General features: G+C 41.2%; 2 protein-coding genes and 1 non-coding gene across 11 annotated transcripts; 2 read left to right on the top strand and 1 right to left on the bottom strand.

The window, feature by feature from the left end:
* The first annotated feature begins 6,449 nt into the window (after window positions 1-6,449).
* Window positions 6,450-6,524, top strand: TRNAF-AAA (transfer RNA phenylalanine (anticodon AAA)). The gene has a single exon. It is a non-coding gene; the product is annotated as a tRNA-Phe (tRNA).
* A 3,520-nt stretch (window positions 6,525-10,044) lies between these two features.
* PANK2 (pantothenate kinase 2) lies at window positions 10,045-37,146 on the top strand. 9 transcript variants are annotated; one of them, XR_002137519.3, is made up of 9 exons: window positions 10,359-10,786; window positions 19,325-19,396; window positions 21,987-22,339; window positions 25,539-25,792; window positions 27,358-27,534; window positions 30,072-30,195; window positions 31,847-31,972; window positions 33,601-33,830; window positions 35,680-37,146. XR_002137519.3 is itself a non-coding variant. In XM_019733745.3 (8 exons), the coding sequence occupies exons 1-8, from the start codon at window positions 10,510-10,512 to the stop codon at window positions 33,649-33,651; spliced, it is 1,434 nt and encodes a 477-aa protein (XP_019589304.3). In that variant the 5' UTR covers window positions 10,359-10,509; the 3' UTR covers window positions 33,652-34,567. The 9 variants fall into 9 exon arrangements, 7 of the variants coding, with proteins under 7 accessions (XP_074173833.1, XP_019589304.3, XP_019589305.3 ...); XM_019733745.3 differs by lacking the exon at window positions 35,680-37,146 and having other exon boundaries at window positions 33,601-34,567; XR_012491260.2 differs by lacking the exon at window positions 19,325-19,396 and having other exon boundaries at window positions 10,366-10,786.
* On the bottom strand, window positions 37,006-108,054 carry RNF24 (ring finger protein 24). Its single transcript, XM_074317736.2, has 6 exons — window positions 107,894-108,054; window positions 70,263-70,412; window positions 57,147-57,189; window positions 55,260-55,301; window positions 43,554-43,633; window positions 37,006-42,816 (listed from the first exon to the last, which is right to left on the bottom strand). The coding sequence occupies exons 2-6, from the start codon at window positions 70,403-70,405 to the stop codon at window positions 42,678-42,680; spliced, it is 447 nt and encodes a 148-aa protein (XP_074173837.1). The 5' UTR covers window positions 70,406-70,412; window positions 107,894-108,054; the 3' UTR covers window positions 37,006-42,677.
* Between the last annotated feature and the right edge of the window lie 36,125 nt (window positions 108,055-144,179).

Below are 144,179 nucleotides of genomic sequence, written 5' to 3' on the forward strand. Positions count from 1 at the left end.
GGAAAAAGCCCTGGAAGTACACACTGTTCCCCAAAAAAGTCCTGTTCCCCTTCCCCAATAAAATCTTTAATAAATAAATAAATAAACGGAGGGGTAACCTATAGGTCAACAAAGATTTAAGAGACAAAGCAATCAAATATAATATGTTGACCTTGTTTGGAAACTAATTTGAACAGAACTAGTGTAAAAAAAGATGGTCAATCAAGGAAATTTAAACACTGACTAGTATTTAATGATATTAAGACTATTATTTTTATTATTATTATTAATTTTTAGGTGTTATAATGGAAATTATTATGAATTTTTTAGGTAATAATTAGGTAATAATAACTGTTCTAATGGTTCTGTGGGAGTATTAAAAAAGAGTCCTCATCTTTTATAGTTACATACTAAAATATATATGATGAAGTGATATTTCTGGGATTTACTTCAAAATAAAGTAATGGAAGAGGTGAGAGTAAAGATGAAATAAAAAAGACTATGAATTGAATGTTGTTGAAGTTGGGTGATCAGAAAATGGGGGTTCATGATACCTGACTTTTGTACATTTTTGAAGTTTTCCATAGTAAAAGGTTAAGAAACCCATTTTTTTTCCTTTTGTGTCCTGATAGCGAGAGACTTCCCTCGGTGCTTTGCTGAAACCACAGAGTCATAGCACGTACACCATTTCTCTGAGCTATCAGCCAGTAACTGCACCAACAAAGGAATAAGAATAGCTGATATTTGTTAAGCACTTACTACATGCCAGAAACAATCTATTAATAACTGTTCTACATATATTATCTTATTTAATTTTCCCCCAAAGCCCATTTAAAAATTTATCTTTCTGTTAAAACAGATGATAGATATGTCTATATTTTTGCTTTTTTTTCAGTTAAAATACTGTAGGAATCACTCCGTAGTATCTAACGATATTACAAATTCCTTTTGATGGCTGCATAGTGTTCCACTGCATGGACCTGTCACAGTTTTTTTAAATGAGGTTTAGCTAGGTTAAGCAGCTTGTCCCAAATCACTTGTCTGGTGCAGCCAGGATTAGAACTAAGGTTTGGCTGGCTCCAAAGCCTGTATTCTACAGTAGTGCTTCCCAAACTTTAACACATATGAGTCAATCTAGGGCTGTTGCTAAAAACGCAGATAAGGTGGGTCTGGGGTGGGGCCTGAGATTCTGAATTTCTTACAAAGTACTAATTATGTCAAAGCAAGGCCAGCCTGGAACACTGGATCTCAACCTTAACTGCACATTGGAATCACCTGGGGAGTATTAAACACGACTGATACCTGGGTCCCATCCCCAGAGATGCCAACTTTATTTATCTGAGATGCATGCATCCTGGCTATCTTTTTCCCCCCAAAGCTCCCCAGGTGATTTCCAGGTGCAGCCTGGGATGAGAACTACTGTCCCAGAAGCTTGCTTGCTCTGAAGAGTTCTTCTACCATCACTAACCTACTCCTTACCCAGCTGGCTCCTGGGCAGGAGTTGATTGGCATCAGATGACTTCTAATTTAGAGCAGCTCGGTGCCATATTACAGCCTGCTTCAATGACCTTATCTGCAGTTCTACCTCTACATCTGATAGACCACTGTGTACCAGCCACATATCTATTGGGCTGGGGGAGAGTACACAAAAATGATAAAGTCACCGCTCCTTCTCTTAAGGTATTTACAACCCAGATGTTTTCTCCTTGAGGTAAGTGTTGGGGTTTATGGGCCTAAAGCACCACATCCCTTTCTATTTTTCTGCGAGACAGAGACGGTAGTCAGATAGTAAGCAAAATACCGTTTTTTTAAACTGCTGAAGCTGGTTGGAGAATGTGGTTTTAGGTCTGCGGCTGAGTGCTCAAGCCTTGAATTTGACAGTCTTGTTTATCTGTTGTTCACAGTGGGTCTGGATACTTCAGGCCTCTCTGTGATCTCCACAAGAGTGGGCCTCTTACCAGGTGGCTAGTAGACCGGAAAACACACAAGCTACAAGCCCCTGACAACCGCAGGGGAGGGAGTTAGGGTCAGCCAAACATGCTCACTTCCTTCTTTAGATTTGCCAATAAGATAATACATTCTCCTCCTATAGGAAGGGAAGTTTCCTTAATTTGTACCAAATAGGTAGCTGCCTTCTCTGGACACACTTAGGGCCAGTCCCACTGCCATGTGATAGCTGTGCACATGACAGAAACTCAATGGCTCTTTGGGTCTGTCATGTTGAATCATTAGCTTTTCAGAACCCCAGCTCTTCCGACTTTTGCAGTCTCCAGGGGAGTTAGATCACTATGCATACCTCATCTTTCAGTACTGATAAGTATTTTGGAGAGATATTTTTTTCTATTTACAAATTATTAAATTCCTTTGGGCTTTATAGTTAAAGCCTCATTTATTTGAGCCCTTTGATTTCAAATTCAAGATATTTCAGGCTGTCACGCGGGGTGGCATGTGTGGTCTCAGCTCCCGCTCCCCACATAAGAACGCAGGACATGGTGAGGCCAAACAGGAACACCCATGGAGCCATAAATAGGGAAGTCATACTACTATATTCTCGCTGGTGGCTGGGTTGGAGACACAGGAAGCAGGAGCCACACAATCTGCAACCTGCCATCCACTTCTCTCTGCCAACCCACCCCACTTGCTAGCTGTAATCCGCCACTCTGCAATGCGCTCTTGCTAGCTCAGCCACCATCTTCTTGCTAGCCCCCGTTTTTCGGCTAGCATAGCCACGGCAGTTATCTTAGTGGCCAATGGCTCACTGGTTACAGCTGACGCCAAGTAGCCACAGCTGATGGCCATTTACTACCCGAGCCAGTAACTTTCCACGTGAGGCCGAGAGCCTGGAAACTGCACTCCTGGCTCTGTCCCCACACAGGCTAAGGTCAATTTGATTTTTCTTTTAATAAAAAATATTCATTAAAAACATTGTGCTAGGCCTTCTGGGCACAGTGACAAACCAGTGTTACAGGATCCCTGCCTCATGGAATTGTGGTCTAATGGAGAGATGGGTGTGAAATGAGAAAATAAACATGTATACAATGGAAAAGGGTTTTAAGAAGGGAATCTTAATGATGGAGAACAAATGAGGGTAAGTTTCTTATAAAGTTAAACAAACACCATTTGACCCATTTCTAGGGATGAAATCATATGTTCACAGAAGGACTTGTCCACAAATTTCATAGCAGTTTTACTCACAACAGCCAACAACTGGAAACAACATAAATGTCTACTAATGGGTGAATTGATAAACAAAGTAAGGTATTTCTATATAATAGAGTATTACTCAGCAATAAAAAGGAACAAACTACTGACATACCAACAACATGGATGAGTTTCAAAAGCATTATGCTGAGGGAAAGAAGCCAGACTCAAAAGGGATATTATGAATGATTCCACTTATGTGAAACCCTGGGAAAGGCAAATATAACCTATAGAGATAGAAATCAGATTGGTGGTTGCCTGGGATTAGGGATGGGGAACACTTGGGAAGGAGCACAAAGGAACCTTTGGGGTGCTGACAAAGTTTTTATTTTTTATTTTTTATTTTTATTAGGGAAGGGGAACAGGACTTTTATTGGGGGAACAGTGTGTACTTCCAGGACATTTTTCCAAGTCAAGTTGTTGTCCTTTCAGTCTTAGTTGTGGAGGGCGCAGCTCAGCTCCAGGTCCAGCGGCCATTTCTAGTTGCAGGGGGCGCAGCCCACCATCCCCTGTGGGAGTCGAGCTGGCAACCTTGTGGTTGAGAGCCTGCACTCCAACCAACTGAGCCATACGGGAGGCAGCTCAGCTCAAGGTGCCGTGTTCAATCTTAGTTGCAGGGGGCGGAGCCCACCATCCCTTGCGGGACTCCAGGAATTGAACTGGAAACCTTTGTGGTTGAGAGCCCACTGGCCCATGTGGGACTCGAACCGGCAGCCTTCGGAGTCAGGAGCATGGAGCTCTAACCGCCTGAGCCACCTGGCTGGCCCTGATGACAAAGTTTTTGATTGTGGTGATGGTGGTTACATTGATCAAAACTCACCCAACTGTGCACTTAAAGTGGATGCATTTTATTATACATAGTAAATTATACCTCAAAAAAGTTGATTAAAATGCAATTAGAATAGAGAGGAAGGAAATTATAAAAATGAAACGGGGAATGGGTGGGGAAGTGATACCTACTTAGAGTGATGGTGAAGGGATTCTCAGAGGGAGAGAACATTTAAACTGAGACCTGTGCAGGAAAAGGGCCAAAAGAATGAAAGGTGAAGATCCGTTCCTAGGGCTGGGATGGGGGAAGGAGTTCTCTAGGCAGAAATAGCATAAACACAGGCTTTGAGGTAAGGAAGAGTCAAGGAAAACTGTGTTTGCTGTGATAATTAATTGGGTGAAGAAGGTATTTGGCTTGCTTAAAGTAAAGTATCTTTGAAGAATTTGAGTAGCACCCCACTAACCTGCCAAAATAATGACTAATAACTAAGCATCCTCATCTATTCATCAGTACAGGTCCGATAATGACCTCTTGATAACACTTTATAAGACTCTCACTTAAGTCAACGTCTGAGGGTACATGAGAGTAATACAAACAGTACTGCATTAAAATGACAACTTTCACACTTTCGTTAATGTAGATTGGTGTTCTTTCAGTGAATATGACCATTGATAGGGATTCTAAGGGGAGCATAATAAAGTTCTGCAGAAGCCTGCATCTGCCAAAATAGGAAGCTATTTCTCCTTTGTACATTTTAGCCTCTTTGTGCGTTTCTGCCTGAAATTTGAGGACCCTTAAGAAATGGACTCTGAGCCCTTATAAGAGTGAAGTTATAATTCAGGATATTGGATAATGGGACAGGGCAGAATAAATGGCCTTGAAAATGGGGGCTTGGTCTCCATCATTATTGCTTTAAGAATCTAGTTCCAAGTAACAGAAGACAATGTAAGTTAGATTGAGAAAAAAAGAAGGGGGTTGGGAAACTTATGAAATGCCTTTTAATGTTACAGGAAGGAGCCCAAAGACGGGAATGCATTTAGCCCAGGAAAGGATGGAAAACAGGCAGCACTGGGTGAGCTGAAAAGTACTGTTTTTCTGTTTTGCTGTGTGCATCTGTTCATTCTTGTGTCTCTCTGCAGACCAGCTTCCTCTGCTCCTTTGCCTGTGTGGGGGACGTGGCATCCCACATTGAGAAGAGTCCCTATTCCAAGGTGGTGAAGTTATGAAGTACAAACATGGCTGTTGGGGCCTAATCTACAGATGGGTAGGGGGATTTCTTGGAGAAGAGGGAATGGTTGTGAGCTGGGCAGATACCAAACATTGTCTATGACAAAGATGCTAGTATTTTAAAGGATCCCAAAGTTGCTATTGCCACTGTAATCATTTATTTATTAACACATTTTGTGTGCATGTGTTACTCTGTGAGATGCACTGTGGGGGATATGAAGATGCAAACACTTATTCTAATAGCTCTCCCGATCTAGGTGAGCTTATAAAACATGTACACCAAGAATTTTAAGACAAGGACGTATGTGATAAATACCATTGACATATTATAAAAGACATATTATAAAAGATCAGAAGGGTCATCACTGTTGTAATCAATGAGACTTTAAGGAGACATCATTTAGGCTAAGCCATGAAAGTTGGGTTGGATTTTGATAAGCAGACACGTGGTGGGAAGGAATGTCATGTAGAGACAAAGGATGAGCCAACGCTTAGAGTTGGGTAAAAGCAAAGTCTATCTGGAGAACTGTGAGATTTTATTTTGCTAGAACATATTGTGTAAGCATATGGGAGGTAATGAGGAAAAGTGAAAAGATGCCAAATGGTGGGGCTCTTTGGATGTTGTTATTCTGTGGTAAAGAAGCCACCAAAAGCTTTTAAACAGAGGAGAGTATGAACAGAACAATGGTTTAGTAAGATTAACCTGGGAGCAGTGGGCCTGGAGAGTAGAGAAACTAGAAGCAGAACAAACATTTAGGAAGTGATTGAAATAAATTACTGATTATAGCTTCTTTGTCTAATATGATAACTTGTGACTATTTACCACTTTTAATGTGACTAGTGCCACATGTTGAAATGATGTGTGGGATGTAAATAAAATATATTACAATTAATTTAACCTTTTTCTTTTTAAAAAAACTTTTATTTAGTTTAAGTGTGTTTTTCCAGGATCCATCAGCTCCAAGCCAAGTAGCTGTTTCAATCTAATTGTGGAGGGCGCAGCTCGCAGTGGCCCATGCGGGGATCTAACAGGCAAACTTGGTGCTATGAGCTCTGCGCTCTAACTCACTGAACTAACCGGCAGTCCCCTTTCTTTTTACTTTTTAAAATTTAAATTACACATGAGGTTTGCATTATATTTCTGTTGAACAGTGCTGGATTCAAGGAGAGGGGCAAATGAGAGGGAAGAATCAAGTTACTCAGGGCAACAGAAATGGCAGTACCATTAAGAGAACTATGGGAAATAAAACTGTTTACGAGAAAAGAGGAGGGTGGCCGGTTAGCTCAGTTGGTTAGAGCATGGTGCTAAAAACACCAAGTGTTGCCGGTTCGAGCCCTGCATGGGCCACTGTGAGCTGTGCTCTCCTTAAAAAAGAAAAAAAGAAAAGAGGACACACTTGTTTTCAGAAAACAGACACTTTTACAAATAGATTTATTTGGGAATGGAAATAATACTAGCTATCAAACTTTCAAAGTGGAAAGAATTAGATCTTCATTGACTTTAACAGAGATGCAAATGATTTTTATTAATATAACCAGAGATACATTTTTGTCTGAGGAACAAATTCTGTGAAAAAAGGGTTCCATGGTCAATTACATTTGGAAGATAGCTATATATTCCAGACTCCTCTTGGAGATTCATCGTGCTCTTCAGCATATGAAAAGCTTTAAGAAGTTGCACTAAACTTTACTTTTTGTTTTCCAAACTTATTTGAGCACAGCATGCTTTTTCTAAACAACTATTAAAGTGCTAAACGATTAGTGGTTATCTAGTAATGGCATCCAAATTGGGGATATTTAGCTAAAGATAAGATAGGTCTTGAGTTGGAAAACTAAGAGAAATTTTCAATCCTTTCAGTACTTGAGAAGGGATAGAATTTTCCATACCTAGGAAACTCTGGAGTTGTTCTAAACTCATTATTTCATCTTGAATTTTCTTTATTATTATAAGAAAAGTTGAGCCTTATCTGTGAAAGTAGGCAATAGTACTTTCCTATTGCCTATGAGCTCTGATGAGGACACCAGAACGCCACATGCTAGCTATACTGTGTGTGTGTGTTGCACACACATGAAACACATCTCTTCAGTAGTGGTCTCTGGGCCAGGGGCCAGGTATTGGAACATGTCTAGGGGCGTGAGAACTTCATGCTCTTTATATCTTTGTCCTTTGGAAGAGACAGTAGGCAAGGTTTCCCCAAATTCTCCACACCATTATACTGGAAAAAAGGTCTTGTGCTTGAAAGGGGCCTGATTGAAACCCTTCATTTTCCTGGCACCAGTGGAACCCAATGAAAGGAGAAAGTACTTGGTCTACAAACCTCTGTGGCCTGGCACTCTTGTAGTCATGAGTACATTAATTTTTACTTCTCAGCTCTGGGAGAAGCTAGCTCCCATGCTGTGAGGACGTGCAAGCAACCCTTTGGAGAGGCCCATGTTGCGGGACCTGAGGCCTCCTGCCAACAGCCAGTACCAACGTGCCAGCCACGAGAATAAGCCATCTTGGGAGTGGATCCTCCAGCTCATTATACTTTCAAATGATTGCAATTCATGAAAGACCTTGAACCAGAACCACCCAGTTGTCACTCCCAATTTCTTGACCCATAGAAACTGAGATAACACAAAATATTTATTACTATTTTAAGTCACTAAGTTTTGGGTTTTTTTTTTTTTTTTTTTTTTTACCTAGCAAAAGACAACTAACATGGTAGATGTGCGTTTTGTATGGTGTTTTGTTACTGAAATGACTCTAGATTTGCAAGTCATTAATTTGGTTAGCTCCTTTAAAGCACAATGCTTACCACAACCCCAGTGCCTCTTATTCTGGTGTGTACACCAGAAAACTGACTTCTCTCCAAGGGTAAATAACTGAGAGAAGTGATAGAAAACTTAACAATGCTCTCCTTATAAAATAAACTACTATAATAACCACAGAGAAAGGAAGACTTTTAATTGCTACTTTCATTTCACTTTTTGAAAAACAAAAAAAAAATCTAAGCTTAATCATGGGTTTACTTTAGTCCAAGGCAAATTTTCCAAGTTCTTTAAAAAAAATTGTTACTTAAGTATAATACACATACGTAAAAGTGCACAAATCAAGTGAACATCTTGATGCAATATTACAAAGTGAACACATCATGTAACCACTACCTAGACCAAAGAAACCAAACATCACCAGCTTTCCACAAGCCTACTTGGTACTCTTTCATCACTGCTAGTCTCCCTGTTCCCCAAGAGTAACCATGATCCTGACTTCTAACATCATTCATTAATGTTGAACTTCATGTAAATGGAGTCACATAGTATATATTCTTTTGCTCAAATTAATTTGCATTTTTGATTTAGGATTATAAACATCTTCCCTGCCAGTAGAATGTGCTTCGCTTGTTATTTTGGATAAACGTTGATAGCCACAGATTGTCAGCAAGTTCACCAATACACTAGTGAGAGCGAAGATACACATATGTCTTTAAGACGAGAAAAAGCCTTCCAGTTGTGTGTTGGAATTTCACTGAATCCATGCTGTCTTTTGATTAACATCAGGCAGAGTAAGTAAATTCTCAGAAGTCCAAGGGCTGCCATTTTTTAAGCTGTGTGCCTCTGGGTAAGTTGCCTTATCATCCAAACGTTGCTGGGAGGATTAAGTGAGATGTAAAGGCACTCTGTAAACTGTAAATATGCTACACATATTTCAGGTGTTGTTTTGATGCTGAGGTTGGTCTTGGCAGCCTCAGATGATGATTCTTTGATTCTTCAGGATGATCCCTGGGAGCTCACAGACTTGGATAGAAGCTTCCTCAGGTCAAGGACAACATGCACATGTATTTTTTGGTGGTGGTGGGTGGGAGGGAGGAGGCAGAAAGGTAAGCCATGCTGGGGACTGAGATTTAGAAGACTAGTTATAGCTGTTCTTTGTTGTAGGACCCACTGAGGTAGCTTCCTGCAAGAGCTGGGATTTCCAGGGTTAGGAAATAGGGTTTCCAGAGTTATACCTAGAGTGAGGGGAGCTAGTTTGGAGTGAGCATGGGACTTCTATTCAACAAGCAAGAAAGCAGTTCATCTTTCCTGTTCACACTGCCAATAGTAGTCATTACAGGAAAGGTGAAGAAAATAAGGGCTATCACCCAAGAGGCATTCCAATCTCCCAGGTACTTACGAAAAAATTAGTGAGCAAAATAAACCCACATCCCTGTTAAACTTGACGGAGTGCCCTGAAGGTACAGCAGGACGGGATCATTCTAGGATAACCTCTGGGACAAGGGGTGTTTGGAAGGGCCTTTGGTAAGTGTGTGAGGTCAGGATGTCAGGGCTAGATGTGACCCTGTTCTCGCCTCAAAAGAGATGGGAATAAGACGATTTGGAAAAAAACAACTAACCCCATCCACCTCCCGGCTCCAAGGTGGGCACCAAATCCTTCATGTCCTCCAGTGCACCACACAGAAAGGGGGGCCAGACTCTCCTTCAAAAAGCCAACCTTACTTTCCGGCTCTCACACCCCCTCCTTAATCACAGGAGGGTGGCGATGGATTTATAACCCACCTCTTTCTTCCAGTTGCCATGGAGACCAACCCCAGTCCTTTCATTCCTTCTGGTACCGGGAACATTTCTCCAACGCAGGCGGAATGGAGGGGGCTTAGCCCAAACACGCCAGTGGCAGTGTTGGGGGAGGGGGTGGTAGTAAAAAAAAAGAGCGCGGGGCGGTGGGGGGCTTGGCGGCCTCGACCGCAGCAGCAGAACCAGGCCGAAGGACAAAGACTAAGGTCGGCCGCAGATCCAGCCCTTCCGTCCGCCAAAGACTGGCGGCCAGATGCTGCGCGGGCACCGCTGGGCTGGAGGAGAGCGCGAACCCAGAGAGGAAGGGACTGAGCAGTGGGGCGGGACCCGGGGGCGCGCGGCGGCGTCCCGGGAGAGCTCTGGGGACCTGGGGCGCCGACCTGTCCACCCGTGCGGGCGGGCGCGCAGGGGAGGAGGAGGCGCGGGTCCCTCCACCCACGCGTCCATTGGGCAGCGCCGCCATCACTCGCCTCTCAGCCACACCGCCTTCTCCTCCTCAGCCGACCTCGGATCCCTTCCCCCGCCACCCTCCACCCCACTCTGTCCTGTGAACGTCTCATTGGACGGAGGCGCGGTCAGTCTGCCTCGAGTCAGGGAGCCGATTGGACACAAGGATTTCAGGCCGCCCCCAGCCTGTTGGGATTGGTTTGCTGCGCGTTGGCGCAACGGAAGAGACGGCTGGCCGAGGGTGCGCCTCTGCTCCGGCTGGACTGCCGCGGAGGAGGCAAGGAGGGGGTCCTGCGCTGGGGGCCTGGCTCGGGCGGCAGCGGTGGCTGCAGCGGATGGGAGCAGGCCGGTTCGGCGCACCTATGGAGCGCCACGGCAGCGCCGCCGCTACTTCCCCCTCGTCGACCCGTGAGTCGACGCCCGGAGGGCTCGATGGGCGGCGGCAGGAGCCGCTGCGGCGCCGGGCGAACAGCGCGTCGGCACCCGCGGTCGGGGCCTCAGCCTCGGCCTCGGCCTCGGCGGAGGGCGTAAGGCGGGACCGACCCGGCTCCTACAGCGGCCCTACCTCGGTCTCCCGCCAACGCGTGGAAAGCCTTAGGAAGAAGCGGCCGCGTAAGTGCCGGGCGGGGCGCCCTCGCGGTTAGCTCTGCCCTCTTCCGGTCCGGCCGCCGTTTTTCCCGCTCGCGGGCGCGGAGACAGTGCCCCCTCATGGTGGTCCCAGATTGGTGCGTGGGCAGGAACCCGGCTGGAGGCCTGGGGTCCTCAAACGCGGGGGCTTCGGGGTTCGATCTCCTCCCGGCCTTCGAGTGCATTGTCCGCGCTCGCTGGTTGTCGGAGTGGAGGGCCCTCTTCCAGACCCCAACTCCCTCTTAGCTCCTTGGGAGTTCTTTGCCAGAAAGTCACATGATTTTTATCTTGGAGAAGGCTTTTTTTGACTTATTTCCACCGCTTCCCTTCCCCCCAAATCCTTTGAATCCCCAGTGTCTGTCTTCCGTGGGTTTTCAAGAGCCGCTCTCTGAGATGTTAAATCCTGTTTATCTGGAGATTTCGAGCTTACTGGAAAATGGTGAACTGCCCCCTGAGTTGCTGCAGGCCTAAAACTGGATTCCGTGTTCTGTGCACTAAGCTTTGGCTGCTTTTCTTCCCGTGAGAATTCGGGTCATTTCTCACCCAGACACCTCCTTTATTTTCTTTACATCTATTTGCCTGATACTCACGATTCTGGGTTGTAGCGTTCTGGGCATTAAGGCTTTTTTTCTTTTTTGAGGGAAAACGATATTTTTTCTGAATCTCGCCTTGGGAGTTGCACACGCTCTTCCTAGAGAATCGATTTCTCCGTTTTATTATTAGGATTTTTTTTCTGTCTTCAAATTTAGTCCAAATATTTTCTCCCCAGTATAGGTCTTCATTTCAGGTCGTCTGTTTAGTAGGCATTACTATTGTTGGAAGTATCCATTGTCCTAATACTTTTATGAGCCCTACAATATAGTGACATTTTACATACGGTTAGATTTTTTTTCCTAGCTGTTGTACCAAGATTCCTGTTTCAGGAAATAAACTTGTTTTAAATGCAGATCATGAGAGTGAGAGGACGTGGCAAGATGAGTGTCTTTATTGGATGGTCTTGTACCTTAGTCCAACCACCCAGTTGCTTTGCTTTTGACTTACAGGATTTGGATGATTAAATGCAGTATCCCTATTTTGCTATGAAAAGTTTGGGAGTTTTCAATTCTGTTGTCTTTTCCTATCCTCTTGAAAGAAATTTGGAAACTAGATTATCCACTTTCGACCTATACCATTTTTAGAGCCAATTATCTGGTTTGTATTTTATTTGAGAAACACCTGATTTTTCAGCAATACAAAACATTAGTTCCTAAATCGTTTTCTACTATATCTTTGGATATGGATGCACATGCCAGAGATTCATTCAGCAAATGAGAATCTAGCCAGCCACATAGCCAGCTGTTTGTGGCCATTAGCCACAGGATTCTAAATAAGTATTGTATTTTGGGTGTTTGCACGGGTCAGGCACTCTAAAATTTTTTTTTTAATTAAAAATTTTTTTTCAGGCACTATTCTGAGAGCTTTAGTAACTCATTAGCCTTCACAACTCTGAGGTAGGTGGTAGTATTTCATTTTACAGATGAGAAAACTGGGGCACATTTGCCCAGTGTTAAATAGCTAGTGAGTGGTGGAATAGAACTGTAAACTCAGGAATTTTAGCTTCATAGCATCTGCTCTTAACCACTGTGCTTTATATTTATAAATGGTTATGTTCCAGTAGCTATTTCTTCATTGTTATATGATCAAGCATAATCATTATCTTTTGTGTTCAAGGTTCTCTTATTTGAGGTGAACATTTCTAGCTACTTCCAAATTTTGAGCATAAAAATGACCTGGGGAGTTAAAAATGCGGATTCCCTGCCTGGGTCCAGTTCTCTCTTTTGAATCAGGATCTGGAGAGGGTTAAGAAGCTCATCATATCACTTAGATACAGGTACTCAAAGACCACTCTGAAACACACTGGTTTAGACTGTATCGGGGGGAGTACTTAAGGTGGTTTTGAAACTTCTTTTATATAAGATGAATATTCATGTATGATTTTTTTTGTTGTCTGCTGTTTGGTGTCTCAGATAATGAGACCCGCTAAAAAAATTAAACAAGGTCTTGTTCTTCCTCCCATTTGCTCTTTCTGTACTGTGCCAAGGTGCACCTGCTAGATGGAGAGGCAGCGTGTTGGCTGCTGAACTCTTCAAGAATATACAGTTGACCCTGGAACGACATGGGTTTGATCTGCACGGGTCCATTTACACAAGGAATTTTTCAATAAGTACCCGCAGAATTTTTCACCCACAGATGGGGAGGGCTGACTGCATTAGTTTGTGCCATTTTATATAGGGGACTTGAGCATCCTCTTATTTTGGTATCTATAGGGAGTCCTGGAACAAATCCCCCTTAAATAATGAGGGACAACTAAGTTTTTGGGCAGTCAGAAGTTATACAGATTTTTGATTTTGTGGTTGTCATTGCCTCTACCCCTCTCTTGTTTAAGGGACAATTCTTCTTTAGTCTTAACTGAGAAAATTCAACAAAGACTAAATATTTCTGTGTTTCTTGTTGGGAGATTTGGTATGGGGTGGAGTCACCTTTTGAGGTTAGAAAACGTTGTTCCAGTGTCATTACACTACTTATCTAAAGGTAGGAAACTAGTTGTCATTTGAAACTAGAAGGAGCTATATATTCAGTTTATCATAGGAATTCTTGTGGGCTCTGGTTATAGTCATGTTTTGCCTAGAGCAGTGTGATTCCCAAATCTGTCCCTATCCCAGACTTAATGCATCACTGTCATTAGGGATGAGACTAGCTAGGCATGTGTGTGACTGAGAAGTTCTTTAAAAGTTTAGATTAGGTGGAGTATGTCTCATAGGATTAAGAGAAATACCAAATAAAGATTGATTTAAAATAATGGAAACAAATATGCTAAAGATGGTAATAGAGTGCTTACTTGTTTGTGTTTAGACACTATGCCAAATATTTTATAAAAGTCTCATTTAAAAGTCTCACAATTACTTTGTGAGGTAGGTGTGTTTTATTCCCAGTTTCCAGATAAGGAAACGGACTCAGTAAAATTGTCCCTTTGTCCAAGCACATATAGTGAGTTAGTACTGGAGCTGTTTTGATTCTGGGTGTCTGAGTTCAGACCCAGTGTTCTTGACTTTCTCCATCTTGGAATAGGTGAAGGTACACATAATGTAATCCAGAGCAGTGGTCTCACGTGGAATCACTCAGAAACTTAAAAAAACTCTTCACATCTACAAGAGGGTCTAAGAACATGCATCTTATAATTTAAAAAATTGTAATGAGGCATAATTACATCCAGTAAAATGTACAATTTTGACAAATGTATACACTCATGTAACAAGAGAACATGCATTTTGATCAAGGGCGCCAGATGTGTAGCAGATGTGCAGGAGGTGTGGAAACTGGGATCAGAGTGCTCCATGGCAGTGTGGCGATGAGCTGGATCTTGCAAGGTGACTCCCAAACATGCTGTAGCTGCCTGGAACGTCTTTGGGACTTACTGATTTGGGGCTCATCCCAATCATGGACTATCCTTAATCGCCATTAGTTTAGAAAATAAAGCTTTTGTTTGTAGCTTGAAAAATACTAAACTAGAAAATGGATTGTTTTTCCTTGGCTTTTGGAAGGGTATCAGTGTTGGCAGAATGGAACTGGTGCGGGGGGGGGGCCCCAGAAGACTGCCCTTTATCAGATACAGTGTTACATCTTCAGTTAGGGAATTAGGAAGGGCTGCCCACTGGGGAGCTTGGGGGGCGGGGGAGTTAGATTTCTATTGCTGTGTAACTCATTTTTGAGAGACAAAATGGAAAAAGATACTTTTTGACCTATTGTTTTACCAACTTTAGATGCAATCAAAGTAAACATGGCCCCTCTTGGATGTATAACAAATACAAAACATTAATAAGCAGGGTCTAAAAATAGTCCAATTATGTAGCTGTATAAAATGGTACGGTATGTTATTTTAGGGACCTAACGTATGAATCATGCATTTAGATAATATGATTGTTCAGGGTTGGCATCCCTGCCGTCTTTATCTAGAGGGACTGTAAGCAAGAAGAGATGTGTGCTGTTAAAAATATTTGCTTAAACTTATGTTAAAAGGAGAGGGAAGGAGCAAGATAATAGACTATAGGCTGTTGGAGAGGACTTTTTCAGGCAATGGAAAGAATGGCTATTTTAACACGTCATTTAAAAGATCAGTGATATTCCTTGGGCTTAAGTTTATAACTTAGTGAGCATTTTTTAGGTTCATAACTTGGTATCTTTTTCTTCAGGCACTTTCCTTTGTCAATTTATGACCGTGAGAATGACTAGGATGTGAAAACCCCTTTTTAAAATAATGGCTTAAATTTTGCTGTCTAAAAGTGAAAGCCATCTTGCGTTTTTTTAGTAGTCTATTAGGTTTGGTGTGCTTATATTTCCCGAATGTAAAGTTTATTATTTAGCCATGTAAAGTTTATTATTTAGCCATGTAAAGTTTATTATTTAGCCGACTGATTTTATAACATAGTATTTTATAAGTATCTAGTCCCAGAGTTAAAACCCTTGTTACTAAGAATAATTGTTGTTGAGGTATATCTTTTTAATGTGAGGACAAGGATTGCTGCCTCCAGCATAGGGTTTGGGTTTGCAGTATTCTAACCACGTGTGGTCTGGTAAAGATACACTTCATAATGTTAGAAAATTGAGCACATTTTTATGAACCATGTATTTCCCATTGGAAAGCATTTCAGTTGGGACCTGTTATGAGACATTGTGCTATAGATGGTTTTATAGAAATAATCTGAGGGAGAGTTTAAATTCTTTTTAGAAATGTGTCTGAAGTCAAGTATAGATTGTCTAGACAGTACTTTGGAGGTCTTAATATCAGGAAATATGCTAAGGGCCGCAAAACAGACTAAAATGTTTATGAAAGTTAATGGAAGAACTCACTCATACTGTTGGTGAGATATGAGGAATGTGATGGTATAGCAAGAATTCCTTTTTCTTTTACTTCTCCATTCAGAAACACATAGTGTTTTGAATAGGTATTCTTTTATATAGTATATCGGTAGTCTCACAGTCAGTGATTGGAATCTAAGCCCCTTTGGACAGGGTGAATGTTTATAAATAACAGACTTGCATGGCCTGAGATGATTCCCTCAGCCATTTATCAGAGAGCATGTGTCTAATGGACCCCCCCCCCCACCCCCAGGCCTATTAGTTCTTGGATATGTAAACAGTCTGATCAGTAGTGCAGAGAAGAAACCAGAAACCATTAAATGTGTAACAAGGATATGAACTGAATTACTTTTCCTTACATGTTCTTAATCTATTTATCTAAAGTATGTGAATTTTATTCAACTGCTTTTTAATTTTGTTTTCTTACTAAAGAATATGTATTCTGTGCTTTTAGGTTTGTGTGTGTAGTCACTTGTGAAAAGATACTTGTGAAAGGACTTAGGAAATCTTGGTTTTGAGTCCCACCTCTACCTTTCCTTTACTGTGACCTTGGGCTCTTTTGTACTTATTTCTTAATCTGTAAAGTAGGGTGATTATAGTACCCATTGTAAACATTTTGGCCATTGTAAACATTTAAATAAGTAAGTTATACAGTAAAATTCTCTTATAGTGTTTGGCTCTTAATAGATGATCATTTAAAACAATTGCCATATATTACTAATTTTTCAGTTTTTTATTCGAAGGAAACAGGATTAAGGCTAAATTTGCTTTAAGCATTACAAAATCTTCCATTGGTTTTAGGTATGTCCATAACTAAAGATTCCAATCCTGTTGATGTGATGTGTTTGTTGGGGGAGTGGTATGTCGATTCTTTGCTATCCACTAGGGTGGCATCATCCTAAAGTTGACAGTCAAAGAATGGGACTGCTAGTAGGAAAATAGGAGTTGAATCTCCTTGCTTCAATTATATCCAGCACTGTTGCTTTTTTAAGAGTGAAGAAACTTTTTTTTCTTCTTGTAGGTGCATGAGTCATGCCAGGTTGGTTAGGCCTGTTATGGAATGGAATTTCTATTGGTGTAAAAAAATCAGTACTTCCTTGGGACTGAGGTGGAATGGCTGCTGGGGAGTCAAACACAGTGTTCTCTTTAGAATTGTATTGACATTGTTAGGTTAATTTGGGGAGAATTGACATTTTAATAAATAATTTTCCTTCTTGGAACAGGGTGTATCTTCCTATTGCTGTCTTTCAACATGCCATTTTAATAGCTATCATACATAGTTAGTATTAAGTTTATTTCTAAATATTTTATGGCTTTTGTTATGCATGACTTTTTTTTTTGTCATTTTCTTGTGGTTTTGCTTATTATAGGGAAAAAGCTATTGGTATTTGTATTTTTTTGTACCCAAATACTTAAAAAATTTTTTTATTCTGTTGGTTTAATTGATTTTTCTTAATTTTTAGGAAGCTTGAGATAATCACGGTTTTTCTCCAATTTACTAATGTAAGCAAGCCTCATTAATTGGAACTTCTAATGTGAAAACCATCCTTGCATTCCTGAGAAGTATCCGTGTTGGCCACGGTTATTACTCCTGCTGCAGAGCTCTATTCTATTGTTTAATAATTTCATGTTTTTGCATTTGTGTTGTGGGATTCTTTTCTAATTTGATATGAGGTTAGAATGACTTGAGACTCATTCTAGATTTTTCTGTGCCCTAGAAGCTTTTATAGGTTTGCCTGGAAACCATTGGGGACCTGGTGCTTTTTTGTTGTTCGGGTGGTAGATGTTTGACTACTTTTTCAAAATGTTCAGTAATTCTGATTTCTGTGTTTTCTACCTCATCTTGGGCCACATTTTGTACACTAGTTTTTCTAGCTAATCCTCTGTTTAGTTTCCATTTTAAACTTATTGTTTTAAAGTTGTATATTGGTTTATTTGTATAATCTGTTACGTACTCTTTCATCTTCTTTGATCTTTTTTTAAAGAAAGAAAAGCTATATCCTTTTTTTCTTGGATATACTAACCAGAAATTTATCTGTTTTGATAGCTTTTTCAAAGCTTGATTTTATTGATCAGCCTTACTGTGGCTTTGTTCACAACAGTGATGTTTTTCTAATTTCATTTACACCTTGCTTTTATCTTTAATGACTTCCTGCTGCTTGTTTTGGGTCTATTTGGTCTGTTTTATTTTTCTAGCATTTAAAATTGTATGTGACATTCCCTTTTGTTCAGGCTTTCTTCTTTTTGAATACATCTGATAAACATTTAAGGCTAGAAGTTTCTCTTTGCGTGTCACCTTGGGTGTATCATACTGTTTTTGATATATAGTGTTCTCATTGTCATCCATTTTAAAATAAATTATGTTTTGATTTCTCTTTAATCTCAGAGTTAATAATAGTGGGTTTAAAATTTTCCAGGTGGATAGATTTATTTCTTTGTGTCTGTTGGATTAATTTCTCATTTTAAGGTATTGTGGAAAGTGAATGTGGTTTGTTTTTGTACTTTGGAATTTGAGGTTTTTATAAAGCTAATGCACTTAATTTTTGTGAATGGTTTATGGATATTTGAAAGGAAAGTATATTTGGTTTTTTGATACAGTTACATTTGTGTTTAATAGATCACCTTGTTAACTGATAGTCAAATCCTCTGTATACCTTTATTTTGTGTGTGTGTGTGCAAATTTGAGGCCTATGTCATTCTTACACTGATTTGTTAACTTATTTTTAATATTTTTTGAAGCATGTGTTAGGATCCTATCAGTTACACTTTTTTATGCATGTGACATAATTCTTTTTTGTCCACTTTTCATGCTTTTTGTTTGCTTGAATTCTGTTTAGTCTCTTAGTATTGTATTTGCTTTCTGTTAATATTTGCTTGATAACAGTGAAGTAGCATTGTCCAGGCATTTATTTTGCTTACCCAAATTCAACTATATAAATGTGGCATATCTGTTTAAGTAAATGGTGCCAGTGATTTGTACCCACTGATTCAGTGAATACGTATATAATTGGGAATAAGTGTAGGGATGAAAGTTGTGTATCTCACTTCCTTGGTAGATCACTCTTTGGAGGGGCATCTCATTTTGTGAGCATAATCCCTGTTAAGTGCAGTGCTGGTCTTGAAACATGAGTTTGCCTTTTATAATACCATGGTTCCTAAATGTAAGTCAGCTGCTCTGTCAGTCTCCAGTGAAGTGCTGTAGATTTTGATGTGAAAGTAGTACTTTTGACTGAAAGCTGTTTTTATCTTAAAGCATCCAACTCATACGATGGGACTCTGTTGTGGTATTTTACCATTTATTTACCTTTAATCTACTCGAATAATCTTGTTTTAGATGTACTTTTTAATGTAAGCATATAGTTGAATTTCCTCTTCAATCTGGAACGAAATTTGACCTATTTGTGATTACTGATATGTTTGCGTTCATTCTTGTCACTTTTAATTTTGTATTTACCATACCATGCTTTTTTCTTCATTTTTGAACTGATTTTTTTTTTTCCCTACTTGTTTGAGGGTCATATGTTCATTCTCTTCTTCTGGAGTTTACCTATGTATTTTTAATGCCTCTATTGTCACGTCTGTATTCTTGTTTAGAATTAATGAGGATCTGTATCTTTTCTCCAACAGAGACAGACCTGTTGCTTGCTTTCACTTCCCTCTCCTTTCTCTTCCCTCTTCTACTTCCTGTGTTGAAATCATGTAAGTATTTTAGTTGCAGATTACTTATTTTTCTAAAAGTCAGCATCTATGGCTTCTTTTGCTTGTTATTGTTTCTTATAGCTCGTATCTTGTATGCTTTTTAAATTGGTATTGGAGTGTATCTACTAATTCTATCAGAGAAGGTTTTTGCGTAGTAAATGTTGAGCCTCTTTCATGTGTGAAAATTTCTTTTGCATTGCCTCTTGAAACCTGATTTGTCTGGAGATGAGTTTCAAAATCTTTTTCCTTATAACTTCGAAGTTATTGCCCCTTCATTGTCTTCTAGCCCCTGTGTCCCTGATGAAGTCTAATGTTACCTGTATGTGATTTATTTATCCTTATAGGAATTCATTTTTTCCTTTGGAAATTTTCAGGATTTCCTGAAATTGCAATACCATGTGTCCACGTCTCCCCTTTCTCCGCTAATTGATTCTGTTTAACACTTAACAGTGGATCTTTCAACTGATGATGAATGTCCTCCCTCCCCTATCTGCCCCAGAAAATTCCTAGGACTCATAAGATAGATATTAGACTCTCTGGTTCTGTGTGCTTTCTATATAGCTACCTTTCCTTCATACTCAAGAGGCATTATTTTGGGAGAATTTCTTAGTTTTCTGTTTTTTTTTTTTGTGTGTGACTATTTTGTTGTTAAATGTATTTTTGCTAAGCTTTATTTTGGAAATTTTTCTTATTTTTTTTCTTTTGTACAAGTATCTTTATTGAGGTATAATTTTCATACAGTAAACTACATCCATTTAAAATACACAATTTCATGCATTTTGACAGATATGTGCTCGTATACCCATGAAGCTCCCCCCTCACCCCAACCATCAAGGTTTGTGTTACCACGGGAAGTTTTCTCCTGCCCGTGCAGTCCTTCCTCCCTCTCTTCCCCAGCCTGTGGTCTGCAGGTGCAGAAATGATTAGCTTGCATTTTCTAGAGTTTCATATAAATGGATTCCCCTATGGAGATTCAGCTATAGTAGTCTGTCCCTTTTTCTTTTGGTTTTGAAAGCTCTCCTTTTGGTTTTGAAATTAGCACTGATATAGTTCACAGATCTTCTTTATATCTTAACCTGTTTTACATAAACTCTTTTGTGTATGTGATTTACTTCTATATAATTTTATCATATGTGTAGATTCTTGCAGCCACAACCACAGCTGGTAATCATTTCTTAATTTCTCATTTTTTTAAATAATAGCTTACTCATTTTTCGTGGATGAGATCTCATTTTACCTCTGAGGATATTTATGATTATTAAGTCTCCTGTTTGTTCCTGTCTTTCTTCAGATGTTTAGCTTCTTGTTTTTGTGGTGTTGATTTCCCTTTTGGTGATTCTAGTTTGTAAAGTGATCATCTCTGGTTTGAGGATTGCTGTTTTCCTGTCAGTGGAGGCAGTGTCTGTTTACCAGTCTGTAAGATGCATTGTAGAGAAGAGATGCGATATATGGCCAGAAGTGGACACTCATTTCTTCTGGGTAATAGTAGCTACCAGGGCGCAAGTGCCTGTGCTCAGTGAAGACTGCCTCTGTCGGGCCGGAGGGGAGTTGGGGAGGGGAGTTGGGGAGGGGAGTTGGGGAGGGGAGTTGGGGAGGGGAGTTGGGGAGGGGAGTTGGGGAGGGGAGTTGGGGAGGGGAGTTGGGGAGGGGAGTTGGGGAGGGGAGTTGGGGAGTGGTTCTCAGTAGAGGGAAGTGGCTGGTCTGTCCAGTTGCAACAAATGCATTGCCACAGCAGCTCACCCATGACTGCACCCCAGCTCCTGTTTCCCCGTTGCTGCTACCCCATCTATAACCTGGATAGAACACCCCTATGCTCCCCTCACTTTCTAAGCTGCTGTCAGTTTTTATAGCATTCCTCTTTCTGTACAGTTACTGCCTTTATCAACCTAGTTCTGCTGGTAATATCACTGTTTTCCCAGAAACATTTTAGAAAATAATATATCAATAAATCTGTATCTTTAGTCATTTCTAGGATTTAAGGTGGGAGGGGAAGTCATGTATAATCTATTCAGTTATCTTGATCCCAATCTCCTGAAGCCATTTTTTGGGAAGGGTTTTTCGGTAACATACTAACTTTGAAACATCTGTTCCAATGAAGTCCATTGAAACCTTTCTTTTTTAGGAAATCAGGTTTTGAGAGAAATTGAACACTGAAGCTTATGTTGCTTAGGGTTGGGAATTTCCTTTACTCCTAGTTTGAGTGCTAAACCAGAGCTCTGAAAAGTCTCAACATTTTTCTGTGAGCCAAAGGGAAGGATGAAAGTTTTCACTCTCATTCTTTTTTTTTCCCCCCAGAGTTGAGGTTCCTGGTTAGTCATTTTGTTGTTTTTCAGTGTTTCATAGTGTACTTTGGGTTGTGTGTAGAAGAGGGTTGGATTGGCTCAGTATTCTGATGTTTTTCTTACTGATCTTTGTAATGTTTTTTAGGTGTGCTTCCAAATCAGACAGAATCATATTTCTTCTCTCCAAAACCTTTTTGTTTATATTAGTCTTTGGAAACCTCAGGGTATGAAATACATTGCTAATCTAGTAAGTGTAAATTTAGTTTTCATGAAAAAGGTGTTCTGACTTTTTTTTCTTTCCCATTTAGTTTTTCCATGGTTTGGCTTGGATATTGGAGGAACCCTGGTCAAGCTGGTTTATTTTGAACCCAAAGATATCACTGCTGAAGAAGAAGAGGAAGAAGTGGAAAGTCTTAAAAGCATTCGGAAGTACCTGACCTCCAATGTGGCTTATGGGTCCACGGGTATTCGGGACGTGCACCTGGAGCTGAAGGACCTGACTCTGTGTGGACGTAAAGGCAATCTGCACTTTATACGCTTTCCCACTCATGACATGCCTGCTTTTATTCAAATGGGCAGAGATAAAAACTTCTCGAGTCTCCACACTGTCTTTTGTGCCACTGGAGGTGGAGCGTACAAATTTGAGCAGGATTTTCTCACAGTATGCATTTTTTTAGCTTATATACAATTTATGGTAATCTGATTGTTAAAAATAATACCAGTAACAAGAGGTGGACTTATTTCCATCTCTAATGGAACTTGAATTTTCTTGAGTGGAAATAAGGTTAAATGTAAATTAGTGATAGTCAGAAGTTAGCCATCTAAAGATTGTTGTATAGTTTACTTTTTGCCCCGTTCAGATGAGTCGAGAATCAGAACCACTAAAGGCATAGTAATAGTATTTTGTGTTCTTCAGCGTGGAAAATAGTGAAGCTGTGATACGTAGAGCAAGGACTTACCTATAAGTAACAACATCATTAAATCTTTAACAATGAGATTGAAAAATAATTTTAAAAAATGTCATTTTATGTCATAAAATTGTTTCCAGTCTCCTCTGCTGTATAGTTTCTCTTATCTCCTTCAGTTGCTTCTTGGCAGGCTTACTGTTTAAAAATCAAGGAACTCTGGTCAGCAGCAGTGGTTTTCAGGCCTCAGGACTAGTGGGAGATGGTTGACCGCAGGTTCCTCTCCCCAAATGCCTCCTGATGTGTTGTGTGCTGCACACTTGTTAACAGGCATCTCTGGGTCATGTCTGGACACTAAGGGGAGTGCCAGTGGACACTGGCTTTTGTTTCATTCGGTGAACGCTGTGTGCAAGACCTTGAGGTTAGGTCCTTTGAAGGTGGATAGTGGGGTAGGTGGGAGAATTGACAAGTGAATTGGACAAGACTCTGGCATTCAGGGTGATAATAGATTTAAAATATCTTGACCATGTTTTTAATGCCACCAGTGAAAATATTATTCCAGAGATTCTGCCTTTGCCTATGTTGTTCTAAATTTCTTACCCCCATGTGTCACTGTATGATTTGTGACCGTGTCCTTTCGTTGTCCTGTATCTCCTGACTTTCTCTCAAAACTGACCATAATCATAATACAGAATTGAATTTTAAAAATGAATTTAAAAAAATTTTATTGGGGAATATTAGGGAACAGTGTGTTTCTCCGGGGCCCAGCAGCTCCAAGTCAGACTGTCCTTCAATCTAGTGGAGGGCGCAGCTCAGCTCCAAGTCCAGGCGTGGGTTTCAATCTTTAGCTGCAGGGGGCGCAGCCCACCATCCCATGCAGGAGTTGAACCTGCAACCTTGTTTTGAGAGCTCGTGCTCTAACCCAACTGAGCTATCTGGCCACCCCTAAAAATGAATTTTTAAACAAGGTTTTATATTCTTTGCTTGAATTTCTCTTGATTGTTGGTTTTCAGTGTTTTCTTTTCCACCTGTGAGTAAATGGGAAGGAGCAGGAGGAAAGAACTTTCCGTTTCTTTGTGGAAGCCTCATATAGATGCTGGACTGCAACTGATAAAGGAGAAAACCTCTCCACATCCAGCACCCTGCCGAGATACCCTATGGAACATACTTGAAAACCATTCAGGCTGTTACCAGAGGTTCAGCGTTGTGTGGCAAATCCTAAGGAAAGAATGAATGCAAAGTGGATGTTAGACCTTGGGAATTGCTGTTGGGGTTTCTCATTTGTATGCAGCAGCTCTATCTTTGAAAACTATGAAAATGAAATGCCTATCAAATCCTGTTTGTTTATTAGGAGTGACTAATATTTAATAAGCCACAGTGAAATAGTTTTAAAAATATTGAATTTACTGTTTCTTTTTCAATGTGAATCAGATTTCCTCACATGTTGAGTTTGCATGTTGGTGTAACGTTGCATAAGTTGTGTTAGTGAAGTGACCTACGTATGCATTCAGTTATCTAACTATTGTCAATTCTAGGATTCATTAGGAATAATAGCACAGCAGGGCACTTCAGGATAACATGAATTATGGGAAGGACAAAAGGAGATACTGATTTGGCATGCAATGGCAGAAAACTACTTGGATTCCAATAGGCCACCAGTATAAAATGATTTGGCTTAGAAATGAAAATGCTGGCACTTAAGATTCGAGTGTCAGGAAGTTGGTATTTAAATTGGTCTTGGCATGGAGGTCTCAAGGAGAGGAGATAAGGACAGTGATGAACAATTCAAGGCTTGCGTTTGGTCAGAGGAATAACTTCATATTCTTAACTAGGTATGAATTAAAGGTTAAGATGAAGTTACCTATTAACTTCCATCTCCAATGTGGATCAGAATAAAGTGCATGTAAATGTAATCAAATGGGAGTTGACTTAAATGGGAGAACGCACAGGGCTGATGTTGGTTGTAAACAGAAATAGGTGCTTTAGGGGGTTGAGGCATATTTACATTTGTCACAGATGTTGAGTATATATGCTTGTAAACATTCAAATGGGTTAGAAGTTCATAGAGTAAAATGGGGGAAGTTTTTTTTATACCATCTTTCCAGTGTCACCACTGTTAAAAAGTTTACATATCTAGTTTTTTATGCATGACTGTATGACATGTACATGTGCATATTAAACATGGTTTTGAAAATAGGCAATTTAGATTGTATTTTATAAAATGTTTCTCAGCTTGCTTTTTTGACTAACAAGATGTCGTGGAGTTCTGCCCACTTTAATTCTTAATTGAATGAAGATGCTCTTCATTAATTTCTGTACAGTACTCCGTAGGTGAATAATAATTTAATCATTCCTTTATCAATTATTTACATGGAATTAAGCTGAAAAACAGTGTTCTAAATTCTGATTCTGCTAAAAGTCCCGTCTTCCAGAGGTTGTAACTTGTTTAGGTAGTGGAAAACCTCACCTTCTGATTGGCCACTTGCAGCCTTTTGGCTTCAGGTTATTAATAATAAAGTGTGACTTACCTTGGTACTGCTCCGTAGCTTGGAAGACAGAGGTCAGTATTTGTGGCTCCTGCCTTGTGTTGCCAGGTGCTTGCATCACTTGGATTTCTTGGAGCCTGCTTTCTGATAGGGCTGTCACCTGGGCTGCGCTCCTGCGTCATGCCTGCCAGCAGACGTCTGTTTTTCTGCTTGGGTTTTTGGCACATTTCTGCAGCTGCTGCACGGTTTGTAGGTAAAGTGTGTTTGGGTCTGTGGGAGAGGGAGTCTGTCTTGTCAGGCCATCCCTGTATGTGTGGTCTCCAGATCGGTTCTGTAAAGTATGCACCAATAATACCCACCCGTGAGCACTTTTATGGTTTGTTTAATGTAGATGGATGCCTTATTAAGTGAAGTTTTTATTTCTGCTTAGCATGTTAAAAAGTCTGAAAACATTTTTATTTCATTACAGATAGGTGATCTTCAGCTTTGCAAACTTGATGAACTAGATTGCTTAGTAAAAGGAATTTTATACATTGACTCAGTTGGATTCAATGGACGGTCACAGTGCTATTACTTTGAAAACCCTGCTGATTCTGAAAAATGTCAGAAGTTACCGTTTGATTTGAAAAATCCATACCCTCTGCTTCTGGTGAACATTGGCTCTGGGGTTAGCATCTTAGCAGTATATTCCAAAGATAATTACAAACGGGTCACTGGTACCAGGTAGGTCTTTTATATAAAGGTGTCTACCTACCTATCTACCTACCTACCTACCTACCTTCTCATCTACCTATCACCTACCTACCTAGTTTTGTCAAAAAAGACTATTGGGACATCGGGGCTGCCTTGCAGCGCGCCACTCCCTCCAGCTGACCCTTGGCCGTACCCCACGCTCACGCCCAGTGGGCCTGCCTTCCCCCGCTGCTCCTGGGGCCGTGCCATGCGCACTGCTTACTGCTCACCTGCTTCCCAGGCAGCGGCTGCAGCGATGATGCCCGCTCCCAAGTTTGGCCCGGCCCAGGGTGTCGGGTTTTACTGGTTGCACCGCAGAGGGTGGGAGCTGCACCGGTCATTATTTATTCTTGATATATAATGGATTAATACTGAGTTTTCAAATATTGTATATAAATATACCTACAAGAATCTGTTAAAATTATATGAAAGTACACATTTTTCTGGACTTATTCAAACAATTGTTTTCTCTTTGAAAGTTATGATTTCATGACTTACTCTTTCATCTTTGCTCAAGGTTTCATTACCATAGTTTCATAAAGCTCATTAGACTCATAGAATCCATAGTCTCTACCCTCAGATAGTGTGTGGTGTGCATATACCGTGTTTCCCCGAAAATAAGACCTAGCTGGACCATCTGCTCTAATGCATCTTTTGGAGCAAAAATTAATATGAGACCCGGTATTACATTATGTTATATTATATTATTATTATATTATAGACCCAGTCTTATGTAAGACCCAGTCTTATATTAAAAGAAGACCGGATCTTAATTTTTGCTCTAAAAGACGCATTAAAGCTGATGGTCCGGCTAGGTTGTATTTTCGGGGTTACTACAAAGTAATCAAAGTCAGGTAGCATCTAGAACAAGAAGGCAAAATCTTTGGTTTGATGAAACCGGCTTAGATTTTATGCGCGTGTACACACACACACTACTCCCTGGGATGATGGGAAATCCAGATGTTAAGGTACCTACTGAGCAGTAGTAGGGGTGCTGGGGGAGGGTAGTCTGAAAAGGGAGGATTAGGTGACAGGTGAGAATGGAATGTTTTTGGAAGAAGAGCTGGGGGTTGGGGTAAACAAATTTAACAGATGTGAGTTAAAAGAATTAGAGGAGTAAATTTTTAGGGGAGCAACACATTTATGGAAGAGTTCTGGTGGCCTGATGAGCCAGGGTGACAAGGTGCTTGGATGGGGATGACTCGGGTCATGCACTTGGAGAGAAAGGGAGGAGATGCCCGTGGGTCATAGGTGTGGGCTGACCTGCACCTCAGGTCCTGGTACTCAGCAGATGTCCAGATTGAACTGGGGTCATGCGTGGGGAGGTGGGTCCTGAGTTTTGCCACTTGGCTTGTTGGTGTACATGAGTCTGTATCTTCAAGGTTTCTATTAGGCACTTGTTTTTATCTTTTCACAGACTTGTTTCTTGCTCGTGGCATCTGCATGATTGGGTTGGGGCAAGAGTGGATTGATACATGAATATTGTTTTGGCTTAATAAATATTACCTTCCTATTATTTTCAAAACATTGTAATATTATTTTGTTTTTAATTACAGTCTTGGAGGAGGAACTTTTTTTGGTCTCTGCTGTCTGCTTACTGGCTGTACCACTTTTGAAGAAGCTCTTGACATGGCATCTCGTGGAGATAGCACCAAAGTAGATAAATTAGTGCGAGACATTTATGGAGGGGACTATGAGCGGTTTGGACTGCCAGGCTGGGCTGTGGCTTCAAGGTAAGGGGGCGTGTGTTCTAAGAAATACAGGAATAAAATGTTAAATATTGGGTATATCTTTTCCCTTTTAAACAGGTTTACATACTATAAAATCACCTGTTTAAGGTGTTCAATGTAGTGGTTTCTAGTGTATTTATAGAATTGTGCAGCCATCACCATAATCCAATTTCAGAATATTCTCACCATCTCAGAAAGAAACCTGGTATCCATTAGCTGTCACGCCCCATTCCTCCACACCCAGTCCTCGGTAACAACTATCTATTTTCTGTTTCTATAGATTTGCCTATTCTGGACACTTCATATAAATGGTGTCATACATATAATAATGTGGTTTTTGTGACTGGCTTATTTAGCATAATGTTTTCAAGGTTCATGTAGCATGAATCAGTACTTTGTTTCTTTTTATTGCTGAATAATATTCTCTTATACACGTATGGATATGTAACATCCATTTCTCAGTTGATAAACATTTGGTTTGTTTCAGCTTTTTGGTGATTGTGAATAAAACTGCTATGAACATTAGTGTACAAGGCTTTGTGTGGACATCCTGTTTTGTAGTTCTCTTGGATATATTCATATACCTAGGACTAGAATTGCTGGGTCATGTGGTACTGGTAACTGTTTAATCTTTTGAGGAACTGTCAGACGTTTTTCTAAAGTGGCTGCACTATTTTACCATCCCACCTGCAGTATATAAGGGTTTAAATTTCTTCATATCCTTACGAACACTTGTTATTGTCTGTCTTTTTGGTTTTAACTGCCTTAATCGGTGATCTCTCATTGTAGTTTTGATTTGCATTTCCCTGATGACTACGAATGTTGAACATCTTTTCATGTTCAACTTGAAGCTTCTTGACTATTTGTCTGTCATCTTTGGAGAAATGTCTGTTCAAGTCTTTTGCTCAGTTTTTAGTTGGATTATTTGTCTTACTGAGTTGTAAGAATTTTTACGTGTTTTCGAGACAAGTCCCTTATCAGATATATAATTTGCAAATACTTTCTCCCATTCTATTGGTTGTCTTTTCACTCCCTTGATGGTATCCTTTGCAACATAGAAGTTTTAAATTTCAATAGATAAGATGAAGTTCATCTATCTATCTTCGCTTTCATCGCTTGTGCTTTTTGGTGTCACTTATAAGAAGTCATTGCCTAACTTAAGATCACGAAGATTTACTTCTGTATTTTCTTTCAAGAGTTAGTTTTATAGTTTTAGCTCTTACATTTCGATCTATGATCCATTTTGAGTTAAATTTTTGTGTGTGGCCCAAATTCATTCTTTTGCTTATGAATACAGTTTTCCCAGCACCATTTGTTGAATAGACTATTCTTTCCGCATTGAATTCTCTTGGCCCCTTTGTTGGAAATCAGTTGACCATAAATGTATGGTTTATTTCTGACTCTTAATTCTGTTCCATTGATGTCTGTCCTTATGCCAGTACCACACTGCCTTGCTTACTGCAGCTCTGCACTAAGGTTTAAAATGAGGAAGTGTGAGTCCTCCAACTTGTTCTTTTTCAAGATTGTTTGGCTAGTCTGGGTCCCTTGACTTTCTATATGAATTTTAGGATCAACTTGTCAATATCTGCAAAAAATGGCAACTGAGCTTTTGATAGGGGTTGTGTTGAATCTGTAGATCATTATGGAGAATATTGCCATCTTTCTTTTTTTTCAATTTTTATCTTTTTAGAATATTGCCATGCTAACACTATCTAGTCTTCTGATCCAAGATGGAGTGTCTTTTCATTTATTTATACCTTTGCTTTCTTTCACCAGTGTTTTGTAGTTTTCAGTGTAAGTGTGTTATACTTTTGTTAAATATATTACTAAGCATTTTAGTCTCTTTGATACTTTTGTAAATGGAATTGTTTTCTTAAATTCATTTTTGGATTGTTTGGAAATACAATTTTTGTGTGTGTATTGGAGACATGGTTTTTAATAATAGAAAAGGCAATCATATACATGCTTGTTTACTAATTTTAGGTACTTTGTCAGTGCTGTAGATTTAATTTTCTGTGTTTGCAGCATTTGCTTATTGGTAATCACTTTTTCTGATTGGGTTTGTTTTCTGGTCACAGTTACTAATGTAGCAATTCTGTAGGTCAGGTACTTTGAAGTATAGTACTTGATCTTACAGGGAAATCTGAAGCTCTTAAGTAGTTTACTCTGGGACCCGGCTGTCTGCATTCTTGCTTTGCTAGGACAATAAAGCAGTTTACCACATGTGAATGTGACCCTTCAGCTGAGTGGAGCAGCTGGGCAGCTGGGGGGAGTTTCTTCTAGAGATGTCTTCCTGGAACTTTCCCTGGTTGCAGAAGGAGCCAGTGGTGCCTTATAGTGGAGAAATGCCCATTTGCTCATTCAGGGTTCTCTTTGAAGCTGCATTTCTCTTTGAGCAGATGCTTCTTTATAATGAAAAGTTTGAAGATTTGAACAACGTTGCTCTAAAAGTCACTTTTATCTTAGTAAAGTAACAGTCAAGTTCTGTTGGGCTGTGTTGCCTTTGGTTTATTAAAGGGATATTTTTTTTTCCATCACAGCTTTGGAAACATGATGAGCAAGGAGAAGCGAGAGGCTGTCAGTAAAGAGGACCTCGCCAGAGCGACTTTGATCACCATCACCAACAACATTGGCTCCATAGCAAGAATGTGTGCCCTTAATGAAGTAAGGGGACATGGGTTTCTTTAGTCGCTCTGAGGAAAATACAGAACTTCCTGAGTGGGCCCCACCTGTGTACAACATCTGTCTTCTCTGAACAGGGCCCACATGTAGTCATATGTGGTGGAGTTGGTTTCACTGGCAAAGTTAAAACTCTTCACATGTAGATTAACCTTACTATTTTTTTCTTACGGAAAATAAACACTGCTATTATGTAGAGGTAGAGGAGGAAGTAGGGTAAAGTAGGAAAGTGGGCATTGTTCCAGATGATGGGGGCTGTTGGGTGGTGTGAGGGATAATGATGCTGAATCTGGAGTCCATGCTCATTGTGGAGCTCTGGAATCCCTGGGAAGGAGTGACTCCAGAGGAAGTCGTTGAAGCTGGGAGAAGACTGAGGAGGCTGAAGAAAGAGCACCCCGCCGCCCCTCACCGCAGCAGAGCTGTCTTTGTGCTTTCAGCTTCTTTACAGTGCTGCCTTGTAGCATTCAGGTCAAGCAGCATTGTACAGGGCTATGAAAGAACCAAGAATGGCCTTCCTTTGGGGATCCACTTGCTGCAGCTTTAATAGCTTGTCCCTATTTATTCATTTTTGTTTAAAATTATTTTTTAAACATAAAATAGGCATGTGGCTTATGAAGGAAACCATAAAAGGTATAAAAGTATTGTTTCATTTTTAATTAAAAAGATACTGTATCAGATCAGCATCAAGTAATTTAAAAAATTCATTTGAGTATGTTAACACTTTTCTTTATTGCATGTTCCCTTTACTGTGCTTATGTATTTAAGATTTTAGTTTGGTATATATACCATTATATATGTATTTTTTCATAAATATATTTTGTATATTTTTTCATAATTTCAATATATATTTTCCATAAATATTATAAATTTCTTGGCTGTATATATGATTTCTTTCATAAGTCATTCACATAGAGCTGGGCATATGGTTACTTGCCAGTGATAGCTTTGCAGTAAAGCATTTTTAAGCATGAGGCTATTCCTTGGTTGATAATGGACTTATTCTTGATAAGGGACTTAACTCAGGACTGAGTTTTCTCATCTAAAGAATGTGACCATGCTCATGACTCTTGATATGGTTTTGCCAAGACGCTGTCTTTGTGGAAGGGCTGCCCCTGTGTAGGTCATCTTTAGTAATATATGAGTGGATCAGTTTTACCACTTGACTAACACGGGGTGGAATTTCAGTTAGCTGTTTTGGTAACACTTAATAGGTCTGCATTTTTACTTTTTTTGATTACTAGTGAGGTTGAATTTTTTTCTGTGATATTTCTTGTATAATTTGCCTATTTGTCCCTTTCCTTCTTTGAATGGGTTCTTAGTATTTTTTTTTTTTACTTATCTGTATAAAACTTTTAATTTAATAGTAGTTATTGTTTGTCATATTGAATACATAATGTTTTACCTAATCTGTTTTCTCCTGTGACATTTTCTGATATGCTTTGAAGTGGGTCCAGCGTTGTCTGGGGATCAAATTTAAGTAGCCCTGGATCAATTAGATTAAATGTAAATACTTTTTCTTGATCAGATGCCAACTTGCTGCTAAAAGCCATGCACATGGTCTCTGTTTGGGGTAGCTTTTATGTGAAAACAGAAATTAAAGATTAAAATTAATTGCCTTTGTTTTTGATGTGCTTAGAACATTAACCAGGTGGTGTTTGTTGGAAATTTCTTGAGAATTAATACGATCGCCATGCGGCTTTTGGCATATGCTTTGGATTATTGGTCCAAGGGACAGTTGAAAGCACTGTTTTCGGAACATGAGGTAAGCAGACTTATTTCCTGCGATAACGTTACCTATAAAGGTCATACGGCTCACACTGCATTGCAGTTTGAAGTAGAGGTGAAATGGGCAGCAGTACTTCTTAATATTTTTGTGATTGTATGATATGAGGTTTAACTTTGATTGTAATTTTCGAAAGCTGTTTCTTACACGATTTAATGCAAGGAAGATTTTTGGTTAATTGTGAGCTTCAGCAATTAAAAAAAAAGCCTCAGTGACCATTCAGCTATATTTCTGATGCCTTAATTTCTAAACTATCCATTATATTTTTCCCATTGCACTTACTTTATAAATGCACTTACTCTGGGTTCTCCTTTTTTCATTTTTTTGATGTCAGTTTTTATGTATTTGATATAGTTCATATGACATTTAAGATGTGTGTTCTAAAAACAAATAAATAGATCAGTGAAAAACATTACAGGACCAGAACCACAATATCATAAAAACTTAATATGTAGATAGGCTAGAAATGACAAAATGGAAAAGAATTACTGAATTGCTCAACCTGATATCCTATTTTGGAAAGTGCCTTTCTGTTTTTCCAGTTTGGGGAAAAAATAGAACCTGAGCTATAGAAGGGACTCTCTCCCCGTTGAATGTGGGGCGATTGAACTATTTCAAGTGTTGTTGTGATTTTTAGATACTGTTGTCATGAACATTTTTCAGAATTATATGTACATATTTACTTTTTAACTGTTTATATGAATTGACAGAAATCAAAGTAGAGATTGCTTTTTTCTTTTAAGTAGCTTTAAGTTTTTCCTTTTAAGTTGCTTAAGTTCATAGCTAAAATGCAAAGCACACAAATTCCCTGTATCAAAAAGCTAGTTTGTCATCTTTTTTTAACTTCTAACGTTATTATATTAGTAAATCAGTACTGAGTTTTCATTTCTTATACCTTTTATATGTATCTTTTTATAATCTTTTACCTGTTTTATTTTGCTTTCTATTAGAATAAAAAGAAATCCTGCTTAATGTTATATTTAGTATGACTTCCTGCTGAATTTCTACCTCTCTCTGAACGTTTTTTCTTAGGTAGAACATGGAGATTAATTTCTTAGGTTAACTATTTTTTTTTTTTTTTTTTACTTCATATCAGTTATATGAACTCTTTATGAAACTATGTTTTTATATTTTTTTGTCATTTCTCTTGCCTGCTGACTTAATTTTCCTCTCTGGTTATCATTTCTGATCCGTTTGTCTCTGTTTTCCATTTTCATTCAGGCCTCTGACTCTAGTGTTGATTTCTGAACAATTGGAACTTTGATTATTTTAGGCTCTCTGAGGCTTGAAATATAGTTGACTCTTGAACAACATGGTTTGCTGATCCAAGTGTATGTGTTTTTTTTTAGTAAATGCAGTTGGCCCTTTGTATTGTGGGTTTCACATCCATGGATTCAACCAACTGCTGATCAGAAATAGTATTTGAGTTCCCAGCAGTGGACTCAAAAACATGAATTGAAAATACTGTGCTCAGCAAAATGGGTGCACAGGAAATGGGTGTCAGGAATTAAGGACAGTGTTGGCTATAACACAAGTAATCGTATTTATGGTAATTTGAATAATTCTAAGGAAAATTGCTCTTATTTTTCGTGTACTTTTTTCCCCAGGGTTATTTTGGAGCCGTTGGAGCACTCCTTGAGCTGTTGAAGATCCCCTGATTGTTACGTGGGGAGGGGCCTCCTGGAAACTTCCACAATGGGATCTGTGAACTTTTGTATTTAAGAGACTCACTTAATTTTATGATTGTGTGCTATCCGAATCAAAGCAAGAAAGGACAAGTGTATTTTTCTAAGTCATCAAGATAAATCCTTAAAAATTCAGTTTAAACTAGTAACCGGTAAGGAAAGATATATATAGATATATCAAAAGTGGACCATGTCCATGGCAGGAGGATTTATTATGTTTAAGTTGCTCTTCAGTTTAGCTTTGTTAAACCTGCCATGTATTTTTGAAATTCAGCATCACTCACTGGACCCACATCAGGGGAGAGCTGTTTGGTGTTCAGCTGGCTGGTTTTGTGTCTTGTTGAACTTGCTAAGGGTGTTGTAATCTAATCACAATTTTGTCAACCTGGCCTTGGCTATCATCTGTGCGTTAACTCTGGTATGCATTTAGCCTTTGTGTGAATGTATTGAAAAACGTGTTTTATTTCAAAGTTCTGCAGACTTAGTTGGGCAGATTAATTCTGTTAATTCAGGTTAATTCTCTTAATTCTGATGGAAGTAAGCTAGTACAAAAAGCATAATCTGGAAGACTAAAACCAGACAAAAAGGACTGTTAGAATTGACATGTTTTTAGAGAACTGTGGAGAATCTGGTTATACTTTCAGGTTAGTAGAAAGCGAGGAATTGAGGTGTCCATTGATTAACTCATGGGAACAGGGAGGGGTTCGCCCTGCCTTTCTTTCCCTTTCCTGGTCTGGGTCCTTGCCAGCCCCCAGGTGGCAGCTGGCTCTCAAGGCCGCGTGAGGAGAGACAGGTTTCGAGATGTTGAGATTGACTCGGTAGAGATTGACTTTGGACCTTTTCTTTCTGCTGTGCAGAGTAATTTTAAAAACATTCCCCTTGATATAGAGCAACGTTTGTGTCTTATTTTGTATACTATTTGGTGCGTGCATCGCTGTTGAAGGCAGTGAAGCATCTGTATAAAGCATCTTTTGAACTAGAAGGAAACCCCAAGCCTCTGCGGCCTCCTTGTGCCCTTAGGTTTTTCAGGCAAGGAGATTAGCCTGGGAGAGTCTTGGGAGGGAAGGTTCCATGGGATGGGAGGGCGCAGGTGGGCGTGGCTGGTCCCTGTGAGAGGAGGAAGGAAAGAAGAGGGAGAAGGGCTGGGCCGTCGCTCCCCTCCCTGGTCGGCTGGGATCCCTCCCGCTTCCCATGTTGGCCGCGTGGGGGCAGCACAGGCACGTCCAGGTGGCCCTGTGAGACTAGGGCTGCTGCCTGCCGGGGAGGGCACGGCCGTTTACCAAGGATGGCTGCCTTTGCACGTGGTCCCTTTCACATGTGGGTTATGGCCTGGTGCAGGCCACAGAGCTGGAGGGACGCTTTGGGGATGGGAATTGGGGCCCCTGGGTAGAGATCGAGTCTCCACTGCTGCCGCCCCTCGCAGCGCCCCAGGGCCTCAGCCTGAGCCACCTCAAATCCTGTCCTCTGACTGACCTCGGCCACTCCCAGGCATACTCGTTGGCCTCATCTTCCCCCTAAGGCCACCAAAGACAGTGCCACCATCCACTCACTGGTACCATAGTGCCCCAGGCCCTCCTCTGCTGGCTTTGGGCTCCCGGGAGGTAGAGAGGGGAAGGACCCGGAGCCAGCCCACTTCCCGTGGAGTCCACGCCCGTGTCCCACTTGTCCTGATGAGGCTTTGCCAGTGCTTTAGGTGTGTCGTCTCTTGTACGCTTTGTGATCCCCGCAGTCGAACAGAGGAGTGAACCTGTGAGGTCACACAGGCAGAGCCCCCCTCCTACCTCGCGGACCCACCACTACCCACTGGCTCTTGAGCTGCCCTCCGGAGCTGCCTCCCTCCGTGACCTCACTTTGCACGTTGTGCTTAGCTTACACTGTCACTCCATGGGAGGGTTCTTCATAGGTCACCAGTGAGTCGTTACTAAATTTAATGGACATTTCATGTCCTCGTCTTCCTCAGTTCTAATACAGACCTCTCTTGCTTTTCCTTCTGCCTTCCAGGGCCCTTCTGTCTCTGCCAGCTTATTCTCTGAAGACAATTCAGTATTGCCAGTCCCCAGGCCAGTCGTGATTTCCCTAAGCACTCACCTTGCCTCTGGTTTCCCAGGTAGTGTGCCTCGCCCAGCACCTGCCTCTGAGGCCCAGCCCCAAGGCAGTGACTGCCTTCCCCTCCCCCTACTTGTCTCTCCAAGGCCATCCCTGCACAGAAGCCCCCTCCTGCATCCTCCTCACCCCCTCCAGCTTGGGAGGTGTGTAGACTCAGCTTCCAGTCCCCATTGCCAGCACGCTGGTCTAAGCTACTGCCGTCTTATCTCAGCAGTTCTCCCGTCCGTTGTGACCCCCATGTGGTAGTCCAAGGGTCCCCCCCACCAGAGGCAGTGGGGGTGGCTGTGGTCATGGTCTAGGTGAGAAAGGAAGATGGCTTAAACAAAGGTGGAAACAGTAGATGACCCAGTGGAGAGTATTGGGGTATGGGGATGGAATGTGGGGAGGGAGGTTCTGTGAGGGCACTGAGGCTTGTTGGGGGAGCGTTGGTTTTGGACTGTGATTGATACCAAATAGGCAGCGGGATATTTGGGTTGGAGGTAATAGGCCTGACAATGAGGTGCATGTAGGTGGGTAAACTGTAGATGGGGGTGTAGGAACTGCCAAGGTGGGGGGAGCATAACAAGCGGTAGGCAGAGAAGGAAAGGCTGCAAAGGAAAGGGACGAGGTCAGAGACAGGCTGGGTGGGGGTCTTGCTGAGGAGACTGGGGAGAATAGCTCTCCAGCCACACATTAAGAGGAGAATAAGCGGTGGCCCAGATTGGGCTGCAGGGTCTTGGGTGGCCTTGAGGGGAGCAGTTTCCCTCAGGCTACGGGGAAGGAGCTGACCTGCAGAGGTCCTAGGGTGGGGTGGTGAGAACAATGGCAGCTGCTGCACCTTAACTTTGGACCAAGAGATGTGGTTCTCCTCTTAACTGAATAGTTATTTCTAGGTTGGCTATAGCGAGAGGGGTGGGGTGTAGGCTAGTCCTGCCGCTTCGACCCCCCTGAGCACTAGGATCGTATTTGGGAAACTGCTCATGTGTCCAGCTGCATCTGCAGAGCTGAAGCCAGGGTTGCTGTGGGGCTTTGGCCTCTGCCTTCTTCCTCGTGGCCTATCACCGTGGACCTGCACCCCACACCACAGGACGGGACAGGCCAGAAGCTCCTTCATCACCATCATCTGTTGCTGGTGACCAGCTCGGTTTGATCAGAACTAACTCACCTGGACTCGCCAACTCTTGCTACACGGCCTTAAGGGGGGTGTGGGTGACCATGAGTAGGTACACGGTTAACATGAAGTATTTTTCAAAATTTGCTTTTTATTTACATTTGTTTAAGTCAATTACATGCATGTTTTATTTTTTAAACGAGTAATTAGCAAAAAATGCATTAAAATTTTAAAATAGCAATTAAATATACAAAAATATAGCTTACAAAAAACTGCGAATGTTTAAAAATATTCTGCTGCAGAATTCTTAGTGTACAAACACGTCTATGAAACCTGAGGCTCAGCATTTCATAAACCTTTTTTTGAGGGAGTTATATAATACCTAGTGAATGAACCCCAAAGGGCTAAACTATAAGAACTAAACTACCCATATTCCTGTCAAGAGACCCAGAGACAGTTATCAGGAAGACGGGGGTCACTAGAAGGGACTTTGTAACACTTGCCCCACCTGCTTACTGGCTGTAGTGGAGCCGGGAGGGGCTGGTGTGCAGCTGGCCCAAGGCGCAGATCCTCCGGGCTCATCCTGGCACAGAGCTGCAAGGAGCTTCATCAAAGTACAAACAAGTCCCTTGACACTGGTGGGGCCCACTTTCTAGGTACATGTCCCTGGAGCAGGCAGGGTGTTGTCCCTGACCTTGTAACCGCAGAAGTGAGCACTGGATTGGTAGGCAAAGAGTGCTGATGCTTGGTCTAAAAGTGGAGTGAAACTGCATCTTGGAGCAACTTGGGCTCTAAAACAGCTGGGAAAATGACAGATGAACAAGCTTTTTCTTTTACTCAAATGGAAGCACATTAATCTTATCTATACTAAAGAACCACGGCCCAGTATTTGCTAGGTACCTCCAAATTTCACCTGAATTTTATCCATAGTGAATTTAGACCTGTTCATCTCCTTTACTGAAATTGTAACAGCTAACATGAAAGACACTAACTCAGGGCCAGAGATTTATCAAGTGACAGATGGGAGTTTCACATAAAATTCCTTTTCAAGTTTCAGGTCAGGGGCCCAGGTTGTAATCCTGGGGAACCCCTGGGCTGCTGCTCTGGGTGGCAGGACCCTGGGGAGGTGGGTGAGGACGGGGAGGCATGAGTCTGCCACTCAGGGCCACCTGAAGAAAGCAACTTTAACTTTGGGCAAAAATGAACTCCAAGTATCTTTTAAAGATAGGGTGATTTTAGTCATTGAATGGAGAGTGTTGGGCTACAAGAACATTCTGTGGAAAGCATTTTCTTTGCGTGTGCATAGAGTGGGAGGGAAAGGAGACCGATCCGTGAACATCTGTCCATTCTGAGGCCACCTACTTAGCGACATCTGAGCCATCTGCCCAGGATTGATGTCTCAGCAGTCAGTTGCTGCTGCTCAAACTCCCCTCAAAAACGTGCGCTCACCTAAGAGTAAGACAGTTGTCGCCAGACATCACTGCTGGACAGGCTTCCCGTGGGACTTGCCAAGGTGGGGGTGGAGGGCAGCTTGTCTGGGCCACTGCAAAGACTGCTGGACCTGGACAAGAGGCCCGCACTGCTGTTCTGGCTACACAGCAGAGCCTGCTTGTGAGTGTCCAGTCACATCAGGAAGAGTGGGAACTGGTTGTGCTGCATTATCTGGACATGTGGAAGGGGGCCGGGGCGGGGGGGGGATTGCAGTTTCTTATTTGTATAGAAAAACAATTCCAGTGTGCTGCAATCAATAAACATGCCTTATTCAAAAGGAATGTGATTGCAAAATCATCCCCCAATTCTGGGCTCACCTTTTACAGATAGTCTGACTTCTGGTATTGCTCTTCCCACGTGAAGAGGAATACTCCTTGAATACAGTTCTCTAGTATCACATGAGTTAAAGAGGAGAAACACACGTGTGTGTATTTGCTTGTATATGCATAAAGGACCTCTGGAAGGACGCACAAGGAACAAAAGTGGGTGCTCAAGGGGCGAGAAGCTGGGCTTGCTGGAGGTCAGGGATGAAAGGAAGACTGATTTGTGAACCATTGATGGGATTACCTGTTCAAAATTTAAAAGGCATGTTCAGCAGTGAACAACAAATAGGGGAGCACTATGGGCAAAGGCAGGTGGAGGTGACTAGAAAAGATGGAGACGGAACCAGCAGACCTGGGACAACAGAGGAGCCCCACATGACCTGTATGACGTTACCCAGCAGCAGCTCCCATGACCCCCAGGCCTGTCACCTGCCAGGCTCTGGACGTGGCGAATCCTCACATGAGCCAGTAAGACACCATTACAATCCCTGGGTGGCAGATAAGGAAACAGACTGAGAGGTTAACTGGCAGAAAGGCACATGGCTGATGAATGGCAAAGGGGGTGGTTCAAATCCCTCTGAGCACTTTTCTGTTCAGAGCTCTGGGGATGCTTCCCAGTGTGCGTTTCATAATACCCAGAAACTGTCTCAGAAAAGGAATCAACAACGGTCATTATGAGGAGCTTAGCAGAGCGGGATCAGGCCATGGAAATGACAGACTTTGGAGGCTGTGGAAAGGGGCAGGGCCTGAGGTCATTCCTCTGATGGATCCGAGGAGCCTGGCATTGGGGAAAAGGCTCTTCATTCGTCAAGATGTGAAGAACAGGCTATCTGGCAATGCTGTATCCATCAGCCCAGATTTCCGTATGGGCCACCTGGTCCCATCTGGCTATTTCTGTCTTGTCCTGCTTCCAGGGACAAGCCTAACCAAATCACACTGTGGCAAAGAAAAGTGGCAGATGACAGCCAAGATTCAAGCCAGCCTGGATTTATTCCATTTCTAAAGCCAGCTGAATTCAGTTGTGCCCCTGGCAGCAACTAGATAATGATTCAGCCACCAGGGGAATCCAGTTGGGGCTGAGTTCTGCTCCACTAACCCACGCACACAAATAACACCCCATCTTGGAGCTGCTTAAGATGCATTAAGACAAAGGAGCACAATCACCATGTCATAGCCAGTGGCCCAAGGGCAGATCAGAGTCCCCACACATCTACAGATGAACAAAAGGTCACTGACAACTCTTGGAGATAGAGGTGGACAGGGCAGCCTCACAGGCATGAGGCCAAGAGTATTACAAGGTCCTTGACTCATTCTTTAAAAAAAAGTCCAGATGGAAATACAACCTTGTCTGTCACAAAAACTGATTTTAATCAGAACGAAAGGAAGATGTAAATGAAAGCCCAGCCATACGCAGTTACAGCAGTGCTGCACAGGAGTCCTGGAGGAGGACGCAGATGGGGGCAAATGCATTCAGGCTGTGTTGCTGAGCTGCAGGAACTGCTGCCAAGTGACACTGCCATGCTGCAGAACCAGACCAGGAAAGGAGGTGACCACGAGCAGAGTGGGCACTCAGCACTCCAGCCTCCAGCCCCAACTAGTGGAAGAGCTGCATTTTAAGCAGCCCTCCACATTCACAAGTGTTGAGGTCATGTTAGTGGCACCTCACGGGGCACAGCAGATCCACTGGTGCCCAGAGGAGAGTGCACAGCTCTCTCAAGGTTTCCTCCACAGGCCGAACTATCTGGGCTCTGAGCCTCTGGTCCAGTGCACCAACCACCTCAACGTGTCTTTAGCTGTCACAGAATGAAATCAATGAATCTACCTCCCCACAAACACAGGGACTCGGTGAGACGGTCTCCTTGAGACAGACACACAGGGACAGAAAAAGGCTGTAATCCTACAAAGACTGAGTCAAAGCAATTTGCAAAACAGAACACAAGCATTCTTCCTTTGTTGGGAAAAATTCCGATTTGAACACCAAAATGACAAGATGACATTTGTCCCAAGGCCATTCCATGGAAAATGGTGGGTGTTGGTCATCAATGAGGCTAGTTCAGAAGCAAGCCTACTTCTGACATTGGTCACTGAAAACATTTCACTGTAAACTGGGTGCTTTGCAGCATTCAACTCTATTGTGCTACAGACAGCGCGCAGAAACGAGGGTGAGCAGGAATGCACAAACAGTTCTGTCCATGTGTACCAAACGGCTGAGGCTTTCATATAAAAATATTCCACACTTTCCTTGCCGTTTAAGAAGCAGTCCAGTTGGCATACCACGAATAGGTCACACATAGGAAACAGCCAATTCTGACCAACTGGATTTGTAATTTTCCAAACTGGATTCTGCCCAGCACTTTTCTAGGCTAATGGGAATTTTCCTCATCATCTGACCCCAGCCGCCTGAGCCAAGGACAGGTTCCCTCTCCCATTCTAAGATGGTAGAGGCTGGATTCCAGAAAAAAATTCCTGGAGACATGCCATGAACAGCATAGCAACGCTTCCCCCATCCTCTCTCCATACCACGTGGACTATTTCCAATGAGAAATGGCCCCACTCACACCTGTGCGATGGAGCAGAGGTAACACTGTCGACAACCCCTCCCTGTAACGGAAGGAGGTGGAGAACAGGGACATGGAAAAGAACTTTCTTTCTGACCCAGTGCTGCTTCACACAGCTAATCTATGCAATCTTCATGAATCCTACCAGACTCGGAGTCATTTCTAAAAAAGTTGGACAGAAAGAGCCAAAGACTAGCATGCATTTCTCTCTTATAAAGACACTTTCAATTAGTTCTCGCAAGTCTGAATACTGAGGCACACACCAAGGAGTGAACAGCCCTGCAGGAGCTTCCTGAAACTATTTACAATTTCAAGTGGATCCCTGCCTAAAGAATTACATAGGGATCTTATTTCGGATGCTTTAAATTGTTAAAAAGTCAATGACAGGCATTTTCTCTGAAGTAGAAACAGAGATGGGGTAAGAGAGAGAACACTGGGAAGGAAGGAGAGGAGAGGCAAGGAGTCAGCATTGTCCTTTGTCTCGGGGGCCAGGAGCCCCGGCCATTCTCAGCTGTCTGAGGTCTCAGTGGCTCCTTACTCTGGCAGTGGGCCAAGACCAGCAGCTACCCTGGAACCACACTATGTGGGGATGTGGACAGCACCCCAAGGCCCCCTGGATCACACGGGGACAGCATGGGCTCAGAGGCCCACCCCCTGCTGGGGCTCCTGAGGGCTGGAGGCTTGGCTGTGACTCACTGGTGAGGTGGAGAGAGGAAGTGGGGAGCATAAGAGGAAATGGCTTCTGACCAGGCTTTTCCAAGTACATCTAATGGTTTTAGGTTAGATGATTTGATAAGCAAGTGTTGTGAAACGGAGAAGCAGTGATGAGGGGCACTGCTGCTCTGTTGTAACCAAAGCCCTTGAGTTCCAAGATGGCCTTATCAAGGGAACGTAACGTGAAAAGCTTTGTTGGCACTGCCTCACCAACCACTGCCAACTAGTCATGCTTCGGCTGAGGTAACTGCTGGTTTGACTTGGCTCAGGGGCTGCCGGGAGGGTCTGCTGCTGCTAAGGCATGCACAGTCTGCATAGAAGCTCGTGTCGGGGGGGGGGGGGGGGGTAGGGGGAGGGGGGGTCAGGGGTGGCTTTAAAGACCTGCCCTCAGTTCCCATCCCTAACACTTTTGTTTCTCTTCCCTTCTGCTGGAGAAAGATTCACCTTGACAAGGGAGACAGCGTGTAATGGAGTCAGCAAGACTCTCATGAAGTTTCTTGAACCAAACCCGCAGGCTCCTTCAACTCCTCTTCTCTTGACATGGGGTAGTGTCAGCGTGCTTTGGTTGTCACAAGACCCAGAAGTCTGGGTTCTCAGCTTAGCTGGCCCAAGAGTTCTTCATGAGGCAAAGGTAGAGCAGCCAAACACAGAGACCACGTGTGCCTCCTGCCCCCACGCAGACGTGGGATCCTGCAACAGTGTGATCCTTGTGGGGAACTATACAATGTTCTCTGCCCCAGGCAGGGGCCCCTGTGGGGGTCCACGGTCCTGCTTACTGTGCAACTGGGCCAGCTGCAGAACCGGCATGTTGCACAGTGGACACACTTTCCGAACCTCCAGCCACTTAATAAGGCACCTGCAGAATGAGACAGCACAGAAGGGAAGACATCAGCCCCACGCTCAGGGCACCCCTGCACACACGCCTCGCATGCTGAACACGTGTTGCCCAGAGCCGGGTGGTGTGAATAGCCAGGTCCTGAGGCTCCATGACTCAGTGGAGAATGCACTTCATTCTCGGGGGGAACCAGAGCCTCCAGTCTTCCAAAAGGTGACAGTAAGAAGCTACAGTCAGCATGCTATACCCTCATCATCTGCGGCTTCTTAAAGAAGGAAGTACACTGAGGAGGGTGGTGGGAAGTAGGAGAAATAAAATTTTCTGATAGAAATACAGAACACGTAAAATTGCGAGAGGGGGGAATATGAATGTGTCTGCACGAAAGGAGAGCCACCCCCACACTACTGTTTACATTCAGACTTATTTATAGTGATTTAAAATAACTGTGGTTTTGATTAAGTTTTTAAGAATGGAAGCTCTCATTGGAAAGTTCCAGTAAGTAGCTGTTTAGAGCTTGGGCTCCAAGGAGGTGTGGGCTCATCTGGCTCTCTGCCCAAAGTCCTGCCATGGTGGTCACGGTCCACCACTGGATCCCGCCCGATGTCATGTACACACACCTGTCCCACCCTGTAGGGTGCTTTCTGCCTTACAGACCAATCGCGAAGCCATCAAGCTTGTCTGGCACTGTACCAAACCCATTAGTTGGTCGATGTGCCACAAACTCAGGTCCCCTTAAATAATACCACACCAATACTCACTTTCTGTGGAAGGCATGCTTACATGGACAAATCCCCAACTCATCTCTAGGCTTGAAGTCTTCTAGACACACTGCACAGAGCTGAAAGATAAATTCACAGATGAGGCAAAGTGTCTGCCAAGTGCTCTCCCAGGCCACAAAGTCAAGTGCAGACCCCTGAGGCCCAGCCATGGGAAGGGACTTACAATATCCCAAGTTCATTAAGTGAAAGAAACAGGTTTGAATAGGCAAGGTCTTCTGAAGAAGCGTCTCCTGCTCTTTCTGTTGCACGTCTTCAAAGATGGAGGGCAGATGGGAGAAGACAGAAAGCAAGAGGCAGCTTCCTGACTTCAGTGCGTCAGAAGAGTCTGACTTCGGTTTATTCTCTGGACACAACGTAACTTGCCTGTGGTGTGCCAAGGGGCTGACTTTCTGCAGGGGTGCTCTGGCCTCTCAGCCACACAGGCCCGGGAGGGGCTGCTCACGCCCCAGGGCAGGTCCTGGGGCTCTCCTTTCTCTGGTAAAATGCTTTTCATAGCTTCTGGGGCCCCTCACTTTGGCCTTGCCCTTCTGTCAGTGTCATATAAAAAGTTATTCATGAGTCTCTGAACTTAAACTTATGAAAATGTACAGATGGGGCCGGGATGGCTCTCTGACAGGTGGCAAAGGCCCCGTTGCTCGGAGCGAGGCCTCCTTTACACCCAGAGGCTGGGTTCCAACCACTACCTCCTGGGCACTAATCAGTGCTCAGGGACACCAAGTATCGTCACATTACCCACTTTACAGATGAGCTCAGAGCAATCACCACATTCCCTGAGGCCATGTAGTTGGTGAGTGCTGGGCCTGGCTGGGGACCCAGGTGTGTTGCACTGACGAGCTGCTGTACCACTTCTATCTGCCACCCGAAGCTTGAACTCCTCACTGCTTGCTTCCCTGGCCATCGCCAGGGATCCTGGTTCAACCATTACCACTTCTCGCCCCGACTACTGACATGGCCTCCTTGTCACTTGTTTTATAACCTATAACATGTAACCCAGTCTTCTTAGGTTATGTGACAGGACATATGGCTCTTGTCCCCTGTGGCCAGTGCTGTGAATGTTGGTCTTCCAGCACCCTTCTCTCGGGAGCTTGCAGGGCCTTGTGTACGTAGCACACAGGACCTTCCCAGGAGGAGGAGAATGGGTAAGTGTCTTACCCGACTTGGCGTTACTGCAGGAGAGACAGCAGGAGAGCAGGGAGGAGGGCAGGACAGACCGCTGGCCTTGGTTCAGACACCCACCAGCTGTGTGGCCTCTGCCATAATGATGCCTCTCAAGCTCTGTCCCTCCATTCGTAAAGTGAAGACACCACCCACCCCACCCCCGTCACAGGACTGTCGTCAGCTCAGGCTGGGGGTGCAGAGCGGAGGAGGCAGTAAGGCAGTGTAACAGCGCCAGTTGTTCTTATTCATGCTTAAATTTCGCAATGGCAGCACTATTTTCAAGCTCATTTTGCTTTCTGGAGAAAGGTTGAGAACAATTTGTGGGTAAAGATGAGAAACTAGCAGTTCCAGCCTTGGCGTGATCTCACAGATGGGCCTCAGCTGTCCATGTGTAAAGGGAGAAAGCTGTTCCCACCTCCTGGACTGTGTGAACAGGCTTCTGGCCTGAAACACCCAGCTGCCCCCCCCTCCCAGCACAGCCTTCTCCTGAAACACAGGACTGCTAGCTCTGCCCTCTGGGGAGTCAGTGCTGATCCCACCAAAGGGCAAGACGTTGGACAAGTCACTCATTTTTATTTGCTTATTTTTTCCAGGATCAAAAATTAGATTTGTAGCCTTTTCAAAACGGCGTTACTATTAGTGGTTATAATGTGCTATTATGTTATTTTCAAATAAATTCTAAAACTATAGTCACCTGAAAAAAAATAAAATAAAAATTCTGACATGTTAAGTGCTAACGGTGACCAAAAGCCAAGGGCAATCACGCAGAGAAAAGCCTCAGATCTGACTTCTTAGAAGTTCCCTGAAGGGTCAAACTAATTTTACAACTTTACAGATCATATTTCGCAAATGAGCTTTACTTTGCAGTATGTTGGCAACAGATTGTTTCTCCAGTCTGAGTTCCCATCTCTTTTTTTAAATGGAGATATAATTCACATACCATAATATTCACCAGTTACAGTGTACAATTCAGCAGTTTTCAGTATATTCAGAGTTGTGCAACCATCACTACCATCTTAATTCCAGAACATTTTCATCACCTGCGCCCAAAAGCCCATACCATAAGCAGTCACTCTCTATTCCACCTTCTCCAGTCCTTGGAAACCACTAATCAATTTTCTGTCTTGATGGATTTGTCTATTCAGGTCATTTCCAGCATGGAATGGAATCATAAAATGGTATCATATAATACGTGGTCTTTTGTGTGTGTCTGCTTTCACTTAGCATGACGCCTTCAAGGTTCATCCGTGCTGTAGCATGAATCAATGCTTCAATTTTATAGCTAAATAATATCCATTATATGGATATACCACATTTGTTTATCCATTCATCTGTTGATGGACACTGGGGCTGTTTCTGCCTTTTGGTCATTGTGAATAATGTTGCTCTAAACACTGGGGTACAAGTATCTGTTTGAGTGTTCAATTCTTTTGGGTATATATGTCTAGGAGTAGAGTTGCTACTCCAGAGTTGGTAACTCTTTAACCTTTTTGTGGAACTACTAAACTGTCTTCCAACGTGGCTGCACCATTTCATATCTCTGCAATTGTGTATGAAAGTTCCAGTTTCTCCTGCTCTTCAGCTTATTATTATTGTCTTTTTGACATAGCTATCCTTGATGGTGTGACGTTGGCATCTCATTGTGGTTTTGATTTGCATTTCCTTAATAACTAATAATGTTGTGCTTATTGGCCATTTGTATATCTTCTTTGGAGAACCGTGTATTCAAATCCTTTGCCTGTATTTTAGTTGGGTTATTTTGCTTTTTATTATTGAATAGCAAGAATTCTTTATATATTCTAGACACAAATCCCTTATCAGATAGCCAACTGATTTTGACAAAGGTGCAAAAATATTTCAGTGGAGAAGGACAGCTTTTTTAACAAATTGTAGTGGAGCAATTGAACATCCATAGGCATCAAAAACATGATTCTTGCCAGCAGCCACTGTGAGCGGCTGGCATCCTGCAAGGGCTGCCATGAGCTGCTGTGAGCGGCTGGCCGATAACTGGCGACCGACTGCCTCAGCCAGGGGAGCACAAGGCTCCTAATACCAGCATGGGCCCTGGAGCTGCGTCCTACACGACTAGACTGAGAAACAACAGCTTGAACCAGAGTGTGTGTGTGCGGGGTGGGAGGCGGAAGAAGGAGGGGGAAGCATATGATTCCTAAAGCATAAGCAACCAAAGAAAAAAACTGATGAATTGGACTTCATCAGATTTAAAAACTTTTGTCCTGCAAAAGACCGTTAGAGTGAAAAGACTAGGGTAAAATATTTGCATGTATTTTTATTTTATAGGCTTTTTACTGAGTGGTAAGAGTTCTTTATATATTCTGGATACTAGACTCTTATCAGATACAAGATTTGCAAATATTTTCTCCCTGTGGGTTGTCTTGATAATGTTCTTTGAAGCACAAAAGTTTTTAATTTTGATGAAGTACAATTTATTTTTTTTTCTTTGGTTGCTTATCTGTTAGGTGTCATGGCTAAGAAACCATTGTCTAATCCAAGTCCATAAAGATTTATATCTATGTTTACTTCTAAGAGTTTCGTAATTTTATTTTTTTATTTTTTTGTTTGTTTACGTAAAAAGTGTAAAGATGAAACTGAGACTGAAGTGAGTTCTCCAGGTTGTCACAGCTAGAAGGTGGAAGAGCTGGGACTCCAATGTACATTGTTTCCACACTTTATATCTTTCCCCTGTGCTACCATGTTCCACACTATTTGATGTACTCTTGGGAGGAGGCTGATTGGCTGTCATGGTGTGGCCTTCTCTCTGCAGGATCCCTTTGTGTTTCCACAGAGCTCTGAGGTCAGACCACTCAGCGGAGCCTCCAGAATCTCTTTTTCAGACTCCAGCCCACCTTGGCTCAATATCTGGCAGTCTTCGGATGTTCACCAGGCTTAGGGCTCCTGGGAAAATTGGAGTTGCTAAGATACCCAGAAGTGAAGCCCAGTGTGAACATGCAAACCAAGGATGGCCCATAGGCCCCACATCCAGCTCATACCCTGGCTGCAGGTGAAGGGGCGGGAGAGGGAGTCTCAGAAGCAGAAATTTTCTCAGAGCAGGACTGAAACAAAGCATTACCCTTTTTCATTGTGAACAGTACATGGCTGATGTGTGCACTGAGACTGTTCTCTATACTGGGAGGAGTTTTGTTTTTGTTTTTGTTTTTAGTTTTCATTACAGAAAATTTCAAACATATACAAAAGTAGAAAAAATAGTATAATAAACTCCTATCTATATGCCTTTATCATGCAATTTCAATAACCATATTTGCCAGTGTTGTTTCACCTATTCCTTCTCACTTGTTTCAGCCAGAATATTTTAAAATAAATTTTGTATACCATGTTATTTCAATTTCACCCACAAATGCTTCAGAATGCAAGTCGAACTGATGTGGACAATCTTTTTTTTGTTTTGTTTCTTTTTTGCATAACCACCATTCTATTACGCACCTAACAAAAGTTACAGTAATTCCCTGATATCATCTAATACTCAATCTATAGTAAAATTTCTCTGATTATCTAAAAAAAAAAACAAACTTTTAAAACTTTTTACTATGCAAATTTCAAAAATACAAGTCAAGCAAATAGTATAATGAGCCTCTATATAACCATCAATCAACTTCCACAATTATTAGCGCCACCCAATTGTCGTCTATGCCTTCCATTCCCCCACATTTTTGCTCTTCTGCTGAATTATTTTAAGCACATCTCAAACACTGTCCTTTTATCCACACATATTTCAATACATAAATGTCAAAATAAGTACTTTTAATAAAAATAGCCACAGTGCTATTATCATACTGAAAAGGGTTCCTGAATCCAATTCCAGTGTGTAAGGTAGGGTGGGAGGCTTCCCACACACACAATACCAAGCAATCCTCAAGACATATGCAGGGTATCCAAGAATTCAACTCAATTTTGACACTAGCTGGAACTGGCATTAGATTCCCCAGGCTAAGGGTTTAGTCTTGTAGACAGCTCCCTCCCTTTGGATTTCAGGTGCCAGTCACAGCCCAGGTTGTCACTGTGCTTCTGCTCAAGCAGTGGCTACAAATTGGAGGTTCCAATACCCGCCTCGCTGGATTTGACTAATTTGCTAAAATGGCTCCTAGAACCCAGGAAAACCAATTTACTCACTCCATTACCGATTTATTACAAAGGGTATTAAGGGATACAAATCACTGGCTGGATGGAGATACACAGGGCAAGGTATGTGGGAAGACGCACAGAGCGTTATGTCCTCTCTGGCCACGCCACTCGCCCAGCACCTCCATGTGATAACCAACACAGAAGCCTTCTGAACCCTCCAGTTTTATAATTTTAGGTGTTATATTTAGGTCTTTGATCCATTTTGTATATGGTGTGAAGCACGGCTTCAACTTCATTCTTTTGCATGTGGTTATCTAGTTATCCCAGCACCATTTGTTGAACAGACTGACTACTCTTTCCCCATGGAATTGCCTTGGCACCCAAAATCAACTGACCAGGGCTGGCCCAGTGGCTCAGGTGGTTGGAGCGCCGTGCTGCCGTGCGCTGCTGTGAGCAGCTGACCCACTGCCTCAGCCAGGGGTAGCACAAGTCTCATTATACCACCATGGGCCAGGGAGCTGCGTCCTACACAACTAGACTGAGAAACAATGGCTTGAACTAGAGTGGGGGAGAGCGGGAGGTGGAAGAAGAGGGTAAAAAAATCAACTGACCATAAATGTCTGGGTTTACTTCTGAACTCTCAATTCTATTCTATTGATCTGTATGTCTATCCATCTGCCAGTCTTAATTAAGACTGTCTTGGGGCGGCCGGTTAGCTCAGTTGGTTAGAGCGCGGTGCTCTTAACAACACGTTGAGGGTTTGATCCCCACATGGGCCACTGTGAGCTGCGCCCTCCACAACTAGATTGAAACAACGACTTGACTTGTTGTAGCTTTGTGGAAAGTCATGAAATTGGGACGTGTGTAGCCTTCAACTCTGTTATTCTTTTTCAAGATTGTTTTTCGCTATTCTGGGGTCCTTTGCACTTCTATGTGAATTTTTAGGATCTGCTCAGCAATTTCTACCAAAAAAAAAAAAAAGGCAGCTGTGATTTTGATAGAGATTGTGTTGATTCTGTAAATATTTTGGGGAATACTGCCCTCTTAACAATAGTAAGTCTTCCAAACCATGAACATGGAATGTCTTTCCATTTATTTAGGTCTTTTGTAGTTTTCAGCGTACAAGTCTGAACTTCCTACGGAACACAGGGCAGAGCAAGGCTACAGTGTGCCTGCCACATGATTTCTCACCCACTACCTGCCTGACGTGGGAAAATGACCTAAAGATGGCTCTTCCTGGTTCTTGTGCAGCCAGGATCCCAGCTGCTGCTGAGATGCAGAGGGGAGCAGGTCTTCCTTTCTTTTCTATACATACACGCAATGCTGATGGAAGGAAGGATGGATCCAATTTGTTCCTTCTTGTTCAAATTTAGAAGCTATGTGGATGGCTATACCACTGCACTATGGATGTGGCCTCAGAGTTCTGCTATGCACGTTCTGACTGGCACATGTGGCAATAGCAGGTGGATGAGGCCTTCTCTGGTTGGGTAGAAGGATAGAAAGAGTGTAATGCAGGAAAAAGATCTGCAGAAATAGTGGCTGAAAACTTTCCAAGCTTGGGGAAAGACAAACCTACATATTTGTGAAGTTGAGTAAAAACCAAACACGATGAACCCAAAGAAATCCATGCCTAGACATCATAACAAATAGTTAAAAACTTAAAGACAAAGAAAATATCTGGAAAGTAGCCAGAGGAAAATAATGCATTACTGATAGGAGATCAGTTAATTTCTCATCAGAAAACCGTGGAAGTCAGAAGGAAGTGGTACAAGATTTTAAAAGTGCTGAAAGAAAAGAATTGTCAACCCAGAGTTCTATATCCAACAAAAATATCCTTCAGAAATGAAGGTGAAATAAAGATATTCTTAGATGAAGAAAGCAAACGAACAGAATTCATAGCCAGCAGATCTGCTCTAAGAGAATTGCTAAAGGAAGGTGATCAGACAGAAGGAATATGACATAGGAAGGGAACTTGCACCACTGGGAATGGTAAATATCTGGATAAACATAACAGACTACTCTTCCTCTCCTAAATTCTTTAAAATATATCTAATGGTTAAAAGTAAAAAATGTAACACGGTCTCATGGGATTTTCAATGTATATAGATGTGATATGACAGCTACTGCGTAAAGGGGGAAGGTAAAAGGATCTATATGGATATAAGCTTCCTACTTTCCAGTTGAAGTGCTAAAAATTGATTCTAAGTATTTATTTTGTAATCCTTAAGCAACCACTAAAAAATTATACAAAAATATAGTCAAAATCACAATAGATAAAGTGGAATACTAAAAATGTTCAAATAACTGAAAAGAAGGCAGGAAAAGGGAAACAAAGACATAAAAAAGAGAGGGAAAAGCAGAAGACAATAAAATGGTAGACCTAATTTCAAACATATCAATAACTGCACTGAATGTAAATGGTCTAAACACACCAATTAAGAGACAGATTGGCAGAATGGATTAAGAAACACGACTCAACTATATGATGTCTATAAGAAAACTCATTTCAAATATAATTATATAGGTAGACTGAAAGTAATAAAAGGATGGAAAAAGACAGACCATGCATACATTAATCCAAAGAAGCTAGAGTGTGGGGCAGAAGGGTGGCTCAGTTGGTTAGAGCGTGAGCTCTAGGCAAAGGGGCTGCTGGTTTGATTCCCACATGGGCCAGTGAGCTGCACCCTCCGCAACTAGAATGAAGTCAGTGAGCTCTCGCTGAGCTCCCGGGTGGCCAGATGGCTCAGTTGGTTGGAGCGCGGGCTCTCAACCACAAGGTTTCCAGTTCGACTCCCACAAGGGATGGTGGGCTGTGCCCCCTGCAACTAGCAACGGCAACTGGACCTGGAGCTGAGCTGTGCCCTCCACAACTAAGACTGAAAGGACAACAACTTGACTTGGAAAATGTCCCGGACGTACACACTGTTCCCCAATAAAGTCCTGTTCCCCTAAAAAAAAAAAATCTCCTTAAAAAAAAAAAAAAGATTGAAAGGACAACAACTTGACTTGCATGGAGCTGATGAGTCCTGGGAAAAAAACACTACTGTTCTCCAAAAAAATGTCCTGGAAATACACACTGTTCCCCAATAAAGTCCTGTTCCCCTTCCCCAATAAAATCTTAAAAAATAAAAGAAGCTAGAATGGCTTTATTAGTATCAGACAAAAATTTCAAAGCAAAGAAAAGTACCAGGGATGAAGAGGGACATTATAAAATTCAATTCACCAAGAAGACATAAAAAGCCTAAATCTGTATGCATCTAACAACAGAGCTTCAAATAAAGCAATAAATGGAAAAACATAATGTGTTTATAAATTAGAAGACTCAACATGGTAAAGATCCCAATTTTCCCCTAACTGCTTTATAGATTTAATGCATTACTAATCAAAATCCCAGGACTTTTTTTGTTTTGTTTTTGGTATATATCGACAAGCTGATGCTAACATTTACATGAAGAGCAAAGGCACTTGACTAGCTAAAACAGTATTGGAAAAGAAGAATAAAGTTGGAGGAATCATACTACTTGATTTTAAGACTTACTATAAAGCTACAGTAATCAAGACTGAAGAGACAGGCACATAAATCAATGAATCAAAATAGAGAATCCAGAAACAGACTCACAAAAATATGGTCATTTGACTTTTGACAGAGGTGCAAAAGAAATTTAATGGAGAAAGCAACCACTTATCATAACTAGAGTGGGGACACTATCAGGAACAAATCAAAAACCAAATGCAGATGGAAAGCAGATTATAGCCTAATGCGAAGACTCTCAGGGTTCTTTTGAAAAAACCCAGATCTCACAACAACTGGGCTGTATTCCCCCATGGCAACAATTAGCTAGAACTGAGTGCTGGGAACTTCTTTGCACAGGATCTGCATGCCCCAGTGCATCATAACTTCCACGGCACCTTTCTGTTTCTCTTGACCCCCGAGACTCCATTAGATGCCATTTATTATCCCACTTGCATGGCTAGAACTAGAAATGTTTTAGAGATCTGCTTCTCTATGTCTCTATTAAAAGATGGAGGAAGAACAGAAAAACCAGGAAACCTATGGGTTTTAAGACAGGATTATTTTCATGTTTTGAAAATCTATATATATCACCCCTTAGCTTCATTTATTATGTGTTGCTTGACTCCTAAACTGGTAGAAAAAAATTTAAAAAATGATATAGTCACAGCTGTAGAGCCAACTGTCTCGGAAGCTGGGGGTGGTGCTGGTGGTGATGTCTGGGCATCTGAGTCTGCAAGGTGCCAGGAAGAAGCTATGTGATTATGCAATGCTGGACTCGCAGTGTATACTCCAGATAATAGACAGCACCCTCCTGCACAGTCTATGACTTTCTCGTTTACAGTCTCCTCTACAAGACTGCTAACTTCTTGCGAGCAGAAATTAGTATTTTATGCTTCCTTTGTGTCTCCAGGGTTTAGTATACTGTCTGACATGTTTTATATATTCAGTAATTTAAAAATTATTTAAAAATTAATGTTTACTTATTTTCCTTCTTTAAAATTAAGATCATTGCATATAAAACTAATGTCCCTTTTGACCAACGTCCCTTAATCTTTTCCCTCTCCTCTCTGTGTGATCAATGTGTCCTCAAACCCAGTAAAACACTCTGGAGTATGCATATGAACCCATGAACAATGTAGTGTTTCTTTTAGTTTACATATGTGATACAAACATTGATATCACTTTGCAACTTTCTTTTCTCAAGATCCCATTAGAGATCTTCCCAGGTTGAGTGATGTACTTATAGGTAGAGCTCCTTCCTAATTTTGCCTGCTGTGTAGTAGTAGCTCATAGTGTAACTCACTGATCAGGTCACCTTCCTTCCCTCCCTTCCCCTCTTGGTGGATTACCTTCCAGTCTATCATGTTTTATTTATTCATTACTGATGGAAATTTAGCTTGTCTCTGATTTTTCATTATTATAATTATTCACTAATAATTATACTCAAATTCCATGTACTTACATAGAACTAAATTATGTATCACTGTATAATTAGGCTACAGGAATGCACAAGGATACAACAGTTTGACAAAAAATAGTTTCATCACCAAGAAATGCAACTGGAAAGGAACAAATGAATTGTGAAAAATCCATGATGGCCTCCAGAAACAAGCTGTAGAGCAAGGTTAGGCTTTCCCAGCTATAGCTTCAAACAACAGTGGGATTAGTAGCTTGGTCAGACTCTGAAAAAATGGACTTGGTGGGTATAGCTGGGATACTAACTCTGATACATTAATACAATGCTGCAACACAATGCATGTATTCAGGATAAAGATTCTAAACTGATGGGTCAAACCAATAAGGAAGACTTCTGTTCCTGACAAACCTGGTTATTCAAAATTGCTAATGTCTGTCAGAATTTAATCTTTTCATTTATGGCCATCAAAGAAACCCTAAATAGAAAAGTGATTGCCCTTTATTACTTCATATGAATTTTGGCCATGTGCCAAAGTTAACTTTTGGGAAAAATTAAAAGTCAATCAGTAATCAACGCTTGAGTTTAATCCAAGGTTAGGTCTAAAATGCTGTTTATGAATATCAACTCTTTGATAAGAAACATGCAGAAAGAGCAAAGGAGCAGTAGATGATTTCAAAGTGTTCAATAATAATATAAACAATTTTTGTTATTAGTCAAAGAATTTCACAAACTATCTTTAAACAGACTGGCTATGTAGCTTCACGAACGTTAGACTATATGGAAAATAGATATTACAATGTACAGCTTTCCAAGTCCTTGCTTTAAAACACTAATTCAAAAGCTCAGAAAGGAGGAAGAAAAAGAGCCCTAAATTTAAAAATAAAAATTATGAACATACATAGGCAACACAAGGAATAAAATGAGAAAGAATTTTTACAGACTATGTGTCTTAAGGTGGACAACAAGTGCACACACACATTTGTGTATTTAAGTCACAAGGATGATAACACAGTGAGCACCAAACACACAGCTGCAACACCAGAAAAGTCCAAGGATTCGTATGTTCGTTCCAATTCCAACCCTCTGCCTCACCTCCCCAAACTCCCAACCCCAAGAAGTAATCACTGCTTTTTTGTGACATTGATAAGAAGGGATTCCTGGGAACATTTTCAAGTGAAAATACTGCAAATTCATTTTGAAGAGTAAAACTAACTTGTATCTGTCTCCTCCTCATACAGCATGGACAGTAAGCAACACTCCTGCTGCCATGAAATCTTAAACTGGCACCATCCCTAGTAAAAACATGAGCTATGTTACTTTCAAAGTCTTCACACAGTTGATTTTTATGTGACCTTACCCTTAAATACTCTATTACACGGATCAAAATAAATCTACTTTTTTTCAACTTCTGAAAATAAAGATGTTTAACCATACCACAGCATACCACTTCTATTAGAAAATAGCTCAAGAAGATTAAAATCATTATAAGGCAACTTACCTCATGTAAATTCAGTTCTTTTACTTTCTCTTTTAATATAACCTGTAAGACAAAAAAAAGTATGTTCTTATGCCCATTTAAACCTGTAATTAAAAAATTTTTCTCATTATATTCACAAATATTTTTCTTTTGTGTATATAACTCATTTCTCCTTATAGTCAATACTGGAGAGAACCTCTTTTACAATTTGAGACAGAACGTTTTAGCGACGTTCTTTGAACTTGAGCAATGATGCAATATTCTCCCGGAAAGCAATTTAAAAATCTCTTTGACAACAGATTAAATTTTGGGAAAAGACATTAACACGTGCCCATATGGACTAAGTGCTAATATGGGGGGGGGGGAAATAAATGAGGTTGATTGCAATATGATTTAGTAAAACATAGCACTGGCTGATGGGACTGATTGATTAGTAATTTATAAAAGGTAAAAAATATCAATCTTTTAGAAGTTTATTATACATCACTATCCTCAGAAAACTTTAGCTGTACCCAGAATTATAGGTTTAAAATTCATCCAGGTGCTGTCCCTAAACTGACTTTGTAGTGACTGGATATCAGTTAAAAGGAAAGCCAAGTGATAAGAGGGCAGATCACTATTTAAATAGAAAATTTCTGAGAATAAACAGCTTATTAGAGTTATAGTTCACCTTAAGGTGAAAAAACAAGCAAGTGAAATTTGGGGAAAGTCTCTACATTCTGAGTATCTTATATTCCTGAACCAAAAATAGTTTTGAGGGCAAAGCATATTTTCAGAAATCACAACCAGACGCTACCATCTAGCTAGGCAGGTATGTATTAAATCTCCAACTCAGTATTTTTTAAAGACAATTTTTACCATATGTCTTGTGACTTCATTAGTTCTATCAGTCATTCTCCCCCTTTAAATGGCCACCAAGGTCAATTTTACTTTCTAGTTAGTTTACGTACACATATCTTATAGGTGGTCAACGTTATGATAGAATTGAGACAACAAGATTCATTCATTTAGAAAACTAAAACGTTCCACTGTCTGGATGAATCCCACATGAGACTTACAGGGAAGAATGTGAGGTCACCTACAATACCAGTGTGGACAGCTAAGGAACTCAGTGCGCTCAGATTTCAAAAGGACACGGACAAAGGATGAACAAAAAGATATGTAATCCTAAAATGGTGAGGTGGCTCTGTAACATCGTGTCAGCAAAGTTAAAGACCCAAATAAGCTGAAGCTTGACCAAAAAAAAAAAAGAAAGCTAAGAACAACAAAAATAATTTCATGCTTAGGGCCAAAAGAAAATTTAGGTCCACTGTTTGGTATCAGTGGTAAAATGTGAGTGGATGACACATGGAAGGAAAAACAAATTTTACTTGGCCTTCAAGAAAAGCTAATTCTTTAAAGTTAATTACTTTAAAGAACTAATCAGTAAAGGAATAGTACAAAGGGGTAGGGGTTAGCAGTGATGATGCAAATATCTGGACTTCTAGTGGTGTCACATAAGCTAACATTTAAAGTACAAAAGGGGAGGAGATGATTTAACAGCTGGTCATTTCTGAGGAACTGGTATGTGTTCTAATGAAGAAATTCATTTAATGGAATCTGAACTCCATTAGGTAACAGTAACTTTAAGGATTATAAGCTACAGCATTTCTCTTTAGCAATATGCTGGCTAAAGTTCCCTTTTAAATTACATTATTGTATCAGCTGAACTTTCTATTACTCCAAATAATGCTTAAGAAAGAAGAGTACTTAAAGTGAAGTTGATACATTTTGCACTGCAAACTGGCAAGTGAAATGCTAAAACGAACAGGAGTAAATTGAGTTCTAGCTTAAAATATGAGTGGAAACCTAAGTTCTCTCTTTTTGATAAAAATCATGATCAAAGCCAATCTGAAGTAAATTTCTCACCTGTTTGTAGGCATAAAATTCTTTGTGCGCTTGATGTCTTAGCCTAAAAGACAGAAATGAACAATGCTATATTGAAATTTCCAATATAACAATTTGAAAAAAATAAAAATACCTGCTAATTTTTGGTATTAGTTTATATCATCTATGGTTTAAAATCCAGAATCTTTATCCTGGAATATACCCAAATGACATACCTGTGATCATGTTATGAGAAAAATGACCAGCGAACCATAAAATGTTATCCAAATATAAGTTCAAGTGAAATCTCATTAAAACAGTATCTCAATATAACAAATACTTTAATGAAGTCTCAGTATCGATAATCCAATATTTATGTTTCAATATTTAATATCATTTTTCTTAATTTAAGAATTTAAGTATAATATACATCTAAGAATGTACAAAAACTTTAATACAGCTAAATATTAAATACACACACACACACACGCACATACACCAGTGTAACTATCACCCAGATCAAGACTTAGAACATTTCAAGCACGCTGTAAACGACTTCTCCTAATCAATATCCACCCCTAACAGGTACCCACTATTCTGATTTCTATTATTATAGATGAACTCTGCTTATTTTTGACTTCACATAAATAGATCATTTGGTATATACTCTTTTGTGTTGGCTTCTTTCAGTCACCGATTGTGAAATTTGTCCATATTGCAGTAATTGTCTTTTTAACTGACATATAGTGTTCCATTCTATGACTATAAAACAATTTATCTATTCTATTACTGACAAATATTTAGATTACTTCCAGTTTGGGGCTATTATGAATAAAATTGCTTTACCAGTTCTTCTACATGCCTTTTAGTGGACATACAGACTCATTTCTGGTGAGTATATGCCAGGAATACAACTGCTAGTCCAAAGTGCTTGTACCAATTTCTACTCCTATGGGTAAATACGTGAGAGTTCTAGTTCCACATCTTTGCCACTGCTTGGTAGGGTCAGTTTAAAATTTCTTAGCTAACCTGGTGTGTGTTCAATGGTACCTTGTTTTGGTTTTAATTTGCACTTCCCAAATGATGTTTAGAACTCTTTCATATACTTACTGCTCATTTGGCTATCTCCTTTTAATGAAATGCCTGTTTGAGTCTTTTGCCCATTTAAAAAAATGGGTTGTCTACCTTTTTTGATTTGTAGGAGTTCCTTAAATATTTTAGATGCAAGTCCTCTGTTGAGTCTACATACTGCAATTATCTTCTACTCTATGGCTTGTTTTTTCATTCTCTTAGTGGTATCTTCTGATGAATAGAAGCTTTTAAATTAAGTCCAGTTTATCCCAATAACCTCAGTTATTCTTCTGTCCAGTTAATCTTTGCCTACCCCCAGAATATTAAGATATCCTCTTGTGTGCACTGTGAAAATAATGTTATTTTACCTATTACATTTAGGTATATAACCTATCTAAAATTAGTCTTTATGTATGATTTGAGGAAGACGTCAAGATTTTTATCCACATGCAGATTTTCATTTCGCTCATTTAATAAAAAGACCCTGCTTTCCCCACTGCACGGCAGTGGCACATCTAAGTCAGACCCAAAATTTGAGTTTGTTTCCAGAGTTTTTATTCTGTTCCGTTGGTCTATTTGTCTATACTTGTGTACTGGGTTAAACAGTGTCCCCTCAAAAATTTATTTCCAATGGGAACCTCAGAATGAAACCTTATTTGAAAATAGTCTTTGCATATTATTAAAATTAGGTCACATTGGGAGTACGGTGGGCCCTAAATCCAATATGGCTGATGTCCTTAGAAGAAGAGGAGAGGAAATACAGAGACATAGGGAAGAAGGCCAGGTGAAGAGAGAGAGAGAGACTGACGTGATGCAGCTACAAGCCAAAGAATACCAAGGATTGCTGGTAACCACCAGGGACTAGGAAGAGGCAAGGAAGGATCTTCTCCTAGAGCCTTCAGAGGGAGCATGGCCCAGCTGACACCTTGATTTTGAACTTCTAGCCTCCAGAATTGTGAGGTGAAATTTCTGTTGTTTTAAGCCACCCAGTTTGTGGTACTTGGTTATAGCAACCCTGAGAAACCAATGCACCTTGTGTAAATACCATGCTAGTTTCTTTTTAAAAAATGTGTATTTTGAAATAATTTTAGACTTACAAAAAAGTTGCAAAGAATAGAGTTCACATACTTCGTCCTCAGATTTTCTAATGTTTGTATCTTACACAATAGTACAATGATCAAAACAAGTAAATTAACAGATATATTGGTATCAATATTGATATATTAACAAAACAGACTTTATTTGAAATTCCCCAGTTGTTTCCCTCTTCCTCATGTTCTTTTCCTATTCTATGATCCAATCCAAGATCTCACCTTGCATCCAGTTATATCTCCTTAGCTTCCTCCACTCTGTGACAGTCCCTTAGTTTTCCTTGTCTCCTAAGTTTTCGACATATTAACCATGATCACTTGGTTATGGCAGTGTCTACTGAGTCTCTCCACTGTAGTTACTATTTTCCCCTATGTAACTAATCAACATCTTGGGGAAGAGATGTTGAAACTATGCAAATATCCTCAAGCTTTTGCCCACTGATTTTAGCACCCATCTTGCTTGCAACAATTACTGCAGTGTTCACCTGGTGGTGGTTTTGCAGTTTCCTAATTCCTTGTACATTTATTAGATGGAATTCTTCTGTAAGGAAAAGATGTCCCTTCTCCCTCATTTATTTGTATCAGTATGGACTCATGGATGTTTTAGTCAATGGGTTAGAATGCAATATAATCATTATTTATTTTGATGCTCAAATTGATTTAGGTTTGGCCGTTAGGAGTTCTATCAAGTTGAGTCCTGTGTCCTTTCAACATGCCTCATCCTTCTCCATGCATTTCCTTGCTTATTGGCACTGAAAGATGTTCTAGGCTCATCTTGTATTTTCCATGCCACAGTTTGTGGAATTAACCACTTCTTCCAAAGAACCTTGGTTACTTTTATTGGAGAATAATATTTAGAAACCAAGATCTGGGTGCTGGGTGAGTCACACTCTGTTTTAAGTACTGGAGCTCTGTAACAAGTTTTGGGGACTGGTAGTATAAGTCCTCAAGCTTTGTTCTTAACTATTGTCTTGGCTATTCTTGGTCCTCTGAATTTCCATATAAATTTTATGAGCCTTTCAATTTCCACAAAAAAAAATCTGTTGGGAATTTGACTGAAATTGTATGGAATTTATAGATTAACTGGGGGAAGAACTGATATCTTTGCAAGACTGAGTTTCCAGCCTATGAATATAGTATATTCCTCTATTAGATCTTTAATTTTTCTCTACACATTTCTAGGTAGAATACTCATACATCTTTCATAAGATTTACTCCTAGGTATTTGGTAATTTTTAATCTACTATAAATGTATCTAATTTTTTTTCATTTTCTAATTATTTGTTGCTACTATATAGAAAAAAACAATTTTTGTATGTTAATCCTGTATCTAGTGACTTGCTAAGTTCATTTATTAATTTTAAATACTTTATCTGTAGAATCTTTGGGATTTTTAAGTATACACAATCATTTTGTCTACCAATAATGAGTTTAAACTCTGCCTTTATAAACTTTATATATTTTAATTTTTTGTTCTTTATTTCATTTCATTCCTTTTTTTCTGCACTGGATGTTAAATAAAAGTGGTGGTAGTGAATGTCCCTATCAATATGTCGCTATTAAGTATGCTGTTTTCTCTACATTTTTTTTGTAGATAACCTTGATTCAAACAAAGTTCCCTTGTATCCTAGTTTGATTTTTAAAAAATCACGAATAGGCATTGGTTTTTATCAAATGCTTTTTTCCCATCACTTGTTTTTCCTTTTTACTGTTAATGTGGTTTAAGCGTATTGTATTGATACCTTCATTCCTGGAATAAACCCCACTTGGTCGTAATGTACTACCGTTTTTGCACATCTTTGAATTTGATTTACTTATTTTGTTCATGAGAGAGATTAGACTATAATTTCCTTTCTTGTAACGTCCTTGTGATGCTTTGGAATCAAAATTATGCTGGCCTCACTATATGAATTAAGAAGTATTTCTTCTATTTTCTGGAAGAGTCATTTAAGAGTGGCATTTTTTTCTTAAATGTTTAAAGGAATTCACTGTAAAGTTACCTGGATTCCAGTTTCATTGTGGGAATGCTTTGAAAACACATTCAGTTTCTTAATTATTAATATTTTCTATTTCTTCTTGAGTCAGTTTTATTATTCTTTTAATAAAAAAATTTAATATTCCTTTATTTGTATTCACATAACATACAATTAACCATCTTAAAGTGTATAAATTCAGTGGCATTTAGTGGTCACAATGTTGTGCAACCAACTCTCCCTAGTTTCAAAACTTTTCATCATACCCCAAAACACCCCTAGTCTCATTAAGTAGTCACTTCCCTTTTCCCCCTCTCCCCAACCCCTGGCAACCTCTAATCTGCTTTCTGTCTCTATGGATTTGCCTATTATGGGATATATTAGATAAAAGAAATCATACAATCTGTGACCCTTTGTGTCTGGCTTTTCATTTAGCATAATATTTTCGAGGCTCATCCTAACTGTAGCATCTATCAGTAACTCACTCCCTTTTTATGGCTGAATATATGCCATACTTTATCCATTCATCTGTTGATGGACATTTGGGTTGTATTCACTTTTTGGCTATTATGAAATAATGCTGTTATAAACATTCCTGTATAAGTTTCTGTATAGACGTATCTCTTTATTTGCCTTGGGAATATACCCAGGAGTGCGATTTCTGGGTCGTATGGTAATTCTGTGTTTGACTTTTTGAGGAACCGCTGAACTCTTCCACAGCAGCTACACCATTTTACATTCCCACTGCAACAACATATGTGGGCTCCTATTTCCCCACATCCTTGCCAACACTTGTAATTTTCCATATTTTTGATTACAGCAGCATCTTAGTAGGTGTGAAGTGGTATCTCATTGTGGTTTTAATTTGCATTTCCTTAATGACCAATAATATTGAATGTCTTTTTTTGAGTATCTTTTCATGTGCTAATTGGCTATTTGTTGTATATCTTCTTTGGCGAAATGGCTATTTAAGTCCTTCACCTATTTTTAATTCAGTTGTCTTTTTGTTCTTGAGTTGTAAGAATTTTAAAAATATATTCTGGATATTAAACCCTTATCAGATATATTATTTGCAAACGTTTCTCTCCTATTCTGTAGGTTATCTTTTTACTTTCTTGATAATGTTCTTTGATGTACAAATGTTAATTTTTATAAGTCCAATAGATATTTTCTTTTGTTGCGTGGGCTTTTGGTGTTAAATCTAAGAATCCATTGCCAATCCAAGGTCATGGAGATTTACCAATTTTTTCCCAAGAATTTTATGGGTTTATCTCTTATATTTAGGTCACTGATCTATTTTTAAGTTAATTTTTATATAGGATATGAGGCAGGGATTAAACTTCATTCTTTTGCATGTATTATTCAGTCGTCCTGCCGTTCGCTGAAGAGACTATTATTTCACCATTGAATGGTCTTGGCACCTTTGTTGACAATCAATTGGCCATAGATGTTTGGGTTTATTTCTGGACTCTCAATCCTATTTCATTGGTTTATATGTCTATTCTTATGTAAGTAGTACAATGTTTTGATTACTGTAGTAAATTCTGAAATTGGGAAGTGAGTCTTCCTGTTTTGTTTTTCTTTTTCAATATGTGTTCGCTATTCGGAGCTCCTTGCAGTTCCAAATGATTTAAGAATCAGTTTTTCCATTTCTGCATAAAAAGCTATTGGAATTTTGATAGGGATAGCATCAAATCTGTAGATTGCTTTGAGGAGTACTGTCATTTTAATAGTAAATCTTCCAATCCATGAACAAAGGATGTCTTTCTATTTATTTAGGTCTTGTTTAATTTCTTTCAGCAATGTTTTGTAGTTTTTAGTGTACAATTTCTTTTACCGCCTTGGCTAAATTTATTCCTAGGAATTTTATTCTCTTGGATGCTATTGTAAATGCAATTGTTTCATTTCCTTTTCAGATTGTTCCTTGCTGATGTATAGAAACACAACTGATTTTTAAAAAAACATTGAAATACATTTTTATATTGTTTTCTTGTCACATCTCTTTATTCCCCAGAGTATTTCTTCTATATCAAGCAAATTTTTCTAGGGCTTCCTTGCAATGTAAATATTCCCTATTTGGAAGACTTGTAGGGAACCCTACAAGTAGGTGAACCCTAATTTCTCAATAATACAGGCAGTTTCCATGCAAGGTGTACAGAAGCTCATCAGCAAGATGTGTTTCCACTGGAGATGAGTGAGGAGGGGGAAGAATGGAGACAGGAAGCTGCAGAGTATGTCTAGGCAAGAGGCTGAAGGGAAAGGGAAACCCAGCAGTTGATGGAGGATTTGGGAGAGAGCAAAGGTAGCTGTGACCTGAAGAAATTTAGGGAAAGAAGAGAGATGTATAAAAGGTGTTTTATGAAGTTTGTCAGGATTTTCTACTTAAACTTATCTCCCTTCACTTTATAGTCTTAAAGTGAGTTTCATTTGTAGGTTATAGTCTTTCCCAATACCACTGAACAGAAATATTTACCTATTAAGGTAAAAAAATTTTCAACCATTTACTCTCTGAAATCATCTTTATGTATTTATGTACAAGTGGTACATGGAAATGGGTAGAGAAAACAGAGGCCTTAGGACGAAGCCCTGGGAAGCTGCCATCTTGAAGTCAGGTAGCAAAGAGACAATAAAACGGGAAAAGGCAATGGAGGGAGAGAAGGAACAACAACGTGGTATCCTGAAAATAAAAAAGAGACAGTGTTTGAAGCCAAGAATGGTCATACGGCTGAGGCAGAAGGCAGAAAACTGACTCTTGGGTTTGGCAACACGACAAGAACATTTTTGGAGATGGTTGAAGAGAAACTTGGAGGTGAAAAAATGGCAACTATCTGCATAACAAAGCCTTATGAGAAGGTTTCAGTGAAGGAGAGCAAAGAAAATATGGCTACTGGAAGGCAGCTTATGGGACAAAGAGGAGCTCTAGCTTAGCTACAAGGGGAGGAAAGAGAAGATGGGTGCAGGTGCAGAAGGGGGCACAGTTGACATTGGTAACACAACTGATTTTTGTGTGTTGATTTTGTACCCTGACAGTTTGCTTCATTTGTTTATCAGTTCTAGTGGAATTTTTGTGTGTGGATTCTATCGGATTGTCTATATAGAGCTAGTTTTACTTCTTTATTTCCATATTGGATACCTTCTATTCCTTTTTCTTGCCTAAATGCTCTGCCTAGAGTTTCTAGTACAACGTTGAATAGCAGTGGTGAAAACTGGCATCTTTGTCTTGTTCCTGATCTTATGGGGAAAACTTTTAGTCTTTTACTGTTGAGTATGATGTCAGTTGTAGATTTTTCATGAATGCCATTTCTTGTGTCAGTTTTGAAAAACTACTTTTTTCTAGGAAAATGTCTAATTCAACTAAAATTTCAAATTTAGTGGCATAAAGTTGTTCAAATTTAGTGGCATAAAGTTGTTCAAATTTAGTGGCATAAAGTTGGTCTTTTAATGTGTGTGGGATTTGCAGTTAATGTCCCTTCTTCATTTTTGATATTAGTAATTTGTTTTCTCTCCTCTTTCCTGATCAGTCTTTCTAGAGATTCATCAATTTTGTTACTATTTCTAAAGAATCAACTCTTAGTTTCAATAATTTTATTATACATTTGCTTCAAAACGTATTAAGCGCAAAAGAAAGTAAAACAGTAAAATAAGTAGTCTTCATTAAAAAATTTCATGCTCAAAAAGTTTTAGAATAGCCTCAATATGTAAATCTGTCTTTTGAGAATGATTATGAAATTCTGAAATGGTTATTTTGGAATGAAGCCTGATAAATACAATTTATTATTATTATTTAGGTGATTAAGTACACATGCTTTGGGGTGAGATGTGGCTGGGTTTGGTTCCCAGCTCTAACAAACTTTTGTGTGTGGTTGTAGGAAAATTATTTACCTTCTGCAAAATAAAGATAATAAAATTACCTAGTTTTACTGCAGTGCACAACACAGGGTCTGACACATAGTGTTTAATAAATATTCATTCCTAAAAAGGTATCTAAGAGGGCATGATTAACAATGCTGAACAGTGCTGGAGAAAATGATAAAACCATGTAACTATGGCCACTACAAATCTGTGGTCTCCATTCTCAGGCAGCCCCTCCACATTGCTCTCTAATTGTACTTATTCATGCTCAGTATTCTAAACTTCCATGCAGTGGCATTTCAAATCTTTGCCACTCTCTTCAAACTTTATCCTACCACCTTCTCCATCATCTTCTACTACTTTGCATAGAAACAGACTGTCACATATGCAGTGCTCTCACCCCCAGCCCCACATGTACTTACATACTCGTATGTACTGTTATCCATAGTTACCCTCCTCTCTGTCTTAAGAAGGTATTCTCCTGCTGAGGACTTTTAGGTGTGTCTCTTCTCACCATGATTCATTCTTTCTCACAAATCCTCCACAACTAGCTCATTTACCTTAATATTATATTTATAAATGTAACATTTATATTATAAGTCTCTATCTTAAAAAAAAATCAAACACCAAAATACTTCTTTGGTTCTACAGCAAACTGCCCCCAACCCAAACTTTTTTCAGCCATGCTTCTTCAAAGAGGAGGTTATATTCCTTGTATTCATTTTCACCTGATGTTCAGGCTTTGCTCCATGATAGCCCACCTTTCATCACTCCTGTAACCCATGCTACTGAAACTTTTCCAAGATTATGGATGCAAACCTAATTGTCAAATGTACAGTTGACCCTTGAACAATGCGGGGGTTAGGGGTGTTGACCCCTGTGCAACTGGAAATCCATGTATAACTTCTGACTCCCCCAAAACTTGACTAATAGCCTACTATTGACCAGAAACCGGTAACAAACGGTTAACACATATCTTGTACACTATATGTATTATATAGTGTATTCTTAAAATAAAGTAAGCTAGAGAAAGGAAAATGTTATTAAGAAAATCACAAAGGAAGAGAAAATACATTTACAGTATTTATTGAACAACAAATCTGCACCCACGCGTTTCAAACCTATGTTATTCAAGAGTCAACTGTATCGGAACTTTCTAGTTCTTCTCTTAATGGACCTCCCTGGGAGCAGCTGACACAACTGATTTAATCCATTGAAACCCTACTTGTGGGGCACTTCTCTCAAGATTTCCTCCTATTTCCTGCTATCCCTTCCTAGTCTCTTATATGGGCTCCTCTTAAATATTAATGTTTCCCTAGGATTGTGTCCTGGATCCATTTTATTTCACTATACACATTCTCTCTAGGGGACATTACTGGCTTCAGCTTCCACCTGTATTACATGACCTTCTATTTTCAGATCAGACTTCTCATAAGCTTTAGACATATATATATATATATATATATATATATATATATATATATATATATCCAACTGTATACTAAACATCTTGACTATTACACAGGAAACTCAGTTCCCCCATGTCTGAAACAGAATCTATCATCTTTCCACCCCAACTTGCCCATCCATTTTCTAGCTCTGTGAAGGGACTGCTGTACACCCAGACGCCTAAGTCAGAAGTTCAGGAAAGAGTCTAAGCTCATCTTTTTCTTGTCCTTAATGTCCAGTCACCCAATTCTGTTCATTTTCACCTCCCAAATATTTCTCACAACCATCCATAACACACTCTCTAGCTTTACAATCATTATCTTGGTTCAAGACCTTATAATGTCTATTAGGTAACTCAATATTTGTCCTCTATTTTTAGTTTTTATCAAAATTATATATATGCACGTATTTCAAAATCATATATAGTTCTACAGGGCTAGTAACGACGACGAAAAAAATCAGTAGTCCTCTGTCCTCTTCCCCAGAGATAACCATTTTTTCCCCTTTAGTTCACTATTTAGAAAAAAAAATTATTTATTTTTTCAGTTGCAGTTGACATTCAATATTATTTTACATTAGTTTCAGATGTACAGCATAGTGCTTAGACAGTTATATAATTTATGCAGTGATCCCCTGATTAGTCTAGTATACTGCCGGCACTATATACATAGTTGTTGTAACATTATTGACTATATTCTCTATGTTGTACTTTACATTCCCGTGACTACTTTGTAACTACCATTTTGTATTTCTCAATACCCCTACCTTTTCCACCCAGCTCCCCACAGCTCACTATTTTGATATTTACTTCCACATCTCTAAATACCTTTCTTGTGTTGCTACTTCCTGATTTTTCCGTTTTATGCATATCTAATAACTTCCTACTAGGGACACCATAATTTCATTTACCCAACATTTACTGGGTGCCAATACTATGTCAGGAATTGTTGTTCTGTTTTGGGTGTTTGGGATACAGTGAACAGAACAAATATCTATCTGTGGAGAGAGATGAATAACAAACATAAATTAGAATATTCTATGATTCATTATAAAAGAGGATCACTCCTAGTAAGTGAGATGCCCTTCTTTTGTCCTCCAGTAGTGATCGAGTCATAGCTCTATCATAGGCAACAGGTTCTATACTGCAGTATTGTGTAAGATTGTGGGTGGTAGTGGCTGTCTTGTTAGACCTCAGCTGCGTTCCTCCTATGGTTGTGATGAGTCTGGCTGTGACTGGAGGGATGCACTGCATGAGAACAGAAGAGCCCCCCTGGGAAGGTGCTGGAGGACTTAAGTTATGTTAAAAAAAATGGGCCTGGGTAATTTTAGAGAAGCTGAATCCATGAACCTTCTGATCAGCTATAAATGCCTCGTTAAACCCAAACTTAACATTTGAAGGGTTAAGTAACAACCTAGGATCAGCAGAAAGGGAACACTCCTTATATCACAATTAAATTTTCAAATGGTACCAGTGACTTGCGAACAGTTTAGAAATGTCTGAACATGACTGGCTTCTCTAGTTTTAACAGATAATTTTATTTTAGTGTAGCAGATCCCCACTTACTTGCTTTGCTAGCTGAATAAAAAAGGATACAAAAAGGATAAAATGAAGCACTGTACAATGATAATGCACGAAAACAACTGCTATCAGTTTTTCTTTATCTCTTTACTTATTTGCTTGATTATTAGAAGAAATACAATAAGGCAAAAGGATGTTTCATAACTTCTCAAAAACTTACCCAGAATCACAATTGGTATACTAGTATTTTTTTTAAAACAAAAAAATTAAAGCCTTAATTCTTTGACAGAGTAATAAAAACTGTATTATGAGCTATATATTTTAGAATATTTTATATATGATAACCATTTCTTAATGAACCTTTTAAATAAAGTATTTCGTTATTTTTGTATTATTTTTGTCTTCTTTTAAAAACAATTTGGTTTCAAACATTAAATTAAAAAATTTCTGAGTTAAACCAGTATTTGTAGAGGAATTACCAAAAATATTTAGTAGGTCTGAAAAGAAGGAAAATATTTTCATGCTATGAAGTCTTGTTCGTGCTATGGCTTAATTTAAAAAAAAAGCTGAATATTTACATAACATTTATCAAACTATTATTAAAGAAATGTTAGAAAAAGGGCATTTCTGGAAATAAACAGATTTTTAAACAGTATTTCTTGAATGATATGTTAACTAAGTATTTTATTTCTCTGAGCAAGACCTAAAAATTGTAAGCAGCCAGCATATCTATGAGACACACAGAGCAATGACATTTTGGAAGAACTTCAGAAAAGACTCACTTTCTATGAAGAATGTAAATTCACTTGTCAGAAAATCAGAAACTATATACTAAATTCATTAGAATTTGACCATCAGTCAGTGCCCCAAAACACTGGGGGTAACAGTGAATTACTGCTGAAAGGTATCCGATGATGGTATTTATCTTACCATAATAAAAAACTGCACAAACACTAAAAACTGTTAGATGTATAGCTGTATAATAAAATTTAATTTTCTATTATTTTATTCCATAAAGCTCTTTGAACAATACAGTATAAAAATTTTTACAGTCTGAGTTCTGGCTTTGAAAATTAGGTCCTATTTAAACACTTAAAAAGAGAAAAAAAAACGCTTGCTTAAACAATGATGTCATCAACTGTGAATCTTTACTGGCCAAATCCATTACTCCTTCAAGTGAGGTGTTACCTTTCATCGCTTGTCAGTACACACCGTGCGGCAGAGCTTGTGGAATACTTAGTGCTGTGTGTGGATAGTCAATCACCTGAACACCTGACCAGTTATAACAAATGAGAGCTTAAAATCTTGAGAGACCACAAGAACCTGTTTAAAGGTTCGGATCTTGTTTGGCATGTTGCTTTCTGATCCCTAATGACTTTGGCTAACAGTGATGCAACACCTTCCTGAAAAGCAATCTTGAAATCTCTGTGAAGCAGATTAAATCTTGGGGACAGACAATGACATAAGGAATATGTTGGAAAAATAAATGCTAATATGTTGGAAAAATAAATGAGAACAATTTTCTCCTAGAGTAAAATACCTCATCAGCAGATAGGACTGAAGACTGTATAAAGGTGTTTTACTAATTAGTAACTCATAGAAGGTTAAAGTGTTAAACCACTTTAATTTTTACAAATTTGCTAATTATCATTATGAAGGGGTTCATAGGCCTCCCCAAGATGTGGTACTTTGGCATGTGGATTATTTTGAGCTGCAGGCAATGGAGACCTGCAGGCTCAAGAGAAACTTTTATCTCTCCTTTAAAGAATCTAAATTGGGGGTTTTCCCAATAATAAGTTATTACCATAAATAACTTTTTATGACCTACACGGCAGGGCAAACATGTAATAATTGAACATCTGCTCTTCTTATCGTCCTCCAAATGACCTTCCTTCCCTCTGAAGCCCCAAGGCACTTTACCTCATCCTTAGCTCAAAATGCCATATATACGTCATTTTTAACTTTCTGTCTCTGAGCTTCTCATGCATGTAGGGTTCCCATGTGTACATATATAATTAAATTTGGTTATTTATCTTTGGTTTATAATCTGTCTCATGTCAATTTTATTAGACCAGCAGAAAAAGAACCTAGAAGGAAAGAGAAATTTTCTTCCTCCCCTGCAATACTCATAAAATTAACCTATAGGCAGAAAGTTATTATTGATTAACATATTCTAAAGTAACATAGAATGAAAATTGATTACCTAATCAAGTAGCAACAGAAGAGTAAACTAAGGATGAAGACAAATATAGCAGTGCCAAAAACCACAATATATATGTTGAGAGGCAGATTCTGGAATCCAATATTAGGCATCCTGAAGTTGTAATGTGGGAAATCTGAGCTCATGGATGAACTGTGGGGGGAAAAGAGAATGGAAAAAAATTAGGTTATAAAGACTAAAAACCAAGATAGCATTATCTTTATACATGTACAGTAGTTCCTCCGTATCCCCAGAGGATTCATTCCAAAACCCCCAGTGGATTCCTGAAGCCACTGAAGAGTATAGACCCCTATACACATGTTTTTTCCTCCTATACACACATATCTTTGATAAAGTTTAATTTATAAATTAGGCACAGTAAGAAATTAACAATAACTAAAGTAAAATAGAACAATTATAATATACTGTAACAGAAGTTATGCGAATGTGGTCTCTCCCTCGCTCTCCAAATATCTTGTACTATACGTACAGCGTGCATATACTGGACAAAGGGATGATTCATTTCCAGGGCTGGATGGTGAGAGAGTTCATCATGCTACTCAAAACAGCACAAAACTGAAAACGTATGAATTGTTTATTTCTGGAATTTTCCATAAATTCTAATGCCAAGGGTAATATAAAGCTATGTGGGAAAAATTAAGATACAAATTGTGTTTGTGTGTGTGTACATGTATATGCTTTTTGTCCAGAATTTCTGGCTTACAGATCTTGAAACACTTGGAATTTCTTGATTGTTGAGAGGGAAAAATAGTGTCTTTTGTTATGTTAATAAGGTGTTTTAGAAACCACCTGAGGATGGGGGCTGGTTGCCAAAGGAGCCAACTACAAGATCCGAGCGTTGGAACTTTCAGTCCCACTCCCTGACCTCTGGGGAGGGGAGAGGGCTGGAGATTCAGCTCAATTGCCATTGGCCAGTGACTTAGTCAATCATGACGGTGTAATGAAGCCTCCATAAAAACCTAGGACAGCTAGTTGGTCCTTTTTTGGAGTTTCTGGGTTGGTGAACACATGCAGATGCTGGGAGAGTGATGTGCCTGGAGAAGGCATGGAAGCTCCTTCCCACACCCCTTGCTCTATGTATCTCTTCCACCTGGCTGTTCCTGAGTTATATCTTTTTAATAATAAACCTGTGATCTAGTAAGTAAAATGTTTATCTGAGTTCTGTGAGCCATTCTAGTAAATTAATCAATACCAAGGAGGGGTTGTGGGAAACTGAGTTATAGACAGTTGTTTAGAACACCTAGACTTGTGATTGGCATTTGGAGTTGGAGGGGGTCATTGGAGCTTCCAATCCACAGCCAGATGGTCAGAAACACAGGTAAGAGAATGGGCTTGAGGCTAGTGTCTGGTGTATGACCGTGGACAGTCTTGTAGGACTGAACCATTAACCTATGGAATCTGATGCCATCTCTGGGTAGACAGCACCAGAATTCTGGTGAATTCTTGGATACCCTGCTAGTATCTGAGAACTGTTGGCGTAGGGGCAAAGCTCCCCAACCCCATTTTGGAATTGTGTCTAGGAACCCATTTTAATCCCTTAGAGATATCCTTCAATACCTTAAAATATCCCTCACCAGACAAACTGGACTTGGTAAAACGACTCTGTTTAAGAAATAAGAGATTAAACATTCATGCTGAGAGGGCTAATAGAGATATAGGCAAAGAGATACAAAGTGGTGTGGCAGGAAAGGAGCAGGTTTGCAGTTAGCAACTCTGGATGTTGTTCCCAGGATGTCACTAGCTAGACGTCAGTACCTGACCTATCTATACCTCAATTTTCTCATCTAAGACTTTTCTGTGTGAGTGTGTGTGTACGTGCGCATACATGTGCATTTTAGCGGGGGCAGGGGAGAAGGATGACATTACATCACAGTAGTAAATAACATAAAAGAAGCCCTAAAGAAGATCAAGTCTCTGGAGAGGATTCCACCAAACCCAGGGCTTCTTTCTCAGGGAGCCCCTGTGCACACACCGCCAAGCTTTGTGTCAAATGTCCTGCCAACCTGGCTTCCACACACAGGAATTGGACACCTACCCCGGCCAAAGGCAGCCAGCAATATAGGCCAGCTGGGAGTGAGCCAGTGGTATGAGAGTGTTGCCCTCAAGGGGTCTTTGCATTGGGTGGCACCACCAAGGAATTCTTGGGGAATTCTGAAGAGACATAGACACACAGAGTGTTTATTGGAGGTGGCATTGTCATCAGAAGGGACATCTGCTTCAGTGCTCTTGGGAGCTGGCTGCTGAGACTTTCCTGAGAGTTGTCCCTTCTTGGCAGGGTGTTACCAGGGGGGTGGGGGTTGGAAGAAGATATGTTAATGTAGAATACATTTTAAGAATTTCCCCCTTTCTTTTGGTAAATGAAATTGCTTAGCTACGACTGATATGTTGGCCCAACAGTCTAAGTAGATGGTGTAGTATTCCAAAAATGTTAATCCTGGTCTAGTGATACATAGTTTTATAATATTTTCATCATAATATCTTTTCAGCATGAGTATTAATAAGCTTTCAAAATGAGACAATCTTTAAAAAAGAGAGCTACTATTCATCATCCTAGTAAATAAGCATTCTTTGCCTTTTAGGTATTACAAATACAAAAGTTATTCAGTAATTGCTCCTTGTGGGAGAGAGGAGAAATAGAACACACAGTGAGTGCACTGTTGGATCTTACTTGGCATATCTGACTTCATCTGCATGAAAACCTTCTTCCCCGTATGCAATTCACAGTTCCTGAAATCTCTAGTCCCACCCCATATTTCAAACCATCTAATCAGTTTATTAAAAAAAAAAAAAAAAAAGAGAGAGAGACAGGAGGATGAGCCTTTTATCGGGGATTTCTCACCAAGATACAAAAGGGACAGAGTACATGAGATTTAGATCCACAGAGGAGGTGTGATTTAATAATTTTTATTATATCCTGCCTTCCAGTTGCTTTGGGTTTAGTTTGCCTTTTGTTCTAGCTTCTAATATTGAAGTTTAGGTGATTCATTTGAATTCTTTCTTTCCTAACATAGACACTTATAGCTGTAAATTTCACTCTAACCTCTGCTTTAACTATGTCCCATTAATTTTTTGTAACCATCAATTATCTAGTTTTTGAGCGATGATTTAATAAAAATAATTTATTAAGGGGCGGCCGGTTGGCTCAGTTAGAGTGCAATGCTCATAACACCCAGGTCACTGGTTCAATTCCCACATGAGCCAATGAGCTGCGCCCTCTACACCTACATTGAAAACGACTTGACTTGGAGCTGATGGGTTCTAGAAAAACACACTGTTCCCCAATAAAAAAATTAAAAAAGAAATAAATTATTAAACAAATTTCTGAAGTCAAGTAGCAAATGATTATTACAAAAGTGATACCTTTGAATATAACTTTCAAAAGTTTGGCTTATTACAATTTCTTAAGCACATACATCCTGCATATGCATAAAAAAACAGGTGAAATTCACATAACATTAAAATGACCATTTTAAAGTGAGCAGTTCAGTGGCATTTAATGCCTTCACAATGTTGTGTACCGACCACCTCTATCTAGGTCCAAAGCATTTAATCACTCTATATTTAATAAAACCTGTACCATGAAACAGTTAACTTCCTATGCCTTCCCTTTCCCCAGAACTGGCAATCACCAAACTACTTTGTTTCTATGGATTTACCTATTCTGGGTATTTCATATACATGGAATCATACAATGTATGACTTTTTGTATCTGTTCCTTCACTTAGCATGTTTTTGAGGTTCACATGCATGTTGTAGTAGGTCAGTACTTCATTTCTTTTTATGGCTGAATAATATTCCAAACATGTATATCCCACAATTTGTTTATCCATTCATCCCTTGAACATTTGTGTACAAGGATTTGCTTGTTTTCAATTCTTTTGGGTATATTCCTAGGAGTGGATAGCTGAGTCATATGATAATTTTATGCTGAACTATTTGAGGAATCACCAAACTTTTCCACAGTGGCTATGTACCATTTATATACCTATCAGCAATGTATGACGATTCAAATTTCTTCATTCCTTACTAATACTTGTTTATTTCTGTGCTTTTTATTTTTTAAATACCCACCCTCATGGATGTGAAGTGGTATTTCATTGTGGTTTTGATTTGCACTTCCTATGTGCTTATTACATTTGTGTATCTTTGGAGAAATGGCTATTTATGTATTTCACCCAGTTTTAAACTGGGCTGTCTTTTTTTTTTTTTTTTTTTTTAAAGATTTTTTTATTGGGGGAAGGGGAACAGGACTTTATTGGGGAACAATGGTCAAATTGTTGTCCTTTCAGTCTTAGTTGTGGAGGGTTCTGTTCAGCTTCAAGTTGTTGTTCTTTCAGTCTTAGTTGTGGAGGGCGCAGCTCAGCTCCAGGTCCAGTTGCCGTTGCTAGTTGCAGGGGGCACAGCCCACCATCCCTTGCGGGAGTTGAACCGGCAACCTTGTGGTTGAGAGGACAGGCTCCAACCAACTGAGCCATCCGGGAGCTCAGCGGCAGCTCAGCTCAAGGTGCCGTGTTCAATTTTAGTTGCAGGGGGCGCTGCCCACCATCCCTTGCGGGAGTCGAGGAATTGAACTGGCAACCTTGTGGTTGAGAGCCCGTGCTCCAACCAACAACTGAGCCATCCGGGAGGCAGCTCAGCTCAAGGTGCCGTGTTCAATCTTAGTTGCAGGGGGCAGAGCCCACCATCCCTTGCGGGACTCGAGGAATTGAACTGGCAACCTTGTGGTTGAGAGCCCACTGGCCCATGTGGGAATCGAACCGGCAGCCTTCGGAGTTAGGAGCACGGAGCTCTAACCGCCTGAGCCACCGGGCCGGCCCTGGGCTGTCTTTTTATTAAGTTGTAAGTTCTTTATGTATTCTGGATACTAAACCATTATTAAACATATGATTTACAAACATTTTCTTCCATTTTGTAGTTTATTTTTTTACTTTCTTAATAATGTCCTTTGATGCATAAAATTTTTTTAATTTTTGTGAAGTCTAATTTATCTTTTTTTCTTCTGTGGCTCATGCTTTTGGTGTTATATCTAAGACTCCATTGCCAAATCCAAGGTTATCTAGATATGTACTTCTATGTTTTTTTCTAAGAGTTCTAGCTCTTATATTTAGGTCACTGGCCCATTTTCAGTTAATTTTTGTATAGGATAAGAGGGAGATGTCCAGTTTTATTCTTTTGCATGTGAATATCTAGTTGTCCAGCACTGTTTTTTAGATTATTCTTTCCTCATTGAATGGTCTTCACATTCTTGTCAAAAATCAATTGGTCACAGATGTTTCAGGTTTATATCTGGACTCTCAAATCTACTACACTGGTGTATATGTCTATTTTTATGCCAGTACCACAGTTTTGATTACTGTAGCTTTGTAATAAGTTTTGAAATTGGGAAGAGTGAAGTCTTCCAATTCTGTTTTTCTGTTTGTTTGTTTGTTTGTTTTTCTTTCCCAAAATTGTTTTGGCTATTTGGGGCCCTTTGCAATTTCATAAGAATTTCAGGACCGGCTTTTCCTTTTCTGCAAAAAGATGATTGGAATTTTGATAAGGATTGCAATGAATCTGCGGATTGCTTTGGGAAGTCATCCCATTATTTTGGTTTGCTGTGTTTTCCTCTTCATCCAGCTTAAAATGTTTTCCAATTTTCCTCGTGTTTTCTTCCTTAATCTATGGGCTACTTCAAAGTGTAATGTTTAACTTCCAAATATTTCTGGGTTTCCCAAATTTCCTTTTGGCAATTTCTAATTCAATTCCATCATGTTAGATTTCAATTCTTTTAAATTTATTGAGACTTGTTTTATGACCCAGCATAAGGTTTGGCAAACTATGTATAACCTACTTGTTTCTGTAAATAAGATTAGGTGGAACACCGTCATACCCACTTGTTAATGTGTTCTCTATGGCTGCTTTTGAGTTAAAATGGCAGAGTTGAATAGCTGTAACAGAGATCATATAGGCAACAAGTCTAAAATATTTATTATATATCCCTTTAAGAAAATTTTTACCAACCCCTGGCCTAGCAAATGGTCTACTTTGGAAGATGTTCCATTATGTGCTTAAGAAGAATGTGTATTCTGCTGTCATTAAGTAGAGTGTTCAATAAGTGCCAGTTACATCAAGTTGGTTGTTAGTGCTGTTTAACTTTTATGTATGTTTGGTGAGTTCTGGTATAATTGTTCTACCCATTATTGAGAGTGAGGTATTGAAGTTTTCAACTATTATTGTTGAATTATTTATTTTCCCCTTTAATTTTGTCAGTTTTTGCTTCATGTATTTTCGGGCTCAGCTGTTAGGTTGGTAGATGTTTATAATTGTTGTATCTTCCTAATGAATCAATTATTTTATTATAAAATGTCTTTGTTTCTAGTAATTTTTGTTTTGTTTTAGAGTTTATTTTGTCTGATATTGGCATAGCCACTCTACTAGCTCTTCTATGCATATTCTTTGCAAGCTGTATCTTTTTCCATCATTTTGTGTCTTTGAAACTAAAGTGTATCTCTTGTAGATGTATATAGTCGGACTCTGTTTTTTGTTAACCCAGTCAGCCAATGGCTGCCTTTCAATTGGAGTAATTTATTCAATATAATTATTGCTATGCTTGGATTTATATGCCATTTTGCTATTTCTTTTCCTATGTCTCATGTCCTTTTTCTGACTTTTTTGGTATTAACTGGACATTTTCTGGTGTACCATTTTAATTCCTCTTTGGATTTTAAAACATTTTGTCTTAACATATTTTACTGAGATAACTGTAGATTCATAGGCATTTGTAAGAAATACAAATAGGAAGGGGCGTCCAGTTAGCTCAGTTGGTTAGAGCGCGGTGCTCTTAACAATAAGGTTGCTGGTTCAATTCCCACATGGGCCCCTGTGAGCTGTGCCCTCCTCTACAACTTGATTGAAAACTACTTGACTTAGAGCTGATAGGTCCTGGAAAAACACACTTAAAATAAACAAAAGTTAAAGGGAAAAAAAAAGAAATAATAGGGAGATTCTTTGTTTACTTTGTGAAGTCTCCCACAATGGTAACATTTTACCACATAAAATTATAACAATATATTGGTTCTATTTATACCTATAACATCACAATCAGGGGACAGACACTGATATACCAACCTTACTCAGATTTTCCCGCTTGTTTCTGTATGTGTGTATGTGGGTGTATCTACCACCACAGACAAGACAGTGAACCCTTCAATACCATAAAGATCCCTAGTGTTACCCTTTTATAACCATGCATACTTCTGTCCCTTTGCCCTTAGTACCTAACCTCCAGCAATGACCAATCTGCTCTCCATGTATAAAATGTTGTCAATTTAAAAAAAAAAAAAAAAAAAAAGATACCTAAGTGGAATCATAAAGTATGTAACTTTTTGGAGTTAGCTTTTCTCACTCAGCATAATTCCCTGGAGAGTCATCCAGGTTCTTGCTTGTATCAGCAGTTTGTTCCTTTTTATTGCTGGGTAGTATTCCATGGTAGTGTAACCAGCAATCTGCTGACAGATATCTGGCTTGTTTCCAGCTTTAGGCTATTACAAAAAAAGCTGCTATGAAATTTGGGTATAGGTTTTTGTGTGAACATGTTTTCATGCCTGAGATAAATGCCCAGGAGAGTCTTGTTGCTTCTTTAACTGTACTTTAGTTATTTTCTTAGTGGTTACCCTAGGGATTATAATATGTTTCTTATCACATAATAGTTGCCGCTTAACATCCATCGAGGATACAGTCTGAGAAATGCCTCATGTGTCCTTAGGTGATTTCATCCTTGTGCAAACATCATAGAGTGCACTTACACAAACCTACATGGTATAGCCTACTGCACACCTAGGCCACATGGGATGGCTTATTGCTCTGGAGGGGAGGAAAAAGAATTTTCCCTCTACTCTTCTGGGTTCTTATAATAAAAGACAGATTACTATGAGAAAAATAAATAAAAGTTTAGTAATATGTATACCTCCTTTATATACGGGATCCAGAAAAACTGAGTAACATACCAAAATGGCTCAAGCCACAACCTAAAATACCATCTTCAGCTGAAGGCAAAAGATGTTGGAGGTGAGGAGAGTCAGTTATGGGAGGTTACCAAGAAAAGCAAAATAAACAAGGGTAAGGCTGTTCTGTAGATTTAAGTCTTTCTCTTCCACACTGATAAACAACTTCCTACCCCACCCCAAACTAACTACCTGGAAGTTAAAAAAATAATCTTTGAAATGACTTGGGTCCAAGAGGTAGTCAAAGGAAATCACAGACCATTTAGAAATTAATCACACTGGAGGGGGAAAAGTCCAGCACTGAGAGAAAAATTCATAATGTTCAATATCTGTATTATCAATCTAAAAAGAATTATAAAAATAAATAAACAAAAGAATGCACCACAGAAGCTAGAAAAGAACAAATAAAACAAAATAAACCAGAAGAAGGAATTAACAAAGGTCAAATAAAAATAAATTAAAACGAAAAAATACAGAGGAGAATTGAAATCAACCAACCAACAATATATTAAGAAATGAAAAAGAGATTAAGAACTATTGATATGCTGAGATTAAAATAAGAATCTATAAGAGAGAATTCACTTAAACCTAGATTAAATGTATGATTTTATAGGAATATAAATAACCAAAACTTGCTCAAGGAGAAATCCTGAAAATATGAAACTCTGTCTTCATGAAAAGGCCCCAGACACTTGATGGTAATGGAGGTGGAACTCAATCTAAACATCTATAGATAATTCCTCTGCTATCCAGAGGAATCAGAGGAATTGTATATCCAGAGTATAGAGGGAAAAAAAAGATGGGAAGCATCTCAACTCATTTAAAGAGCTAAGCATAATCTGAAACCCAAACCAAAACTATACAGCAGAGTTCACAAACTCGGAGGCCTGTGGGCTGAATGTGGCCTCGTGAATGTTTTATTTTGCCTATACAAAGTTTTTAAAAACTGAGATAACAGTTTAAATTTGGGAGATTTAACATAAAACTTGCAATTTTCAACTTTCCATGGGAAAAAGTCAGAAGATCTGATAACTCTGGGGCTTCATTCTAGCATGGCAGCAACTGCTTGGAGTTAAGTGGTTTTGGGGCCTCAAGATGCCATGTTGTTGCACAGTTGGCAGTATGGGGGGGGAGCGTTCTTACAGACTAGTGTGAGTACACCCCTGGGCCTAAGTCAGCATGCTCTCATTTTTCACAATTCCCACCAATCCCTATTACTGTCTAACTTGGAACCTTTTTGTTGTGCTTATGCTGTCATTTTTCTGAAAGAAGATAATGGCATGATTTTCTTTTTTACCCAGTGTACTTGAATGATTTAATTTCTTGCCAGCTCTGTTGCCACTGAGTTTGTGCCTCTGCTTTACAGTTTCTATCTTTGATTTCCCCACACCAGAATAGAGAAATACTTACTTATATTCTCTCTTAATACTTAAATGGTTTTGCATCTTAAATTTAAATATTTAATTCATCTTGACTTTATGGCATGAGAAAAAAAAGACCTAAACTGTTTTCTAAATGGTCAGTCATTTGTTCCAATAGCATTTATAAAATTCTTTCTTCACTGTCTTAAAATTCTACCTTTTTCAGGGTCATATTTTTTACACATGCAAGGGACAATTTCTGGATTTTGTAGTGTGTTCCCTTTTTCTGTCTATGAAGTCCTGCATCAGCACTTAGTACTTTCTTTTAATGTAACTTTAGCATACTAACCATTCATACACAATAGGGCAACATTTTCATCATTACTCTTCCTTTTTAGTATTTCCAAGGCTATTCTTACACAATTTTTTTAGATAAACAAATAATAAAAAAAAACCTGTTGGGAAGTTGACTGAATGTATGTTAAATTTATAGCTTACGTTAGGGAGAATGAATCCTTTTATCCAGGCACCTGATATGTCTTTTAATTTAGTCTAGTCTTATTTTATGTCTCTCAATAGATTTGTATAGCTTTATTAATACAGGCTTTACACTTTTATTTAGTCTATTCCCAGTTATTACATATATTTTTGTTCCTATTATGAATGGGATCTTTCTTCCCCTTTATATTTTCTAAGCTGGTTATTCCTGGCATCGAGAAAAGCTACTGCTTTTTGTATACAGATGGTGCCCAATTTACAATGGTTAAATTATGATGGTGCAAAAGTGATACACATTTTGGAGAAACCATGCTTTGGATTTTGCACTTTCCCCAGGATGGATATGTGGTATGAGATATTCTCATGATGCTGGGCGGTGGCAGCCAGCTGCAGCTTGCAGTCAGCCATGCAAATCAGTAGCATAAACAACCAATATGCTACTATGTTGCCAGTAGCATATTTTTTTTTTTTTTTAAAGATTTTATTGGGGAAGGGGAACAGGACTTTTTCTCCAACTCAAGTTGTTGTCCTTTCAATCTTAGTTGTGGAGGGTTCTGTTCAGATTCAAGTTGTTGTTCTGACTTAGTTGTGGAGGGCGCAGCTCAGCTCCAGGTCCAGTTGCCGTTGCTAGTTGCAGGGGGCACAGCCCACCATCCCTTGTGGGAGTCGAACCGGCAACCTTGTGGTTGAGAGGACGCACTCCAACCATCTGAACCATCCAGGAGCTCAGAGGCAGCTCAGCTCAAGGTGCCATGTTCAATTTTAGTTGCAGGGGGTGCAGCCCACCATCCCTTGCGGGAGTCGAGGAATTGAACTGGAAACCTTGTGGTTGAGAGCCCGCGCTCCAACCAACAACTGAGCCATCCTCCGGGAGGCAGCTCAGCTCAAGGTGCCATGTTCAATCTTAGTTGCAGGGGGCAGAGCCCATCATCCCTTGCGGGACTCGAGGAATTGAACTGGCAACCTTGTGGTTGAGAGCCTACTGGGCTCATGTGGGAATCGAACCGGCAGACTTCGGAGTTAGGAGCACGGAGCTCTAACCGCCTGAGCCACCGGGCTGGCCCGCCAGTAGCATATTTTTTGGACAATGTATTTTGTGTTTTTACATCTCATGTCTACAGAATGCCCATTGGTGTCTCCTGCTTCTGGTGAGAAGAAGAAGGCAGTGACTCGAGATGAAACTCAAGGTAACTGTCCAACTGTAGGCTAATGTAAGTGTTCTGAGCAGGTCTGAGGTAAGCTAGGCTAAGCTATGAGGTTCGGTAGGTTACATGGATTAAACGCATTTTGATTATGATATTTTCAATTTACAACAGATTTATCAGTATGTAACCCCATTGTAAGTCGAGTAGCATCTATATTTATTTTGGAGCATACCACGGAAAAAAATTTTTTGGTCAGGTACAACTAACTGCCTGCATACAAATCAATCTTAATAAAGTGTCCACAGAATACTCAGCTCTGAGCAGTGAGCACTTCCAGAAAAGCCAGCTGCAAAATATACACGAAATAGGCACTGAACATAGTGACTTTTGACATGGGTTTTTCACTTACATAACATGGGTTTTTACTTATATGTCACCTAAAATGATCATAAAAAATACCTATCATCAAATACAACTTTTGTTTCCGACTAGCGGAACTCTAGCTCATCTTTCCGACAACAAAACAGCAAACTGGGAAGTTGTCTCTCAAGACCCTGCCCAAATGGGACAGTGCCTAAACTCTGTGCTTTAGAAGATGCAATTTTTATGTGTTCTAACATAACCAAAGGTGGTCTGAGGAACAAATTACAAATACGAGAAAACCAGGATACATCCTTGATTTATTCAGCTAGAATAGGCACCAATTGCAAGAAGAGATTCTCCCAGACCCGTGACTGAGGCTCAGCTGATGAACCACAGCGTGGCTTACTGGACTGGCCTGTACTTGGCCCGACTGCAATAACCTGAGCCTGAGAGAAGTAGACAGCAGGTTCTATACATGTCTGTACTGCAAGTCAGGGGTAGATGTGAAGCCTCTGCAGCTCAGCACACAGCTCTGCAGTGTCACTGATTAAACTGCAAACAAATCTATTACTAGTTGGATTTGATAAATGTGACTACTAAAGAATACAGAAATTTGCTAGAGTAAACATAAACTAACTCTGGAAGGCTGTCCAAGAAATTGGTAATGTGAACTGCTTTTGATGAGAGAACAAGGAACCTAGGGAAGATGGATATGTGTATGTGTGTGTATACGTATATATACACACACGTATATACACACACACACACACCCCGGGGGTGCCAAAAAAATGTATAGACGTGGACACTTTGGTCAGTGTTGCTCAAGCAGTAGTTCGCTGTAATCAGAAGTATCTGGACGCTGATGGTAACCACTTTGAGCACCTCTTCTAATTGCAGAAGTCAAAAGTAACTTGTATTCATCTTTTGTTATTGGTATATATTGAGTATTACAATTTTAATACAGTTTTCCTCTCTTAAAATGCATATACATTATTTTTGGCACCCTCTGTGTGTGTGTGTACATATAAACATCATAAATATACATATATAATATATATTTTTGTATCTTTTGAATTTAAAGTAAAAAATCAGTGATGTATTTGATTAGTATTTGTCTACATCTGCACATAAAAACTGGTAGAGACAATGGTATTAAAGGATTTAAAGGGAGAAGGTGTTAGTACATCTGTCTGTATAGATTATATGTAAAGAATTAAGCATACATTTTAAGCCATATCCAGAGCACACCAATGAATGTCAAACTTAGGTCCCTTAGAAAACATCCTTATACCAGGGAATAATACTTCAAGTTTCGCATAGGAATACTTCTTAAAAATCATTTATATTCCTTTAGTTAACTCTAAATTCACCAAAGTTATACACTGATTTTAATTCTGTTTTTCCTACGTGACTTGCCTAAGGGAAAGAGTGCAAAAATTTAACCCATGCTTAAAGTTCAAATTCACCTGAAAATTCTATTTCTTTTGACAAATCTATACGTTGGCAGTCTTCTGAGCTTTGGTTAGCAAGATTTTCCTAGACTCTGGTTATCCGAGTAAAGGTAAAGTTGCATTTCTGTACATGTAGAAGCTGCGACCCGGGAATGCAGTTCCTTGGGTGTAAATTCTGCACGGAAAAGTTCTGTGCCTGAATACCTAAGACGCCACTCCTGGATGATTCCACTACTTCACTTTCTTCCAAGTGCTCCAGTCTCTACCACTTGTATTTCAGAAGTTTCGTCTGCATTTCCAGTCTTTTATAATCTTCCCTGGTATTTGGCTATTGGAAATTCTTCTAAGATGTCAGAGTTCAAAATCGTTTATCTTCAAAAGGTAGACAGCTAGGCAAGATAATTTGGCTGGTATGCTTTAAATATTTCCCTAAATGCATCTTCTCTCTATTATCTGAGTGCAAAGTCTAAGGCTGTTCTTATCTTTTATTCTCCAAAGGACAGTTTTTTCTTCTTTTTAGTTTTATGAAACTGATAAGTAGGTATGTAGGTATACTGTCTTTAAGTGTGAAATCTGGAAAATAAGTACTCCACAAACTCTCAATCTGTAGGCAAAGGTCTATTTTTCTCTATAATAACTTCAATTTTTCCTTTTCTGAGGTCTCCTATTTGCACCTCCTCTTGTGTAGAGGGGAGTTGCATGGGCAAAAAAACTAGGTCTACAGGATCTGTTATAACCTATTTGTCTATTTTATCTGTACTTTTAATCTGGATCTTTCCATTTAGCCTCAATTTTACTAACCACCCCATTAATTTGATGCCATTTTTTCCTTAAGGGATGCTGTAAATTTCTTTATACTTTTTATCACAGTGCTTTAGGTTTTTTTTTTAAATTCTATCAGTTCCTTTTAATAGTCTTTGTGTCTTTTATCCTTATCGGCCCTATTATTGACAGTTTGGGTTTTTTCCCCCATTTCTTCTATTCCCACTGCCTTTTCTGGGTTGTGTACAGCTTTTCTCTTTGTTGGTGTTACTTAAGTTCTAACATCAAGTCTGAGGTGCTATCTTTGTTTATCATAATTGAAGTTTGTCTTCTTAAACATTTTTTTATTTCAGATGTTTGTTATTTTGGTGGGTCTGTAGTTACTCTGCCAAATTCCCAGTAATTATTCCGTGTTGGATCCATAAAGACCGTTTCTCTGTTTCTGTATAATGATAAAGTCTCTATTTTCAGTTTAAGTCATTCCATCAGATCAAGGATTCAAATTTGATGTCTCATATTCCCCTCTGACCCCTATCCCAGACACAACCATACATGCATTATAATTTCACAAATAATCTGCTTATTAGCATTTAATTATTGATTTGTATTTAATTTACAGTCTTGTGAGTAACTAAGGATGGAACTCTTAAGAGTATGGGTTGTAGGAAAAAGAGCACAGAGTAATGCTGAGATAGAAGGATGAAATGAAAGACAAGTTATAAGGGAGGAAAATACTCTCAGGATGAATGTGACATCATAATTACACAAAGGCAGTGAAAAGAAGAAATAACAAGCAGTTCTCATCATCAACATGAAATTAAACCCAGTTGTAATACAGTATCCACTTAATTTTAGGAAAAAAACTGACTCCCCCTCCCCCAAATCCATGTTTTTTTCTCACAACAAAGGAAATAAAAACACAATAGGAAAGCAATGCCTGTCACTCAAAAACATACTCTAATTACCTGCAGGTGTTTAACATCTCTCAAGTTTGATGAATGGGCCAGTGAGCCTTTCTTTAGAGCCAGATCTTATTTTACATGAATGGCTCATCATCTCCTGATTCTTGTACAGGTGGGCATAATAGACACCTGCAGAGCAGTAAACAAATGTCATTCTTAAAAATTTGGTCAGTGCTTCCAGTTGCTGGAGGAAACAGTATTTATTGTTGGTGTAATGTTAATCTACTGATTTACTGGGATTACTATAAACCTGAATCATAAAAAGAAAAAAATTTCAGTATGAAATTTTTTGGAAAAAAAAATTGTTTTTAAATGTCCAGAGAATTTTATATATACATATATATACATATATATTTATATATATTTAACTTTTATTTATTTTAAGTGTGTTTTTCTAGGTCCCATCAGCTCCAGGTCAAGTAGTTGTTTCGATCTAGTTGTGGAAGGCGCAGCTCACAGTGGCCCATGAGGGGATCTAACCGACAACCTTGTTGTTAAGAGAACCGCATTCTAACCAACTGAGCTAACTGGCCGCCCCATGAAAATGTTTTGATAGGTATGTTATTTGAGAACTTGTTATACCTTTTCTGTTCCTTCAAATAAACCAAACCTGGTTGTAAAAAAGGATTTAAATTATAATTATTTGCAGGTGATAGTAAAACAAAAAAGAATACCACTAAAAGAACAAAAAATACTTGTTAATATAATAAATATACACAATTTACCTTAAGATGAATGATACAAAAGATGAGTTTTCTTAGTTGTGAAAACTCAGTAATATTAATATAAAGATGTCAGTTTTCCTTAAATCTGCAAATCTACTGCAGACAGAATAAAAAAAATGCTGACAGAATTCTGCTTTTTCTGGAGGTAGGACGATGGCTATTAAAGAAGCTAATTTTAGTTCAATAGGAAAAATGAAAATGAGATAATAAAAATTTTCCGAAAAAGAAAAACTGTGTTACTACCACATGAATTGAAGATAGATAACAGGACAGAATAGAGATGTGGTAGTTAGTCAGTCATAACTGCTGTTTGCCAAATATTTTCAGCTTTCCATCTTCTGGGCACATGTAAGACCAGATTTCCTGGCCCCCTAATAGTAGGTGGAGCTATGTGACAAATACTTGTCAGTGAGTTGTAAAGGGAATTGATGTAGGTCATTTCCAGGTTGAACATTTGATTTATCGTGTGAGACTCTGCAGGGCCCTTTCCCTTAGCCAGGACAACCGGCAATGTTCAAGATGATTGCCCTGTTAGCCTAAGTTTTTCAGTGAAGAAACATGAAGCAGAGCTCCCAGCCAACCCGTGATAGACATGTACCAAAAAGAAAGAAATTTTTGTTGTCATAAGCCACTAAGATTTTGAGGTTGTTTCTTACTATGTAATAACCTATCTTATCCTAGTAGATACAAGAAAGTTGAAGAGCCCAAATCCATATGGGAATCTAATTGGTCATAAAGTTGATATTACCCATTAGTAGGAGAAAGCACTCTTACACATTACTGTCAATTAGTAAAACTGTCAGCCTCCATGAGGGCAACTTAGCAAAATTACACAGACTTACAACTGACCTGGCAAGTCCACATGTAGGAATTTATCTTTCAAATGTGCTTGCATGTGTACTCAAAGACAAATATGTATCAGGGTCTTCTTTGCAGCCTTGCTTGTAATAGCAAAAGGTTGGAACAACCTAAATAATGTAACTGGTGGAATCACATATATCGCCATAAACTAATATTTTGCAGTTGTTAAAAAAAAGTTATAGATCTCTATATGTGCTGACTTGGCACAGTTCCCATGATAACATTGCTAAGTAGACAAAACAAAACCAAGGTACAGAACAGTATATGTGGCACGTTACCAAATGTAAAAGGAATTAAGAGAGACACTAGCTTTGCATATGCCTAAGAAGTTTTTGTAAGGATACATCAGAACTGGTACCAGGGTTGCCTCAACAGGGCTGGGCGGAGACTAACTTTTCACTGAATACTTGCGTATAATACCTTTGGTATTTTATAGCATGTGCACTATTACTCATTCAAGAGAATAAAATAAAAATTTAATTGTAAATGGAAATAGAAAAAAGTTCCCTGTGGTGTTTATAAAGATTTGTAAGGATTTTTCAAACTTGGTTCTTATACAAAAGATTTGGTTGAAAACCCTGGCCTTTTCTGGGTAGACTTGGTGAGGAAAATTTTCCACAAGCATTAATAGATATTTCATAAATATCCTATAGCTGTCTTAAATCAACATTTACTTAGATAAGGTAATTATCTAATGATGATTTGATGTCAATTCCCCCTTTACAGTTATATATAGTTTCTTCTCTGCGTTGTCGAATATCTATAGGACAATGTTAAAAATGTTAATGGACATTTTTGCCTTATTCCTAATCTAAGGAGATTGCTGCTTCGTCAGTAAATAGGATGTATGTAGCTTGACACACATTCTCTCTCTCTCTCTCTCTCCTATTTATTAAGGAAGTTTCCATCTATTCCTAATAAACTACTTTTTAATGCATTGGAAAATGCATTCCATGAGGATAACAAAGATTTTACTCATTCATTTTACCAACTCAGTAACAATTAGTCTTTTTAATAGTCCTCTTTATTCAAAGCTAAGCACTTGAGGATGACTGATGAGCAGCTCTGACTTTACTAGAAGATCTTCTATTTCTTTGACCTCTTTTGGTCTTGGCTTTAGATTGGGATTTTGGAAAAAGAACCTGACTGATCTATGTGAGGATGTTTTGGTGAAGCAGCTACATCAATAGACAGCAGACACAGCAACACAAATAATTAAGATCTAGTTGAAGCTGCCCTTCACCAGGCACTGAAAACAGAGCATTTAACCATCTGAAATATGGACTTAGAATCAACTTTATATCCCACAGGGATAAAATTAAATAAATGAAATTTCACCACAGTTGGTAGCACAACTTAAATATTTTGACTGAGGTTCCTGTTTTCAATTAGTTATAGAATACTTTACTCTTGGGAACAAAATACAAGCTATAAGTCTCATATAATTGGTAGATTGAACGTATGTCCTTCTAGAGTGTCTTCTGAAAATAACTCCATGGATTCCATTGAAGACTTTGACTTTAAATTTCAGAAACACTAATCAATATAGAGCTTTCATATTTGAAATTCTAAATCCAAAGTAAAAGGGCTAGACACTAGCTTAAATAAGTAAAAATAACATGCATGTAAAATCTCTATATTAAATCAACTATAATGTTCAGCTTACTGCTTTGTCATACTGGTTCAAGTTCACACTGCTAATGATAAAAGATTCAAAACATCATAAATATAATTATAAATATATCACCTATGGATTTTGATTGCATTCAATGCAGCAATACAATTAATGTAGGAAAAAGCACCTCGGGAGATCCAGCCTAACATAACGAACATATTTGTATAATCTCCGAAATAAGGTAATCTTTTTTTTCCTTCAAACAATTCTTTAGGATATTAATCAAAATGAACATTCTGAGTTTTAGAGTTTATGACTAACATTCACATATGGAAATTCCATTTAATCCTTATAATCACCATGGGATGGGTATTATACCCCTCCATATTCAAATGAAGAAATTGAGACTCAGAAATTTGGTCAAGTTGGCTGCCCAAACTTAAACTACTAGTGAAGGGTAGAAGTGGGACTGAAACCCATGACTGAATCCAAATGCCCTGCTCTTCCCATGAGATCCTGCTGCCTTCCATGGATCTCATGAAACTGGCACCAGACTGGCAGTGCTTGAATGATGCACAAGTGAAACAGTTTCTGTCACTGCTTCCTGTGGGCAGTGAGAGTGCTGATGCATCCTGGGTCATCATCTTTGCCCTAGAGAGCCTCAAGAAAGGCCAATACCATGATTCCCAAACAATCTGGAACAGTGTGTGTGTGTGTGTGTGTGTGTGTGTGTGTGTGTGTGTTCAAAGTTTTAATTTTGAAATAATTTTAAATTTACAGAAAAGTTGTACGAGTTCCCATATACCTTTCACCTAACTTCCTATAATGTTAAAATCTTACACAACCATACTACAATAACAGGAAATCAACATTGGTACAATACTATTAACTAAATTGTAGACTTCATTTAAATTTCATCAGTTTTTCCACTAATGTTCTTTTTCTTTTCTAGGATTCAATTCAAGATCCCACATCATATTTAGTTATGGCTCTTTAGTCTTCTCCAATCTGTAACACAGAACTGTGTCTTTTAAATTAAAATTAATAAAGATTTATTTTATTCTTAAAATGGTATGGCATCTCTGGAAAGAGCTTTGAATACTGATAACCCACCTTGGGAATTGCTGGGTATATGTGATAACCAAGAAAACATCCTGAAATAAAGAGCCAGAGTGGCCCTAAAGACAGAAGAAAGAGCTGCTCTTTGAACAAAGGGAAGAAAGAGTTCGCTATGATACTCTAGATAGGTCAACTGTATTTAAAACACCTTTCCATAGAAAATAAATCAACAATCAGGTATAACTCCCTGGAAAAGCACACATACCAGACAGAAATTTGTATGACTCTGTTTAATGGAGCAGCCATGAGATTAATTTGCTTTTAAACTAAAGGACTTGAATTTGTTCAGTCTACAGACTGGGTAACTTGATAACTAAACTCAAGTATAACAAAGGGTTATTAGAAAGTACTGAATTTCCTCTACATATGGACCCCTTTTTCTAAATGTTAGCAAAAAAGTCGCTGAGCTGTCAGTGATTCTAATTCAAACCCTGGACCCTTGAGAAAGTGTAAAGTCTAGACCCTGTTGAACTTATTTTATGAGAAGTGGTAAGAGGGTCCTTTATAAACCTCAGTAGGTTACCTCCCATTCTTGAGGGTTCTAGGTTGAGCATATTAATTGTAAGACGTTACTGGGGAATTCTCAATTACCAGAAAAGGTACTGTTTTTTCAAATTCCTACAGGAGCTTAGAATCCCTGAAGAGGAAAGATTAGAAGGCATAAACCGTACACACTGAAATGGAAACAAGGAAGTTTAGTAAATCATGAGTACTTCTAGAGTAGTAAAACAAGAACAAGCTAACAAATGAAAAACTACAGCCTTGAAAATGAGAGAAAACAATGCCTCTGTGGCTTAGAAATTCATCATCCAGGAAATGTGGGAAGTCAGAGGGCTCCCCAGGAGATGATGCCATAGCAGAGGCATTAACTGCAGACTTGAGCTTACTAGCCACTCCCCCCCCACCCCAAGGCTGTAGGCAAGTCTCAGTTTCCTCATGTGTAAAATGAGGATAGTAACATCTGTCTGTGGGGGCTGTGCCTGGCAGATAGGAGGACTCTCCATCATCAGGGTCTTTTGGTTCTTTGGTGTGAGGCTGGCATTTAGGTTGTGTCTGAATTTTCCGGAGTCAGGGATATTTTGAGCCTAGGACACATCTCCCTGGGCCACTCTGCTTCAGATCCAAATCTCTGAGCCTGGGCCATAAGTGACTCCTTGCTGAAGTGACTCAGACACAGAAGGGACTTTTGAAAAACAGGCATTAGTTTAGCTACATTTGTTCAACAACAATTTCCAGATGGCTAATCTGTGTAAATCAAAAGCTTATCAGATTTTTGGATCTTATTTTTTTGTAGCAGAATTCTATAGCCATAAAACAGTATCTAAGATACTCATGACTAACTCAGCAAACCTCAAATAGTTATGAATCCAGCAAAGTGTGCAGGCTGCCCGGTAGTTTTACACTGGTGAAAATCAACTTGTTTCTAAATATCATAGTCCTACGCATGGCCTCAAAGTCTTTCCTTTGTTTACTGGGACTACTTTGTTCTTTTACGAAAGACACGGAAAGAGTTCATCCTTAAGATGATTTTAGGCAGACAATGGAACAGCTGAGACAATGGCTCAAATGAAATGTGTTATTTCAATTTAAAATTCTGGCGGGTGAGTCTGATTCTGCTGATTTTCAAAAATTCTGAAAAGGTCACAACATTCCAGAACAGTGAATAATTTTCCTCTCAATGGGTTTTTAAGAGTCAAGGCTTGCCATATCATTAGCCCTGGAAGCTCCTTCCTATATAAAAACGTTTTTCAAGACTACTACTAATCTTCATCATGCAAAGCACTATTATTTTGATTTTATAGATAGATACGTTAAAGACTATACAAGTTTGTGATTTTTTTCCTCCCTCAAGATCAGAAATCAAACATGGGTTGTTTAGGTCAGATGAAGCCTTACAAGGTGTATGTTCCCAGTATGGTCACTGTACATCTAGGATTGGGTCTATTCTCTGCTTGATCACTTTCCCCAGGGGCTGCTGGGCTCAGTGGAAAATATTCACACCAACTAAACACACAAGAGGCTGGCTCTCATAAATCATAATATCAACTCATGAATTCAAACTAAAAACTATATCTAGCAGTTCTCTCTTGGAAGATCCCATGCATTAACCCCATTACAGAAAAGAGAATGACATATTCTTAAAAGAGATGTTTCCATTACGTTGTAAGCTCTTCTCTTCTAAAAGGCCATTTCCATTTAGAGAACCAGTATCAGCTCCTAGAAACACAGAACCTTCTTTCTTTAGTGGAAGAGATAAAGTGACAAATACTACTTCATTTTCCCTTTTTATCATTAGCCAGATTGTAGAAGGGACTCTCCACACCCCAATGTCTTTTCTCCATTTCTTCCCCTGAATTAGAATTTTTTGCGGGGCACATGTCTCTACTTCCCAGCTTTCTTGAAGCTGTGAATGGCCACACGTCTCAGTTATAGCCAATGTGAGGGGTGCACATGGAAGTGTCCAGGAATCATGCTTGACAGAGCACTGAAGGTGCCTTCTATTTTCTGCTTCATCCCTTTCTCCACCCTGCTCCCTGTATTGTGTATACAACCATCTTGCTCAATAAGAATACGGTTCTCATCTTGCTCAATAAGAATACTCTCCAAGAGGAGGGGAAAGTGCAAAGAGGGAAAAGGAGATACTTGGTAAAAGGTCTGTGATACCACGAAAGTGCATACCAAACCTGGGCCATCTTTCACGTAATAAATTTTAATCTTGTTTTAAACTACTTGTTGTTTTGGGTTTTCTGTCACTAACACCTGAACCCATTTATCAAATAAACTGATGTTCTAGGTGAATACTATTTTAAATTATTTTGTATTAACAGACCATTTGGAATATCAGACCATGGATCCTAACTCTAGTTCAGAAAAATATGATTTTTGCTAAGACTAAACATACCATTAGCCTTCTTTCATGACACCACATTAGATAACTAATTAAAACACAGGAAATCCACCATTACAGTGCAATCGTCTCGATGTGATGTAGGAAGTAGTCTGGGACCATCAGTAATACATTTACCAATTATCTTCACAGAACCATAGAGTTAAGGATGATCAGCACTAATTAAATATGAGTCCAAGTGCCCCACTTTACAGAGGAAGAAACTGAGGCACAGAGAACCTGAGCTTTTCAAAGTCAAAGGCTGCATTTTTAAAAACAAAACTACAGAGGTGGAGGGGTGGCTCAGTTGGTTAGAACACGAGCTCTGGGCAGCGGGGCTGCTGGTTCGATTCCCACGTGGGCCAGTGAGCTGCGCCCTCCGCAACTAGAATGAAGTCAATGAGCTGCCGTGCAGCTCCTGGGTGGCCAGATGGCTCAGTTGGTGGGCTCTCAACCACAAGGTTGCCGGTTCCATTTCTTGAGTCCCGCAAGGGATGGTGGGCTGCACCCCCTGCAACTAAGATTGAACATGGCACCTTGAGCTGAACTGCTGCTGAGCTCCCAGATGGCTCAGTTGGTTAGAGCGCGTCCTCTCAACCACAAGGTTGCCAGTTCGACTCCTGCGACGGATGGTGGGCTACGCCCCGTCGAACTAACAACAGCAACTGGAACTGGAGCTGAGCTGCGCCCTCCACAACTAAGATTGAAAGGACAACTTGATTTGGAAAAGTCCCGGAAGTACACACTGTTCCCCAATAAAGTCCTGTTCCTCTCCCCCAATAAAATCTTTAAAAATAATAAAATAAATAAAAAATAAAAACAAAACTATAGCCACAAATAAGGATTATGCTCTGAGGATTGTACTTACATGTATCCTGTTTCCAACAACTCATTTGTACTAATACATAATCACTATTTATCTCCAAATAAAATACCTAGCATTTAGCTCATCAGGCTCACATAAAAATAAAAAATGCAGCATGTACTATAGGTATCATATGATATATCTGAGTTATGCAGAACACTCAGCAGGAAAATTAGCTACAAGAGGAAACTAGCAAATGAAAACGACAGTGGGGTAACAGTTTGAGTTACAACAGTCCCGTAGAGTTACACTATCCATCCTGAAAGATGTACCAACAATCACGACATTTATTCATGTACATAGTGACATGAACCTTTCCCACATTCTATACTGGACACCATTCTTTGGTTTGCAGCTACAGTAACTGTTTATAGGGTTTTTCTCAGCTTTGTGACTAACAACCAGTCATGGGACACCAGCCAACTTTCTTTATTTTAAAAAAGTCATTTCATTTCTTCTTCCTATAGGATAGGTCAGTGTGAGTCTAAGAATCTTAGTATGACAAAAAGGGAACATAGATAGGCCTTGAAAATATCATGCTAGGTAAAAGAAGCCAGTCACAAAGGACTACATATTGTATGATTTCATTATATGAAAGGCCTAGAATAGGCAAATCTACAGAGACAGAAAGAGTAGGTTAGTGACTGCTTAGGGCAGGGAAGCGGGGAGGATTGGGGAGTGATGGCTAGGGCAGTAGGATTTCTTTTTGGGATAACGATTTAAAAAGTTCAAAAACTGATTGTGTTAAAGTATGCACAACTTTGTGAATATACCAAAAGCCACTGCATTGTACACTTTAAATGAGTGGACTATATGGGATATAAACTATATTTCAATAAAGCTGTTTCAAAAAACGGGGGCAGAGAACAGACTTAAGACAACCATCAAAAATGATATATCTACAATCTCCTAAAAAGGTAAGAAAGTATGTAGTGTAGTTAAGTAGTCACAACTTTCTATGTTGTTTGACCAGCCACAGCTCAGCAGCCAGGCTACGCTGGCCGTGTAACGAGTCTCATATTTATGAAAAGCAGTGAACTGAGATGGAGCAGAGATTGTTTTTGTGTGCACGCTTTCGTTGTCCCATCCCTTGCCTAACAACAACACTTTATTAAAGGAGATGAACTACACTCACACTAACTCTGAAGTTGTTCAATTATGATAAATTCAGTAACTCTGAAGCATTCCATTATAATTACCCCTATTTGAGGCTAAGAGGCAGTGACTCATCAAGGCCTCATAGTTAACAGATAGTAGGGCCAGAACTTAAGTCAAATCCCACATGCTTTTCACTACATCACCCTACTTCTTTTTTGCCTTTATCAAAATAAACTTGTAACTTATGGTGCAAAAATACATGCTTAAGTTTTTCTGAGTTGAAAGTTAGTCTGAATAAAATCTAAATGCGGACTCCACTGATTTTATTATATTTGTGGTTAGTTATCTTAGCCTGAAGAAAGTCCTGAAATTCTTCATGAGGAGCCAGTTTTCTTCAGTTTTACAGGCACTTTTAAGTCAGATCATGTGTAAAATATGAGCAGAATACTAAAATTACAACCTCAGATCTAATAAATTCAGAAGTAAACTGTACCTTAACTTCATTAAATGTGGTGGTTTTAACTTCATTAAATTTCATTAAATAAGAAACAAGTTTCTTAACCACAGGATGTGGAATTTCTATAAATTCAGACTGAACAATACCTGGCACTTAAAAGATACTCAATAAATATGTATTGACATGAATAAAGACAGTACATCCAAGCAGCATACTGAATGAAATAATTGAAATATCCCTAAAAAGACAAAAATCACTCTTGTTTCTGGCAGAGGAAAGAAAAGGAGAACATACAAGCTTTGTGGCCTACAAAAAGCAGAGCTTCAACCCCACCAATCCCTGTGCTCCAGCCCACACAGCACGGAAACAAGAAAACAGGACAAGGGCTACACCGTGGGACCCAAGGCCAGGGGCTACTGGTTGCAGTAACTGAGGGTGAGGCGGCAACACAGCTGAAACACAATTCCTAGAGGGCTCTTTCTATCTTCTGTCGAATAATGAAAGCAACCCTACTACTCAGCACCAAGCATAATGACTTGTATGTAGTAGGTGTTTTACAAGCACCTAATTCAACAGGTAGAAAAATGTAATTTGCAGCACTAAAACCATTGTAGAGTACTGATGAGGAATAATCAACTTTTATGCGTAGCTCAAGGGACTGAAAATAAGAATACTGATCTTATCTCTGGTCTTTTGAGGCATTCCTTTATAATGGCATTCTTTATCTTTCAGAAAAGACCCAGAGTATTATTATTTTTAAATAAACTGCATAATCGTACCAAGGGTTTGCCCTAAAGAGAAATCACACTAGCACTTTTAATGGCCTTCTCAAATAATATGATTAGAGGCTGTCTAGGGATGGTCACTAAGAACAGTGACCTGTTTAATTTTCATCTCATGTCAAGCTTACTTTCTCCAGAATACACACATTCAGAAGATAAATTTAAAAAAGACTGGCTCAATGTTAAGATTGAGGACAAATAAGTAAGGATTTATTTAGCATAATTTTATTCCATAAATGAAGTTAAACAAGAGGTATTATGAGAAACTATGATCACAGGACTCTCTCCCATAAAGTACAATTTAAATAAAGATATTCAACGGAGAAGTCTCTCTACCTTTAAAGATATTTAAGCATTAATTCTATAGCATATAATCTTGATTTCTTTTGTCTATACACAATTTCACGAAAACAGTGACAATATTTATTTTGGGGACACACACACACACACACACCCGTCTATTTAGAATGAATGGATCAGACATTCATGGCTGGGCCAAATTAACTGGAAATCTCACAGTTTTTTAATCCTAATCTAGTACTCTTTCCTCTCCACTGCATAATTCTAGCCTACAAAAGGCTTTCAGATATCTCCACCTTTAACTCTCAGAGCAATAGGCATACACATCTCAACTGTAAAAAGAAAAGCACTCATTCACCTTTTGCTGCAGTACTTAGAATTTTATTGTAACACTCATTAAAACAGGTGAATTCAATTCCTTTTATTCTGATTCAAACTCATTATCTTTTATCAAGAACACAACAGTATAAACTTACTTGGCAGTCTCTTATACAAAATGTATTTTAGGGTAACCCCTACCTGATGAGGTAAAGGTTTTCATTACAGAATTCCTGCTCATAAATGTGGAAGAGATGACAGAATAAGAAAATCACCATTTTGCCACAATGGATGCAATAAATGATACTGACACAACCATCAGTAGGGTCTTTGAGCATCTCAAGAAGTAGGGTAGCCAGACACACGAGGTCTCTGGATGTGAGGTAGGGTTAAGCACCTCCTACGCATTCTTGCCAAAAAACTTAAATCTGGTTTTATTCAAGCCTCTAGAGCTAACTTACATTTTTAGGAAATACAGGGAACATAGCAACAAAGTTGACACCATGATGAAGCAAACAGACAAATCCCAAATGTGAGAAGTCCCACAGGACTACTGACCCGGTTGCTGTAACTAGTTCATAACACACACAAAAAGGTGGGGAGAGAGGGAGGGGGGAGGAAATGCCCTAGATCAAAACAGACATGAGAGACAGTCCCACTGTGAACAGACCGTATCTAAAAAAGACATTCTTGAGCCAACTGGGCAAGTCTGAATAGGGTCTAGCTATTAGGTGATACCAAGGAGTGTTAATTTTATTAGGTGTGAAAATGGCATTTTGGTTCTGTAAGAGAACATCTTCATATTTTAGAGATGCATATAGAAGTATGTCAGGGTATATGTACAGAAATGCCTAGGATTTTCTTTAAAATACCTCAGCAAACAAGGTGAAAGAAAAAAGGATAAATGAAATATATGGAAAAATCTTGATAAATGTTGAATCTGCGTGATGGGCATATGGGAGTGTGTTGTACTATCTCTTTACTTTTGAGTGTATTTACAATTTTTTATAATAATAAAAAGAATCTCACTAGAAGAGAAAGTACAGGTAAAATCTATTAAGTAATATTAATCTCAGGTAGAAAATAAACAGATCAATGAAAAAATTAACATGGCAGTTGATTATTTAGAAATTGAGTGAGGTATATGGAAAACATAAATTGTTCTCCTTGTATCATATGGTCAGTTCTATATACTGATGGTTTGTGTTGCCCCCAAATTCATATACTGAAACCTAAATCCCAATATGATATCTGGAGGTGATGAGGTCACAAGGGTGGAGCCCCCATGAATGGGATTAGTGCCCTTATAAAAGAGGCTCCAGATAGATTCTCCATCTCTTCTACCATGTGAGGACACAGCAAAAAGTGCGGTCTATGTACCAGGAAGTGGGCTCTCACCAGACATGGAATCTGACAGGGCTTGACCTTGGACTTCCCAGACTCCAGAACTGTGAGAAATTTTTGTTGTTGATAAGACACCAAGGCTATGGTATTTTGTTATAGCAGCCGAATCGGACTAAAACGGTCAGACAGCTATATAATATACTGTTTTACTCCTAAGGTATATTCCACTGAAAACCCACCGTACAGAACAATTTTACAGAATACATTTTTTAAAACTTTTAGGAATGTAGCTGCCCACTTTCTCCCCTCAAAACGGTGTCATGATTGTATATAATTCTGGAGTTCTAAATGAATGGTGGAAGAGAACTGAAATAGAGAATGTTAAAATACAGAAAACAGAGGTCACAGCTGCATTTTGAACTTAATGCTGGTGTGTGAGTGTGGTCATTTGATCAGTTTTCTAAGAACCCAGGATGTACTTCGCATCCCTCCTGAAAGAGTATTTTAATGTTTAGTATGTAACATTTATAATGTATTCCGCAGATAGTGCCGACTAAAGATCTTTGGAACCCCATTTTCTAATTATCTTCCAAGCAATTAGAAGTAAACCAAACAAAATCAATAATCTTCCAGAAAATCAATAATCAGGAAGTAAACAGAAAATCAATAATCTTCAAAGCATAAAACATTTTATTTTTGGGCAGACGGATGGCTGTTGGTTAGAGCCCGAGCTCTGAACAACAGGGTTGCCGGTTTGATTCCCACATGGTCTAGTGAGCTGCGCCCTCCACAACTAGATTGAAGACAACCAGCTGCTGGAGAGGCGGCCGGATGGCTCAGCTGGTTAGGTGCGCGCTCTCAACAACGTTGCTGGTTCAACCATATGGGATGGTGGGCTGCGCCCCCTGCAACTAAAGACTGAAAACAGCGACTGGACTTAGAGCTGAGCTGCGCCCTCAACAACTAGACTGAAGGACAACGACTTGGATCTGATGGGCTCTGGAGAAACACACTGTTCCCCAATATTTCCCAATAAAATTAAAAAAAATTGTTTAAAAAAATTATTTAAAAAAACATTTTATTTTTAATAGAGCAGTGGTTCTTAACCTTTTTTTTAGGGTTATGGACCCGTCTGAAAATTTTTCTATAGGAAAAAAAAATCTACATATTTTAAAGGGTTTTATCATAGTTCCGAAGGCCCCTGTTAGAAACCTCTGCAATACAGTGTTTTCATAGATAAGCAAATCTAAAGAAAGTACAAATTCATCAACTCAACACCACAAGCCTCCCATGAATTGGCTTAGACTTTTCAACCCCATTTGCCACTATTTCTCTAAGTACCACACTTTAGTCGAACGTATTAGCTATGGTTCCCTGAAGGTGGTCCCCTATCTTTGCAACCACCACTATCAGCATATTCTAGGTGACCCCAACCATCTGATAAAAGTCTGTTTATCCCTCATGATCTTTCACAAGCAATGCAACCTCCACGAAACCTTCCTTGATCCCAAAACCTCCCTCTGAACTTCAGTCTTCGGTCCTTCTATACTTCAATACCTTTCTCTAGTTTGTATCATGGTCTATCAAATACGTGTCTAATCTGGGATTCTGTGTGATACAGCAGTCAAAATGAAAGTATCACCAAGGAAGTTCTTACCACCTGTAGTGGGTTGAATGGTAGCTCCCCAAAAGATATGACCATGTCTCAACCCCAGGAACCTGTGAATGTGACCTTATTTGGAAAGAGTCTTTGCAGAAGTAATTAAGTTAAGGATCTGGAGATGAAATCATTTTGGGTTATCCAGACCCAAATCCCTAAATCCCTAAAAGACAGTGTCCTTATTAAAGAGAGAAAGAGGAGAGGGCCATGTGAAGACACAAGCAGAGATTGGAGTAATGTAGCCACAAGTCAAGGAATGTGTGGAGGCACCAAAAGCTGGAAGAAGCCAGAAAGGATTCTCTCCTAGCGTCTTTCAAGGGAGTGCAGCAGCGCTGCTGGCACTCTGATTTCAGACTTCTGGCCTCCAGAACTGTGAGAGAATACATTTCTGTTGTTTCAGGTCATCAATTTAGTGGTAATTTGTTATGGCAACCTTAGGAAACTATACAGCTCCTTTGTCCCATTCTAATACCGGTAAGTCATTTTTATTTACTGCAATAGTTTTATAATGATTAATTACTTCAAGAGCATCAGAATGTAGATGCTCGCTTAATTTCTCCTTATTTTCCACTATTTTTTGCAAAGGTCTCTGAATTTCCCTTATCATAGTCTTCAAAAGTGCCAGCGCAGGATGGTAGAGAGCCATATTCTTGTGAAAGGTGACAAAATCACCTGTGCTATGTGGTAGGTTGGAGGATGAAGACTTGGGTTCTAAACCTGACCTTGTGGAACCTGAACAAGTTACTCCTTTAGCCTTCTGTTTTAAAGCCATTGGCATAAAACGTTTTCAGTATAGGTTAGCTAAGGTGAAAGATGATTTTCTGGGTACACACACTGTTGCTACTGGCTACTGATAAACTGTTCTATGATTTTTAGAAAATATCTTTCTCACTACTACAAAAATTCCTTCTGGCCTATTTTCAGGGACAATAAGTTTAAGCAAAAATTTTTATTTAATTATAGCTAAGCATGAGATTTCCACCATATTTCTGAAGAAGTTTTGCAATTCTTTTGCGCTAAAAGAATAGAATGAAAGCCTACACCTTTGACATCCATCCCTTCCCACCCATTTCCCATAAACTACATTAGCTCATTTTTTGGTATTTCATCATCTGGCAAACTTTTTCTTTCAGTCCAAGATGAAGAGCCTATTTGGATATGATACCTAGATTCTATCTCAAGTTTACAACACTGAGCATAATTTTTCATGCTCAGAGTTGGGAGAGAACAATAAAGAGATACAGGTAGTTCATAACTTTGTGGTCTGCTTAGATGAAATTAATAAACCTAAGTAATGGATAACAGAGCACCATTCAATCTCCAAATTTGAAAAAAAAAGTTTTTTTTAAGGTAACATAAAGCATACTGATAACTGTGAAGTTATTAATTCTAAGAATTCAATAAACATTGTCATCAAATGAAATGAATGCTCATTATACTTGCAGTTCTTTTGTTCTCAGTTCAATTATTAAGACATTAAGTCTGCTAAAGGAAGAATTGTATCTGACACAAACACGTTTAGTTAGAAAAACATAAATAACAAACAAAATGAGACAGAAGCCCATGGTTTATATAGGAGCAAACTTTGTAATAAGATGAAAATTTTTACTAATCCAAACGACCAGAACTTTAGACGAGAATGAAAAGAACAGGCAAACCTCACTTTAAGAAAAGTCAATAAATGAAAACAGGAAGTTTGAAAGCAGGTAAACTGAAAGTTATTTATAATATAAAAACATCCACTATAGATACTTTAGCAGTAAGCAACTCTAATATACCTAAAAGCATTGAATCCATAAACCATTCAAGTTGCACGACACTTTCCAGAGCAAGTTCACAACTCAATGTGAGGTCCACTTGGAACGCTATCTAAAAAGTGGCTTCCTTTCCTTGCCAGTCAGGCTGCTCCAACTCCCTAGAGCCCAGTGGAGTTGCAGAGCAACTCTCTGTTGTCAGATGGTTCTTAGGGCAGATGGAGGGCCCAAGCTGGCTTTCCCAGGAATGGCCAACCCAAGTAAGGCCACTGGCCAGCTACTCCTGGTCCAGCTGGCATGGAACAGTGTCTGGTTCCTATCTCCAGAGCAGATGAGGCTCAGCCAGCTGGCTTTCAATGCACTGCACTAGTTGGAATGCTCACAATTCCTTTCAAACCATCTGGCATTCTTTTTGAACCCTAAATTTACTCAACTCTACACTCTGATGTCTGAAATGCTCAGATAATTGGAGGAGTCCCCACTGCCTACCTTGATAAGAGGCAGAGTAAGTGCTAAGTTAATTACTTCAAGAAACATTTCTAAAATTAAAAACTGCTCTCAATTTTAGCTTGTGTATTATCAACTTTAAAAATCTAAACTATTCCCATGATTATTAAGCAAACTTTCAAAATAAAAATCCAGACAAATAATAAGGGAATAGATTACAACAATTTAACATGCAGAAAAGTGGTAAGAATCCCTTAAGGCTGGCAGGACATGACTCTCCCTACACTGAACTTCAACAGAGCCTGTCTTTATCCCTCATGTGGCCCTCAGAGTGGACTTTGTATTGCTACATATATTTATCTTCCCAGCTAGCTAGTAACAGTGAAAACAACAGTGTCTTATAGCTATTTGAAAAAATAAAAAATCTGTTGATGATGTATTGGCTGTTTTAAAAGTTCCATTTCCAGAAATAAGAAAACTTAATGTGGAATAACATGAAAAAGCAACCTCACTCCTGGGCAAGCCAAATAAACAAAGACCAGGACTTGGCTTGAAATAAAAATATTTTATCAAGTGAGTAAAATGATTTATCAAATGACCAAATTGCTAGCAAGTGCTATAGGGTGCTCATGTATCAACTGTAGATCATTTTACCCATCTATCACGTGGGGGTAACCTGGGGAATAGAGAGGCAAGGAATCAGAAAAAACAAAACTAAAAATAGCCGAGTCACATTTACAGCCAATATATGAGAGATGTAAGTACTCTGAACAAAATAGTACAATCACCAAGTCAGATCAAATGTTAGAAACTGAAGAAAACTACACAAATAATAACTATAATTATAATTATTCTTCATTACATTTACCCCCATGCTAAGTACTGAGTTTAGCTTTTTACATGTTATCTCATTTGACCCACGAAGCAAACATGAGGTGGGTACTATTCTTTTTTTTTTTTTTTTCTTTTAATCTGTATAGTCTCTTTTTTTTTTCTTTCCTTTTTTAACAGGACTTTATGGGGGAACAGTGCGCACTTCCAGGCCTTTTTTCCCAAGTCAAGTTGCTGTCCTTCCAATCCCAGTCGTGGAGGGTGCCGTTCAGCTTCAAGTTGTTGTCCTTTCAGTCTTAGTTGTGGGGGGCGCAGCTCAGCTCCAGGTCCAGTTGCCATTTCTAGTTGCAGGGGGCACAGCCCACCATCCTCCACGGGAATCGGACCGGCAACCTTGTGGTTGAGAGGACACACTCCAACCAAGGTGCCGTGTTCAATCTTAGTTGCAGGGGGCGCCGCTGACCATCCCTTGTAGGACCGGAGGAACTGAACTGGCAACCTTGTGGTTGAGAGCCCACTGGCCCACGTGGGAATCGAACCGGCAGCCCTCAGGGTTAGGAGCATGGAGCTCCAACTGCCTGAGGCACCGGGCCAGCCCTGACGTGGGTACTATACTTATTTCCATCTTGCAGATGAGGAAACAGAGAGGTTAGGAAACCTGCTGAGGTCACATGGCAAAGAGTGAAAGAGCTAGAATTCAACTCCAAGCAGTCTGACTCCAGAATCCAGGTGCAAGATTGCCAACGTTAAATTATACTTATGAAAGAATGACATGTAATGTAATGTAGGGATAAATTTAATGATTAATGTTGTCTTCATTTTTTTTTCAACTCTAAAAGTGGTAATAATTAAAAAAAATAAATGAAAATTGGTTTTGTTAGAAATTTTTAAAAAGAGCTATTAATTCTACCAGGTTAAAAATGTCAGTTGTGCCCGTTTTTGGCCATATATTGAGAAGGTACTGTGCCAGTTGCTGTCCTCAGTGGTAAACAGGACAGATGAGGTCCTTGTCTTCCTGAAGCTGACCTTCCGGTGGGGGTAAGAGACATAAAAATCGGTCAACAACAAAATTTGTATTACATAGGAGGCAGGGAGGAAATGTAGACTTCTCTTTTGAGACACTTAACCATGAAGGTACACAGAAGGGGATGGATGGGAAGTCAGGGAAAAGTTGTTTGTTGTAATTTTTTATTCTGTTTTCAAAGAGGGGCAATATCAGAGAATGCATGTATGTTTGCATGAATGGCGCTCTGGAGAGCTGCTGATGCAGGACAGAGGGCACAAATGCAGGAGTCCAGTCTTGAGTAAGCATGAGGAGGAAGGAATACGCTGGGAGGGGAATTGGCCTCTGATAGGAAGAAAATAGAAAACATGGGTCCTAGGGAAGGTAGATTTCTTGATTTGGTGAGGTGAAAATGAGGGGTATCTGTCTGATAACTTCTAAACCCTCAATGAAGTATGAGGCCTGTTTATCAGTATGGGGAGGGGTGGGTTGCTCATGAATTTAAAGAGTGGGGAGAAATTATTAAATAGGTATAGGTAAAAATATCTTATCAGGAATCTGGCAGCTTTCCTGGGCAGTGCTGAGAGCCCACTTCAGATTTTTGGTCACAACTCTGAAGGTCTCCAGTAATATTCAGCCACTCATATGTATTCATGGAAAAGCTAGAGGAGGGATAAAGCAGCTGTAAGTAGAAAAAAAATCATGGGTAAAAAATTATTTTTAAAAATACGTATCTATGAGATAAAAACAAGGTCACTGACAATGTCCAATCAAGCTGTGGTCTATATAGCTCCATTTGTCTCCATCTTCTCATCACAGACATTCTTGCAAATAGTATATTTGTCCTATTTAGTCATGACATATTTAATCACGAAGCTTAAAAGATTGTTTCTTTTTGGTCACGAATGGTTCTGTCACTTCCTACACTAGATTTAAAAGAATGCACCTGCTAGCCTTCACGTTGATTCCAGAGGTGACTGCGTTTCACTGCTTGAAGAATCTTTCTCTGGTGCTGATATTTCCAGTGATGGTTCCATTTTAAAGTAAAAAATAAAAATTACCACTACCCCCTCCCTGTCCGCTCTCCTCCCTTTCCCCCCCGGAAGGTGCATGCTCTTGATCATTCAGCTGTACTCCTAAACCATGGCTCAAGACCAAACATTCTGGGGAGCACTCATGTCTGCACAGGTTCAAGGAGAGGACACAAAGACCCCAACTCTTGATGGAGGCATGTCAACATTATAAAGAATAGCATATTGGGTGAGATGCAGTGAGTGTGTGTGTGTGTGTGTGTGTGTGTGTGTGTGTGTGTGTGTATGTGTGTGCGTGTGTGTACATATATACTATATAGTCATTTTGGAAAATATTATCTGTCCCATGAACAAAAGGAAAGAAAAAGATGTTTCAAGGAGCATCCTGAAATGTCAGGACCATAAGGGATAAACCGATCCTAAATTCTTCCAAAGTGGGAGGAGAAAGGAAATGGGGATTAGAATGGCATTGTATTTCTCAAGAGCAATACTGAAAGCTAATGGAACAATGCCTTCAAAAGAGGGACACCCATTTTTAATCTAGAATTCAATGTCCAGCTAAACCACCATTCAAGTGTGAGAGTAAAATGAAGACATTTCCAAAAATGCAACTTCTGAATTTAGGAAAGACTTCAGAGTTTGTACCTGCCCTTTCTCAGGAAGCTACTAAAAAATGAGGGAGACACAGAATCCAGGAAATAAAGGATTCAACACAGGAAGAAGGCAAAGGGAATTCCCAATATGATGACAAAGGGAAGTCTTAGATGACAGCTAGGAAAAAAGAAATGAAACAGAGATTACCTGAAAATATTGAAAGATTATTAGTTCTGCCATAGAATTTGAGGATGAATTAGTGACTGGTACCAAGAAAACTAAGCAAATGAAAAACAAACAAACAAAAGAGGCAATTACTTAATTTAGGAGAAACAAAAGTTGTATAAGAAAGAAAATGTAATAGTATCCTACATGGCTATTGTGAGAATAACAGGTACAATGTTACAGTCACATAATTACTGAATACTGACTTAACAGAACTACCATATAAAGTATAGGCATGAGTGAGGGATGGAGGGTAACTGTGTGGGACAACTAAGTCCTCAACTTCCAAAACAGAAGTCCATAGATAATATCCAAAGGTGAAAAATCAAGTAACAGCAGTTTAAACATTAAAATGAAATAAAGATAAAGGTAAATATTAGAAGGAACTGCTGAGAGTTGAAAGTGGTTGAACCATATGAAATCGCTGATTTTTGACTACTGCCCAATAAAAAAAAGGCAATTTCATACAGTTGAAGCTAATATGTTATAATATTACTTTGTTACTGATTTTAGAATATACTGCCATTTGAAACAGAAAACAACTGTTGACAGAAAATGCTCAATAGAAAAAAATTCTGCTTTTTATTATCAGACATGGTTGAGGGGATATTGTATCCCAGTTTGGGGTAATTAAGTATCACCATAACATGCTATTAACATCACTAACATAACAGTATTAGTATTTCTAATGAATATAAAGAATACATTTACTACTAAAACAGCATTTAACATAATTTAGTTTATTTTGATGATACAGAAATTACTTTAGAATTTTTTTCTTCAATCATCATACTATATACAGGTAATGCTAAACTATGAGTTGGTAAAGCTTTTGGTTAACAGAATGCTGAATAACAAGGCCAGGATTTTTCTGGGTTCCTTTGTTGATTCAAACAATAGCAAAGTCACTCTTGCAAAATTAAAGTTCCACAATATTGCAACATTATGCAAGCCTATTTCAGTGATAATTCCGGTTATATTACTCTGTTTATCTAAGACTTCCCCTTTGGTTTGTTTCAAGGGGACACTTAAAAAAAATCAGATGCAGGCAGTTTATAAAATTATTGTGGTTGCTTCAATATTAGTGACACTAGTTAAGGAAGTTAATGAAGCCCTTGTCTTTAAAGTTAACTTATTTTGAGTTATATTCATTGATATTAAAAATGTATTTAAATTCTACATCATAAAACCCAAACTTCTCCAAATTGAAAAGTCAACTTTTACTAATTTTAACTTTTACAATAAAAGAATTTGGCCATGATAATATAAGGTAAGAATTTTACCAAAAATAATTGGATCTTGATATAACCAACGGAAAGTTTCCCCTTCAAATTAAAAGCAAATATTTTTAACAGAGGGAATATATATATAAATAATGCTGTGGAAGACTGCTTAGTTTAGATTTAATTTTGCACTGAAAACTATCAGGAATTAAAATACATGTGATTAAAAAACAATCTTTAAGAGAACTTTAAAACTGAACCAATTTAATTATTCATATCATCCACTAAGCTCCTCCTAATTTTTTACCATCACTATTTTGAATCAAAATCATAATAAAAATATATTTGGGAGGTCTGTTTCTCATAACCAACTTCAGCTAATTTCCCATCACTCTGCAAAATTATAAGGGTAAAAAAGAAACTGAAAATGCAACCAACTGTCTTCTAAAACATAAAATATGGTTGAAAAAGAGAAAAAGGTCCAAATGAAACAGGAAGGAATAGCTGGTGCTATCACAATTACTTCTTTTTAATTGGTCCACATCAACTGTAACTCTTCACAACTTTACCAAGACAACCAAGTTAGGCAGTCAGTCCTACTGACCAAGCCAGAGTCTGTGGGAACCTGCAGAGCTTTTTTTCTCTCTCTGGGGATGAGGACAGTGATAAAAGGTGTTCTGTTTTCCAGTAGTCCTGTAAGAGGAGCCATTGAGCTGGGATGCACAACCAGACAACAGAACACAGGAAAATTCAGATCAAAGCAAGGACACATGCCAGGGCAATATGAAATAAAACCCTGTGCCAAAGCATTAAGAAAAAAAAAAAAGCAAGGAAGTGGACAGAACCTGCTGGACCACCTTCTTATTAACAGGGAGGCAGGAAGAAACAAAATCTGCCTGTACTGAGGAGCTGAGAAAACACTGTCCTAGATATATTGGAGTATTTCTATAGACGTGTATATGAGTATAGGGACATATTATCAATGAACTAAACCCAGAAAGCGGTGCCCTATATGCACTGGAGTATTATCCCCAGGTACATATATACAAGTATACTACCGTTAAATAAATCCAAAAGCAGTGTTCTAGCTATACAGATACATGACAATATAGACATACATTTCCAATGAACAAAACCCACTGGTTTTACTGTAAGAAACAACAACAACAAAAATACTGTTTGAAAGAACATCAGAGGTAGAATTGGGTGAAGGTCTGATAAGTAACGTCATTTTTCCTCAGATCCCTTTTATTGATCTCTGAATGATTTCATAGGACGGACACACACACACACACACACACACCAGGTCTCCGGAAACAAAGGAGGGTCCTTAATTCTATGGCCTGTGGAAGCACACGCGCCCCCCACCCACAGACTGGAGGCCACCACCTGACTTTCATTAATGAGGAAGCCGACGGCAGAGATCGCACCCCAGACCACATCCATATACACAGTGACAAACGGGCACGAGACAAATGCCACAAAGAAAGGGGAGGAGCAGATGGGGACCAGGAAAACACAGCCACGCCGCGCCCCCCGAGGCGCGTTCCCATCGCCAACACCGAGGCAGCCGTCCTCGCCATCCTCGTTCTCGGCTTCCAGCACATCCCGGTCGCCTCCCACGCCCGGGGGCCCAACGCCCCGCGCCAGCAAGTGGGGCGTGCGGGGCGTCGCGAACCTTCCCTCTGTGACCTCCCGGTGACAGCCCGCGCAGCCCTTTGTGCGGGACTCACCCTCCAGCCCGCGGCTGACCCTCCTCTGCGTCCCTCCTGGCCGAGGGCCGCCGTCCCACTCCTCCCCGCCCCCCGCTGGAGCGCCCCGAGTGTGTGTGTGGGAGGCTGGCGCGGGCCCGCGGTCTCCTCAGCATCCCGAACCCGGACCTGCCCTGTCATCTAAGCCCTAGCCCAGGGGTGACGGCCTCAGCGCCCGGGCTCTAGCGGGGTCACTTACTCGGGAGCGCCGGGGGCGGCGGCGGCGGCGGGCGTGCGGGACCGTCAGCGCCGGGCGGCGGGCTGCAGGCGGCGAGCGTCCGTCGGGACCGAGCTCCGCTGAGGTGGCGGCAGCGGACTGCGCGCGGCGGCCCCCAGCGAGGGGCGGGCCCGGAGGGGGAGGGGCGGGCGCCGCGCCTCTCATTCATGCAGCGGGGCGGGGTGAGGGACCCGGATGCCCGGGCAGCCCCGCCCACCTCGCTGAGGACGCAGCTTCAGAGTCTACAGTACGCAGGCGCAGTGCTCCTGGGTCCAGCCTAGCCCCGCCCCACCCGCTGGGGAAGTCCCACGGGCGGAGCTGTTGAGGATAGACGCACTCGCTCAATCTGTTTAATACTTTTCCTGCCGCGGCTAGACCCACTCCCTCTATATGTTTAGTATTTTTGCATGTCCTATAAGCATTTTAAAAGTGAAATCTTGGAACGCCACCTCCTTCCTAGCATGCAGCCTGCCAGCCCCTGGGGGAACAGGAGTGCCCCCTTGTTTGATGGAGATAGGGTGCACACTGCCCCCTTCTTCCACCTATCTCTCCTGCATCAAGTCCTCTCAGCTGAGTGCTGGCACCTCTGTTATGAATGAGACCCAGAATCTGCCCAGGTAGTGGAGAGAAGTGTGAAGCAAAGAGTGCATTCCTTTGTTTATTTGCATTGACCTTGTCCCTTCAGCCCCCAGGTCCCATTCCACAGGGCAGGCTAGAAACTGATCTCGGTTTTAGGGGGCTCAACCCTTACTGTAATTCCAAGGCCTAGGGTCTGTTTAATGCATCTCCAAGGATCTGGGGAGTTCTGTTTAGCAGGCAGTGTATTCTGCAGAGACACCCTCCTGTTCCCAGACCCTTGGCTTTGCCAGTCTTGGGCCACAGTAATCTTTGGTGATGCCTCAACCTGCTGCAGGCCTCAGCCACCCCTCTGAGGCTCCTCAGCTGAGTGTGTGGGCACTACAGCTTAGGACTTACAAAATGATTGCCCCTCTTTCCCTCAGTCTCCATGTCCCCCTCTGAGGATTTCCTTTCTTCTGCTACCTTCCAGGCCCCCTCACATAAACCATAAACAGCTCAGTGGCTTAATGTTGGGAAGCAAAAGTCATCATGGAAAGTGCCTGCGGGCAAGTTCCTTCTGCTTTGGCAAGCCATAAACCTCCAATGTAAGAGGGAAGTAAAGACAAACATCAGTGTACATCTTAAGAAGTTACCCAATAGTCACAGTCCCCCAAGTGAGATATAGGCATGTACTAGGTAGAGTGCGGCAAAAGGGTGTGGGAGACCCACTCTTCCTCTAAAGGTGACTGTCAACACCTATTCCCCTGCTAATCAGGGGTCCTTTGCCCTTCTCTTCTTTCCCTCCTAGCTCTCATTCGAGACAGGAGGGCCTTCTCAACTCCGATTTGCTGATACCGCTCACTCTGTCTAAATCAGGCCTCCTCTTCTCTCTCCAGGGCTACTGCTGAAGTCTCAATCCATGCTCATGCAAATCAACTTTCATGATATGCACACCTGCCCACATTTTTGTCATTTTCTCTTTTCCTGCCCCACTTGGCACTTTGACCCTGATTTTCCAGTCATTTCCAGAGCAGCACCATGGTGTTTCACCCTTAGTGCCAATGTTCTTGCTGTTCTTGCTATGAAAGCAACACTTATCTAGGAATACTCAAAAGTCACTTTTTAATGAAGTCTTCCTTCCTGTCCCCACCTTGTTGACAGACTTTCTTTTGGACTCCTCACCTGTGCCCTGTACTCACTTTCCTTTCAGCACCAGGCATACTTAGGGTTCCTACTCATTTGCATATTTTTCTTCCCCACCAGAAGGTGAGCATCTTCAACTGTAGGAACAATGCTTCCTCGAGACCTGGTGCACAGTAGGCGTGCAATGGTTTTTGGGGAGGAGATGTTCCCTGGTGGGTCAGGGAGGATCCAAAGAGGAGAGAAAGGCTGAGCTCCCTTTTCTTTCTCCTCCCTTCTGGTGGCTTCCTTCCGTTGAGCTGTGTTTGGAAACCCATTTTGTTTGTTTACAAAGCATAGCTAGAAATTCGCTTAGAGTAGAGAGTGGAGTGACTCCAGCTTCATGTCCTTTTTTCGTGTGAAAATCAGGACAGAGGGAGAAAGAGAGGGAGAGGGAATGTAAGGATGTAAATAGTAGGGCTGTGCTCAATTGCTATTTTCAGGGAGACCCATTTTATGAAAATTTTGTTGAGTCATCAGCCAGCCCAACGGCCTTTTGGGGTCAGGGAGAAAGTCTCCCCTTGGGACTGGACAGGTAGAACCTGGCCTCAGAGTTTCCACAACATAAATGACAGGATCCTGCCCTTCTGTCCCTAGTAGTGGATTGTTCCTTATTCCCTTTGGGGGAGAATTCAAAGTTTTTGGTCTCCTGGTATTTCCGGGAGATTCACCTGCTTGTTCATGATTCTATCTGTCTAGTGATACAGAAGGTTCTACTCCCTGCCTTTCCATTCTCAACTACCTCCCTTCTCTAGGTAAAATGCATATGGGGGTGGGATGTGGGTATATTAAGGGAGGTCTGGGCAGTTTAGGTGGGTCCCCCAAACACAGGCATCCTGGACTTGAAGTAGTAGCTTTCCCAGCTAATATGTTCCCTTGTTCCATGTGATGGAGGGAGGGGCAGGAAAGGCTTCACTGTTTAGGACTTCAGAGGATGTCCCTCTTTCTCTCTATCTCCCCTGCCCCCTGTCCTCTCCCATCTTCTTCCTATAGTATACTTACTTCAAAGCATTTTCATTATCCCCAAACCATGCCTCAGAAAACGCTGCCCTTACCCACGTGGTCAGAAGTGCTTCAAGACTCCTCTATCTTCTGGAAAAGAGATGATATCTAATTTTAAATCAAATGTCTGTGACTAATTTTGGAATAGCCGCTTTCTGGATGGTAACTGTAGTGGGGGCAGAGGCTGGTTTTAGTCATCTTGGCTCTGGTGCTAAATACAAGTTTTTTTGAATGACTGCCTGACTGATAAAGGTAAAAATCAGTCTTTCAGACAGAAGCTGGAAATCAGAGGTGTCCACAGCCCAACTTGTCTGCCTGTCTTCCCCATCTATTGAGTGGTGAGCACTATCCCAGTAAAACATCCCTTGTAGTGCCAGTCATTTGATTGCTTAATTATCTAGTGCTCTGAAGAATTCCTTCAAGGGCTGACCATTCAATGCTTTGACCCCGTGGACTGGGTCAGCACAAGAGTCTTGCATTTCTTAAGAGCTTGAGGTGTGGTCCTATTTTCCTGAGCCCCTTCATCCAAGATTTTCAAAGACTCTCCTGCTGGACCTCCTCCTGCTAGAACCCTCCTAACAGTCCTCCCCTCCTCAGAGCACATGTGCACCTCTATCTGGGGTGTGACGCTGCCCATGGAGGGATGGAATTGCTTCTCAGTGCCGGATGTATGTTCATGACTGTGAAACAGTATACACTGGGGGGAGGAAGTATAGGTTCCCATGTGCACAGCAGCTTTGGGTCGAGCTGTGTTTCCTGTCTGAGGGGACCTAGGCATTCTGTTTTCCCGGCCACCAACAGTTCACATTGCCTTTCTGGCACACACAGGACCAATGACCCAAATAGAACTCAGAGACCCTGAAAATATAAATGCTCAGGATTCCGTGTAGGAAACTTCTAGCTGAGACTAGCCGCAGAGAGAGGAAGTGGAGGCACAATTTCCCAGGGGTGATGCAGCCTGCTCTTGTTTGCTTTTGGATTGGAGGATTCCTATCTTAGTGTGCATTCTCCCAAGAGCAGACCCAGAGATAAGGGATGCAGGTAATTTACTTGGGAGGTGATGTCAGGAAATAGGAGTAAATAAATGGGAAAGCAAGGTACGGAAGGGAGAGAAGCCAATACTAAGATGTGTTGATGGGCCAGTTACTGCCATGGGAAACTGGGTCTCCATCCTGCTGGAGTGGACTTTCCTCAAAATTTCTCCGAGAAACTTTGTGGGAACACCCTCACACTGACCTCCCAGGTAAAGAGGAAGGAGGCTGGAATATTTATGCACTGACTTCCCATTGCTTATTCTGGTAGATGACCATTGGGAAACTTTCAAGTTACATTTGTGCAGCAAAGTGTGGTGCTTAGCTCAACTCTTCCTGCTGTGGGTACACAGCCTCTACCACTACCATCACCACAATTCCTGCTTCTCCTAAGTTCTCCCACCCAGTTGTGCCACTACCTTTTCTCTTTTCTGGGTTTTCAGGTCTGAGCCTAAAAGAGGAAGTGAAGTAGAATGATATCTTTGCCCACAACCTCTTCTAGGAAAAAGGAACTATAGTGGTTTATTTCTTCCCTTTTCAACCTATCCAGTCTACCCAAATAGCTCTTAGCTGCTGTTACCTCATCCCAAAGCAAGGGACAGGAGAGAGGGAGAGGGCAAGAAAGCAGGCAGGCTTTCTGGAATGACTTCTGGCCTCGCAGAGTCACAGAAGCAAAGCCAGAAAGGACGAATGCTGTCGTTAGAAAGATGAGACTGTATCTTTTGCTTCTCACACCACTGTAGCACATTCTCTAGGCAGGCTTTCCTGGTTAATCTTGGCTTTCCACCTTTTCAATCTATTTGATCATAATCTGGACTCAGCCCTTTATGCCATCAGAGGTGGATGAAGGTGAGGGGGAAGAAGCTTGAACTCTGTAGGGGAGAGTATCCTTCACTGGAAGACAGCTCCCATCGCAGGCCTCTGGCTTCCTTACCTGGAGTTCTCACTGGTCTGTCATCAAAGGAACTCACAGGAGGGGAATGCTGGGAGGAAATGTCTTCCTGATACAAGCAGAGGTTTCTCTCTTACACCAGGTTATGATGTGAATTAAACTCACACATCTACTTTTGCTCCCTCCTGTAACCCACTAAAGCTACTATAAAGGGATTATTATTTTTTTAATGACACAAACTCATGAGGACAGAGAGAACAGAAGAGACAATAGCAAAAAGAATTTTGAAAACTGGAAAACAGAAGGATGAATGGTAATTGACTTAGCAGCCTCAAGAAAGTTGAAACCCAGAGAAAGCTAAGAACAGACCTACTTTTATAGCAAAATACTAAAAATTAAAAAAAAAAAGCAATTGGCAGTCTTAGACATCTCTGGAACGGAGCAAGCCAAAATCAGGAGAACTGGGTGAAAGGTGATTGGGAAACATTTAAAGTCCTAGCTCCTCTCTCATACCCTCCATGCCGCAGAGCCCATTTCCCACTAGGCAGAGGACTGGAGATTTAGTCTGGAGAGGGTAAAACAGAGGGTCTCTGGGCTGGAGATACCAGGCACAGCTGAGGACAAAGGTTTGGTGTGAAGAACAGGGGCATTAGTGAATATTTGCTTACTGTAGGCTGAGATCACTGAGGCTTTCTTTTTTGCTCACTTCCTCAATCACTAGCAGCCGCACTCCACCCCTCTTCTCTGGAACTCTGACAAGCTCAAAAGGAAAGAACTAAGGATACTAACATTGGAGTTCCCAATAAATGACCACCCATGTCTCCCTGCAGTGAATCTCTGAGTTGACAAGTCTGACTCCCACACCCAGAGCTTTCAATAAGCGTTTCATGCTTTTCCTCTTAATCAAGAGCAGACCGCCAAAGATGATGTCTTAGGTTCCCCATAAAGAGAGGCTGAGATGGGGATTCAGGTGCACATGATTGATTGAGAGTGGGCTCCCACCCCCAAATCCTCTCCATGTCTCATCTTCTCCAGAAGCAGCAGTGGAAGGAGCTGAGCAAGGCTTTGGTTGCAGTTGGAGTCTAGCCTGATCCCTGGAGTGAGAACTGCATCACAGAATTGATTTCACCTTGAAGCAAGAGAGCTTTTTTGTGCTCACGTATTAATCACTGGCCAGGGAGGAGGCCATAACTTTCCAGACAAGCCATCTCCTGGCTGAGGTCAATTCTCTAGAGGAAGGGGCAACTCTGATTCATTAAAAATCAACACACAATGGTTTGGTGGTTGCCAGAGGGTAAGGGGGGTGGGAGATGAGGGTAAGGGGGATCGAATATATGGTGATGGAAGGAGAACTGACTCTGGGTGATGAACACACAATTTATAGATGATGTAATACAGAATTGTACACCTGAAATCTATGTAATTTTACTAACAATTGTCACCTCAATAAATTTAATAAAAAAAAAAATCAACACAGCAGCTGTGGGTAGGGGCAGGCTACCAATAACATCTGCTAAAGTTTACCAGATACCAGAGTAAAACTGCTGATATGGAAGACAGAGAATAATAATAAAAACAAATAAAAATAAACATGCAAACTAACAATAAAAATAAACAACAAAAAAAGCAACTTAGAAAAAAACAAAACTTGTTCTCAAGGATAAGAGATGATATTACACCCATAAAACAAGAATAAGATGCTATTTTAGAAGACAGGAAACAAAAATGAACTTTCAAAATATAAAAAAAACAAAACAAACATGATAGTAGAAATGAAAATCTCAATAGATGGTTTGGAAAGTAAAGTCTGGGTTATCTCCCAAAAAATAGATCCAAAAGACAAAACAATGAAAAATTAGGAAAGAAAAGAGGAATGTAGGAGGAATAGTGCAGACGGTTTAACATCTGAATAACAGGCATTCCAGAAAGAGAGGGGAGGAAATCATTCATGAGATAATCAAAAAGAAAAAATAAAATTTCTCAAACTGAAAAACCAAATTTCCATGTTGAAAGGGCCCACAGTATGCCTAGTTTAATGGGTAAAAATAGGCCCAACCAACGCATGTATTTGTGAAATTTCAGAACCCTGGGAACAAAGGGAAGATTCCATAAGGTTTAATAAAGAAAAAAAAGTTATATGCCAAGTCTCAAGAATCAGGGCTTCAGACTTCTCTTTACTGGAACTGTTCCATCAACACTAGAAGGTAGAATACTAAAGTAACGTCTTCAAAATTTTAAAGGAAAATTGTTTCTAATCTAGAATTCAATACCCAGCCACACTATTACTCAAAAGACAAGTAGAATAAAGACAAAACACTATCTACCAATACTTTGGATTTCTGAAGGCCTCCCAGAAACTTGGGTGACAACTGACTGACATCAAAGTAACATCAGCACAGAATTTCTGTGTTTTGTCTGAATCATCACTGTTCATCTCAGCATCTAAAAGATGTGCTCTTTTGACCTTGTGTCTGGTGGTCTGTTCACAAGAGTCCTTGCTGGCCCAATTCTTATCCTTGACTGCATGACTCCTTGGCAGCTGGGTGTCTCTCAGCCAACTCCTGTGCTCCTCTTCATTGACAGGGTATTGTAAGGTTCTGTGATGGGCCAAGGGGGCATGTTGGATTATCCAGGACTCGCCAGATTTTCTGGGCTATTCACAGATGTACTCAACTCATTTTATTACGTACACACTTTTCTAGCTCTTGGGAACCCTTACAGGGCTGGTTCAATCTCCCATGTTCACACTGCAACCCTGAGCCCTACCAAGGGTTCTCTCTGCACTTGGAGCTCCCACATCGATATGGGATTCATTGAGGAAAGAAGGCATGTAGAGCTCCTTTTCTCAGCCATCTACCTTCACGTAGCTCTCTTCACCACCCAGTTTGAGGATTTATTCTAGTGTAGGTGTGGGTGAGTGCTTGCTCTCAAATCAAATGTATTCTTTCAAACATGTTATATTGTCTCAGATACATTCCTCTAGGTTTCTTTCTAGTGGACTTTCCTTAAAATTTTCCTTTTAATTTTGAAATAATTGTAAATTCACATGAAGTTATAAGTAATAATACAGAAAGATTCTTGTATCCTTCACCCAATTTCCCCCATGATAATATCTTGAATAACTATAACACAGTATCAGAGCCAGGAAATTGACATTGATACAACATACCACTCTTACTCAGTTTTCTCCAGTTTTACAGGCACATACGTGTGTGTATTTAGGTTTATGTAGTTTTTCACATATGTAGATTCATGGAATCATCACTATAGTTGAGATACAGAGCAGTTTGATCACCACAAGGATCCCTTGTGCTGCATTTTTATAATCACACCCACATACCTCCCCCCCCATCCCCCCCATGCTGTCCCTAATTCCTGGCAACTAATAGATTCTCCATCTATATAATTTTGTCATTTCAATAATATTATATAAAGGAAATAATACAGTATGAAACATTTGGGGATTCACTTTATTTACACAGAATAATTCCCTGGAAATTCATCCAAGTTGTTGCATGTATCAATAATTTGTTCCTTTTTGTTGATGAGTAGTATTTCATGGTATGGATGTACCACAGTTTATTTAACAAGTCACCCATTGAAGGACATCTGGATTGTTTCCACTATTACGCATAGTAAAAACAATACAATACTGATGGACATTTGTGTACAGGTTTTTGTGTGAATATAATTTCTCTGGGGTAAATGTCAAGGAGTGCAATTGCTTATGGAAGTTGCACGTTTGGTTTTATGAGAAACTGCCAAATTGTTTTCCAGAGTGACTATATGATTTTACATTTACATTAGCAATGTCTGAGTGATCCAGAGTCTTTGAATTCTCATCAGCATTTGATGTTGTCACAATTTTTAATTTTAGCCTTTCTGGTAGGTGTGTAGTGATATTTCATTGTAGTTTTTCTTTGTATTTCCCTGATAGCTAATGATATTGAACTTTTTTTCATGTACTTATTTGGCCTCTGTATATCCTCTTTGGTGAAACGTTTGGTGAGCTCTTTTGTCCATTTTCTAATTGAATTATTTGTGTTTTTTTTAACCATTGAGTTTTGAGAATCCCTCATATATATTCTCAATACTAATCTTTTGTTGGATATGTGGTTTGAAAATGTTTTTTCCCAGTCTGTGGCGTTTCTTTTTATCCTCTTAAATGGTCTTTCAAAGAGCAAAAGTTTTTGATGTTGATGAAGTCCAATATATCAAAACATTTTTATGGATTCTGTTTTTGGTGTCAAGTTTAAGAACTCTTTATCTAGCCTTAGATCCTGAAGATTTTCTCTTAAAATTTTTCTAAACTGTTATATTTTACATTTAAGTCCATGACTCATTGTGAGTTAATTTTTCTATCAGTTGTGATATTTAGGTTGAAGATTTTTTTGTTTTTGTTTTGCCTTTGGGTGTCCAATTGTTCCCGTACCTTTTGCTGAAAAGGCTATCCTTTCTCCATTAAATTGCTTTTGTACCTTTGTAAAAAATCAGTTGGACATATTTGTGTGTGTCTATTTCTGGGTTCTCTGTTCTGTTCCATTGATGTATGTGTCTATTCCTTTGCCAATACTATAAAGTCTTGGTTACTATTATAGCTATATAACTCTCTAAATTGGGTAGACTGATTCTCTTACTTTATTATTCTTCTTTTACATATTTGTTTTATCTCTCTAGAAACTGGGCCTTTCCATATAAATTTTATTTTATTTTTTCCCCTGCTTTACTGAGATATAATCGACATACAATATTATGTGAGTTTAAGGTGTAAAACATAGTAATTTTGTATATGTATGTATTGCAAAATGATTATTACAAGGTTAGTTAACACATTCATCACCTCACATAGTTACAATTTTTTGTGTGTGAACTTTTAAAATCTACTCTCTTAGCCACTTCCAAATATACAATATGGTATTGTTAATTATAGTCATCATATTGTGCATTACATCCCCAGAACTTATTCATCATTAAGCTTGCTTGCTTTCTCTTTCTTTCTTTCTTTCTTTCTTTCTTTCTTTCTTTCTTTCTTTCTTTCTTTCTTTCTTTCTTTCTTTCTTTCTTTCCTTCCTTCCTTCCTTCCTTCCTTCCTTCCTTCCTTCCTTCCTTCCTTCCTTCCTTTTCTTTCTTTCTTTATATAGTTTTTTTTTTCGGTCTGGTTTTTGTACCAGAGTCACGTTGACCTCATAACATGAGCTGGAAATGTCCCCACTCTATTTTCTGGAAGAAACTGTGTAAAATTTGGTGTTAATTCTTCTTTAATTGTTTGTTAGAATTCCCATCTGAACTTGGAGGTTTCTTTTGCAGGAGGTTTTAAATTACAGATTTAATATCTTTAATGGTTATAGGATTATTCAGATTATCTATTTCATCTTGGTTGAAATTTGGTAGTTTGGTAAGTTGAAATTGGTCCATTTCTCTTAAGCTGTCAAATATATGAGCATAAAGCGTTTCATAGTATTCTTTTAATGGCTTTAGGAATGAAGTAATATCCTGTTCCATTCCTGACGTTGGTTGTATTTGTCTTCTCCCTTCTTGTCTTCAGTCTTGCTAAAAGTTTATAAACTTTATTAAAATTTTCAAATAACTAGCTCTTGTTTCAGTGATTGTTCTCTTGTTTTCAATTCAATTGATTTTTGTTCTTTGTTATTTCATTTCTTCAGCTTGATTTAGGTTTGTCTTGCTGTCCTTTTTTCCCCTAATTTCTTAAAGTAGGAGCTTAGATTATTGATTTGAGGCTTTTTCTCTTCCTTAATATAAACATTTAGTGCTTTAAAATTTCCTTTCAGCACTGCTGTATTTGCATCCCACAAATTTTGATATGCTGTATTTTCATTTTAACTTAGTCCAACATATTTTAGAAATTTCCCTTGAGAACTCTTTGATGCATGGATTATTTAGATGTGTGTTTAGATTCTAAATTTTAGAGATTTTCATTTTGTTTTTACATTATGGATTTCTAGTTTGATCTCATTTCATCAGAGAACATACTTTGTATGTATGATTTCAATTATTTTAAATTAGTTGAGGTTTGTTTTATGGCCCAGGATATGGCTTGTCTTGGTGAATATTCTATGAGTTCTTGAAAGGAATGTGTGTTCTGCTATTGGTGGTGTAATATTTTTTATATGCCAATTACTCCCTGTTGGTTGATGGTGTTGTTGAGTTTTGTATCATTGTTGATTCTCTAAGAGGTTTATCATTTGCTGTGAATAGGAAATCTCCACTTGTAATTGTGGATTTGTGTATTTCTCCTTTCAATTCTGTAAGTTTTGGCACCATATATTTTGAGGCTCTTTTTGGCATGTACACATTTAGGATCCTTGTACTTTCCTGGTGGATGGATCCTTTGATTCTTACATAATGTTACTCTTTGTCTCTAGCAGGAAAAATTATTATCCCCATTTACATATGAGGAAACCGAGGTGCAAAAGAACTTAAAACTTAAAAATGAGGGAAAAAGAAAATAACCCTTAGGCAAACCCTATCGTAATAAGTAGCAAGATCCACTGATGGTTGTAAAATCAGTAGGTGAAATTTTGACGAGAAACAAAATCTCAAAGTATCTCCCTAGGATATTTATTAATTATAAAGGAACAATATAAAAGTGGAGAAACTTAGCAGATACCACTTTAACCAAGGAACCAAGGTTAAGATCACTACTCATAACCATATTGACATATGTACCCCCTGACACGATGTACTGAGAAGGGCACAATATGGCTTCTCGCCTCAATCTAATCATGATAAAACCCAGACAAACCCAAATTGAGAGAGAGTCTATAGAATTGAACTGTCTGGATTAGAACCCAGAGCTTATACCCTTTCTACTGTAGTCAGGAGAGGTGTGGAGGCCACGGATATGGGGGTGCTTCCTTTCTGAGGGGGGAAACGCAGTGTTGAATGGACAGGCACCCATCTCACTGCTTGGGCTTCTCTATTTCAGTGTGCTTTGTGGCTAGAATTCACATTTCTTTGCCCGAGGGCTTTCTCCAAAGCATGAAAGTTCTGTTTGTGCTGACCAGAGACCAGAACAATCTCCCACCACCCCCATGCAGCCTCTCAACCAATGACTAATGGTGTATAAACACTCCAGCTCCCTTTCCCTTGGGGGTGGGGTGGGGTTGGGACAACACTGGGGCGTGTTCTACATTGGCTCCCAGAGTTCCGCTGTGGAATTGAGCACTACTCATCTACATTGGTAAATTGTTGATAATCCATGTTTATTGACTGACTTCCCTTCCCTGTCTCACTTCTCCACACCCATTGGCATCTCCTCTCAGTTAAAGTACTTGCATCTGATTTCTTGTCTCAGAGTCTGCTTCTGGGGAAACCTAAACTAAGGCAACTGCTGAAGGGCACCATTACCCTTCAATCACAGATGGATTACAACCAGCGAAGGTATTATGCATGGGCAGCACCAAACAGAGCTGTCATGAACAGCTACCCAGGGGGTGCACTGCACAACTACTGGAGTTGTACAAATCAATGTCTATATTATTTTCCTATTGCTGCTGTAATAAGTGGGCTAAAAACCACACCACATGAATTTGTTATCTTATAGTTCTGGAGGTCAGAAGTCCAGCATGGGTTTCACTGTACTAAAATCAAGGGGTTGGTTCTCTGTTCCTTCTGGAGGCTCCTTCCAGGAGAGATCTGCTTCCTTGCCGTTTTCAACTTCACAAGGCTTCTGGCATTCCTTGGTTTGTGGCCCCTTCCTCCATCTTCAAAGTCAGCAGTGTAACACCTTCACATTTCTCTCTCTCTTTCCTCTGTTTCTATCATCACATCTCCTTCTCTGATTCTCCTGCCTCCCTCTTTCCTTTATAAGGTCCGTTGTGATTATATTGGACCAACATGAATAATCCAGGACAATCTTCCCATCTCAAGATCTTTGATCACGTTACAAAGTACCTTATGCTATATAAGGTAACATATTCACAGGTGCTGGGAATTAGGACGTGGACATCTTGCGGGGAGGGGGCGGGAGAGTGCTACCTACTATGGTGCCCATGGTTAAGGGTCTAGAATAAAGGGACTGTGAATTGGCAACATTTGCCCCGAGGACGCCAGCACTGTGAGGGAAGGGGACAGTGGCAAAAGGGGCTAGGACATAGAATGGCAAAATACACAGAGGAAGACATACTATTTGTGTGTGTGTGTGTGTGTGTGTGTGTGTGTGTGTGTGTGTGTGTCTGGGGGAAGGGCAGTGGAGGAAGTGAGATGAGGGTAACAATGACAGGGCCCAGGAAGGAAAAAGAGGAATAGACAGGTAGGGTGTGTTCACTACTGAAGAAGTGCCCCTGTCTGAGGTGGGGCTGCAGAGAGTCAGGGAGAGGGTGGAGACCATGCATTTTACAGAGAGAAGTTTTAAAGGCTGCCAAGAATGTGCACATGAGGTAAAAACAGAGGAAGGGAGTGTGGTCTGAAGCTCAAAGCCAACCAGAGGGTGGGTGGAGCCTTCTCATTGTGTCCTGGATTGCAGGGACAGAAGAGGAGGCAGCGCTCTGAGACCAGGGAGGGGAAAAAGAAAAACTAGTTTTGTTATGGGAAATAGGGCTGTGGTTTCATATTTGGAAGCTCCTGTGTGTGATGAGTGTAAGCGTAGGGTTTGGTAACAGGTTGGGGAAGAATGATAAATTTGCAACTTCTATAAAGCCTTATGTACCCTGTTAAAAATCCGCTGTGTATATCAAATAAGATTCATCCATGAATTCATGTAATAAACATGGGGCTGCTGCCAGGTACTGGGCAAAGTTCTCTGCACTGGAAATACAAACAGTGGGCAAACTAGGTGAGTGAATGAGCTTAGGGAGTCAGGTTTGATAGAAAGAGAACGTTAGGGGTATGAAGGAGCGAGTGGGTAAGTGGATGAGGCAGAAAAGGCTTTTCTTGGCAGGGGATAATGTAGGATTTTTCAGTATCCTTGTCACCTGCTGAGGGAGGCTTTGCCTACCTCTCATCCTTTAGCCTGCCTGGTCAGGGGAGTTGCTTTGAGCATGTATTTCTCACTCTCCTCCTTCTTGGATCCCTTCTCTCTTTTATTCTTTCCTCCTCTTCCTTTCCCCCTATCCTTCCCTGTAAAACCTCTCTCCATGTCTTCCTTTGGCCTGGGGCTTGGGAGGACCAGCACTGGGGGAGACAGTGACTGTGGCTGCCTTCTCTTGTGTCCATTGTTTCCTTCTATCCTTCAGACCGTTCCATGGTCATCAGGACTGACAAATGCATTCCTGTGCCCCGCCCCTGGTCTCTACAGAAAAGTTAGTACCTTAGACAAGGGTCAATGGTGACCCCAACAGGAAAACACACCCTTAGAAAGAGCACAGCCCTGCTGACAGCTTGATTTCAGACTTCTAGCTTCTTTAACTGAGGTGCATGGGGAAGGAAGGAAGAAGTGAAGGAGACAGAGGTCAGACAGAATCAGAGAAAATCAAGGAACACTTTACCTAGAAAGCTGGAGGAGAAAAGGGGGGATAGACACCTGCCTTGTGGACTGGTCTGCAGTGGCCATTGTCTCACTCTGGGCCCAGCCTTGCTATCTGGGTCTGGCATTCCAGGACAGAGAGACAGACTCCTATTTCATTTGGTGGGTTTTGTCTCAGCCCCAGCTTTGGAGTAGTAGGAGCCGAAAGACCCCGTCCCCTCCTGTCCATTGGTCCATCTCTTTATTTAGCCACCTCCTTCTCTTGCTCCTCTCAACTGTCCCCTCCTGTCTCCTCTCCAGCCTCGCTCCTCCTTGAGTCCCCACTGCAAGGAGAACCTGGTAGAGGCTCAGATGGCAAGGTGGCCCAGAGCAGAGGAGGCTCTCTAGGACGGGAAGTAGGGCAGGGCAGGATGGAGATCCTGTTCTGTTACCAGTTTTTGGCTGTAAAAGCTCCCCTGAGCCATCAGGAAGGGCAGGCAGCCAAAGGCCTGGGGAGAAGGTAGATTAATTTCCTTATAAATTATGTGGTTATGAGGGCGGGAGTTTCACATGTGGCTTTTTGCATAATCAGATTGTCAGGTAGTTAGCTCATTAGAGGGCTCATAAAGTCTCCAGCTGCTCTGACACAGCATGAGACTTTGAGAGGTGACTCAGCAGGGATGGAACTCTCAGGAGGAACATGTCTACGTGGTGCCAGTTGGAGATGTTCTTGGGGTCCAAATGTCACAAAAACCTGGGTTTTAGTATCATTCTGAGTTCAAGTCTTGCCCCTCCCCCTTCACAGGTATGTGACTTTGGGTAAGTAACTAACCCTCCCTGAGCCTCTGTTTCCACATTAGGGCAATGGTGATGGTTCAAAGGTGGAAGGCCGGTTGGCGGAAGTGCAGCTGTCTGCTCTGACGGATCCCTGAGAAGGCCAGTAGATGGGTGTGGCCACCAGTTTCCAGAATCTAATCCTTGGATTTCCCTCAGAAATTTAGTGGTTGGCACTTAGGCAAACTGCTGGACACTATCTAGTATCCCTGTATCCATCTCCTAGGACTATCATAACAAAATTCCACAAGCTGGGTGGTTTAAAACAACAGAAATTTATTCAACAGTTCTAAAGCTAGAAGTCTGAAATCAAGGTCTCAGCAGGACCATGTTCTCTTTCAGGGTGTGTCTTTCTTTGGGAAAGACCACTGCCCTCTGTCTAAGGTGTTCACTTTTCTGTAGAGGCCAAGGGCAGGGCATCATAATGCATTTGTCAGTCCTGATGACGATGGAATGGTTAGGAGCTCTCATTACCGGAAGAAAGGAAGGAATATTATGGAGCCTAAGCTAATGAGAGAGGATATTCAGAGATCCTCATGTTACCGAAGAGCAGGCCCTTCTCGGGGCAGTGCCTGGGCTTGGTTCCTACATCGGGGGTCGAACCTGGTGGTATCCGGGATTGGTTGGCTCTCACACCTGGGGTCGAACCCAGCGGAGTCTGGGCTAGATTCCCACACTGGGGGTCGAACCCGGGTCTGGGAGAGGAAAGCTAGGAATCCTAGCCGCTACGTTGCTGGGAGTGGGCCCTCCTCAGTGTGATGTCCAGGTCCTTGGTGACTGGAGCAAAGAATTGAACGAGACACAGAGGTAAAGTGGTGAAAGAGAAGTTTATTAGAAGAGATAGTACACTCCAAAGACTTTGGAGTGGGCTGAGCCCAAAGCAGTGGCTCAAAAGGCTCAAGGACTCAAGGGCTCATTATTAGAAGAAAAAGTTAACTCCAAAGGATTTGGAGCAACCCCCGAGCAAAAGTAAGGCTCAAAAAGGCTCTGACTGGCCAGGACTTGGAGTTTTTATTTCCTTCTCTTCTAGAATGGGCTACTCCTCTCTAATTGTGGAGCTGCTTGATTGATATCTGTGATTGATAATGGCTAATGGTTATGGTAAACGAGGGCAAGTTTGGGCAGAGAGGGGAAGTCTTTTGGGTGGTCCTTTCCCGTAGCCTATGTTGGACGTGCAGGAATGTTACCTGATGTATTCAGGCGTCTTGGACACCCAATTCCTGTCTCTAATTGCCTGACTATGTCCCCCTTGACAGATGTGATTCCCTTAAGTCTCTATGGGAAGTTGAGGGACAGGAGATCTCTTCTTCTGTATCTGCTTCCTGCTAAATGTGGTGTTGTCCCTGACTATTGGGGATTCACGGGACTCTTGCCCTATCTGATCTTAGATGAGGGGAAGGGGTCTCGAGATCCGCCTGGAGGACCATGTTGGTTTCTTTGGTCGGGAAGTACTGGAAATCTTGTTGGAGTGTCACTTGGATTCCCATGGCCCCAAAATGAGGAAAAATAGATTTTAGTTAAGAGAATTAAAAGTATTGGCCCAAGAAGCAGGACTCAAAGCCATTGCCACAGGGTGAATGCGTGATGAAAAATTGTTCTGCCTCATGGAGCCTGGCCTTTCTTCTGGTTTAATTGGTCATTTGGTTACTGTTCACCTGGGAGCTAGGCCTGGAAAGAGCACTGTGCTACAATGACCATAGTCAACAGACATTAATCATAAGTTTTAGGGTAATTACCTAAAGCAGGGGGTAGGAGATTTCTATGATTCAGGTTAAAAACAATCTATTATTTATGATTAAGAAACTGATTTGAAAAGTGATTATAACCAAGGGCTATGGAGCCAAAACACTAGGGAAAGAAACTTAGAGTTTCTAAAGCGAGAAGCCCTTTCGTTTGGCCCGTATCCTCTCCTGTCCTTTTGAGATGGCCCTGGGTCCACAGAATCCTGGTGAGATCACCAGGTGTGGATAGGAACAGTGAACTCTGACAAGAACTACTCCTTTTGGATCTCTTTCTCCCTGTTCTGGGACTCACCCCTCCACCCATATCTCTACCACCTTGGGCTAGAGAGGGGAGAGGTGGGAAGAAGCTGGAGGCGGGGCTGGTGGGAGATGCCAGGGGAATAGTGTGCTTGCCTGAAGGGGTTGCTTGGGGAGCTGACTCAGTGGATGCCAGGCATGATCTGTCTTAAAATCCCAAGAATTCAGGAGTGTCACAAAATTCCTACAAACACGATTGGGTGGTGCATAGGGCCATGCCCTTGGGACAATGTTCTTGAGCCCTGGGCCGCTCACCTTCTGTTCTCTTTTCTATCTGTATTTGTCTTTTTTCTCCAGAGACAGACGGGGTGGGGTAGGGAGAGAGAGGAGGAAAGGGGGAGGGTGGGGAGGAGAGAGAGAGAGAGAGAGAGAGAGAGAGAGAGAGAGAGAGAGAGAGAGAGATTTCAAGAAATTGACTCACAATTACAGAGGCTGATAGTCCGAAATCTGCAGAGCAAGCCACCAGGCTGGAGACTCAAGGAAGAACTGATGTTACAGTTCAAGCCCAAAGGCCATTTGCTTGCAGAATTTTCTCTTGCTCAGGCTCTTTCTCTAGTTGGGCCCACTCTGGGGACAGAGCACCAGAGAGCAGTTTCTAGGCTCTCGGCCTCATGTGGAAAGGTGCTGGCTCGGGTAGTAGATGGTCATCAACTGTAACTAGTTGGCCATCATGTGTAACCAGTTAGCCATTAGCCACTAATATAACTGCTATGGCTACGCTAGGGGGTTGTTGATTTTCAGAGAAGCGGGAGGCGGATTGCGGCTAGCAAGTGGGTTAGCAAGCGTGGATGGCCGATTGCAGATCGTGTGGCTTCTGCTTCCTGTGTCTCCAACCCAGCCGCCAGCGAGAGTATAGTGGTATGAACCCCCATCCATGGCTAGTGGAACTGGAGGATGTTTGCTTCCTGTGTCTTGCTCAGCCGCCAGTGAGACTGGGGTGCAGGAAAACCCCTCGTTGGGGTACTGGCGGGTGTTTGCTTTTGTGTCTCCACCAGCCGCCACTGAGAATATAGAGGTAGGAACTCCCCTACGTATGGCTCCATTGGTGCTCCTTTTTGGCCTCGCCATACGCTGTGTCCACTCATCAAGAGCGGGAGTGGGACCGGAGACCCTGCATTACACCCACCCACATTATGAAGGGCAATCTTCTTTTCTCAAAGTCCACTGATTAGACTATTTCATCCAAAAACACCCTCACACCCCCTGTTTCAATCAGTTATTGTCCACTCCTGGACAATATGTCCAGAATAATATTTGACTAAATATCTGGACACACATGGCCCAGCCAAGTTGACACAAAATTGACCTCCTTACTTAAATGACTTTAACAAGCGATAGGAATGGTAGCTTCCTGTCACTGAGGACTTACCTTGTGTTGGTGACCTTGTGCTGACTTCCCCACACACCTGTGTGGTGTTATGCTCGTTTCACAGAGGAATCAACTGAATCTTGCCCAGTGTGATAGCAGATATTAGGGCCCTAACTGGATCTCTTTTCCCAGCCAATGACCTCTCCCCAGGTACTGCCAATGTGGTGACTAAAGGCTTGCATCTGAGACCTTCTCTGGAGGATTGCCTTCTCTGGCTGATGTCCTTCTGGGAACTTACACCCCCTCTCCATTCCCACCATCTATTTTCCAGGAGTGGACAATAACTGATTGAAACAGGGGGACAAGAGTCTGGCCTGCTTACCTCAAGGGGGAACAACTCTGGACAATTCACCTCCCCCCGCCCCGCCCCAGAGATCTATGTGGAACCAGGCTGAGGTTAGACTCTGCTGAGACCCCATCTTTGCTGAGCATCTTCCCCTGCCCTCTCCTGCTTTCCTCCTTCCCTTCTCCTGAGATTATATCCTTAGTAAGTCATGTGCCCACAAATCCCCATCTCTGATTCTAGAGAATGGGTCTAAGATAGCTGTTAGTAAGGGAGTTAAAGTCAGGTCTATCTGACTTCAACGTCAGCCTGTTGACCCTCTGTGTTGTCTATAGCTTGGTGGCTATGTCACTTTCTCACTTGCTTGCTCACCCCTTTCTGCTGTCTCATTTCACAAAACCCAGCACCAGCATCTAGCTGCCCAGTTAGGTATCTCCACAGGGGCAGGGAGGGGCAAGTTGAAGTATATGCTTATGAGTGGAGAGACTGTGGGTCTCTGAGTCTCATCCTCCAGGCTTGTCAGGGCAGGGAGTCGAGGTTTTCAGAAGCAGGAGGCAGCAGAAATATACTCGAAGTCCTGAGCTGCTCCTAGGGAGAGAGTGTGAGCCAAACCCAGGCGGGCAAGCCGCCTGGTCAGCAGGCTCCAGGCCGACGTTGTGGTCTGAGGCCCCGATTCGCAGCCCCCAGCCTGTGGGAGTGCTGAATCACCACCCTGGGGATGCCTCTGCTGGATTTTTCCATAACTTGGAGGTTTGGAAGTGCCCCAGTCACGCCTGCTCCAGTTAGGCTTTCCCACGCAGCCTCCAGCCCTCTCTGAGAGACAGCTGCTCAAGGACAGCAAATAAGTGAGAACTATCATTCCCAGGTGGGGAATGAACGAATATGGACCAGAGAGGGTGGAGCTGAAGCCTGTCAGAGGAATGGCTGGGGGTGGCTGGGGTGGGGGAAAAGCACCATACTGGGCCCAACGAGCCTTCTATTCCACCTAGCTGGAGAAGGCAGTGAAGTATGGGGATGCCAGTAAGCAGAAGTCTTCTCTTAACAGAAAGAGGAGTGTTGGACTGTTAAAGACCTTTACTACTGCCTTCTCTATGGAAAGATATAGTGTAGGGACTTTGGTGTCAGGTAGACTTAATTAAAAACCTCTGTTCTAGCCTTATAAATTCTGTGTTTTTGGAAAAGTCACTTAATGTTTCAGAGCCTGTCATGCAGGGACTCACAGTCATGCGGGATGTCATGCAGGGTCTCAGCTCCCGCTTCCCACATAAGAATGCAGGACATGGTGAGGCCAAAAAGGAACACCCACGGAGCCATAGGTAGGGGAGTTGTGGGGGCAGAGCCCCAGAAAGTAGTTTACAGGCTCTCGGCCTCACGTGGAGGGGTGCTGGCTCGGGTAGTAGATGGCCATCAGCTGTGGCTGATTGGCCGTCAGCTGTAGCCAGTTAGCCAATTAGCCACTAATATAACTGCTGCGGCTTCGAAGGAGAGAGAAGAGAAGAGAGAAGAGAGAAGAAGAGAGGAGAATGGGGCTAGCAAGAAGATGGCGGCTGGGCTGGCAAGCGTGGATGGCGGTTTGCGGACAGTGTGGATCCAGCCTCCAGTGAGAGTATAGTGCCGCCAGAGAGAATACAGTGGTATGACTCCCCCATCTATGGCTCCGTGGGTGTTCCTTTTTGGCCTCACCATATCCTGCGTTATGTGGGGAGCGGGACCAGAGACCCTGCAGGCCTCCCCGCACAACAGGAGTCATACCACTATATTCTCGCTGGCGGCTGTGTTGGAGACACAGGAGGCAGGAGCCACACGATCTGCAACCTGCCATCTGCTTTTCTGCCAACCAACCCCACTTGCTAGCTACAAGCCGCCGTGCTAACTGCAATCTGCTCTTGCTAGCCCTCATTTTCTGCTAGCATAGCCACAGCAGTTATATTAGTGGCCAATGGCTCACTGGTTACAGCTGACAGCCAACTAGCCACAGCTGATGACCATCTACTACCTGAGCCAGCACCTTTCTAGGTGAGGCCGCGAGCCTGGAAACTGCTCTCTGGGGCTCTGTCCCCACAGAGCTTCAGCTTTCTCATCCAGAAAATGGGTAGCTATGCTTAGTGCACAGGCTTGCTGACTGGGATGGGACAAATCAGATGAAGGCGGTAGCTCAGCAAGAGGCAACGAGAGCCTTGGTGGATTAGGAATACTAAAAAAAAATTCAGCCAAGATCCCCACAAAGTAGCTAATTTACTTCTGGAGCCAGGATATTACACATAAAGCTACTTCTCACCCATTCCAGTGCTCAAGGCAGAAATCACTAATTATAGTTGCATATTCCAACCCTGGATAGAGCCTCCAGGTATATTGTATTGATTGATTAGAGGTGGCACTCTAGGTGTAACCTATATGTCATCCCTGTCCTCAGGTCAAGATGGTCTGGGGACAGAGGCAGGAATGCAGTTTCCAGGCTCTTGCCCTCACATGGAAAGGTGCTCACTCGGGTAGTAAATGGCCATCAACTGTGATTGGATGGCCCTCAGCTGTGGCTAGTTGGCCGTCAGTTGTAACCAGTGAGCCATTGGCCACTAATATAACTGCCGTGGCTATGTTAGCAGAAAATGGGGGCTAGCAAGGGCGGAGTGTGGATTGCGGATCGTGTGGCTCCTGCTTCCTGTGTCTCCAACCCAGCCGCCAGTGAGACTATAGTGGTATGACTCCCCTATCTATGGCTCCATGGGTGTTCCTTTTTGGCCTCACTATACCCTGTGTTCTTATGTGGGGAGTGGGACTAGAGACCCCGCAGGCCGCCTCTCATGACAAATGGCGTAGAGAGCAGAGTCTCCTGCATGACAGACAGATGGCCTTGACAGTCATCATGGCGGAGTCCCTGAGAGTGTGAGAGGGATGTAAAGGAGAGAAAATTTGCCTTTTAAGGTGTCTCTAGCTTGACTCCTTAGGGATGGAGATGGTTTCTGATTGAGCAAACTGAAGGCTCTGTCATTTTCAGGCAGCTTGAGCTACTGAGCGGAGGTCAGGCTTGGTGTGGCCCTTCCAGATGACCACTTGACATGGCTGGCCTCACCAAAGGTGAACTCTTAGGCTGTCTCCCCACAGGAGCAGACCCTGAGACAAGGATTTGAGTGCAAAAGCTTATTTGTGAAGTCGTCCCAAGACCTCTAGTAGGAGATTCAGGAAGTGAAACGGGGAGGAGAGGGCAGCTGATGCAAGGTGCATTTCAGTTACTGTGGGTGATTGGAAGTTAGTTGGGCTGAGGAAGTCTGGGAAACAGTGCAGAGCACACATCGGAGTTATGTCATCTGAGGGGCAAGGGAGCTGGGATATTTATACACTAACTCCCAGCAGTCATTAGTTGAGGGCTTCTGGGGTAGGACGCTAACTCGCTGGTTAGAGAGAAACAGACTGAGGTCAAGAGCCAGAGAAAGCTCTCAGGCAAAAAATCACAAGTACTGGCAGCTGGAAGTGGTAAAAGCCCAAAGCACGATGTTATTCATGTTGTCCCCAAACTGAGCCTTTTCACTGAAAATCAGGGCAGCCTAACCTTTCCCAGCGTGGAGCTCTCTTTCCAACCCCAGCAGCCTCACCCTGCCCTACTCTGCCCTGTGTAGTCCGTGTTCCAGGCTGAATATCAGAACACTCATGATTAAGGTAGTAAACATTTGTTTCATACTTGCTGTATGCCAGGTTCACTGGTAATTGTTTTAAAAGCATGATCTCATCTAATTTTCACAACCCTGTGAAACAGGTGCTATTATTACATCTGAAGTTCAGAGAGGTTAAGTAGCTTGCCTAAGGTCACAGAAACAGTGTAACAGACTGAATGTTTGTGTCCCTCCAAAATTCATGTGTTGAAATCCTAGCTCCCTATGCGATGGTATTAGGAGATGGGGTCTTTGGGAGGTAATTAGGTAGAACCCTCATGAATGGGATTAGTGACTTTACAAGAAAAGACACAAGAGAGATTGATGGCCTCCTCTCTCTGCTCTCTACCATGTGAGGATACAGCAAGAAGTTGGCCATCTTCAAACCAAAAGGGAGTCTCTCATCAGATGCTGGATCTGCTGGCACCTTGACCTTGGACTTCCCAGCCTCCAGAACTGTGAGAAATAATTGAATGTTGTTTAAACCACCCAGTCTGTGGTAATTTGTTATAGCAGCCTGAACTACAACAGGTCCTATCTAGGCGTGCCTGCTGTCACTGCCCTCTCTCACAACCATGACAGACTTTGCTGACTTAGCACCAGACTTCTCAGTCAAGGCCTCACAACCGCTCTCAAGAGAGTGAGTGCTCTGCTTAGTCCCTATAACGTAAAAGGTGTAATTTCAGAATAGTCTCTGATAAGCACTAAGCATAAGACCTGGCACACAGTAAGTGCTCAATAAATGGAAGCTGTTAGTATTAATACTGTTACCACCTAGAGATGAAACCCACTGGCCGAACCTACCCTGACTCTAAGAGAGACAAGTTTTGGCAGATTTGTTTCTTTGCAGCAACTATAAAGAGTGGGAGTAGAGGGAAAGAGCTGGGAAAACTACAAGTTGGGATAGTTTGGTAGGGGGAGTGGTTTTGGAGTCTGGGTCCTACCAGGAGGGAGGCCTGTGTGATACAAGTCAGGAGGATTGGTGGGAGCTTGGTGCCCAAGGAAAGCTAGCTAGGGAGGAGAGGGGGTGAGCAGTGCTAAAATTGTCCCCTGTTCCTCGTCTGCTGTGGTGGGGTCCTTGTTACCAGAAAGGGCATGTCCAGCCTCCTATTCCTTCCCCTCACTTGGCCTTCCTCTTGCCTCACCTTTGCTTCTAGAACTCACTCAGAACCAGAGGTGAGGACTGACCTCCAGGGCTCTCAGCAGCTTGTCCCCGTGTTTCTCCTTGGTCTCGACTCCAGTGAGGGAGGAGCCCTTGTGGAGAAAAGGGCCAGAGCCTGGCCTCAAAGCAACCAGTGAGTGCTTGAGGGATTTTCTTGAAAATCTGGGTTTTGGCAGATGCTATGCTGGGATTGCCCTTGTCCTATGTAGCAGAGTGATTTCATAAATGGCCCTAATTCTCCCTCTCTTCCTGAATCTACACCATTTATGATGTGATCTCATAGTTCCTTCCATTGAGAGGTGGAATCTGTTTCCTGACCCCTTGCATCTGACCTGGACTTGTGACTTGTTTGGACCGATAGAAGGTGTTGAGCGCTGTCTAAGCCCTTTCTGAGCGTGTTTCTGCTTGTTCTCTTGAATGTCGCCATGACCATGTGAACAAGCTCAGACTAGTCTACTGGAGGACAAGAGACCACATGGAGCAGAGACAAGCTCCCTAGCTGAGGCCATCATATAGCACCCACTAACTGGTGCCCAATATGTCAGAGAGCCCAGCCATGCTGAGCAAGGACACCTGCTCTACCCATGGCTGACCATAGACTCATGAGTAATGGTAAGTGCTTATTCTCTGAAGCCACTGAGTTTTGAAAGGATCTGTTACACTGCTCTAGCTAACTGATACACCCAAATCCCAGGGGTCAATCCTCCTTTCCTTGCCTCAGCTGGACACTCAGTCTGGCCCAACGCACAATAGCAGTCTCCAGCCTGAACGAGGCTTCCACAGAAGCTCCCCTGTGGCCACAGCCAGCTCTTGCTTTGGCTTCCTCCCTGTCAGTGGGACTGCCCTGGCACTCTCCCATCCTTTTCCTGTGTTCCTCTGAGGAGGCTAATCTCTCTCTCTCTCTCTCTCTCTCTCTCTCTCTCTCTCTCTCTCTCATCTGTGGTGTACATGTGAGTTCTAAGTCGTATTCTACATCTTGGGGTCAGTTTCATCTTCTTGCTGAGGACTCCCTAAGGCCCAGACTGTACTTTGTCCCTAGAAGATGTTCCCTACACAGGGACCTGGTCCCACATTCCTTGAAAGCTTCTCCTTCCTAGCGCTCAGCCTAGGTTGTGACGATCCAGCTCTGTGGGTTTAGGTCAATCCCATGAATTTCCCTGCCCTGTTCCTAAGTCCAGCAAGGCTGGTGCACCTCAGCCCCCACCGACAGAGCTGAAACTAGACTCCATGGCTGGGCTGGCTTGCCCTGCAGCTGACCTCAGCAGCTCCCCTGCCCCAGGGGTTCTTCCTGCCTCACGGCTTTCCCTGTGAACTGGGCTGGTAGTCATGGGACAAGGTCCCTCTGGCTGTCTGATCACCGGTGTGGTGAGTCTTCATGAATCAGAGTGACTTAGGACACTGCCCACATTTCTCTGACACTCAGCCCTGGGCTCTCTCCTCACAGCATTTACCAGCCAGGGTGTTTGGTTTCAACCATGGAAATTGCTCTGAGTGGCCGAAACAGAAGAAGGACTTATTGGAAGATTACAGGGTGACTTATGGGATTGATCGGGAGGACCGACCACAGGAGGAATGTGGCTGGGCCGCTGCTGCTGGCACCACTGTCTCTGACTGTGGCTGTGTTCTAGATGATCTCTGCTTTCTGTGGCCTCACCCCAGACTCAGCTCTGGGAAATATTCCTGAGAGGGTGAGCTTGGTTCTGGTTCTTTGTTCCCCTCCTGGTCAATCCCACCCCTTCCACAGTGGAAATGACTGTTCTGATTTTAGCTTCGTTCTGCCTGTTCTTGAACTTCACATAAAAAGAATCATACAGTTTGTACTCTTTTGCGTAAGATTTTTTTTGCTTAGCCTAGTGCCTTTGAGATTCATCCAGGTTGCTGTGTGTATTAGTAGTTTGCTCTTTTTTCTCGCTAAATATTATTCCATTGTAGCGATAGGCCACAATTTACTTATGAATATTTGCTTCTTGTTGATAGACATTTGGGTTGTCTCTAGTTTTAGTTCTTATAAATGAAACTATGAAATTCATGTACAAATCTTTCTGTGGTCAAGCAACATTTTCTCCCAGAGTTTTGCTTTGCTGTCTTGCCACACTGGAAAAATTCCCCGCCAAATTAACCACAGACCTCAGCTAGAAAGACCGATGAGTTGAGTTTCCCCCATGAAGTCACAATTCATATCCAAGATGGAACTTCTCATCTATGTCCCTAAACCCTTTCCTTCTGTGGTCTTCCCCACGTCACTGTTCTGGACAAGTTGCTCAGGCTAGAAACCTTGACTCCTGTTTTTTCTCCCATGCGTCAACAAAGCCATCAGCAACCCCATCATATGTGCCTTCAAAACACCTGACTACTTATCTCCTCCATGGCGACCAGCCGGCCTGAACCAACATCACCTGTCACCTGAATCTCTGCAGTATCCTCTCCTCTGCTTCTACCCTAGTTTCTCTCCCGCATCCTCAAATCTGCTGCTTCTGGGCAACTCTCACATCAACAGCTAGAGTGACCCTTCTGAGGCTAAGGGAGACCATGTTCTCTCATTGTTTGAAATCCTCCCATGGCTCCCACCCCACTCTAAGTAAAAGCCATAGTCCTTACCATATCTGCAAAACACGATGTGATCTCCCCCTGCTACTTCAATCATTCCCCTTCCCTTTCTTCTCTTTGGTCACACTGACCTTGTTCCTTTAATATGCCAAAGATGTTCCTGATTCTGGACTTTTGCACTGGTTGTTTCCTCTGAATAGAAAACTCTTCCCCTAGAGATCCATGTGGCTCTCTCCTTTACTTTTCTTCAGGCCTATTGACTTTACCAGCACTTACTGTCATCTAACAGTCTATTTACTGGTTGACATTCTTCTTCTCTGTCTGTCTGTCTCCCCCATCAGCATGTCAGCTGCATGAGGGCAGGGATTTTGTTAGTTTGCACCTGTGTCCTCACTGCCAGAACAGCACTGGCCATGTCATAGGCATGAAAGAGGCGATACAGAGGGCCTAGAGCACACCTGAAAGGGAGAATCAATTCTGGTGTCTTCCACTTTGAGCTCACTATTTAGGTGTTGGATTCTTGAAGAGACTCCTAAAAGCATCCTTAGGGCTCTCTCTGCCCCTTCAGAAATTTAGCTCCCTTTGGCCCAAGCTCCCAACCTCACAGACTATGTGAGTCCAGTGCAGACTTGGGGATTGGAAGAGACTTTGGGAAATGATAAGATGAAGCTGGGCCTGGGAGGGGAGGTGGTGTTTGGGTAGGCAGAGGACAGAAGGACAGCATAGGCTGGTGTGGGCTCACTTAGGTGAGCTTCAATGGGCTCTTATCCCCCATTGGTCAAGGGAAATCCCACAGACTCTAAGTTCCCCACATTTCTGGGCTGCTCATGCATGCGGGCCAGCCAGACTATCTTGGGGGTCCCGCCCAGCTATAATGGAGAAGCTCCAGGTCTGGTTGAAGCCTTCCCAGAACAAGTCAGCTTAGCACTGTTTGGAGGAAGAGATTTGGCCAAAAAGGTTTTTGAGGTGGTGTCAAAAGACTGTCCAACACACTCATCTTTATGATTAGGAGGGAGGTTTTTACTCTACAGACATGCTGCAAAGATGGGGCTGAATGACACACCTAGATAATGAAGGAACTGGGATTGCGGTTCTGAGGGAAGGGGAAGGGCTATGGCAGTCCTGGCCCTCCTACCCCATAGTATGGGGCTAAGGGATGGCCAAGGCCTGGGGTAAACCAAAAAGGGGCTCTGCCATGTTGTTTCACTGGGGCTGGGCAGAAAGGCCCAAGCAAGACAGTGGGGAAGGCAACGAGTTCTAGCAGACACGGCGGAAGGGGCCTGGAAGGATTCCCTAGACCTGGAGTGAAGGGGAAGGGGTTCCTAATAGGTGCCCAAAGTCTTGCTCCTGTGAGGGGAAGGAAACTGAGGAGGCCACTAAGATGGAGCCAAAAAGGTGCAGTGGAATCCTGATGGCACTTTGCTCAGCGTGGTGTCAGGCGCCTTGCAGGTCCTGCGTGATAATAGCCATGTTCTTTTATACCATTACTGATTATCCACTGTCAGTCTAGCTTTGATCCCTCTCAGGGATATACATCAATTTGATAGCAGCCCCTTTTATGGATGTCATAGGCTAGACAAATGGTTCTTAATTTAGGGTCCTGTGGATACAATTGAGGGGGTCCATGAAACACAGCTGGAAAAAATTACATCTATAATTTGCTCTAAATTAAATCAAACATTTCCCTCAATTATGCATATGGAAACAAATTACACAGCTGAGCCTTTGTTTCCAATAGAAGCCACAAATATTTCCATATCACATTACAGTTATAAATATTTTGAAAGATCACTTAGACTTCAAAATTACAGTAGTTATTAGGCCCCGTCCCCACTAAACCTTGTTATGTAGTGTATTAAGGAAGAAACACATATTATATTACACTTTAAAAAATATTGGGATAGAGTCCTAAAAGTCGGGATATCTAAATCAAAGAAAATAGATATTATAATTTAACAGCTATTGCCATACTCTTGTATGAGTTTTGGCAGTTTTGGATGTAGTTATGTATATATTTCTACCCTGGTTAAGTCAAAGCAATCTTAATGAGATTGAAATACTGATACCCTGCAAGCTCTTCCATCGGGTGAAAAGATGACAACTACGTTTCATGTCAAGAACTTAATGACAATGACTCTACACACTGAGTAAAAAAAGAATAATATAAATGTATGTCTCTTTATTGGTTCAAAATAAAAAAAATATTTTTTGTCAACATATTTGATAATAGTATTTTAATATAATTGGTTTCCTTGCAATCTGATGTATTTTATTTTTTGCATTTAAAAATGTTATTCTTAGAAGGAGTCTATAGGGTTCACAGATGAAAAATTCAAGAATCCCTGCACTAGAGTAGGAGTGGCCAATATTGACCTAGATCTCTGGCCTATACCAATGGCAGACATTACTAATTAATCACAGGAGTCTTTCCAGCAGATACCAGATGCTATTCAGGCATCTTCTACTGATTGGCATGTGTAGATATATAAGGTCAAGCTTATTTGCCCTTCCTGTTTGATAATGAACTATATGAACCAAAGCAGAATAAAGCAAGGCAGGATAAAGATATGATTATGTGCATTTTTGCCAAGCACAACAAATTAGAGCAAAGTTTGAGACTCAAAGTGCCAAACGCATTAGAACAACAAGAAACACTATCATGGAAGACTCTGGAGTGAGGCATTGAAGGAAGGACATAATTTTGAGATATAAAGAAAGGGGGGTAAATGGTATTGGGGCGGGGAAAGGGAGGGGTAGGAGGGAAGACTATATAAGGTTCAAGGATGGAAAGAGTAAGAAATTTCAGGGGACACTGTGGAGACCAGTATTTGGAGAAATTGTGGTAAAAGGAAGTAGCAACTTCTAAGAAGACTTTGAATACCTGTGATGGGGAGGGAATTTGGTCGGGGACATCCCTGAGAGCGAGCAGAGGACAAAGCATGTATCAGTTTACTTTTGCTGTGTGAAAAAAACACTCTAGAATTTAGTTACTTAAATCCACAATTATTTATCATTTCTCACTAATCTATGGGCTGCCTTGGTGGTTCTTCTGGTCTGGACTAGCTTAGCTGATTATGGTGGCTCCTGCATGCATCTTTGGTCAGCTGATGGGTTGGCTGGGGGCTGGGGGCTGGGGGCTGGTTGATTCAGGATGACCTTATCATGTGGTTGGCATTTGGCTGGTTATTTGCTGAGCCAATGGGGGTGCCTGGGCCATATAGTTTCTCATCTTCCAGAAGGCTAGCCTGGGCTTGTTCACATGGTGGCTGGATAGATTTCCAAGAGAAGCAGAAATGCAAATGGCCTCTTGAAGCCTAAGCTCAGAATTGGCACTTTGTTATTTCTACTGTATTCTATTGGCCAAAACAATTCACCATGCCAGCCCAGAATCAAGGGGTGGGAAAATAGGCTGCCTCTTGATGGGAAGAGATACAAAGTCATATTGCAGAGGGTATGAATACAGGAAGAGGAATAATTGTGGCCACGTTTGCAATTAATCTACCACAGAGGGTTTGAGAGCAGTTGGTAGAATATGAAATAGTGAGAGTAGAGCTCCTAGGACAGGGGGACTTGTTGGGAAGAATCACAGTAGCGACTGGGAAAAGAGGCATAGGATGTTTGCCCAGACTCTAAGATGGATAGACCTGGTTTGGGGGACACTAGAGGGAATGGTGAGGAATCAAGTCTCTGAATTTAGAGCCTGACTGAGCCAGGCAAGGGACATAACTATGCACAGTGTCAGAATGTCAGCAGGTGGCTGCCGGAGAAAGACTTGTCTGATTTGGAGCCATGCACTGGAAGGGCTCTGAGGCCTTGGGAGGCGGTGGCAGCTTTGAGCCCTGAGGCCTCTGCTATCTATAGGCTGGGAGGTCTTGTTAAGCCCTTTAGTATTTCCCAGAATCGGTGTTCTGCTCAGCAGAATAGGGGTGGGAATTCTAACCTTGCAGGACTGTTAGATGACAAACTGAGGCACAGTACGTGGAAGTGTTTTGTAAACGCTTTTGGGCTAAGCACTTATTAGTGATCTTATGGCATTTTAAATTAAAAAAACTTTTTTAATTTAAAGGACCTTAACCACCCAGGGATGGTGGCTAGGAGGACCTAGAAGGGAGGGTGAAGGGGGAAGAAGAGGACTTGGGGTTCTTTTTGGGAGGAAGGGCTGCTGTTAAGAAGTTGGAGGAGTAGCAGGATTCAGAAAGGAGATAGAGGGCTCAGCCTGTACTGAGTCCCTCCAGCTTGGGGTTGGGGAAGAGCTCAGGAGAGCCCCAATGTGGGGCATTCACTCATGGCTGTTCCGTGCTCCTTCAGACGGGCTCAGAGAATTGGGAGTGGGAGTGGGGGGAATATGGTGGGAGAGGTTAGTCTCCCTGCTTATTCTTCCAACTGCAAACTCCTGGGTGGTCTGGAACAAAGTCAGCACAGCTCCCCCCTCCTCTCTCTCTCCTCCTCCCCACTGCTCTGAACAGTCCAGTGGCATCACTGCTTCCAGATGTGGCCTCCAGATGTGTCCTGGAGCAGTTCCAGGTGGATCAAGGATGCAGAGGCAGCAGTCAAGCTCCTGGCGTCTCCTCCTCCCTCCTCCAGTGGGGCCTGCCTGATGCTCTCCCGCCCCTGCCTTCCACCAGTAGGTCAGCGTACCAGGTACCCAGAGGCACTGGTGGATGGATAAATAAATACCAGTTATGAATAAACCTGAGCCAGACAGATACATCTTTATTCATGTTGGAAAGAGCTTATAACTGGGGCAGTGGAGAACTTGCAAATGTTTACGTTCTGAACAGTCCCAGAGACTCCAAGAGGAGGAAGTGAGCTGTCTCCTTGGCTGGGGACCCGCCAGGGCACTGGGCTCCTGGCCAGGCAGGGCCTGGGAGGCGTTGCGGAAAACCTCCCCCATAATGGGAACAGCCTGGGTCCTGGTGTCTCACTGGTATGGAGTCCCAATTAGGGGGAAAGGCAGCTGTTTTATCAGTAGCAGACGGTGCAAACCAGGTGGTGCTGCTAGGAGCAATTTCTCTGGGTGCCTGGACCAGAGAGCAGCAAAGTATACCATATGCTCACATTCCCTAGAACCTTGTTAAAATGCAGATTCTGACTCAGTCCATCTGGGGGTGGGGCCTGTGTTTCTAACTAGCTCTCAGGTGATTCCTACGCTAGGCTCTAGCAAGGCTCTAGACTGGACATCCGTACTTTTTGACACTTCTCTATTTTTTCTGTTTTGTTTTGTTTTGATTCAAAAAGTACCAAAGGGTGGACAGTGAAAAATCTCCTATTTTTGTTTCCAGCAACCCAGTGATGCCTTCCCACAGCCAACCAGTGTTGTTGGTTGTATGTATATCCTTCTAGAGACATTTTATGAATATACAAGCAAGTATATATATTCTCTTCTTTGTCCCTGTCCTGTTTTGGGTATTACCTGATATGTATTGTTTTGCATTTTGCTTTCCCCCCCCCCCCCCCACTTAACAACATACCTTGGCGATGGCTCCACTTCCTTCTTTCTCTTTTAAAGTCACGCAGTTTCATTATGTACCATGACTCACTGAGCAAATCCCTTGTTGAGGGACACTTAATGGTGTCCAATCTCTTGCTCTTGAGGACAGTGGCGCAATGAGTACTTTAGTATCTTATCACTTCCTGCAGGTGTGAGTCTATCTGAAAGATAAAAGCCTGCAAGTGGAAATGCAGCTTCAAACACTACATGCATTTGTAATTTTGATGAATATTGTCAGATTGACCTCCCCACAGAGGTTGTGCAAACAATGTGAGAGGGCCTATTTTTCTTATCCTCCCAATGCCACATGTTAACAAATTCCTGATATTTGCCAATTTGAAATGTAAAAAAAATGGGAACTGCTCTTTTTAAAACTCTCTCCTCCTTTAGCTTCCATGGTTCTTTTCAACTATTTCTTTGACAGTCATTCATCTTCTCTGGTGCTGGGGACCCAGGAGAAAACAACACATGAATAATCCCTGCACTTTCCCATAGTAAGGAATAGAAACAATCGATTAGTCAATAATTCCTGATGAGCATGAAGAGTGCTATGATAAGGACAGTGCTTCCCAAACTTCAATGTGCTCAGGGGTCAACCTGAGGATTTTGGTAACAGGCAGATTCTGATTTCATGGGCCTGGGGTAGCATCTGAGATTCTGCAGTTCTAACAATCTCCCAAGTGAAGCTGGGCTGCTGGTCTATACTTTGACTAGCAGGGGCCTACCGAGAACGGAGGTTGGCAAAGTTTTTCTGCAAAGGACCAGACAATAACATTTTTTGGCTTTGTGGGACACAGTTCCTATTGCAGCTATTCAACTCTGCCTTTGAAAGCAGCCATGGACAATAGGTAAATGAATGGGCGTGGCTGTGTTCCAGTAAAACTTGTTTACAAACTAAGCAGTGGGCTGGATTTGGCCAGCAGGCCATGGTTTGCTGACCCCTGGCCTAGAATACCATCAACGTCTAATAACCTCCTGTTGAAGTGACCGAGCGAAGGGTGCTATATGAGTGAGCAGTAGCTGGTGCTGAGCTCACCGAGGAGTCTGCAGTGCCAGGTCAGAGTCCTACCAGGGACAGAAACCAGAGCTTAAACAGAGATAATTAAATGCCAGGAATTGGTCACACATGTAATAGAAGAGCTGAGAAGTCAACCCGGGGTTACTAGATTAATAATAGTCCAGAGCTGTTACCACCCAGGAAAAGAAGAGAAGGGAGGAGGTGGCATTACTGGGGCTCAGGTCACCCAGGGGAAGCTGGAACCATGGTGGGTGTACCTACTGGGAGCTGGAACCATGGGCAAGACACAGCCGTGGTCAGAGACCCTGGGAAGAAATAGCCTGGAATCTTTCTTCTTCTTGCCTTTCTATGTGTATCTCCCACCCATTGGCCAAACTCATCTGTGAGTCAACCTGTTCAGAATCTTGCAGGGGCCAAGTCCATCATATAGAGCTGAGCAGAGGAAGATAAGACTTGGTCTGAGGCCAACGGGCCAAGACCCAGCCAAAGGGATATTTAGAATGAGACCTGAAGTGTATGTAGGTGGTTGACGAGGCATACGAGGGAAGAAGGGGTGTTTCAGGCAGAAAGCAGGTATGTAGGGGTGGGTGTGTAGGATGAGGCCAGCAGGGAGGCCACTCCCTTAAGCACGATGAGATTTATGCTTTATAACAGGGATTGGGAAGTGTAGACATTTTTTTGTCACATAGTCGTCTTTGACATGTAAAAATGTAAAAACTGTTCTTAGCTCACAGACCTCACAAAAATAGGTCATGAGCACCCTTTGGACCATAGTAGTTTGCCGGCCTATTTTAGAAAGATCCACTTTTAGAAAGTTGTATTGGAATGGACAGGAGGCTGAGAGAGGAGACAGAAAGGCGGGAAAGGAAGCTGCCAAAGACGCCTGGCAGGAGATGGCAGGAGCTCAAATGGGGATTGTCATGGTGGAGAGAGGGCTGAGCTCGAGATGTACAGTGAACAGGATGTGACTGTAGAATGGAATGGCTGGTCTGAACAGAAGGTCAGGCTGGGTCTCGAGGGATATGCAAACTGAAACTTTGACTATTCCCCTGATTAGCCTGGAACCTCTGTCTCACTTGCTTCCGGGAGCGAGAGGGTGCTGTCATTCTGTCAGAGGTGCACTTTTTTATCCCCACTCCCTTTAGGTAGACTGGAGGAGGAGCAGGTTCCACTCCCTCTTAGTAAGCCAGGAGTTGAGGCGCCAGCTGTTGGTGACTCACTGGTTGCTCATTGTAGAACATGGGTACCCATCATCTCCTGTCCTCAGTTTTCAGACGGTGGCTGCCATTCCAGGACAATAGAGGAAGTTCCACCAACCAATAGAGGAATTCACCACCTCCCTGTGGCCTCTGGGTCCAGAGCAGAGATGAGGGTTGAGAAGCCCCTCGCCCAGCCCTGGGCTTAGACACTGGCTGGTAGCTCTGTCATCATTTCGATCACAGGCTAGCTGTGGCACAGACAGGGCTGGGAGGGTGTCTTAGTTTGGGTTCCCCAGAAGCAGAGACAGGGATGCCAGTGCACGTAGTTTATTGCACTGAGAGGAAAGTGAAATGGGAGGGATGCAGCCCACACAGGTGCATTATGGAGCCAGTTACCACAGTGGGCAACCGGAACTGAGTCCTGGGGAATCTCGACTTCAGAGTAAAGCACATGTTCCAGAGGTATCGTGTGAGTTACAGATGGAGTCCTTCTCCAAGGGATGTTGATTCCCTGGCACTTGCAGCCTGCTACGCGAACTTCGGCTGCTCAGGAAAGAAAGCTCTCAGGTGCAGACTTGCAAACTTGCAGTAGGAAGGCAGCTGGAACTTCCTGAAATGGTGAGATCCCAAAGAGACGGGAAGGGTGCCTGCAGAACACGCTGCAGATAGTCATCATCTCCATTCAATAGATGGGGAAACTGAGAAGCAAAGTGACAGACCCAAATCCCATAGTAGGGTTGTGACAAATGTGGGGCTGGAGCTCAGAGCTTGTGGATCCAGTGTCTTCCACTATTTTTTAATCAGACTGTGCTGTCATGGGTCTTCTGGGCAGACAGGCCCTGCCCTCCATGTTTCGTGGGCTGACTCCAGTTGCCCCACCTGCTTGCCTGCTGCATTCTCTTTCCCGAATACTCCCCACTTCTTGGGTTTACCCAAAGCCCAGAGCCATATCGGGGGGAAAGGAGAGCCTGCAGGACATACACAGGGGGTGAGGCTTGGCTTCCTTACCAAATGTCTACATGGGGCTTGCAGAGCCTGGGGAGGAGGGTAAGCAGGAGACAGTGGGATCAGGAATTGAGAGGTGGCCAGCTGGTCAAGCAGTGGGGGCGGGGTGTGCTGAGCAGAGGCAGAGACAGTATGGGACAGATCAGCGTGGAGGGCACTCAAGGGGACTGTGACATGGGCTGGGCAGGTCTGAGCCCCCTGCCTCTTGTCCTGGTTACTTGGGACCCGGGACCCTTTGTTTAGCTGGGAGCAGATGGCCCAAGCCTCAGCACTGATGGCTGTGTGTGTTTAGAATTGAGCATGAGCCAACCACTCATTCATTCATTCATTTTGGGAGCACTTATGGGGGCCCAGTATACCCCAGTCATTGTGTCAACTACCTTGGGGCAACACCTGGATGAATCAGGTTATTGGCTGCTCTTAGACCCCTGTGTCCTTTAGGAGGAGTAAGACAGCTGTCTTCCACCTGAACTCTCCATTGAGTCCTGAGTTGGATGGTGGAAGACAGCACAGCCCTCAGGGAGCCCCTAGTCTGAGGGGGGAGGCATACTCCTAAATCCTGGTGTGGAGTCCCTCCCTGCTCAGGGGAGCCTAGAAATCATTTTATTCTGGAAGTCTTTGATGCCCAACAGGCAGTGGGGGTGACTGGAAGCTCCACTTGACTGGCCCTGCAGAACCCCCACAAAATCCCACCCCATACCTAAACCTAGTCCGCGACAGCTCATTAGCAAAGATGGCTGTAACTTTTCCCTCCCTGTGCCCTTGCCCTTTGCAATGTGGCTTTGCATCTCCTCTGATCAGGAGTCTATCCCTTATCCCCTCAGATAAACAGAGCCAACAGGAATATATATGTATATGTGTATATATATAGAGAGAATCTATCTATCTATCTATCTATCTATCTATCTATCTATCTATCTATCTATCTATCTATCATCTATCTGTCTATCTATCTCCATCCATCTATCATCTATAGACAGAGATTTTGAGGAATTGGCTTATATGACTGTGGAGACTTGGTGAGTCCAAAAATCTAATGGGAGAGGTTGGCAGGCTAGAGACTCAGGGAAGACTTGCAGTTCAAGTTTAAAGGCAGTCTATTTGCAGAATTCCTTCTTGCATGGGTTGTGTTTATAAGGGAGGAAGGTCAGTATTTGTTAAGGTCTTCAACTGATTGGATGAGGCTCACCCTCATGATGGAGGGCAATCTGCTTCACTCAAAGTCCACTGATTTAAGTTTTAATCTCATCCAAAAAACACCTTCACAGAAACATCCAGAATAATGGTAAACTAAATATCTGGGCACTGTGGCCAGCTAAGTTGACACAAAAATTAACCATCGTAGATGACCTGTCACTTGCTTTGGGTCATAAAATGTGGTGAAAGTGGTGGTATGTGAGTCCTAAGCCTAGGCCTCAAGAAGCCTTGCTCAGTCCCACTCACTTTCTTAGAATTTTGCCCAGCCACCATGTGAACTATCTTGGACTAGCCATTGGAGGATGAGACAATGTGGAACAGAGATGATTCATGCCAGTGGATGCTGGTTCCCACCCATCCTGGCAGCTGACTGCTTATGTACAAGGGAGCCCAGCTGAGATTAAATGCCCAG

This window comes from Rhinolophus sinicus, chromosome 13 (assembly GCF_057876585.1).
Source record: "Rhinolophus sinicus isolate RSI-liver-muscle chromosome 13, RSI-T2T, whole genome shotgun sequence".
In the NCBI taxonomy this organism is placed as follows: Eukaryota; Metazoa; Chordata; class Mammalia; order Chiroptera; family Rhinolophidae; genus Rhinolophus; species Rhinolophus sinicus.

Coding starts and splice junctions, on each gene's coding strand:
- PANK2 (XM_019733745.3), top strand. CDS start 10,510: ATGGGAGCAGGCCGGTTCGGCGCACCTATGGAGCGCCACGGCAGCGCC. Junction 27,535..30,071: donor GGCTGGGCTGTGGCTTCAAG/GTAAGGGGGCGT, acceptor TTTCCATCACAG/CTTTGGAAACATGATGAGCA. Junction 31,973..33,600: donor CACTGTTTTCGGAACATGAG/GTAAGCAGACTT, acceptor TTTTTTCCCCAG/GGTTATTTTGGAGCCGTTGG.
- RNF24 (XM_074317736.2), bottom strand. CDS start 70,405: ATGAGCTCAGATTTCCCACATTACAACTTCAGGATGCCTAATATTGGA. Junction 57,190..70,262: donor TTCTGTTGCTACTTGATTAG/GTAATCAATTTT, acceptor TCTGTCTTTTAG/GCTAAGACATCAAGCGCACA. Junction 42,817..43,553: donor AAGCATGCCTTCCACAGAAA/GTGAGTATTGGT, acceptor CTCATTCTGCAG/GTGCCTTATTAAGTGGCTGG.